The sequence below is a fragment of the Coregonus lavaretus genome (assembly GCF_964263955.1).
Source record: "Coregonus lavaretus genome assembly, chromosome: 26".
Taxonomy (NCBI): domain Eukaryota; kingdom Metazoa; phylum Chordata; class Actinopteri; order Salmoniformes; family Salmonidae; genus Coregonus; species Coregonus lavaretus.
In genome coordinates this window covers 6,999,200-7,143,378 of record NC_140013.1, presented here as the reverse complement: position 1 = coordinate 7,143,378, position 144,179 = coordinate 6,999,200, and the positions used below count along the sequence as shown (strand labels likewise).

The 144,179-nt window shown below is 43.8% G+C and overlaps 3 protein-coding genes across 9 annotated transcripts; 2 read left to right on the top strand and 1 right to left on the bottom strand.

The window, feature by feature from the left end:
* Window positions 1-33,818: 33,818 nt before the first annotated feature.
* Window positions 33,819-84,242, top strand: LOC311102085 (protein phosphatase 1 regulatory subunit 37-like). Of its 4 annotated transcripts, none has more exons than XM_084143303.1 (13): window positions 33,819-35,716; window positions 64,194-64,291; window positions 68,836-68,881; window positions 68,988-69,088; window positions 70,578-70,697; window positions 74,436-74,586; window positions 75,058-75,213; window positions 75,670-75,782; window positions 79,016-79,157; window positions 79,308-79,474; window positions 79,720-81,748; window positions 81,899-81,992; window positions 82,133-84,242. In XM_084143303.1, the coding sequence occupies exons 1-12, from the start codon at window positions 34,996-34,998 to the stop codon at window positions 81,985-81,987; spliced, it is 3,933 nt and encodes a 1,310-aa protein (XP_083999429.1). In that variant the 5' UTR covers window positions 33,819-34,995; the 3' UTR covers window positions 81,988-81,992; window positions 82,133-84,242. The 4 variants fall into 4 exon arrangements, with proteins under 4 accessions (XP_083999429.1, XP_083999430.1, XP_083999431.1 ...); XM_084143304.1 differs by having other exon boundaries at window positions 81,899-82,032; window positions 82,133-82,310; XM_084143305.1 differs by lacking the exon at window positions 33,819-35,716 and adding an exon at window positions 40,880-40,988.
* Window positions 84,243-107,871: 23,629 nt separating this feature from the next.
* mrpl28 (mitochondrial ribosomal protein L28) lies at window positions 107,872-109,964 on the top strand. The gene is made up of 6 exons (XM_084143283.1): window positions 107,872-107,963; window positions 108,308-108,626; window positions 108,744-108,896; window positions 109,034-109,168; window positions 109,378-109,464; window positions 109,621-109,964. Exons 2-6 carry the CDS (start codon window positions 108,339-108,341, stop codon window positions 109,714-109,716), a joined length of 759 nt encoding a protein of 252 aa, XP_083999409.1. The 5' UTR covers window positions 107,872-107,963; window positions 108,308-108,338; the 3' UTR covers window positions 109,717-109,964.
* Window positions 109,965-119,873: 9,909 nt separating this feature from the next.
* LOC311101858 (transcription factor RelB-like) lies at window positions 119,874-127,548 on the bottom strand. Of its 4 annotated transcripts, none has more exons than XM_084143073.1 (10): window positions 127,220-127,548; window positions 126,262-126,449; window positions 124,270-124,602; window positions 123,356-123,522; window positions 123,062-123,153; window positions 122,801-122,932; window positions 122,515-122,619; window positions 122,122-122,337; window positions 121,958-122,029; window positions 119,874-121,765 (listed from the first exon to the last, which is right to left on the bottom strand). In XM_084143073.1, exons 2-10 carry the CDS (start codon window positions 126,433-126,435, stop codon window positions 121,266-121,268), a joined length of 1,791 nt encoding a protein of 596 aa, XP_083999199.1. In that variant the 5' UTR covers window positions 126,436-126,449; window positions 127,220-127,548; the 3' UTR covers window positions 119,874-121,265. The 4 variants fall into 4 exon arrangements, with proteins under 4 accessions (XP_083999199.1, XP_083999200.1, XP_083999198.1 ...); XM_084143074.1 differs by lacking the exon at window positions 127,220-127,548 and adding an exon at window positions 126,699-126,773; XM_084143072.1 differs by lacking the exon at window positions 127,220-127,548 and having other exon boundaries at window positions 126,262-126,648.
* Between the last annotated feature and the right edge of the window lie 16,631 nt (window positions 127,549-144,179).

Genomic DNA, 144,179 nt, shown 5'->3' with positions numbered 1-144,179 from the left:
TCTGGGGTGATACAGGTTAAACCACAGGGTAGAGGTTTGCAGTCACATTAGGAGAATACGGTTCCTGAACATGTACATCCGTTGAGTCGGGGGGAGCTGTCACTATATTTCAATGTGGCTACTGTATTACACAGACTACTCTTCCTCCCTGGCAAGAGATTGAAGGAAGGAGGAAAGGGAGAATTGTGGTGAGTAAAGGGGGAGGAAGGGAGAGACGGGAGGAGAGAGGGAGTTGGTGGTGAAAATTCAAAGTATGCCCTTAAACATATCCAATATTTTACTATGCGATGGCAATACGATCCCCTTGGTTCTTTACCAGGAGCAAAACTGTAACATTTTCATAGTCAGAATATGGGTAAACGAGACATGGATAAGCTGAATAAAACGACTGCTTGAGTAAAAAATGTGAGTTCATCGAATGTGATGAATGGTCACCAGGGGTGACATAACCAAACAAGAAACAGGCCCCTCCCTCCCCTCTTCTTCACTTTTTTAAGGTGGCTTTGTGTTTTGCCTAAGTAGGGATATTTTGTATTTCTTTTTTTCAGGCAAATCTCCCTCATTGCATTAGCACGTGTCTAAGCCTGTGAACAGGGCCAATAACAGGCGCATGAATAACTGCAGGCGATCTCTGAGCAGTACATTGTGCTCTTGAGGAACATTAACATGGGCTTCAGCCCATCCAGAGTTAAAAAGCAAGGAAGAGAAGGAAGAAAAAAGGGGAGAGGGGAGGGGGGATGGGGAAAGGCCTGGCATAGAGATTAGATTAGTACTTTAAAACATCTGTGAATTCGTCCGGCCCAAAGCTACCGCTTCCCGACAGATCTGGGCCTGATCTCACATTCTCTTCCCCCTACCTCCATCCTCCACCCTCCACCCTTCACTGCCCTCATCCCCCTCTGTTGTGGTTTTTCTGTTCTGTTTTTCTCAGTCTGAGTGTGTTTGTTTCTTTTTACAACTCTCCCCCTCCTTCACTCATTTATCTCCAAGCTGAACATTTTAAATTGGTACAGTTTATATAAAACAAATGTGTAAAGAGCATAGAGCACACAACCCAATGGTTGGATGCTTTGGTGCCTCTTGTCACCATATAAGCCAGCGTTTCCCAACCTAGGGGTTGCGGGAGAAACTGGAGGAAAAAATGGGTGCTTGGTTCATAGAACCAGGGTTACGTGAGTAACCTCCAGTAGCCACTAAATGCGGATGTAATAAGAGCGTTTCTTTCCTAGAAATGTGGCTTTCACTTTTGAACGGTTTATGCTACAAAATATTATGACCCCATTTCTGAGACTCCCAGGACCACATGTGTCGTCTGTTTCCCTTAGAAACCCTAGAACAGAGTGTAAAGAACCTGCCAGTGAATCAGACTGGTGGGAAAGGAACATCATCAATGATGATGTTCTTTTCTACACAGAAGATCATATACAATTATTGCCTGATGATCTTCCATGATGTTTTCCTGAACTTCCCAATACCTTTCTGATGCATTTCAAACCATACTTCCTCAGATTGAAATATTATTACAAATCATTCTTTTGGCAGACTGTCATAGCTCCAATTAAAAAAGTAAATATTGCTTGTTGATTACATAACTTTTTTTAACATGATGGGGTCGAGATTTTGTTTTAAAGGTTTGGAAACCCCTGATATAAGCCTTTGTGTGACACTATACAGGCTATACCCATGGCATAGCCCAGTGTACAATTAACTACTTCAAGCATAGTCCTAATAATCCGTTTAATTTATTATTTTTACTCAATACCACGCCCATCACTAACCACCACCCCATGAAGGGGACCGGACTTGTTGAGTGCCTCATTATACAATACAGCTCATCAGGCTCGCCCCATGGGGTGTTACACCATCAACACTCCCACCTGCCTCAGGGGAAGTGATGAAGGTCAAGAGACCTAAGGAATGATAATGTGTGTTTCGCTAAACATTCTCGCCCGCACCATCTATCCTGGTGAGAGAGGGTGCGAAGGATAACATTCCCCCCAACCCAGGGAAGGCGTGGGCCTGGTTTGGCGTGACCTACACCATTCCCTACCCTTTATTTACGACCTCGCTCCTAGCACCACTGATCTGCAACTCCAAAGGGAGGAAGGGTCGGTACGGCATGAAGACAAAGCGATGGGGAGGCTGATATATACTCTCTCATCTCCAGTGGTGGGCCGACTAGAGCTTAATTACTCTGGCTGAGTCCGAGGCGCTGAGCTGAGACTCTGCTGGGAGGAGAGTAGCTAACAGATGCTAACAGCTAACGCTAATGTAATACACTGTTAATGGAGCGGCAAGCTAACTGACGCATGCTAGCAAAACCGCATGCCCAGACCCAATCTCCACGCCAAACTAGTTCTTGTAAATATAGCATACCGTATCCTCACTGGTCAGTAGACTACTGCTGTACTTGGAAATGCAGCACTCTCTCTCTTCCTCTCTCCTTCCTCCACGGACTGAAGACTCAACAACAAGGAGATGGATGACTGACATGTCAAGCATTGTTTCACCCCAAGATCTGGTGATGCCTGTGGATGCAGATCTAGTGATCTGATGGTCCAGTGTGGCTCAGTTGGTAGAGCATGGCACTTGCAATGGCAGGGTTGTGGGTTTGATTCCCACGGGGGACCAGTACAAATGAAAATGTCTGCACTCACTACTGTAAGTTGCTCTGGATAAGAGCATCTGCTAAATGACTAAAAAGTAAATGTAGTGACAAAATTCTAGTGTCACTCAGCTGAACTCTCATGTCATATGGTACCGCCATGTGTCAAATAAAAATCTGTTTTCAACCACATTTTACTATCGAAGTATCCTCTGTCAACACATCAACCACATGCTTGGTCTCTGCTTTCCGGAACTTAGCGTGAATCACGTTCAGGTGTGTAGCCGACTAGCCTCCATGTTCTCACGTGGGTGATTCAGACTGAGCTCAACTAGGAAGGAAGAGAAAGAGAGGAACCCCACTACTTCAGCTTGCGCTTCATCCAAAACGCTCATTGGCTATTGACAAAGCCTCCAATAACAATGAGAGCTATAACAGTGCACCGTGACCAGACAGTCCTTATTTCACAGTCACCTGGCACAGAGCTCGATGAAAACATTATTACACGGTTTCCGTTTAATATGTGACTGTATTGTTTCATTGCATAGGGAAAACGTGACAGATTGTGGTTGCTTATGGCAAGAGTACACCAAAACATCCACCCTCAATAACTTTTTCCCTCCGCGCTCCTTACCAAGGAGGAAGTGACATTGTCAACATGGCGATGACTGGTCCGTATACTACACATTTCCTGGCTGCTACTAGGGCCAGACACAATCCAAAATGTCAGATTGACTCTGGACCAACACCAGACCAACAGTCCAAAACTTAAGGTCCTGCAAAACTGCGATTGAGCAATCGACACCTGTTTTCATCCATCGCTCCCTCCCTCCTTCCTGTTTTGGCCTGAGCAGCAGCACAATAAGATAAATCACAATTCTGTTTGTCGGCAGAATGAGAAAAACAAGCCTGGGAGAATGTTCTAGACTATGCATCTGCCTTCCCAGACCTCCAAGCGCTCTCATTCTCCACACACACACAGTCACACACACACACACACACACACACACACACACACACACACACACACACAGGCATGAGAAGGCCCTTGTGCTGTCATCAGCGCGACCTCCATCCTCCTGCAGGTTATTTTTATAATCATTGACAGGCAGGAAGTGACCGACCTGAGCCCTGGTGAGGGAGGGAGGAAGGGAAGGCAGAGGAGAGGAATGTATGGAAAGGGAGAGGAGAGGGAAGGAGGCAAAGGGAGAAGGGGAGAGGGGGAGAGGAGGAAGAGGACAAGTAAATGGTAGGAGATGTGAGAAGTACCGGTACTTCTCTTTCCCCTATGTGACGGCAGACTGGGAGGTTGAGTGGAAACGATCGACCACAGAACCAAATCAGTTCCACAAACGTCTATGTCCCCCATTTCCCTCCTCTCTCCCTTCGTCTGCCCATCGTCTGTTCTGGACCACCTCTGAGAGTCTGGGCTCTTCATCAACAGAGATTTAAGGTCGCCTTAATGTCTGTTTTTCTTGTCTATTTGTGTCAATGTGTAAATCTATTACAAATCTGAGACCACAATTTACCTAAGTTATTATAAATCTAAAACTCAGTTTTCATATTGTTTAGGCAACATTTTTGTAGCAATGCAGAAATAGCGTTGCTGGAGAAAAACATATAGAACGATCATGATTTGCAGCACAAGGGTGGTTCGTGGTTGGTTCAAATCTTATTAGTCCCTTTTTATTTGATTCCTGCCCGAGGAATCAAACCTTACAAATTCTTGGAAATATCCAGCTGTGAAATAGACTAATATGTTTAGTATATTAGGGGTGAGCCATAGAAGATGTCCTGGGGACGAGGGGATAGTGTCTGTAAGAAGGAAGAGGTTAGCACAACAACTATTCCATAACAGAATCCCAAGGCCACTAATGCTAAATGAACAGTGACCTGTAAGGATGGGGACTCTCACGTTCTCACTTCCCTGACCCTATTCTCTAGCTGGGAATAGGATCGGAAGAAATTGGGATTGGGACTGGAATCGTATGGGAAGGGACACAGTGCCAGGTCTGCTTCTCAGGGAAGCGAGAACGCTGGGAACAGGAAACCCTTCAGAGCACATCACAGTCAGACGGAAATGAATATTTAAATTGTGTGTGTGTGTGTGTGTGTGTGTGTGTGTTGGAGAGGCAGGAGATGAGAGAAATCTCTACTCAAGAAAAATGATTGAGGGATAGAGACATGGGGTGTGTAAGAGAGGTGCAGTGAGTTATGGATAGAGAGAAAAAGAAGGGATAGAGAGAAAAAACAGATGGTGGAATAAAAGGCAGGAACGGACGGAGGCTTCGCACAGGTGGGATGGACGGATGGGGGGCTGGATGGATGGATGGATTGCAATGCTGGAAAACCTCCCACTCTTTCTCTCCCTCTCTTTTTCTTCTAATGATGTGGCAGTGGAGCCGAAGCCCTTCTCTGTTCCTGTCAGTCCCCACACACAGGTGCTCAGTGACAGATCAAATCCTCATTTGATTTTATATCTCCCAGGGCCCACCCTGTATTTTCATAATGTTTAAAGAGAAAAGCATTTTGATTGGGAAACCTGGTGGACATGTGGTAGCCATCAGAGCTGGCTTAAAGCTGCTATATGTAACTTTTTTGGGCGACCCTACCAAATTCACATAGAAATGTGAGTTAGAGATCTGTAATTCTCATTGAAACCAAGTCTAAGAAGCAGTAGATCTCTTCTATGTGCGCTTTTCTATGCTTCACGTTTTAAAGTTTCGTTTTTGCGTCTTTTACTTTCGGTTTTGTACACCAGCTTCAAACAGCTGGAAAATATGTTTCACAGCGGTTTAGATGGTACAATGATTCTCTACACTATACTTGCTTGTTCTGTCAGATGAACTGAAATTAGGCGAATTCTTAGAATTTTAGCAACCAGGAAATGTCGGAGCGATGTCTGCATAGTGCACCTTGAAGACCTGAGGAGAGGAGAGGGCTAGCATCACTAACACCCCTGACCCCACCCCTACGCTAACCTGCCTGACTGGGGCTTCCTCTATCCAGAGTCCCCTAAAACAAAGGAGATCCAGAAATAAAAAGACCAACTCTGGAGACAGAGCATGCATACAGAAATTACATTCCCAGAACGAGACTGGTCCTATTTTCAGGATGGAAGAATACTAAATGAACACACAGAAGTCCTACAACAAAAGTAGTCCCAGTTTAACACAATGACTTCCAGAACTACTGTACTACCACAGACAGACAGAGTTTTGGGAAGCAGCAGAGCATCCCCAGCAATAGTAAACCAGAGACAGCAATCTTCATCAAAGCAGAGTGACACAGGAGTAGCGAAACACCTTTAATAATGTAAACCCTGCTAAAAAAAAACAGCATAGACCAGCACAAATTTCAAGCTAGTCCATGCTGGTCTATGTTGGTCAGTGCTGGTCAAACTGGTCTGACCAGCATGGTCTAGCTGGTTATGCTGGTTGACCAGCATGGTCTACCTGGTTAGGCTGGCTGACTAGCTGGTCATGCTAGTATGCTGGTATACTGGTGACCAGTTTATGCTGGTATGCTGGTGACCAGCTTATGCTGATATGCTGGTGACCAAGATGGTCAATGCTGGTCCAGCATGGTCAAGCTGGTCTGCAAAACCACGCCCATCATATTTCCCAGCATGCTCTATTGCAGTTAGACATTTGTTTTATGTTCTTTGTTGTGTTTTTGCATGTACATTGATTGATTGATTCATTCATTCATTCATTTTATGCTACACAAAGATAAATAATATACATTTTTCTAAACTAATCCAATCTGTTAGTTGGACTTCTTGCACCTGTTACTGAAATGGATGTTACAGTTTAGGTGGTTTAGGTGGTCTCATTTATTCATCATTTTAACCCTGGCAGTTATTCTGAATGCAGATTGTGGGTAAATAAAAGTTCAAATAGTTGGATATCCCCACTCTGGCTGGATTCCAATAGAAATAAACATCACTTTGCAAGCCAGCCTAATTTGACTTGATGCTGGTTTTGCTGGTACGCTGATCACCAGTGTCCAAAACACAGCGAAGGCTGGTCACCAGCAAAATCACAGCAAAGGCTGGTCACCAGCAAAATCACAGCGAAGGCTGGTCACCAGCAAAATCACAGCGAAGGCTGGTCACCAGCAAAGTCACAGCGAAGCCTGGTCACCAGCAAAATCACAGCGAAGGCTGGTCACCAGCAAAATCACAGCGAAGCCTGGTCACCAGCAAAAACACAGCGATGGCTGGTCAACAACAAAATCACAGCGAAGGCTGGTCACCAGCAAAAACACAGCAAAAGCTGGTCACCAGCAAAAACACAGTGAAGGCTGGCCACCAGCAAAACCAGCCCTGATCACCAGCATATGCTAGTCTATGCTGGGTTTTTTCCAGCAGGGAAAGCTCTGCGTTTCTCATTCCACCACTATATTTCATTTTCATTCATGCTCTGTGAGCATCCGTGCGTTTCTCCAGTTCTGTTGAACATCCCAGTGGTGCGTTGGACGAACTGCCCACTGGGCAGCCACTGGTTGAATCAATGTTGTATCCACGTCATTTCAATGAAATGACGTGGAACCAACGTGGAATAGACATTGAATTGACATCTGTGCCCAGTGGATGGAGCCCACTGAAAGGGCCAGAGTTGGACTCCACGTCAAGGCCTGGGAACTGAGACACTCCCCATCATATAGCCTGGATCTGTGTGTGTGCAGTGTGCATATTTATGTATAAGTGTGTGTTATATGTGTAAGCGTTCATTTGTGTATTTGTGTGTTTACGTGTTAGCGTTCATGTGTGTGAATATTTGTGTGTTTATGAGCAAGCGTACATGTGAGTTTATTTGTGTGTGTGTGTGTGTGTGTGTGTGAATGAGTGTGTGCATGCATGTGTAAACAAGTATGTATTTTAGTCTGTAGTGTGCGTATGTGCATGGTCTGAGTTGATCCTTGACAGTTTACAGTAGACAGTTTACAGTGTGTGTTTGTGTGTACATAGAGGTCATAGATCAAGTTGCATCCCCTGGTCAGCGAGGTTTTAAGTATAATTTCTGTAACTCCATCCATCTCTGCCTGCCCCTAATTCTTTATTTCTTTGATGTCTCGGTACAAAGCGATACAATTCATTTTTCATATCTGGTATCTGGTGTACCCATGTACAATTTCGATCAGGGAAGTAAAGGCTATCAGGTTTGAATGTTAGGCACTAGTTCAAATCACAATTTATTTAAAGTGCACTTATACAGTAAATCAAATCAAATCAAATCCAATTGTATTGGCCACATGCGCCGAATACTACAGGTGCAGACATTACAGTGAAATGCTTACTTACAGCCCTTAACCAACAGTGCATTTATTTTTAATAAAAAAAGTAAAATAAAACAACAACAAAAAGTGTTGAGGAAAAAAAGAGCAGAAGTAAAATAAAATAACAGTAGGGAGGCTATATATACGGGGAGGTACCGGTGCAGAGTCGCGGGGGCACCGGCTAGTTGAGGTAGTTGAAGTAATATGTACATGTGGGTAGAGTTAAAGTGACTATGCATAAATAATTAACAGAGTAGCAGCAACGTAAAAAGATGGGGTGGGGGGTGGGGTGGGGGGGCAGTGCAAATAGTCCGGGTAGCCATGATTAGCTGTTCAGGAGTCTTATGGCTTGGGGGTAGAAGCTGTTGAGAAGTATTTTGGACCTAGACTGGTACCGCTTGCCGTGCGGTAGCAGAGAGCACAGTCTATGACTAGGGTGGCTGAAGTCTTTGACAATTTTGAGGGCCTTCCTCTGACACCGCCTGGTATAGAGGTCCTGGATGGCAGGAAGCTTGGCCCCAGTGATGTACTGGGCCGTACGCACTACCCTCTGTAGTGCCTTGCGGTCAGAGGCCAAGCAGTTGCCATACCAGGCGGTGATACAACCAGTCAGGATGCTCTCAATGGTGCAGCTGTATAATTTTTTGAGGATCTGAGGACCCATGCCAAATCTTTTCAGTCTCCTGAGGGGGAATAGGCTTTGTCGTGCCCTCTTCACGACTGTCTTGGTGTGTTTGGACCATGATAGTTCGTTGGTGATGTGGACACCAAGGAACTTGAAGCTCTCAACCTGTTCCACTACAGCCCCGTCGATGAGAATGGGGGCGTGCTCAGTCCTCTTTTTTTTTCCTGTAGTCCACAATCATCTCCTTTGTCTTGGTCACGTTGAGGGAGAGGTTGTTATCCTGGCACCACACGGCCAGGTCTCTGACCTCCTCCCTATAGGCTGTCTCATCGTTGTCGGTGATCAGGCCTACCACTGTTGTGTCGTCGGCAAACTTAATGATGGGGTTGGAGTCGTGCCTGGCCATGCAGTCATGGGTGAACAGGGAGTACAGGAGGGGACTGAGCACGCACCCCTGAGGGGCCCCCGTGTTGAGGATCAGTGTGGCAGATGTGTTGTTACCTACCCTTACCACCTGGGGGCAGCCCGTCAGGAAGTCCAGGATCCAGTTGCAGAGGGAGGTGTTTAGTCCCAGGATCCTTAGCTTAGTGATGAGCTTTGAGGGCACTATGGTGTTGAATGCTGAGCTGTAGTAAATTAATAGCCTTCTCACGTAGGTGTTCCTCTTGTCCAGGTGGGAAAGGGCAGTGTGGAGTGCAATAGAGATTGCATCATCTGTGGATCTGTTGGGGCGGTATGCAAATTGGAGTGGGTCTAGGGTTTCTGGGATAATGCTGTTGATGTGAGCCATGACCAGCCTTTCAAAGCACTTCATGGCTACAGACGTCAGTGCTACAGGTCGGTAGTCATTTAGGCAGGTTATCTTAGTGTCCTTGGGCACGGGGACTATGGTGGTCTGCTTGAAACATGTTGGTATTACAGACTCAGTCAGGGACATGTTGAAAATGTCAGTGAAGACACTTGCCAGTTGGTCACTACATGCTCGGAGTGCACGTCCTGGTAATCTGTCTGGCCCTGCGGCCTTGTGAATGTAGACCTGCTTAAAAGTCTTACTCACATCGGCTACGGAGAGCGTGATCACATAGTCATTCAGAACAGCTGGTGCTCTCATGCATGCTTCAGTGTTGCTTGGCTCGAAGCGAGCATAGAAGTGGTTTAGCTCGTCTGGAAGTCTTGTGTCACTGGGCAGCTCATGGCTGTGCTTCCCTTTGTAGTCTGTAATAGTTTTCAAGCCCTGCCACATCCGACGAGCGTCAGAACCGGTGTAGTATGATTCAATCTTAGTCCTGTATTGACTCTTTGCCTGTTTGATGGTTCGTCGGAGGGCATAGCGGGATTTCTTATAAGCATCCGGGTTAGAGTCCCGCTCCTTGAAAGCAGCAGCTCTACCCTTTAGCTCAGTGCGGATGTTTCCTGTAATCCATGGCTTCTGGTTGGGTTATGTACGTACGGTCACTGTGGGGACGACATCATCGATGCACTTATTGATGAAGCCAGTGACTGATGTGGTGTACTCCTCAATGCTATCTGAAGAATCCCAGAACATGTTCCAGTCTGTGCTAGCAAAACAGTCCTGTAGCTTAGCATCTGCGTCATCTGACCACTTTTTTATTAACCGAGTCACTGGTGCTTCCTGCTTTAGTTGTTGCTTATAAGCAGGAATCAGGAGGATAGAGTTATGGTCAGATTTGCCAAATGGAGGGCGAGGGAGAGCTTTGTATGCGTCTCTGTGCGTGGAGTAAAGGTGGTCTAGAGTTTTTTTTCCTCTGGTTGCACATTTAACATGCTGGTAGATATTAGGTATAACGGATTTAAGTTTCCCTGCATTAAAGTCCCCGGCCACTAGGAGCGCTGCCTCTGGATGAGCGTTTTCCTGTTCACTTATGGCCTTATACAGCTCATTCAGTGCAATCTTAATGCCAGCATTGGTTTGTGGTGGTAAATAGACAGCTATGAAAAATATAGATGAAAACTCTCTTGGTAAATAGTGTGGTCTACAGCTTATCATAAGATACTCTACCTCAGGCGAGCAAAACCTTGAGACTTCCTTAGTATTTGACTTTGTGCACCAGCTGTTGTTTACAAATATACACAGACCCCTTGTCTTACCGGAGTCAGCCGTTCTATCCTGCCGATGTAGCGTATAGCCCGCTAGCTGTATGTTGTCCATGTCGTCGTTCAGCCACGACTCGGTGAAACATAGGATATTACAGTTTTTAATGTCCTGTTGGTAGGATAACTGTAGTAATCTTAGGTCATCCAATTTATTCTCAAATGATTGAAGATTGGCTAATAGGATTGATGGGAGAGGCAGTTTACTCGCTCGCCGTCGGATCCTTACAAGGCACCCCGACCTATGTCCACGATATCTCTGTGTCTTTCTCATGCGAACGACGGGGATTTGGGCCTTGTCGGGTGTCTGTAGGATATCCTTTGCGGCCGCCTCGTTGAAGAAAAAATCTTAGTCCAATACGAGGTGAGTAATCGCTGTCCTGATATCCAGAAGCTCTTTTTGGTTATAAGAGATGATGGCAGAAACATTATGTACAAAATAAATTACAAATAACGCGGAAAAATACATAATAGTACAATTGGTTAGAGGGCTGTAAAACGGCAGCCATCTTCTCCGGCGCCAGTATCCACACACTTTACAATTAAAAAATAAGTAATAACAACAGAGAAACAGATATACAGACAGTACTTTGACACACAAAAAAACATGAAGGAAAATAGACAACATGGATGTGGGGGGCAAGACAGTACAGGGGCAATACATGGGGTTCAGTGCAGTAAAACAGTAAGGACATTAGTTGTTTATCATGTTTAGTGGGAGGGAGGACAGCTCCACCAGGTGACAGAAGCTATGGTAAACCAATCATTAGCAGCCGAGCTCCATGATCCCTTAGGGGACGTGGGAAAAGGGGACCAGTGGAAGGGCCCGCAGGACCAAGTGACCTTGAGAGACACAGGCTCCACTGTGGGTGGCCATAAAGACTATCCATGGATATTGTTGTTAGTGACTCATCAGCCAAACTGTGGAAATTGTAATAGGGTCATTACCACCAATTACAGGCAAGTAAGACTCATGACTTGTTTTGTTGTTATGGTTACTGCATTATTATCACCATTGTCTGTGAATCCATGAAATAGGTTGTTGAATATTATCCATGATGAAAGCCACTGCCAACGATACTCAAAAATGTGTAGAGGCGTGGTCATTTTCGGGAGGGTTATTCCCTTTTAGCTACAAAGTGGAGGCCTTTGATTCCACCAGCAACACTTCCTTGCGTGTGTGAAACAGATCAGAGATTGACTCTTGGATTTGGTTTATTTAGAAGATTGATTCCTTCCTCGGGACCCAGGGCGATCTCCCCCGGTCCTCGCCTGACATCTCCATAAAGCAGAGGAGAGGAAAAAGGCATGAGTCAAAGTAACAGCGCAATCCTCCTAGTCGCCACGTTCCAGGATTTATGAGCAACCAGTGGGAGAGGCCCCCAGACTGACTCCCATCCATGGAAGTTCTGCACTCAAGCAAATGACGCTCCCGTTCCCTGCACTGCACCTGTGTAAGCCACAGCTACACACCTAAGGCTGGCAGGTGGCTGTTTGTGATGACAGGTGTTGTACCTATTGATGATGAATGAATTGATGAAAAATTGTATGGTTCAAAGAAATTATGCAAAAGAAGACTTTGGAGTACCTTAAATTGTAACATGGGAAGAAAACCCAATTAATCTCCATCGTTCATTGAAGTTGATGGGTCACCTATAACAAAACCTTTCGATATTGTCAATCATTTTAATGACTATTTCACTAGTAAAGTGGGAAAATGTAGAAGTGAAATAACAACATTGAACAGTGAACCATCATATTTTTGTATAAAATATCTAATAATGAAAGAGAAGGATTGCTGTTTTGAAGTTAGTGTGGGAGGGATGGAAAAAGTATTGTTATCCATTAATAATGATAAGCCACCAGGTATAGACAACCTTGATGGGAAACTATTGAGAATGGTAGCAGACTGTATTGCCACCCCTATTTGCTATATCTTCAACCCATGCCTGAAGGAGTGTGTGTGTCCACAGGCGTGGAAGGAAGCTAAAGTAATTCCACTGCCTAAAAATAGTAAAACACCCTTTGCTGGCTCTAACAGCCGCCAATCAGTTTGCTGCCTGTTTTTAGTAAACTGATGGAGAGACCAATTTTTCTCAGAATGAGTTAAACACTGACTTTCAGCATGCATATGGAGAAGGGCACTCAACTTATACCGCACTGACTCGGATGACTGATTATTGGTTAAAATAAATTGATAATAAGATGATTGTTGGAGCTGTGTTGTTAGATTTCAGTGCAGCCTTTCATGCTATTGATCATGAATTGTTATTGAAGAAACTCACTAGCTATGGCTTTCCATCGCCTGCCATGGCGTGAGTGTGACATTTAAGTGTGTTAACCCTCGCAAGTGTTTATGGACATTCAATCTCTCCCTATCCCAGTCTGTTGTCCACACTTGCTTCAAGATGTCCACTATTGTTTCTGTACCCAAGAAAGGTAACTGAACTAAATTAACTATATCACCCCGTAGCACTCACTTCTGTCATCATGAAGTTCTTTGAGAGGCTATATAAGGATCACATCACCTCCACCATACCCGACACCCTAGACCCACTACAATTAGCATACCACCCCAACAGATCCACAGATGACGCAATCGCCATCGCACTGCACACTGTCCCATAACCGTGGGAAGTAGGGCTGCTGAGGGGGCTGCAGCACCTCCTGATAAATCACAATAAATAAATAAATAAATAAAAAATATATATATACAATGAACGAAAATGTAGGGGCAATAAATGTTGCCCACCAAATTAGTGCACTGGTCCTTTATTACTCCTGTATGAATGGAGCGGAGCAAAATACTCCCCCATTTGAAGTGTATTTATCAAGTGACATCAATAAGGGATCATCACATGGATTTCACCTAGTCAGTCCACAGTGCATTCGGAAAGTATTCAGACCCCTTGACTTTTTCCACATTTTGTTGCGTTACAGCCTTATTCTAAAATGGATTAAATCTTTTTTTTTATTTTATCAATCTACACACAACACCCCATAACGACAAAGCGAAAACAGGTTTTTAGAAATGTATGCAAATGTATTAAAAATAAAAAAACAGAAATACCTTATTTACATAAGCATTCAGACCCTTTGCTATGAGACTCAAAATTGAACTTCAGTGTGTCCTGTTTCCATTGATCATCCTTGAGATGTTTCTACAACTTGATTGGAGTCCGCCTGTTGTAAATTCAATTGATTTGACATGATTTGGAAAGGCACACACCTGTCTATATAAGGTCCCACAGTTGACAGTACATGTCAGAGCAAAAACCAAGCCATGAGGTCAAAGGAATTGTCCGTAGAGCTCCGAGACAGTATTATGTCGAGGCACAGATCTGGGGAAGGGTATCAAAAAATTTCTGCAGCATTGAAGGTCCCCAAGAACACAGTGGCCTCCATCATTATTCAATGGAAGAAGTTTGGAGGTGACCAAGAACATGATGGTCACTCTGACAGAGCTCCAGAGTTCCTCTGTTGAGATGGGAGAACATTCCAGAAGGACAACCATCTCTGCAGCACTCCACCAATCAGGCATTTATGGTAGAGTGGCCATAGGAAGCCACTCCTCAGTAAAAGGCACATGACAGCGCGCTTGGAGTTTGCCAAAAGGCACCTAAAGGACTCTCAGACCATGAGAAACAAGATTCTCTGGTCTGATGAAACCCAGATTGAACTCCTTGGCCTGAATGCCAAGTGTCATGTCTGGAGGAAACCTGGCACCATCCCTACAGTGAAGCATGGTGGTGGCAGCATCATTCCTTGGATGTGTTTCAGCGGCAGGGACTGGGAGACTAGTCAGGATCGAGAGAAAGATGAACGGAGCAAAGTACAGAGAGATCCTTGATGAAAACCTGGGCAAAGGTTCACCTTCCAACAGGACAATGACCCTAAGCACACAGCCAAGACAACACAGGAGTGGCTTCGGGACAAGTCTCTGAATGTCTTTGAGTGGCCAAGCCAGAGCCTGGACTTGAACCCAATCGAACATGTCTGAAGAGACCTGAAAATAGCTGTGTAGAGACACTCCCCATCCAACCTGACAGAGCTTGAGAGGATCGGCAGAGAAAAATGGGAGAAACTCCCCAAATATAGGTGTGCCAAGCTTGTAGCGTCATACCAAAGAAGAATCAAGGCTGTAATCGCTGCCAAAGGTGCTTCATCAAAGCGCTTAGTAAAGGGTCTGAATACTTATGCAAATGTGATATTACTCCCTTTTTTTTGTGCAAACAAATCTAAAAAACTGTTTTTGATTTGTCATCATGGGGTATTGTGTGTAGATTGATAAGGGAATTAAAACATAAAAAAGGCTTTATCGTAACAAAATGTGGAAAAAGTCAAGGGTTCCGAATGCGCTGTATATTCCGGTCATTGCTCGTTCTGATATTTCTTCATTTCTTTCTTTTTATTTTTGAGATTTGTGTGTACTGTTTTGTACTGTTAGATATTACTGCACTGTTGGAGCTAGAAACATAAGCATTTCGCTGCTCTTGCGATTACATCTACAACATATGTGTACGCGACCAATAAATTTAGATTTGATTTAGATTTCTTGTCATCACATGGCTGGAGAGTTATTTATAAACTAGAATCCATTCTTCAATGGAAGCTTCTCTAACATCTGTACAGTGTGGTGTCCCTCGGGGCAGTTGCCTTGGGCCGTTACTCATCTCTATTTTTCCAAATGATTTGCCACTGCTCTTACACGAAGCTAGAATGACTATGTACAGTCGTGGTCAAAAGTTTTGAGAATTACACAAATATTCATTTTCACAAAGTCTGCTGCCTCAGTTTTTATGATGCAAATTTGCATATACTCCAGAATGTTAGGAAGAGTGATCAGATGAATTGCAATTAATTGCAAAGTCCCTCTTTGCCATGAAAATGAACTTCATCCCCAAAAAACATTTCCACTGCATTTCAGCCCTGCCACAAAAGGACCAGCTGACATCATGTATTTAAAAGGAGGGTGGTGCTTGAAATCAATGTTCTTCCTCTGTTAACCATGGTTACCTGCAAGGAAACACATGGCGTCATCATTGCTTTGCACAAAAAAGGCTTCACAGGCAAGGATATTGCTGCTAGTAAGATTGCACCTAAATCAACAATTTCTCGGATCATCAAGATCTTCAAGGAGAGAGGTTAAATTGTTGTGAAAAAGGCTTCAGGGCGCCCAAGAAAGTCCAGCAAGCGCCAGGACCGTCTCCTAAAGTTGATTCAGCTGCGGGATCGGGGCACCACCAGTGCAGAGCTTGCTCAGGAATGGCAGCAGGCAGGTGTGAGTGCATCTGCACGCACAGTGAGGCGAAGACTTTTGGAGGATGGCCTGGTGTCAAGAAGGGCAGCGAGGAAGCCACTTCTCTCCAGGAAAAACATCAGGGACAGACTAATATTCTACAAAAGGTACAGGGATTGGACTGCTGAGGACTGGGGTAAAGTCATTTTCTCTGATGAATCCCCTTTCCGATTGTTTGGGGCATCCAGAAAAAAGTTTGTCCGGAGAAGACAAGGTGAGCGCTACCATCAGTCCTGTGTCATGCCAACAGTAAAGCATCCTGAGACCATTCATGTGTGGGGTTGCTTCTCAGCCAAGGGAGTGGGCTCACTCACAATTTTGCCTAAGAACACAGCCATGAATAAAGAATGGTACCAACACATCCTCCGAGAGCAAACTTCTCCCAACCATCCAAGAACAGTTTGGTGACGAACAATGCCTTTTCCAGCATGATGGAGCACCTTGCCATAAGGCAAAAGTGATAACTAAGTGCCTCGGGGAACAAAACATATACATTTTGGGTCCATGGCCAGGAAACTCCTCAGACCTTAATCCCATTGAGAACTTGTGGTCAATCCTCAAGAGGCTGGTGGACAAACAAAAACCCACAAATTCTGACAAACTCCAAGCATTGATTATGCAAGAATGGACTGTCATCAGTCAGGATGTGGCCCAGAAGTTAATTGACAGCATGTCAGTGCGGATGAAAAAGAAGGGTCAACATTGCAAATATTGACTCTTTGCATAAACGTAACGTAATTGTCAATAAAAGCCTTTGACACTTATGGAATGCTTGTAATTATACTTCAGTATAGCATAGTAACATCTGACAAAAATATCTAAAAACACTGAAGCAGCAAACTTTGTGAAGACCAATACTTGTGTCATTCTCAAAACTTTTGACCACGACTGTATGCAGAAGATTCCACACTCTTCATGTCACCACCCAAAGCCAGTTAGTTCACTGAAATTCTAAATAAGGAGTTACAGTCAGTCAGTATCAGAATGGGTGATTAATAATAAACTGGTCTTAAATACATCTAAAAGCAAAACATTGTATTTTGTTAAAAACGTTCTGTAAGACCTCAAATGGAGTTGTACATAAAGGGTGTGACCATTGAGCAAGTTTACTCCTAGGTAAGCCCTTTGGTATTCTGTAACATTGGATGGTTATGTTTTTTTTTTACACAGAAATCAGCTGTTCTAGTTGTTCAGGCTCTGGTCTTGTCCCATCTTAATTACTGTCTGGTATGGTCAAGTGCAGCAAAGAAAGACACAGCAAAGCTGCACCTTGCCCTTAACTCCACATAACATCAACAACATGCATGCCAGTCTGTCACGCCCTGGCTCTGGGACTCTGTTATGTTGAGCCAGGGTGTGTTGTTTCTATGTGTTTTGTGTGCTAGGGTTGTATTCTAGTTCATTTGTTTCTATGTTGGCCGGTGTGGTTCTCAATCAGAGGCAACGTGTATCAGCTGTTGCTTGTTGTCTCTGATTGGGAACCATACCTAGGCAGCCTGTTTTCCACAGTGTGTTGTGGGATCTTGTTCCGTATTGTTTGTATTGTAACCAAGGACTTCACGTTTCATATCGTTTGTTGTTTTGTTCGTGTGATCATTCAAATTAAAAGTATGTTCGCATTCCACGCTGCGCCTTGGTCCTCTGTGTCCGACGAACGTGACAGAAGATCCCACCATAACTGGACCAAGCAGCGTGTCCAGGAGCCAACGCCAGAGGTGACTCTGATGAATATCAACCTCGACTGGGTCAAGCAGCGTGAGGAGGAGAGAGGCTGGACTTTGGAGCAGAGGAGCGAGAGCCTGGCGAGAGCCATGGAGGCCTGGCCCACGGGGAGGAGAGACACCCAGACATTTTTTAGGGGGGGGCTCACGCCGTGGACGACGGGGCAGCAGGAGGCCGGGATAGAGTGGTTCAGCGGGTTGGCAAAGGAGGCCGCCAGGTTACGGGAGTCACTGGTCACCAGGGGGAAGGAGAATGTAGAGGCACGGCGAGAGGTACTGGGGTGTGTTGCCAGTCCGGTCCGGCCCGTTCCTGATCCCCGCGTAGGGCCAGTGGTGTGTGTTCCAAGTACGGTCCGGCTTGTTCCTGTCCCTCGCACCGAGCCTGTGGTGCGCGTCGCCAGCCCGGTCCGGCATGTTCCTGCCCCTCGCACCAAGCCTGTGGTGCGCATCGCCAGCCCGGTCCGGTCTGTTCCTGCTCCCCGCACCAAGCCAATGGTGCGCGTCGCCAGCCCGGTCCGGCCCGTTCCTGCTCCCCGCACCAAGCCTGTGGTGTGCGTCGTCAGCCCGGTCCGGCCTGTTCCTGCTCCCTGCACCAAGCCAGTGGTGCGCTTCGTCAGCCCGGTTCGGCCCGTCCCTGCTCCCCGCACCAAGCCTGTGGTGCGCGTCGTCAGCCCGGTCCGGCCTGTTCCTGCTCCCCGCACCAAGCCAGTGGTGCGCTTCGTCAGCCCGGTTCGGCCTGTCCCTGCTCCCCGCACCAAGCCTGTGGTGCGCGTCGTCAGCCCGGTCCGGCCTGTTCCTGCTCCCCGCACCAAGCCAGTGGTGCGTTTCGTCAGCCCGGTTCGGCCCGTCCCTGCTCCCCGCACCAAGCCTGTGGTGCGCGTCGTCAGCCCGGTCCGGCCTGTTCCTGCTCCCCGCACCAAGCAGTGGTGCGCTTCGTCAGCCCGGTTCGGCCTGTCCCTGCTCCCCGCACCAAGCCTGTGGTGCGCGTCGTCAGCCCGGTCCGGCCTGTTCCTGCTCCCCGCACCAAGCCTGTGGTGCGCGTCGTCAGTCGGGCACAGCCCGTGCCTGTTCCACCGGTGCCTGGTCCGGCACCGGTCAGCTGCTCCACTCCGGAGCTAGAGCAATCCGCTCCACCAGTGTTTAGTCCAGCTCCGGCCAGCAGGGCCAGACCGGACCAGGGGCGCTTTGGGGGGTTTGTTGGAGGGTGGGGGTCAAGCCCGGAGCCGGAACCGCCTCCGAGGAGGAATGCCCACCCGGCCCTCTCCTGTTCGGTTTATGTTTGGCACGGTCGCAGTCCGGGCCTTTGGGGGGGGGGGTAATGTCACGCCCTGGCTCTGGGACTATGTTATGTTGAGCCAGGGTGTGTTGTTTCTATGTGTTTTGTGTGCTAGGGTTATATTCTAGTTCATTTGTTTCTATGTTGGCCGGTGTGGTTCTCAATCAGAGGCAACGTGTATCAGCTGTTGCTTGTTGTCTCTGATTGGGAACCATACTTAGGCAGCCTGTTTTCCACAGTGTGTTGTGGGATCTTGTTCCGTATGGTTTGTATTGTAACCAAGGACTTCACGTTTCGTACCGTTTGTTGTTTAGCTCGTGTGATCATTCAAATTAAAAATATGTTCGCATTCCACGCTGCGCCTTGGTCCTCTGTGTCCGACGAACGTGACACAGTCTTTCCTGGTTGAGGGTTGATGAGAGATGAACTGCTTCTCTTCTAGTTTTAATGATAAATATTATTGTGTTGAAAATTCCAGATTGTCTGCATAATCAAATAACACACAGCTCAGACACCCATACATACCCCACAAGACATGCCACCAGGAGTCTCTTCACAGTCCCCAAGTACAAAACGAATTCACGGCAACGCACAGTATTATACAGCACCATGATCGCATGGAACTCCCTTCCATCTCCAATTACTCAAGCAAATAGCAAAATTATATTGAAAAAATTGATAAAACAACATCTCATGGCACAATAGGGATTGTGAAATGACACACTATCAGAGACACACTATCACAGACACACTCTTTCACACTCTAACACACTCAATCTACACACACATTATTCTTTAGTTATTTGTTTGTATATCATTGTATTTTAAAGTTGTTTGACTGTTCTTGTCGATCAGTGTATCAGTGGTTTGTTACTTGTCTTGTTTTATGTTTTTGTGTGGACCTCAGGAAGAATAGCTGCTGCTTTGTAAAAAGCTAATGAGGATCCGAATAAACCAAACCAATACGGTGATGGAGTAGGGTGGCAGCAGGATGATTAGGTGTTGGAGAGGGTTTGATCCCTGCCATGACCAACTCAGTCATGGCTGAGTCATCCAGTGAGTACTGTTTTGGTCTGCTTGGAGGAAAATGCATGACTACTCCAATATGGTTTGCATGAGTAATCTTGTTATTACCCCTGACCTTTTGAACTTTCCAAATGTGAGTTCCGACTCTTTAACTCTGCTTCCCCTAGTCTCTTCTCCATCTTCTCTCCTCACTCATCACACAGTCACTGTGACCAGCTACTGTCACTAATAAATAGACCAGCTACTATCACTAATAAAAACAGAGAGCCTTCCACCCTTGTCCTGAGGACAACTCTCACAAGATGCAGACAAAACAAATGGCTGGTCCCAACCATGACATCCCACATGATGAAAACCTAGACGGTCACATACGCTGATCTATTTTCCGCAGAGTGCAAATATATTGTGTTGGGATCTTTGCACAGTGTGATGGCTGGCTTCACTTTCCACACTCTCACTCACCTAACAGGAAGGCCAGGCAGACCTGTAGCTAGCCACCTGTCTGTGACAGCTAGTGAGTCCTCCCCTATCTCCCATTTGCCAAAAGGATGAGAGGTTGAATAGAATCGGATCAAATCTGTCCAAGGACAACCTCTGGGAAGGTCCCAGCTTAATTTGTCTTCCCGCGGTGCAGCCATTGGCCTAATGCCATGTTTAAAGTGAATCTGAACTTTTACTCAAAACGTTCTCTCTCTCTCTCTCTCTTTCCCCTCCACCTTTTTTCTTTTAGTATTTAGGAAGGGGAAACACAGCGGATACAGTTGGTTTTCCTCAAACTGGGCAACCAGGAGATTGGCAGTGACAAAGCAAGCCATTAATGATTGCAGAGGAAATAGAGAAAGCCCAGAAATTACTTCAAAAAACAAGCTTCCAATTTGATGTTAAAATATTTACTTTTGTCCACCCGTGGGAGGTCTCAGTTTCCCGTCCTGCTCTGTCTCTGCGCGCCAGCGATAAATTAAATCCTTCTTCGTTGCATTAATCTGGAATCCCAGACACATTAGACCGGCCTGGTAACTGTTTTCAGTCCTCATACAAACGCAGGGGGTCACGCACGACATGTCAGATGGTGTTTATGTATCGGAGACAAATCTAGTGAACTGTTCTAATGTGGGGTAATACACTGGCCTGACCATGTGGGGAGGCCATGACGATATTAACATCGCTCTGAAACTCTGTGTTAGAGTCATTAATGGATATAGGCCTATTCCTTCATAGTGAGGCATACATCCATCAAAAAGACAGGGGGATGTCCAATACTCTATACCCTGCATGGTAACAGACATTAGGCAATCATTCTCAGCACCTCTCCGTTACAGTTGTCTGTGTTGTGTTCAGTGCTTCACGCTGGTAATGGTCCAGATGATGTGAGTCAATATGTAAAGCTCTAGGGGGGAGCTTGTGAAAAGCACTTCAGAAATGCATTCCATTATTAATAACTCATAGCTGTAGTCCCCTGTTTTTCGCTTAAAAATCAATCTGTGGACACCTTAGGTCGAAATGGCTTGCATTGAAAAATAGCCCTGGTTCACACGGACATAGTAGTATATGTTTTTAGCCTGTGTGACATAGGATGTGAAATCTGAAACCAGTTGAAGCTGGGATGTCCCTCCTACCATTTTATTCGCTCTTCCGACTGTCCATCAACTCCTGGCTGAACCCTACCTCACAGCAACTGACAAAGCACATGCCTGCAATCCTTACATCATAGCGCAGCAGTAGAGAGTGGTTTCAGAGATCAATTTACAGCCATTAATCTAAAATAAATTATAGATTTTAAACCAAAAACAATTTCTGTTTGTCATAGATGGACAATATTAATATGAGATGAAAGGCGAGTTCCTAACGAGTTATGTGAGACTTTCACAGTGATGGGGGCAGATGCTTTGATCAAGAGAGACCTTTACAAAATATGTACATTTTCTCTAACACTCAACATACAAATACTGTATATTTTACAGTTATAAGGAAGGTGAAATCTTAGTTAGTCATTTTAATCCTTAGTCATACAGTTTTGTTGAATAGGAAATATTAAATACTTTAAACTTTCATATTTGTATCATATTTGTACTGTGTACTTGAGCTTGTGTCCTCAAAAGTGACTACACCTCAGCCATGTATAGCCATTTTTACCAGAAAGTTTAGATTGTAATGTTCTTGGAGTGTGCAGCATGAGTAGTTATTGTTTATGGCCCTCTCATGATAAATAATTACTTTTGGGGATCACATACGTTACATTTTCGATTACATTTAACTGGTTTTAATCAAACAAAGCAAGCAGCATCTAATTTGTGATTACACACAACATGAGAAGGGTAAATAAAGCCATGAGTGGAGTATGTGTTTATAGTGTCCTAACATATTGAATTAGGCTACATAAATCCACTTTCACCATAAATAAATGTTTCTTTCTTTTTCTTGGCATAAAACCGCCCTGGGACTTACTGCCCTCTTGTGTTAGGATTGGTTAACACACAATCATTTTGCTGTCAGGGTGGTCGAAATCACACTACTGGTATAAGGTATTGTATTTCAGGATTAATGAGAAAAGTTGTAACAAAATGCGGGAAATGTTTCACATACAGTTGTTTGTGTACCTTGACACTGTGTAAATATCTCAAGATGAAGAATATGCACACCTGCCAATCAGGGTTGGATAGCTTACATTCTACTATAAATGTAATCCATTAGTTACTACTTACCTTTCCAAAATTGTAATCAGTAACGTAACTTTTGGATTACCCAAACTCAGTAACATAATCTGAAAATTATGAAACACAGAGAGACGATCCATTTCTGATTGTCATTGGGTATAGGGTCTATGTAACTACAGCTGACAGACCTGAGTGGACCCGAATGGATCTGAAGACCGCTCTGCATAGCCTATAGCATATTTATTTTACGCTAATAAGGTGAATTTATTGACTTATAGAAGGCCTAGCCAACCTGTAAAGACCTATTTGTTAAGAATAATAGCAACTTGGCTGATAAACATACTTTTTTGGTCTGGTCGGGTCTAGGTCTGATGGTCGTCGGGTCCATTCAGGTTCGGGTCTGATTGTTCTCGGGTCCGTTTGACTCTGGGGCCCCCTTTTCTATGATAGATCCTTTCGGGTCCGGGTCTGATTGTTCTCGGGTCCGTTCGGGTCTTTTAAGACCCGATAAGACCTCTATAATAGGTTGATTAGGTTACATGCTTAGGTTCCGTGATTGCCATGGTGCCATGTGGTCGCCTAGGCAGAGAACTCTGCAATTTTTTGTATGTATTTCATTATTTGTTTATATTATATATGTTTTTAATAAAAATGCAATTTATATTTTTGTTAACTTATTGAGGGTTGAACTGAAATATCTGGTGGTAACTCATGGAGAAAAGGCCAGTTTATTTGCTAGCTAGCTGGCTAATGGTATTTGAATGATGCATCACAGCACCAGCTTTTTGTTCCATATGTCCAAGCTCCTGCAGGATGTGGACTGCAATGTGAAAGAATGGCAGAGGCTCGACTCATTGGGGACTGTTCAAAACTACTTTCAAGGTGTGGTGGTCTTTTCTGGCACTTTTACAGTTGCCGAAGCATCACCCAGCCTAGCTGACAATCCAGCCTACCTACAGAGGACGAGGAAACTGCATGCCTGATGAAGAGTGCCGGGCCTGTCTACCCAGCTAACAATTCTAGGGAGAGAAAACGTTTTTGTGTGCAGTTTTCCGTTAGTTAGGGGGACACTCTATGTATGTTAGTAAAAACCTCCCGAGAACCTATTTAGCATGTTTTGGTGTTAGAGTTAACATTCCCTAAATGTAAAAAAGAACTTAGCCAGAAAGTGGTTGCCATGTTCTCAGAATATCCAAGACAGGTTTCATTGGAAAGTTGAAAGAACATTGCTGTGTCCAGTTTTCTGAGGGTTTGGTATTTTGCTATTGTATTAGGATCCCCATTAGCTTTTGCGAAAGCAGCAGCTACTCTTCCTGGGGTCCGCACAAAACATGAAACATTACATATTACAGAACATTAATAGAAAAAAACAGCTCAAGGACAGAACAACATACATTTAAAAACGGCACACATAGCCTATATATCAATATACAGTTGAAGTCGAAGTTTACATACACCTTAGCCAAACACATTTAAACTCAGTTTTTCATAATTCCTGACATTTAATCCTAGTAAAAATTCCCTGTTTTAGGTCAGTTAGGATCACCACTTTATTTTAAGTGTGTGAAATGTCAGAATAATTGTAGAGAATTATTTAATTAAGCTTTTATTTATTTCATCACATTCCAGTGGGTCTGAAGTTTACATACACTCAATTAGTATTTGGTAGCATTGCCTTTAAATTGTTTCACTTGGGTCAAACGTTTCAGGTAGCCTTCCACAAGCTTCCCACAATAAGTTGGGTGAATTTTTGCCCATTCCTCCTGACAGAGCTGGTGTAACTGAGTCAGGTTTGTAGGCCTCCTTGCTCGTACACGCTTTTTCAGTTCTGCATACAAATGATCTATAGGATTGAGGTCAGGGCTTTGTGATGGCCACTCCAATACCTTGACTTTGTTGTCCTTAAGCCATTTTGCCACAACTTTGGAAGTATGCGTGGGGTCATTGGCCATTTGCGACCAAGCTTTAACTTCTTGACTGATGTCTTGAGAAGTTGCTTCAATATATCCACATAATTTTCCTTCCTCATGATGCCATCTATTTTGTGAAGTGCACCAGTCCCTCCTGCAGCAAAGCACCCTCACAGCATGATGCTGCCACCCCCGTGTTTCACGGTTGGGATGGGGTTCTTCGGCTTGCAATTACCCCCTTTTTCCTCCAAACATAACGATGGTCATTATGGCCAAACAGTTCTATTTTTGTTTCATCAGACCAGAGGACATTTCTCCAAAAAGTAAGATCTTTGTCCCCATGTGCAGTTGCAAATCGTAGTATGGCTTTTTTATGGCGGTTTTGGAGCAGTGGCTTCTTCCTTGCTGAGCGGCCTTTCAGGTTATGTCGATATAGGACTCGTTTTACTGTGGATATAGATACTTTTGTACCAGCATCTTCACAAGGTCCTTTGCTGTTGTTCTGGGATTGATTTGCACTTTTCGCTACAAAGCATGTTCATTTCTCGGAGAAAGAACGCGTCTCCTTCCTGAGCGGTATGACGGCTGCGTTGTTCCATGGTGTTTATACTTGCGTACTATTGTTTGTACAGATGAACGTGGTACCTTCAGGCATTTGGAAATTGATCCCAAGGATGAACCAGACTTGTGGAGGTCTACAACATTTTTCTGAGGTCTTGGGTGATTTCTTTTGATTTTCCCATGATGTCAAGCAAAGAGGCACTGAGTTTGAAGGTAGGCCTTGAAATACGTCCACAGGTACACCTCCAATTGACCCAAATTATGTCAATTAGCCTATCAGAAGCTTCTAAAGCCATGACATCATTTTATGGAATTTTCAAAGCTGTTTAAAGGCACAGTCAACTTAGTGTATGTAAACTTCTGACCCACTGGAATTGTGATACAGTGAATTATAAGTGAAATAATCTGTCTGTAAACAATTGTTGGAAAAATTACTTGTGTCATGCACAAAATAGATGTCCTAACCGACTTGCCAAAACTATAGTTTGTTAACAAGAAATGTGTAGAGTGGTTGAAGTGTATGTAAACTTCCGACTTCAACTGTATACTGTACAACCAAAATATCTAGGTCAAATAGGAGAAATATGTTGTGCCGTGAGGTGTTGCTTTACCTGTTTTTTGAAACCAGGTTTGCTGTTCATTTGAGCAATATGAGATGGAAGGGAGTTCCATGCAATATTGGCTCTATATAATACTGTACACTTTCTTGAATTTGTTCTAGATTTGGGGACTGTGAAAAGACCCCTGGTGGCATGTCTGGTGGGGTAAGTATGTGTGTCAGAGCTGTGTGTAAGTTGACTATGGAAACAATTTGGAATTTTCAACACATTAACGTTTCTCATAAAAAGAAGAAGTGATGCAGTCAGTCTCTCCTCAACTCATAGCCAAGAGAGACTGGCATGCATATTATTTATATTAGCCCTCTGATTACAATGAAGAGCAAGACATGCCGCTCTGTTCTGGGCCAGCTGCAGCTTATCTAGGTCTTTCTTTGCAGCACTTGATCACGTGACTGGACAATAATCAAAATAAGACAAAACTAGAGCCTGCAGGACTTGATTTTTGGAGTGTGGTGTCAAAAAATCAGAGCATCTCTTTATAAGACCTCTCCGCATCTTCGCAACCATTTAATCTATATGTTTTGACCATGACAGTTTAGGTAACACCAAGTAATTTAGTCTCATCAACTTGTTCAACAGACACATCATTCATTACCAGATTCAGCAGAGGTCTATAACATAGGGAATGATTTGTACCAAATAAAATGCTCTTAGTTTTAGAGATGTTCAGGCCCAGTTTATTACTGGCCACCCATTCCAAAAACTGACTGCAACTCCTTGTTCAGGGTTTCAGTGACTTCATTAGCTGTGGTTGCTGACACGTACAGTACCAGTCAAAAGTTTGGACACACCTAGTCATTCAAGGGCTTTTCTTAATTTTTACTATTTTCTACATTGTAGAATAAAAGTGAAGACATCATAACTATGAAATAACACATATGGAATCATGTAGTAAACAAAAACGTGTTAAACAAATCAAAATATATTTTAGATTTTAGATTCTTCAAATGGCTGCCCTTTGCCTTGCTAACAGCTTTGCACACTATTGGCATTCTCTCAACCAGCTTCAACTGGAATGCTTTTCCAACAGTCTTGAAGGAGTTCCCACATATGCTGAGCACTTGTTGGCTGCTTTTCCTTCACTCTGAGGTCCGACCAATCCCAAACCATCTCAATTAGGTTGAGGTAGGGGGATTGTGGAGGCCAGGTCATCTGAAGCAGCACTCCATCCTTCTTGGTAAAATAGCCCTTACACAGCCTGGAGGTGTGTTGGGTCATTGTCCTGTTGAAAAACAAATTATAGTCCCACTAAGCCCAAACCAGATGGGATGGCGTATCGCTGCAGAATGCTGTGGCAGCCATGCTGGTTAAGTGTGCCTTGAATTCTAAATAAATCACAGACAGTGTCACCAGCAAAGCACCCCCACACCAAAATGCCTCCTCCTCCATGCTTTACGGTGGGATATACACATGCGGAGATCATCCATTCCCCCACACCGTGTCTCACAAAGACACGGCGGTTGGAACCAAAAATCTCATATTTCCAACGGTCTAATGTCCATTGCTCGTGTATCTTGGCCCAAGCAAGTCTCTTCTTATTATTATTGGTGTCCTTTAGTAGTGCTTTCTTTGCAGAAATTCGACCATGAAGGCCAAAAGTACTCATTACATTTTGAATACTTAGCAGGACAGGAAAATTGTCAAATTCACACACTTATCAAGAGAACATCCCTGGTCATCCCTAATGCGTCTGATCTGGCGGATTCACTAAACCCAACACACATGCTTCGTTTGTAAATTATGTCTGAGTGTTGGAGCGTGCCCCTGGCAGCGTTCATGTCCGGGATAAGTTGTACTCCGGCAGCGTTCATGGCCAGGATAAGTTGTTTTCTCTTCTGACGCACAGCTTCAGGATAGTCCTTGTTGAGGATGATATACGTTCCTCTCAAGTCCTTGGCTCTTTCCAGAACAGCTACCTTGTCCTTGAACCTCACGAACTTGACCGCTATCGGCCTGGGCCTGTCACCTGGGCCGGTTGTGGGTTTTCCAGTCCTGTGGGCGCACTCCACCTCGATCTTCCTGTGGTCCATCTTCAGTTTCTCCAAGATCATTTCCCTTCGTCCAGGTCTCGTGGAGGTTCTGCAATTTCAGCCACAACCATGTTGTTCCCCCTTGATTATCCATTGAGATAATCTGATTTCTCCATCATTGTTTTCATGGATTCAAATACAGAACTGATGTCCTTGCTCAATGACTTACAGATTGCTGTCATCTTGACGTTTTCCTGTTTAAACTCATCAAGCTGACCCTAGGAGAACTGCAAACTGTTCTTCAGGTCTTGGACCTCACTGGTCTTTTATTATACTGAACAAAAATATAAACAAAACAAGCAACAATTTCAAAGATTTTACTGAGTTACAGTTCATAGAAGAAAATCAGTCAATTTTAATAAATTAATTAGGCCCTAATCTATGGATTGGGCAGGGGCGCAGCCATGGGTGGGCCTGGGAGGGCATAGGCCCACCCACTTGGGAGCCAGGTCCACCCACTGGGGAGCCATGCCCAGCCAATCAAAATGAGTTTTTCTCCACAAAATGACTTTATTACAGACAAACATACTCCTCAGCACCCCCCCCCCCCCCCCCCCCCCTCTCCTCAGATGATCCCGCAGGTGAAGAAGCCTGATGTGGTGGTCCTGGACTAGCGTGGTTACACGTGGTCTGCGTTTGTGAGGCCGGTTGGATGTACTGCCAAATTCTCTAAAACAACAACTTATGGTAGACAAATGAACGTTTAATTCTCTGGCAACAGCTCTGTTGGACATTCCTGCAGTCAGCATGCCAATTGCACATTCCCTCAAAGGTTGAGACTACTGTGGCATGGTATTGTGTGTCAACACTGCACATTTTAGAGTGGCCTTTTATTGTCCCCAGCACAAGATGCACCTGTGTGATGATCATGCTGTTTAATCAGATTCTTGATATGCCACAATTGTCAGGTGGATAGATTATCATGGCAAATGAGAAATGCTCACTAACAGGGATGTAAACAAATTTGGGCAAAAATTTGACAGAAATAAGCTTTTTGTGCATATGGAACATTTCTGGGATCTTTTATTTCAGCTCAAGAAACATGGGACCAACACTTTACATGTTGCGTTTATTTTTGTTCAGTGTATATTTATATTCCGAACTCTTGACATTGCTCATTCTGATATGTCTTAATTGATGTATTACAATTTTTGGGACTTATGTGTATTGTTTTGTATATTTTTTGTTTTGTTTGTTTTTTCACCTTTATTTAACCAGGTAAGCCAGTAGAGAACAAGTTCTCATTTACAACTGCGACCTGGCCAAGATAAAGCAAGGCAGTGCGATTAAAACAACAACACAGAGTTACATATGGGGTAAACAAAACATAAAGTCAAAAATACAACAGAAAATATATATACAGTGTGTGCGAATGTAGTAAATTATGGAGGTAAGGCAATAAATAGGGGGATTGGAAGTGATGCAGACAATTACATTGATGGAAGTTACAATCTATCTGCAATATTAAGCTGATCTACCCCCACAAAAAATAAAAAATACAATAAAAAAATAAATAGGCCATAGTGCAAAATAGTTACAATTTCTTATTAACACTGGAATGATAGATGTGCAAATAGAGATACTGGGGTGCAAATTAGCAACAATATTTGTTAGGTATTACTGCACTGTTGGCACTAGAAACGTACATTTACATTACATTTTAGTCATTTAGCAGACACTCTTATCCAGAGCGACTTACAGTTAGTGAGTGCATACATTCTTTTTTATACTGGCCCCCCGTGGGAATCAAACCCACAACCCTGGCATTGCAAACATCATGCTCTACTGAGCTACATCCCTGCTGGCCATTCCCTCCCCTACCCTGGACCAATTGTACACCGCCCCATGGGTATCCCGGTTGCGGCCGGCTACGACAGAGCCTGGATTCGAACCAGGATCTCTAGTGGCACAGCTAGCACTGCGATGCAGAGCCTTAGACCACTGCACCACTCGGGGTACAAATGCAACTCATTTACACACCCCCGTACAGGACAAAGATTTAAGATCAAAGGCCTGATTACCTGCATGTCCACCAATGTTGTTTACATGTTGAAATGTCCTTGTGGTCTGTCTTACATAGGGAAAACCCGCAGAAGCCTTAAGACACAGATCTGTGAGCCCCGCAGCAATATACGGACAGGTGAGACAAAAAATCAGGTTGCTGTTCATTTTGTACAAGCTGGACATCCTATTAGTTCTCTGAGATACATTGGAATAGAAATGGTCAAGACGTCACGCAGGGGAGGGGACATTGAGAGGAAACTTCTTCAAAGGGAATCTTTCTGGATCCACAGGTTCAACACACTGTCTCCTCTTGACCTTAATGAGGAGTTTGACTTGAAACCGTTTTTATAGTTTCATTATGTCCAAATGGTGTGTGGTTTAAAAAAAAATCCTAATTGAACATTATGTGAATATTGTTTGTATGTTACTGTAAATATTGATTGCATTCCTTGTATATGATCATATATTTTGATACATTGAATGTTAATATTGTGAACCTATGTTATACATTTTTTACCTCCTGTTTCAGGAAGTGATGTCACTGAGTACTGCCCCTATATATAGGACCTTCCACCCCCACCTGGGATATGGATGCCTGATGAAGACCTAAGGGTCGAAACGTTGTTATAAATAAATATCACCTGGGAGCATGAGCAGCAGTGTGCGGCATTTTCCTTTCTGTACATGACCAAAAGTATGTGGCCACTTGCTTGTCAAACATCTCATTCCAAAATCATGGGCATTAAAATGGAGTTGGTCCCCTCTTTGCTGCTATAACACCCTCCACTCTTCTGGAAGGCTTTCTGCTAGATGTTGGAACATTGCTGCGGGGACTTGCTTCCGTTCAACCACAAGCATTAGTGAGGTTGGGCACTGATGTTGGGCGATTAGGCCTGGCTTGCAGTCGGCGTTCCAATTCATCCCAAAGGTGTTCGATGGGGTTGAGGTCAGGGCTAGACATGTTGGGCCTAGACATTTCCACTTCACAATAACAGCACTTATAGTTGATCGGGGAAGCTCTGGCAGGGCAGAAATTTTGACGAACTGACTTGATGGAAAGGTGGCATCCTATGACGGTGCCACGTTGAAAGTCACTGAGCTCTTCAGTAAGGCCATTCTACTGCCAATGTTTGTCTATGGAGATTGCATGGCTGTGTGCTCGATTTTATACGCCTGTCAGCAATGGGTGTGGCTGAAATAGCCAAATCCACTAATTTGAAGGTGTGTCCACATACTTTTGCATATATAGATTTGATTCCGCATAGGCTGGTTCTGGTATTTTTTCAATAATTGGTCTTTTGACCAATCAGATCAACTCTGAAAATCTCAGAATTGGGCTGCCTGTGTAAACGCAGACGTGTGGATTTCAAAAAGACAGTGTAGAGATGCTCAGCTATATAAAATTAATAAGTACTGATAATTGATGAGGTAGCGGAAATGTGGTCATTATTCTTGCTCAAGGGGTAATCCTACAGATTTCCATCTTTCAATGAGAAACTGATTTTAATTAGATTAGTTAGGGGTGTTGTGCCTGTTACCATATAATGAAATTAACAGACATTGCTAAGAATGTCAGAGTAGTGTGAGTACCCTGGCAGGTGTCAAACCCAGGCCACCAACACCAATGACAAATACCCTAACCACTGTCCCAATAAGGGATATCCCTAGGGCATGTGCTTATCAGGCCAGTATAGTTAGGACCTGTCCAGAAGCAAACCTTAACCCCTTCTCCTTAGGCACTTGTGTAGATCTGAAACAACTGGATAGGTGTAAGCAATAGGGTGAATGCACTTCTAAGTAAATCTCAGTTCTGTTAAAAGTAAAAACTATTTTATTGATCATGGTGATTCAGGATTAACATTAAAACAGGGTAAAATGCCCCACCAACATAAGACCACTATACAGAAAGCTCTAAAATTGCTATAATAAGTCAATCAAATCAATGATGAGAGAATAGTCAGATTAACTGCTAACTAACGCAGACATGGTGGCGTAGCAGAAAGATTGGAAGGCCATGAACCTAAGAGGTTGTGAGTTCAAAAAGGGCCTTGATGGGCTCTGCAACAGTAACAAGGTGTGATGTGTAATGAAATCATTTTTGGGGTGGAGAATGTTTCTTTGGGACCATCAGGTGACGTTATGGAATATTCTCCAAACCCTCAGATAAATTGTCATATGAATGTTCTTGCAACGTTCCATGTTCTGTATATGTTTGGTGGGACGTTGATGGAATATTGTCCTAACCCTCAGAAAACTGGACACAGGAATGTTCTTGCAACTTTCCAATGAAACATGTCTAGAACATTAATATTGGCTATTCTGAGAACATGATAACCACGTTCTGGGTAAATTCTGTTTGACATTTAGGGAAGGTTCTCCTAACTCTAATGCCAAAACATGCTTAATAGGTTCTCAGGAGGTTTGCTAACATACATAGAATGTTCCTCTAACTAACGGAAAACTGGACACTCAAACATTACGGGTAACATTACAAAAACGTTCTCTCTCCCTAGAATTGTTAGCTGGGTTTACAGTGGCTACAAATATCAACATGCTGATATTTAGGATATTTATTTTTGCCTCCACTTAATCGGTTTCAAATGCTAATGAATATCCATGAAGAACAACTTATTGAAAATGTATTATTCAGCTCAACTGATCATACAATATCATTTTCATGAAGTTAATTAATTTAGGTGCCATTGAAACTGTTCAGTTCCAGTAGGTGGAGACATTTTTGTCTCACCATTATATACACAGAGTATGCCAAACATTATGATTAAGTGCATAAAGAACTGTTCACACAAAGAACACCTGGAAGGCAGTTTGGCATTAGTTTATTTTTATTTTTATGTCTGTCATTTCATTGTGTTCACATAACACTGTCATAAGGACACTGTAAGAGTGACCCAAAAATCGAATCAATTAATTATTGTGAGTCTGTCCCAGAGAATTAGGAATTAGACTAGTAATGTAATAGTATATCTGTGGGCTGTCCCTTCTTGTGGGGAGATAAACAATTGACCCATTGATCTTCCCATCCCAGTGTTCTATTGATTCAATCACTGGTAGGCCTATTCAGAGTTCACCAACACTGCCATATGAGTCTATATGCAATGAGTTCAACTGGGATTTGTAGGTGGTGGAACTGAAAACAAAATTATTTGCTATTTTTCTCAAATCAAATCAGTTCAATTATCACTGTGTTGTCACCCTTGATGGTACATGATGCATGATTTTGATATTTTCAAAGTTAGTTATATCGTAATTACAGTATTGTCTGTCATCATTCTGTACAGTTGTGTGATGGTCACAAGTTGCCACAAAGTCATAAACCCCGCGTATTTCTACAATTTCTCTCTTTTTTTATGATAAAGCCAATTTTGACTTTGTGGCTGTGTTATCTAGTGGAAACCCAGTTGTGTCTACATGTCACAATTTGACATGGTTGATTGCAAGGGGCGATGATTTGCCAATGTGAATCACATTTTATTGTCAGACAGGGTTGCCAGGGTAGGGGAGGGAATGGCCGGCAGGGATGTAGCTCAGTTGATAGAGCATGGCGTTTGCAACGCCAGGGTTGTGGGTTCAATTCCCACAGGGGGCCAGTATGAAAAATAAAAAAATAATGTATGCACTCACTAACTGTAAATCGCTCTGGATTAGAGCGTCTGCTAAAATGTAATGTAAATGTAGACGAAAGTACTTACACCAAATGATCAGCAAGCATCATAATAATTTTCAGCAACATTTTAATACGCTGCAAATAGAAATAGAATATGGGAATTAGAAGTGTTCTATGTCAAACGTATTAGTGATCCTACGACCCTTCTATGTATTACATTTCTATTTGCAGCGTTCTGCGACGTTGCGTCTACTGAACATGCTCCTGGTCGTCACTAGTTACCATATCCACAAAGTAATAAACCCCGCCTATTTCTACAATTTCTCTTCTTCAAATCTGATTTTAAACCTAACCCTAAACTTAACCACATTTGCCTACCTAATGCCTAACCTTAAAATAAATGTCATGAATTTTTTCGATATAACTTTGTGGCTGTGGTAACTAGTGAAAACCCCCATGCCCCTGGATATGCGATGACGTAGCGACAACAAACAGTTGTTGGACTTGAGGAAGCTAACGTTAGCTAGCACAAGGACGAGGAGAGAAAACAGCATCTTTACATTCAAGCGCTTCTCGAGGAACGTCAGTAAGCGGCATGTCTGTTTTAAAATAACAATCAAAAAGGAGATTATTGCTCTACAGTTAAATAATTTGGGCACGAACGAAACATGCTCCGGACTATGACGCTTATTTTTTCCCTTGCCTAGTCGAGGATTGTGATGCGAGGTGCTCTGGTGAGACCGCGATCAATTATTTTAATTGAAATAGAATGATTGACTCGAAAACAAAGCATTTGGGTTTACCGATAGGTGCATAAAACTACACTGGTCTAGATGTCATTGTTGGGTAACTACTTTAGCTAGGTAGCTAGCTTTCTTCATGCACATGAAATAGTATGTTGCTAACGTAGTGGAGGCACCGTGGGCGACTTGTACAGTTTTAGCTAGCTAGCCAGGTAGCTGGTCAACCAAAATATAGGTATAACGTTAGTTAAATTCCATATCCACTTTTAGAGTGTGCTGACCAACAAAATACAGAATATTGTAACAAAAAACGGCTATCTATGCACTTTATTGATATCTATCGTGGTTACCTAGCATTAAGTTAGCTAGCCAAACAAGTATAAACTAGATTGAGACTAGTTAGCAGGAGAATACATTGTTTCTTGGTTAGTAGGATTTGTCACAGTCGTTTGACACGAAGTGTTGCCTTTATCTCTTGATAATTTGACGATTTACTGGACCTGGACATGTGATATTGTACATTTATCAAAGGTTTTCTGAAATTACAATTGCAGGCTATAAATATTTTGAGCTGCAGGCACGCATCACGTATCAAACCAGTCACATTTGCTTGCTTGAAAGTTGTCAATAATGTGCGAAATTATCTCTTGAAATAGTTGTTTTATAGCTTGTCAATTACGCTAACACACAAAATGCACTTATATTGTCATTGTTGACAAAGTTGTAAACATTCTTGAAGAAAGCACTTATTTTACAAATTATGTTAGCTATTGAAGGATCAAAGACCAGCATTCAAAGGCTAGACTGAAATCTACCCAGAAGGCATCACTTTAAATATATTTTGTCAAGTGCAGAGTTCTCGAATCCAGTCAATTGCAAACACTATCTTCCTGGAAATGAAAATATGAATGTCGAGGCGCAAGCTCTAGATTTGTGCAATGTCAAAACGAAGAATAATATCGATGACAATACTACCAATAACTCGGAAGAGATCATACCCCGGATCTCGGAACTGATGGATGGAGACTTGTGTAAACAAGGCATTAGCACCGAGGCCGCCAACATGTCCTCTCTAGCCAGGCTCACAGACAACCCGCGAAGGGAGGACAACCACCGGTCAAAAGAGACACTAGAAATCGACGAAGTGAATGGGAATAAGAACAACAGCGTCCCAGATACCCCTGCAATAGTCCGTTCTGACTTCGACGTTTCTAATGACGACCAACGCCAAGAGGAGAGTATCAAGGATACAACACCATCGGCCCTCATGTTTGCTATTGAGGAAGGGGATGATGGTGGGGATATGGACATCGGTGTGGATTTGAGCCTGGATGAAAGTGGCATGTTGGAGTCAGAACCTACGGACCAGGGACCATCCCTAGCAGAGGAGACATCCTCAAGCGGTACCAATACAGATTCATCAACCCCAGATGCTGTCACCGACAAGGAACCTGAGGAACCCTCAGAAAAGGAGGACTCGCCACCTGTCACTGCCCCAGGAGAGGTCCTCTCTCCAGCCCTGGATGAGGGGGATGATCAACACAAAAATGGCAAGAGGGTGACTTTTCCTTCAGATGCGGATATTGTCTCTGGAGCAGTGGAGCCCAAGGATCCTTGGAGACATGGTAATTTCTCACACAATTTTTAAAGCTATATCTGCTTATGTGACTCTTTCATATATTTTTAGGCCTTGTTTGTATGGTGTCCTTAGCCTTGCTGTGACCTCAAGCTGGGGATGCCATACAGTGCAGACTGGTGCTCTTGAACTCTCTGACTGGCAAAGAGGGACACTGTCATGGAGTACCTTTCTGTTGTCCCTGGTCTAATAGAGGGTTTTTACACTCACTAGACTTTGCACTTTTAGTGTTGGATTGTAGGGTTGTCGTGATACTCGGAGGTATCTGGCAAGGAAACAACATGAAGCGGATGCAGTTTCTTGATGAAAACAGTCGTGATGATAGAAACAAACAGGATTAGGTTGTCACCTAGAGTTACATTTGTTTATTTTGCAAGCTATAGCACTGACAATTTTACATAAAGTAGGTTTTTATTGGGCCATAGAGTTTAGTCTAATTGTTTTTTTTGTATTTTTTTTGCCATGGAATATCAGATAGTGGTATCGTGACAACCCTATTGGATTGTTTAATTCTCTCTTGCTTCTGAGCCCCCAGGTTCATCTCTGCCTTCCATGGCAACCATTAGACCCCAACCTGCGATCACACCATTATCAATTTCATCCCCAGGCAATAAATTTACATTTTAGTCATTTAGTAGACGCTCTTATCCAGAGTGACTTACAGTAGTGAGTACCTAGGGCCTATACAAATCTGTCAGACCCCCTTGTCAAAATGAATAATTTAATTATCTTACACAGATGGCTTGACACATGAGAAGACAAGGTGGGGACCAATGCTAATTCAACACCCAGGAAATGCTTGGTCACTGATGTCTTCAGGACTAAAAAAAACCACTGTAGTTGGTGTCATCTCTGTTTTCTTTGTCATACATTTGATAATGGTTCCACATGAGTTTCTCCACCAGCTCAAAATTAAGTGAGTTCACTTAGACGTCTGTGTGTCTACCTCGTGAGTCAGACCAGGCACTCCTTAAAGGTATGCCGTTTTTAGTAGTGGGCACTGTTTATTTAGTGAAAACGCCTCAGTATTAGCCTATGTTGTTGTATGTGATATTCCTTCCATCTGCTATGGGGATAGAGGTGTACAAATTCTGAATGGACAATTTGTCTTCCAGTTTTGTTTCTGTTTTGCATACAGAACAAGTCATGTAGGACTCCCAGTCACAAGCGTTTGTATGCCTGTGGGTTGATTTTTTTTATAAGGATGCTGCAGTTTCTCTTTATTGAACATTTCCTGTAGGCACCGCAAGCACTTGCAGACTAGGTGCATTAATGTTAGGCGGGGCGGGTGGGGAGATTTCAGAGAATGCAAAAAAAGCAAGCAAGGTTGACATGCATTTTCAATCTCAATGTTCAATTGAATTGAAGTGATCTGGATAACGTCATAGTATTTTAACACCAAAACAAACCTACTCAGACAGTCCTGTCCAATGAGGGTCTAGTGGATGACATTTTACTATGTCACTAACTCAACACAGTTCGATTTGTTTCACGAGTTCCCAGATAGGGTATTTCTATTCATGTTCTCCTAATTCGTGCAAATCAATTTCACATGAAAGCATATTAATGCGTTGCCTATTCCTCTCTGAGATAAGATACCGTTGCACAAACATCCTTATCTAGGCCTGCACCAGCACTGGTACCAGGCAGGATTAGTTAGCTGTGTTTTCTCTGACTCTTGGTACATTTAGCAATCTAGCTAGCCAGCTATCTTGCGATTGGCATTAGCGGCTAACGCTAATTATTTTAGCAACACCGTGCTAAGAAAAGACAAACTAGCAGATAGTTTGCAGACAATAAGATACACAAACTAATAGTGTATAGAACGCTTGTGGAAAGCAGCACGTCACCAACATAGGTGCATCCAGCTGACCATGCAGAATGAACGGCAAGAAAGTACTTGTGACTCTGTTGTCAAGCAACTGCTCTCTCCTTGAGTGACGGGGCAGGGCTTGGTGTGGTTAGTGGCATGCCGAGGGAGAGGGAGAGAGATGACTGAAGTAGCAGACGGAGTAAACCATAAAAACGGACATTATACGCGCCGGAGTTTCGTATCACATTTAACAAACCAAACATTGAAATACCGTTACAGAAGGTAAAGTAAAAACTCGAACTGGTCCGTGCTTCAATACCGGTATATAGTAAAATACCGAATACCGCCCAGCCCTAAGTGGTAGATAAAACTCAGGCCAGTGTTAAATTAGTTTTAATCATGATGATAACCCATCTATAGTAAGTGAATCAAAGTCGTGCTGTTGAAGGGTGCTGCAGAAGACTGAGTGATGTTGCCAGCTGATGTTTTACTCCCTCAAAACGTTCATTATTTCAATTTTCACCACCTGAAACATCCAGATCTAGACATCCCAGGAAGTTTGATGCAAAGGCCTACCTAGTATTCATAACAAGCGTGCAGTGTGCTCAATCCCCATCTAGTATCCTTGTCTGTCTTCATCTTTCCTTCTTCTTCTTTGATATTGCATGAAGGAGTAAGCCTAGCCCAGATCTCTCTCTCTCACGCTCTCACTCTCTGTGTGTGTGTGTGTCTTGGTTCAGCTGTCTTTCCCGGGGTCATGTTCACTCGTGGAGAAGTGTGTCTGAGCGGGTGTGATAGGCAGTGTGTGAACCAACCGAGGCCCAGGAAATGAAACGTATCTCCATCCCGCCCCCCAAGCCTCTTCATGGTTCACTTAGACTCATCATCGCCACAATGGATCCGGACTGGAGACTTCCGTGACTCACAGGTCTAGGATCAGCTCTTCACGGCCCAAACCTCATCTTAGCAGTCAGGAAGAACAAACCTGGCCTCAAACGGGTGCTTAGTGCTGCTCTCTCCACCTGGATCAGACCCAGAGATAGGATGAACTAAACTGTAGGCTGTTATTTCCATAATGGTTTAAGCCTGGTTGTAATAGTAGCTACAAATCATGAAATTAAATAGCCTAGCCTTTCCTTGTTGTCTTACTTGACATGTTCAGAATGGTCACAGTTTATGTGGCCTCTAGGATAACAGTGTCTGCGACGCTTGGCTAGTGCAAAGCATTAAAGATGTGGCTAGATCACTATGCAGTTTGCCATTGAAATACAAATCCACTGAGTATTGTAGAGACTAGCCTCGATAACGTTGAAGGTTAATTTTAGTCTGAACAAATTGATAGACGACACTACTCCCAACATAGTGTTGTTTGTTTGTCACCCTGCAGTGAGATTGTACAAGGAGTCCTAGCCTCTTTGTTCTGTAGCACTTGTCCCTTCTCTTCAGTCCTGGCTGAGGAAATTATGCAACATGTGCCCAGATTCCTGAACTTCCCAGCATGACTCTTAGCAGCTTTGCTTCCTCTCCTTCCTCCTTATTCCCCCTCCCTTTCCCTCTCCTTCGCTCTCTCATCCTTCCCCTTTCCCTCTCTCGTCCATCCTTTCTCCTTCTCTCGGGCATACATGGGAAAACCATGTGTTGACTCCTTACATCAGTGGTTCCCAACCTTTGTCAGTTATTGTACCACCAACTGAATTTAGCTCTGCCCGGAGTACCCCTGAAGTACCCCCTCAAGTGCATAATTATTTTTTTTACCAGTAAGCCTACAGTCTCAGTCTTCTCAACTACCCCTGTGGATAGGCCAAATACCCCCAGGGGTCCTAGTAACCCTGGTTGGGAACCACTTCCTTACATTATGCAAGAAGCATGTGGGCTACTGTTGGTTCTTCTATTGACGTATTATACAAATGAGATTAGTTGATCATTGTAAACATTCTGATTCTGTAAACAAGGAAGATAAATCCCTGAGATTTATTTGTATTTTTTAAAAGATATTATCTAAGCTATACTGCATTTTGTTATAAGTGAAAGCATTTTTCCTTGAAGAAAATAATACGTAGAAAGCTGCATAGCCTACGTGTGATCTCATGTCAAAACACAGAAGGCCCACTTGGAAATTGGCACCAGTAATCAACTGACCCTTGAAGTCTGATTAACCTCTTTAGAGACGTTAGGCTATGTGATGTGCCTCTGGACCAAAGTTGGACCTGACAGGCATAACTCTTGGTTGTTGAGCCTAGGCCAACGCTTTTACTTGGCTGCTGTTTGTAGTGTGTTTGTGTACTGTCTGTCCTGCTCTGCCTCTGCAGTTTGGGGTCATGACATGAACCCTGCCCTTTAACTGTGTGTCTGTCTGAACTTCAGTCATGGACCTTGGGACTGCAGTTTACAGGGGGGAGCTGCTCTGCTCCACTTATGAAAACATACCTCTAGGAGTTTGCAGTGTTTAGGATGACGACCTTGTTATTGTCCCAAAAAACGGTATTCTTCGGCCACCTCCTCCTTCATTATTTTTACCTTTGGAAACTATAGGCTATTGAAACACAATGTTTTGCCTGAGAGATGGCTAGCTTTCCACATAAAACACCTATCACCCCTCTTATCTGTTTTAAACAGGGCTGGCTGGCGCTCATCACAAAATGCCTGCTCACTTATAAATAGACAGGGCCCTGTGGAGAGCCAGTTCATTTGTACTGTTTTTAGCCCATGGTATCATAATCCCTCTGTGCCTGACAATGCCTCAGCTACAGGGTTGCTGTTCAGTGGCATCGCAGTTACAGTGAAGCTGTCTTGAAATTGAAATGTTGCTTGTTGTCGCCACAATTAATGACAGATTAACACGTCACTAAAATTGAAGAAAATATTTATCTTGCCTCCTCAGGAGGAGATGGCTCTTATAACCTGTTATAATGACACATGTTAATTCACTTATAACGGATGTGATTAAGTTAAATTGGTGTAAAATGCAACAGTTTGCCTGCATCTAAAGGTGAATTAGCCCGACATGGGCACTTTCTCACTCAGGCAGGGAGAGAAACAGAAGTGTGTCCATTTCCCCCGCGTTAGCCTCTCCGCTAAGTGCCCTCTGTTAATTATTGACTAGCAGGCTAGCTCTAAATTAGCACGGAATCGTTTCATAATCCCATTCCATGTGGTTCTGGAGCACTTGATTCCCTGCTGCTGGATTCACATTGTTACCAAATCCAGGACTGCTGACTTCTCGGGCCCCCCTCCAACTTTCTCCCTCCTGAAGCGCCGTTGTGGTTGTGTTGGTTTCTTCTGGACATTATGTGCTTGTTTCTCACAGTCGTGTGTGTCCCTGAGTGAGTGAGTCAGTGAGTGAGTGGGGCCAGTCGTGGTCCAGGGGGAAAAGCAGCACTCAGTCTGAGATGGTCAGTCAGCTCCTGGCCTTGGATCAGCCCAGGGATGCCAGTCCAGGTGCTCTCAGGTGGGGTGGATTTTAGAAACTGATCTTCCTTATTTTTTTCTTCCTCATTGTCAAGCTTGGATAAACATAACCTAAACAAACTGATCATATGTGTGCTGGGTGGGTTCCTATTAGGCTTGGGCGGTATACTGTATACTGGGGTATTTGGAAATAGCCACGGGATGGTTTTTCAATTCCCTCAATACAGTTGATACTATTTAATACATTTTCAATAAATTGTTATATTTGTTGCTACTTTTTAAGTAAATACTTGCAGTTAATTTGTGCAATACATTAGGAGATAAAGCGGATCGTGTTCATTTCGCCTGTCACATTATTTGACATTATGAAGCTTACCGTAGTTCTCCAGAACAGTTCAACTCACGTGGTTGTTTGTAAACAGCACAATGGGAGAAAGTGGGAGCCGGTGAGTCCAGCTCTTTATTGACTGGCCATGTTTTATATTATAAGACAACCTTGTTTTTTTTGCTTCAACCAAGTGATCAGGGACGTGCAACTATAGTTTTCCTTCACAGAAAATACATTAGTGCAACACATTTGGCAGAAAATAGCTTCATTTTCATCAGATGACAACATAAGTGCATCGAGTAAATGAGCTTACAATGAAAAAGCAAGGTATTTTTTTGCAAAAATGATGCATGGCCATCATATTTCTAATGTTTATCATAGAAAGAATATAGCCAGCTACACTGAACAAAAATATAAATGCAACATGTAAAGTGTTGGTCCCATGTTTCATTAGCTGAAATAAAATATCCCAGAAATGTTCCATATGCACAAAAAGCTTATTTCTCTCAAATGTTGTGCACAAATTTGTTTACATCCCTGTTAGTGAGCATTTCTTCTTTGCCAAGATAATTCATCCACCTGACAGGTGTAGCATATCAATAAGCTGATTAAACAGCATGATCATTACATAGGTGCACCTTGTGGGCACTCTAAAATGTGCAGTTTTGTCACACAACACAATGAATTTGGCAGCACGTCCAACTGGCAGACCACGTGTAACCACGCCAGCCCAGGACCTCCACATCCGGCTTCTTCACCTGTGGGAACGTCTTGAGACCCGCCACCCGGACAGCTGATGAAACTGTGGGTTTGCACAACCGAAGAATTTCTGCACAAACTGTCAGAAACCGTCTCAGGAAATCTCATCCGCGTGCTCGTCATCCTCACCAGGGTCTTGACCTGACTGCAGTTCGGTGTCGTAACCGGCTTCAGTGGGCAAATGCTCACCTTCGATGGCCGTTGGCACGCTGGAGAAGTGTGCTCTTTGCAGATGAATCCCGGTTTCAACTGTCCTGGGCAGATGGCAGACAGCATGTATGGCGTCTTGTGGGTGAGCGGTTTGCTGACGTCATCGTTGTGAACAGAGTGCCCCATAGTGGCTGTGGGGTTATGGTATTGGCAGGCATAAACTACGAACAACGAACATAATTGCATTTTGTCTATGGTAATTTTAATGCACAGAGATACTGTGACGAGATCCTGAGGCCCATTGTCGTGCCATTCATCCACCACCATCACCTCATGTTTCAGCATAATAATGCACAGCCCCATGTCGCAAGGATCTGTACACAATTCCAGTCCCAGTTCTTCCATGGCCACTATCCAGCAACTTCGCACAGCCATTGAAGATGAGTGGGACAACATTACACAGGCCACAATCAACAGCCTGATCAACTCTATGCGAAGGAGATGTGTCACGCTGCATGAGGCAAATGGTGGTCACACCAGATACTGACTGGTTTTCTGATCCACACCCCTACCTTTTTTGAAGGTGTCTGTGATCAACCGATGCATATCTGTATTCCCAGTCATGTGAAATCCATAGAGGCATAGGGCGTAATGTTTTTTTTTCAATTGACATATTTCTTTATGTGAACTGTAACTCAACTGTAACCCCATGTAGCTCAGTTGGTAGAGCATGGCGTTTGCAACGCCAGGGTTGTGGGTTCGATACCCACGGGGGGCCAGTATGAAAAAAAATGTATGCACTCACTAACTGTAAGTCGCTCTGGATAAGGGCGTATGCTAAATGACAAAAATGTCAATGCAAAATCTGAAATTGTTGCATGTTGCGGCGTTTATATTTTTGTTGAGTGTACATTTTGCTATTGTTTGGCTTAAAGTTAATATTGCATTTTACTGGAGAAATGTATGCTGCCTACACAGAGAAAATGAGCTACACTGTCAGTCAGAGTGCTGTCTGCTGATGGAATGCCGTTAGAGAAGTGCAATTGAAGCACAAAATTAGTTTGTCGAGCAGAAATTAAGGTAAGAAGCATTTTAGATATGCGTTTACAAAACGCAGCAAGATATTTGTGTTGTCTTTCTTTTTTCCTTCGTGAAAAAAGCAGAATTCTGCATTAACGCTACCCCTAAGTTTAACTTGCAAGTTATCTAAGTAAGTGGCTGAATAAATAAGGTGACGGGGCATCATATTGTGTTAGCTTCCTGCCGTGTTTGAGAAGTCAAAGCCCTTTTGGATGAGTTATCTGTATCTTGATTTCCTTGCGTTTTTTCTCCTCTCCATTCTCAGCCCGTCTGCTCCTCCGCAATCTTCTTCGAGCAGAGCAGGCGGGCCCGTTGCCCTAGCGACTCCAGACTCCACACTGACACAGCATGTATACATGCTGCTCCAGAGCCAGTGCTGCTGTTCCATCGTACAAGCATGCGTCAACTTTGTTCATTTCAAATCAAATTTTATTTGTCACATACACGTGTTTAGCAGATGTTATTGCGGGTGTAGCGAAATGCTTGTGCACAATGTGTCTCGTTCACATTCGCTTGTAAATGTCCAAATTCACCAAAAATGACATTCGGTGGCTCCTACCTATATATGTATAACTTTATGAGCTTGATTGCCTTTCTTTGCAATTCTTTTTTTTTTTCTTCGTTTTCTCCCGTTAGCATATTTCGCTAGCAGCCTCCATGGATATTCGCTATTCCTTGTGCTAATTTTGTTACCATTCTGGTAATAGACGCCCAATGGGCTTTTTTCCGTTTTATGGCGCCCCCTTGTGTACTAAGCTGGTAATACCGTAAAACCCGGGATGAGCGGACGGTATGACAATATTAAAATCTAGATAAACCCAACCCTAGTTTCTGCTATGTGAAATAGCTTAACAACTACCTCCACAGGTGTTTCAGATGTATTCAGGTATCCATCCACCTATCTTTCCTCCCATGTGGAGCTGTAGGGGGCTCCCTGCTTTGTGAGTTGTTTATTGTCCACCCTGACCCTCCCCCAGCAGTAGTGCTGACCTCATTTAGTCAACTGGTCGATTGTTTGGTCGATAGGCTGTTGGTCGCCCAATATATATATATTTTTTGTCGAGCAGTTGCAATTATATATCTTTTTTTTTTATGGCATACGAGACAGCTGTCTGATTCACGCTTGTCTGTAGACTAATCCATTGTGATGGCACGCAAGTAGTACATTTGACCGTTAATTCCCATAATTTCTAATCTACAATGTTTGTTTGATTACAGTAATTTCTGTTAATGCATTCAATATATTATTATTGTTATTACAGTCTTTTACCGTTCTCATTGTCGGAGTGGACACGTATGAGGACCGCACAAACTAGGCAACACTTGTGTGGAACAAGTTTTAGTTTATTTCATTCCATTTACGAGTTGTCAATTTATTTTTAAAGCTCCTGTCAATCTTGAGTAAGGACGTGCACCTGATTATGCATAGAAGTAGGCCTAGGCTACCAGAGCTCACTGGCGCCGGAAACTCTGAGGGCCCAGAATATTTTATACAATGTTTGCAAGCACGAGCTTCAGGCCAGACCCAAGTTAATAGTTGATACAATGTTTCAAGTTCCTTGCTGATAGGCCATGCGTAGCCAATGTGATTTATAGGATATTTATTTTTATCAGGATATTTTCTACCTGCAGGCTGCAATGTTTTTATTTGTTGACTTTATGGGACTCCCAATCACGGCCGGATTGTGATACAGCCTGGAATCGAACCAGGGTCTGTAGTCACTAGCACTGAGATGCAGTGTCTATTAAAGAACCTGTGATGTTGCATGCTGCAGTGTTGCATGAATTTTCTCTGAGTGACAAGTGCAGTTCCTCATCAGTTGTGCATAGCTCTGCTCTTCCTCTCCTCGTCTCCTTTTCGTCCTTTGTCAACCTTGATCATTAAAGACCACCATGCCGATTGGCTTAGCATGTCACCATGTCATCAACACCCTGAGTCACAGTCAATCAGTGTTCACCCTTCAGCCACAAATGATTAGCTCAGGTGACTTTCACTTTCCATGGTGCCCTGACTATCAGTCATTGAAGCATTCATGCTTTCTCTACCACGCTAATTTGTGACGGTCATTATAGAAAGGTTATATTAATTGACATCCGAGACCATAGTTATCTTTCAGAAGAGATTATTTACCACAGAACGTCAAAAGTAATATGCTGTTATCTTGAAAGCAGCATTCAGTCGCTCTCTCTCCTTCTCCTCCCTTCCATTTGATCACAATCCGGCCGTGATTGGCAGTCCCATAGGGCGGCACACAATTGGCCCTGCATCGTCCGGGGTAGGCCGTCATTGAAAATAAGAATTTGTTCTTAACTGACTTGTCTGGTTAAATAAAGATCAAATTAAAATAAAAGCGCACCACTCTTCATATCAAGCATAGTGGTGGCTGCCTCATGTTATGGGTATGCTTCTCATTGGCAAGGACTAGGGAGTTTTTTGGGGGGATAAAAATTAACAGAATTGAGCTAAGCACAGGTGAAAACCTGGTTCAGTCTGCTTTCCAACAGACACTGGGAGACAAATTCACCTTTCAGCAAGACAGTAACCTAAAACACAAGGCCAAATATACACTGGAGTTGCTTACCAAGAAGACCGTGAATGTTCCTGAGTGGCCGAGTTACAGTTTTGACTTAAATCTGCTTGAAAATCTATGGCAAGACTTGAAAATGGCTGTCTAGCAATGATCAACAACCAACTTAACAGAGCTTGAATAATATTTTTAAGAATAATGTACAAATATTGTATAGTCCAGGTGTGCAAAAATCTTAGGGACTTACCCGGAAAGACTCACAGCTGTAATCGCTGCCAAAGGTGATTCTAACGCGTTAACTCAGGATGTGAATACTTATGGAAATGAGATTTCTGTATTTCATTTTCAATAAATCTGCGCACACAAAAAAAAACATGCTTTCAATTTGTCATTATGGGGTATTGTGTGTAGATGGGTGAGAAAGAAAATCAGTTTGATTCCATTTTGAATTCAGGCTGCAACACAACAAAATGTGGAATAAGTCAAGGGGTATGAAAACTTTCTGAAGGTACTGTAGGTTTCTGAGTAGATGACTACTGCAGAATATAAAATCCACACACAGACTGGCCCAGAGTCATGGACAGTGCATTTGGAAAGTATTCATTTTTTAAAAACATTTAAGTCATTTAGCAGACACTCTTATCCAGACCGACTTACAAATTGGTGCATTCAACTTAGGATAACCAGTGGGACAACCACCACTGGGGGAGGGGGGGTGTAGAAGGATTACTGTTATACTATTCCAGGTATTCCTTAAAGAGGTAGGGTTTCAAGTGTCTCCGGAAGGTGGTCAGTGACTCCGCTGTCCTGCCGTCGTGGGGGAGCTTGTTCCACCATTGTGGTGCCAGAGCAGCAAATAGCTTTGACTGGGCTGAGCGGGAACTGTGCTTCTTCTGATCAGAGCCTGAAGGTAAGGATGTGCCATTCCCCTCACAGCTCCGTAGGCAAGCACCGTGGTTTTGTAGGAGATGCGAGCTTCAACTGGAAGCCAGTGGAGTGTGCGGAGGAGCGGGGTGACGTGAGAGAACTTGGGAAGGTTGAACACCAGAAGGGCTGCAGCGTTCTGGATAAGTTGTAGGGGTTTAATGGCACAGGCAGGGAGCCCAGCCAACAGCGAGTTGCAGTAATCCAGACGGGAGATGACAAGTGCCTGGATTAGGACCTGTGCCGCTTTCTGTGTAAGGTAGGGTCGTACTCTGCGAATATTGTAGAGCATGAACCTGCAGGATTGGGTCACCGCTTTGATGTTAGCGGAGAACGACAGGGTGTTGTCCAGGGTCACACCAAGGTTCTTTGCACTCTGGGAGGAGGACACAATGGAGTTGTCTACCGTGATGGCCAGATCATGGAGCGGTTAGTCCTTCCCCGGGAGGAAGAGCAGCTCCGTCTTGCCGAGGTTCAGCTTGAGGTGGTGATCCGACATCCACACTGATATGTCTGCCAGACATGCAGAGATGTGATTTGCCACCTGGTTATCAGAAGGGGGAAAGGAGAAAATGAATTGTGTGTCTGCGTAGCAATGATAGGCGAGACCATGTGAGGATATGACAAAGCCAAGTGACTTGGTGTATAGAGAGAAAAGGAGAGGGCCTAGACTGAGCCCTGGGGGACACCAGTGGTGAGAGCACGTGGAGCGGAGACAGATTCTCGCCACGCCACCTGGTAGGATCGACCTGTCAGGTAGGACGCAATCCAAGAGTGGCAGCGCTGGAGATGCCCAACTCGGAGAGGGTGGAGAGAAGGATCTGATGGTTCACAGTATCAAAGGCAGCAGATAGGTCTAGAAGGATAAGAGCAGAGGAGAGAGAGTTAGCTTTAGCAGTGCGGAGAGCCTCCGTGACACAGAATAGCAGTCTCAGTTGAAATACCTGACTGGTTTGGATCAAGAAGGTCATTCTGAGAGAGATAGCAGGAGAGTTGGCTAGATACGGCACGCTCAAGAGTTTTGGAGAGAGAAGAAAGAAGGGATACTGGTCTGTAGTAGTTCACATCGGAGTGTTGGTTTTTTGAGGGGTGCAACTCTCGCTCTCTTGAAGACGGAAGGGACATAGCCAGTGGTCAAGGATGAGTTGATGAGCGAGGTGAGGTAAGGGAGAAGATCTCCGGAAATGGTCTGGAGAAGAGAGGAGGGGATAGGGTCAAGCGGACAGGTTGTTGGGCAGCCGGCCGTCACAAGTCGCAAAATTTCATCTGGAGAGAGAGGGGAGAAAGAAGTCAAAGCATAGGGTAGGGCAGTGTGAGCAGGACCAGCGGTGTCATTTGACTTAATAAATGAGGATCGGATGTCGTCAACCTTCTTTTCAAAATGGTTGACGAAGTCATCCACAGAGAGGGAGGAGGGAGGGGGAGGAGGATTCGGCAGAGAGGATAAGGTGGCAAAGAGCTTCCTAGGGTTAGAGGCAGAGGCTTGAAATTTAGAGTGGTAGAAAGTGGCTTTAGCAGCAGAAACAGAGGAAGAAAATGTAGAGAGGAGGGAGTGAAAAGATGACCGGTCCGCAAGGAGTCTAGTTTTCCTCCATTTCTTCTCGGCTGCCCAGAGCCCTGTTCTGTGAGCTCGCAATGAGTCGTCAAGCCACGGAGCAGGAGGGGAGGACCGAGCCGGCCGGGAGGATAGGGGACATAGAGAGTCAAAAGATGCAGAAAGGGAGGAGAGGAGGGTTGAGGAGGCAGAATCAGGAGATCGGAGGGAGAAGGATTTAGCAGAGGGAAGAGATGATAGGATGGAAGAGGAGAGAGTAGCGGGAGAGAGAGAGCGTAGGTTGCGACGGCACATTACCATCTGAGAAGGGGCAGAGTGAGTAGTGTTGGAGGAGAGCGAGAGCGAAAAGGATAAAAAGTAGTGGTCAGGAGTTGCAGTGAGATTAGTAGAAGAACAGAATCTAGTAAAGATGAGGTCAAGCGTATTGCCTGCCTGTAAGTAGGGGGGGACGGTGAGAGGGTGAGGTCAAAAGAGGAAAGGAGTGGAAAGAAGGAGGCAGAGAGAAATGAGTCAAAGGCAGACGTAGGGAGGTTAAAGTCACCCAGAACTGTGAGGGGTGAGCCATCCTCAGGAAAGGAACTTATCAAGGCGTCAAGCTCATTTGATGAACTCTCCAAGGGAACCTGGAGGGCGATAAATGGTAAGGATGTTAAGCTTGAATGGGCTAGTGACTGTGACAGCATGGAATTCAAATGAGGAGATAGACAGATGGGTCAGGGGGAAAAGAGAGAATGTCCACTTGGGAGAGATGAGGATTCCTGTGCCACCGCCGCGCTGACCAGATGCTCTCGGGGTATGTGAGAACACATGATCAGACGAGGAAAGAGCAGTAGGAGTAGCAGTGTTTTCTGTGGTAATCCATGTTTCCGTCAGCGCCAAGAAGTCGAGGGACTGGAGGGTCGCATAGGCTGAGATGAACTCTGCCTTGTTGGCCACAGAACGGCAGTTCCAGAGGCTGCCGGAGACCTGGAACTCCACGTGGGTCATGCGCGCAGGGACCACCAGATTAGAGTGGCAGCAGCCACGCGGTGTGAAGCGTTTGTATGGCCTGTGCAGAGAGGAGAGAACAGGGATAGACAGACACATAGTTGACAGGCTACAGAAAAGGCTACAATAATGCAAAAGAGATCAGAATAAAATTAACTAAACATCTGGGGAAGCGAGAGAGCGGGACCTCCCTCACTTACCTTTCACTGAAACACTCAAATATAACTCTTCCACTTTAGAAATTATAATTGTTGTAAACCCCTGCTGATTTTGTACGTTTGCCCACTGACAAATAAATGATCAGTCTATAATTTTAATGGTAGGTTTATTTGAACAGTGAGAGACAGAATAGCAAAAAAATAATCTATAAAAACGCATGTAAAAAAAATTATAAATTGATTTGCATTTTAATGAGGGAAATAAGTATTTGACCCCCTCTCAATCAGAAAGATTTCTGGCTCCCAGGTGTCTTTTATACAGGTAACGAGCTGAGATTAGGAGCACACTCTTAAAGGGAGTGCTCCTAATCTCAGTTTGTTACCTGTATAAAAGACACCTGTACACAAGCAATCAATCAATCAATCAGATTCCAAACTCTCCACCATGGCCAAGACCAAAGAGCTCTCCAAGGATGTCATGGACAAGATTGTAGACCTACACAAGGCTGGAATGGGCTACAAGACCATCGCCAAGCAGCTTGGTGAGAAGGTGACCACAGTTGGAGCGATTATTCGAAAATGGAAGAAACACAAAAGAACTGTCAATCTCCCTCGGCCTGGGGCTCCATGCAAGATCTCACCTCGTGGAGTTGCAATGATCATGAGAACGGTGAGGAATCAGCCCAGAACTACACAGGAGGATCTTGTCAATGATCTCAAGGCAGCTGGGACCATAGTCACCAAGAAAACAATTGGTAACACCCTATGCCGTGAAGGACTGAAATCCTGCAGCGCACGCAAGGTCCCCCTGCTCAAGAAAGCACATATACAGGCCCATCTGAAGTTTGCCAATGAACATCTGAATGATTCAGAGGAGAGCTGGGTGAAAGTGTTGTGGTCAGATGAGACCAAAATCGAGCTCTTTGGCATCAACTCAACTCGCCGTGTTTGGAGGAGGAGGAATGCTGCTTATGACCCCAAGAACACCATCCCCACCGTCAAACATGGAGGTGGAAACATTATGCTTTGGGGGTGTTTTTTCTCCTAAGCGGACAGGACAACTTCACCGCATCAAAGGGACGATGGACGGGGCCATGTACTGTCAAATCTTGGGTGAGAACCTTCCCTCAGCCAGGGCATTGAAAATGGGTCGTGGATGGGTATTCCAGCATGACAATGACCCAAAACACACGGCCAAGGCAACAAAGGAGTGGCTCAAGAAGAAGCACATTAAGGTCCTGGAGTGGCCTAGCCAGTCTCCAGACCTTAATCCCATAGAAAATCTGTGGAGGGAGCTGAAGGTTCGAGTTGCCAAAAACATGAATGACTTGGAGAAGATCTGCAAAGAGGAGTGGGACAAAATCCCTCCTGAGATGTGTGCAATCCTGGTGGCCAACTAAAAGAAATGTCTGACATCTGTGATTGCCAACAAGGGTTTTGCCACCAAGTACTAAGTCATGTTTTGCAGAGGGGTCAAATACTTATTTCCCTCATTAAAATGCAAATCAATTTATAACATTTTTGACATGTGTTTTTCTGGATTTTTTAAATGTTATTCTGTCTCTCACTGTTCAAATAAACCTACCATTAAAATTATAGACTGATCATGTCTTTGTCAGTGGGCAAACGTACAAAATCAGCAGGGGATCAAATACATTTTTCCCTCACTGTATCCTATGACGCCATAGCTAACTAGCATGCTAGCATCCAATAACACACGGTTTAGCACCAATACTTGGTTACAACAAACTACCAATAGTGTGTTAACACACTAAACAGATCAATCGTGTCCGTGTCTAGTTCCTTTCATAACGCAGAAATAATTAAACGTTGGCTAGCTAGCAAAAAGTCAGTCATGCTAGCTACACAAGTGTACTACACATCTCGAATGTTCAGAAAGTGAAGCTTTACGTTGCAAAATTCTCATTGACTTAAATTATATTGTATTTAGTTGCTACAGTACTGCTAGCTGGTAGTGTTGGCTAGCTAGCAATGGCTGCGGTGTTGGCTTTGTTTGAGAAACAGCGTCACTGCGAACGAATGTAGCTGGCTAGCTAACCTCGATAGTTTCTCTACACTACACCTTTATCTTTGATACAAAGACAACTATGTAGCTAGCTAACATTACACTAATCAAATCGTTCCATTGTAATGTAATGTGTGTCATATTACCTGCAGAGCGAAGTACAGCATGACTATTCAGACCCGTTGACTTTTTCCACATTTTGTTACATTACAGCCTTATTCTAAAATGGATTAAAGAAAAAATGATGTGGAACAATCTACACACAATACCCCTTAATGACAAAGCGAAAACAGGTTTTTAGAAATGTTTGCAAATGTATAGAGAAAAAAAAACTTTTTTACGTAAGTATTCAGACCCTTTTCTATCGAAATTGAGCTCAGGTGCATCCTGTTTCCATTGATCGTCCTTGAGATGTTTCTACAACTTGATTGGAGTCCACTTGTGGTAAATTCAATTGATTGGACATGATTTGGAAAGGCACACACCTGTCTATAAGGTCCCACAGTTGACAGTGCATGTCAGAGCAAAAAACAAGCCATGAGGTCAAAGGAATTGTCCGTACAGCTCCGAGACAGGATTGTGTCGAGTCACAGATCAGGGGAAGGGTACAAAAAAAAATCAGCAGCATTGAAGATCCCCAAGAACATAGTGGCCTCCATCATTCTTAAATGGAAGAAGTTTGGAACCACCAAGGCTCTTCCTAGAGCTGGCCGCCTGGCCAGGAGAAGGGCCTTGGTCAGGGAGGTGACCAAGAACCTGATGGTCACTCAGACAGAGCTCCAGAGTTCCTCTATGGAGATGGGAGAACCTTCCAGAAGGACAACCATCTCTGCAGCACTCCACAAATCAGGCCTTTATGGTAGAGTGGTAAGACTGAAGCTACTCCTCAGTAAACGGCACATGACAGCGTGCTTGGAGTTTGCCAAAAGGCACCTAAAGGACTCTCAGACCATGAGAAACAAGATTCTCTGGTCTGATGAAACCAAGATTGAACTATTTGGCCTGAATGCCAAGCGTCACGTCTGGAGGAAACCTGGCACCATCCCTACGGTGAAGCATGGTGGTGGCAGCATCATGCTGTGGGGATGTATTTCAGAAGCGGGGACTGGGAAACTAGTCAGGTTCGAGGCAAAGATTAATGGAGCAAAGTTCAGAAATCCTTGATGAAAACCTGCTCCAGAGCGCTCAGGACCTCAGACTGGGGCAAAGGTTCGTCTTCCAACAGGACAACGACCCTAAGCACACAGCCAAGACAACACAGGAGTGGCTTCGGGACAAGTCTCTGAATGTCCTTGAGTGGCCCAGCCAGAGCCCGGACTTGAACCCAATCGAACATCTCTGGAGAGACCTGAAAATAGCTGTGCAGCGACGCTCCCCATCCAACATGACAGAGCTTGAGAGGATCTGCAGAGAAGAATGGGAGAAACTCCCCAAATACAGCTGTGCCAAGCTTGTAGTATCATAACCAAGAAGGCTCGAGGCTTTAATCGCTGCCAAAGGTGCTTCAACAAAGTACTGAGTAAAAGGTCTTAATCCTTATGTAAATGTGATATTTCAGTTGTAAAAAATTATAACCTGTTTTCGCTTTGTTGTTATGCGGTATTGTGTGTAGATTGATGAGGGGGGGGAAACAATTTAATCAATTTTAGAATAAAGCTGTAACGTAACAAAATGTGGAAAAAGTCAAGTAACACAATAGGGACTGCTCCTCTCCGTTCAGGCCCAAGGAGAAGCGAGCGGGTTCTGCCTGTTTCACCAGGGCTGAGTTTAATGGCCTCTAATTGTATGAGTCCTCTTCATATGTCAAGGATTATCCTTAGCTAAGTTATGTGTGTGCGTGTGCCCGCGTGAGTGTGTGTTAGTGGATAGGCTGACTCATAGGGTGGCCCTTAGGATATGATCTGATTTTTATGATTTTATTAGGATCCCCAGTAGCCGACGCCAATGGCGACAACTAGTCTTTCTGGGGTCTGACATAATGAAAAAGACATTACAGACAAAAATACTTTACAATTTACATGCATTTAAAACATGAACAGTCATTACAGACTTATATATAAAACATTTAATTAAAAAAATAAAGACCTGGTGAGGTAGGGGGTGTGGGAAAGGCTGACATTTTTGGTTGGTTTGACCACTTGGGATTTTATGTCAGTGCAACATAGCAAGCTATGTCCCATTATTGGACACAGTATATTACTTTCAGCTTGACTCTTCACTGTGCTTTGTCTCTCCTCTTCAGTTGTGTTCAAAGGCATGTTTTTTGAAAGCCACATTTTCCTGCACTTGTTGAAGCCTGATCTTTTACTACGAAGAATCTTATGAGACTGTACTCTCCCTTTTGGCCTGTTCTTTCGTTCTAGTTCTACCAACCTGTCTAGCTAGTGCAAAGGGAGCAGGGCCAAGTGTCTAACCCTTACTAGGGCTAATTCTATGCCGCTCCCTCAGGAGAACTGCCTGCCTTCTACCCTCCTCTTTCTCAGTGCCCTACCTGTATTCCCTCCATTCTTCACCCCTGCCTCACTTCCACGTCTGCTTACCCTCTTTGTTCTCCTTCTACCTTTTCTGTTCCCTCCTCCCCCCTGTTTTTCTCCCCTTGAATTCTGTGCTGTCAGCAGTGCTGTCAGAGTTTAGCGGAGCTCCTCGGTCTCTGTCCTTCGTTCCTTCCTTTCTACCTTACACACCTGCCTGACTGACTCTCGTTCAGTCCTCTCCATGATGCAGTGGCCATACCGTTTTTAAATTACTGCTATCCTCCCTCGTTCCCCTATCCGGTTTCTCTCATTCACCTCTGTACTCTGCCATATATGCCTACAGTGTGTGTGCCGGGCGGACAGTGTAGTGATGGTACCATGTCTCTATGGCAGTGTAGAATGCCTTCAGAAAGTATTCACACCCCTTTACTTTTTCCACGTACAGCCTGAATTTAAAATGGATGAAATTGGTTATTTTTTTGTCACTGGCCTACACACAATACCCCATAATGTCAAAGTGGAATTGTGTTCGTGTTTGTGAACCCATTGATGGCAAAGAAACCCCTCTTGACTTCAACCTGTTGTGCGATGGTGTATGAAAATGGTATGTTACTGTTCTTTTTGCTGATGATTGCATCCAAAACATTGGCTCATCGAGGGCTGTGAAATGCCAATCGGCAAGTTCCCGCTGAAAAGTGCCTGTTGCCAAACACCCGAGGGTGGATAGCACTTGGATGTGCACCAGAATGGCATGTTTGCCTTTCTAAAGTAGGTCTTTCATTCTCTCAAAAATCCTATAAGATTGGTTTTGGGAAACAATATCTGATGAGCCAATCTGTATTTTCTTCAAAAAAGTCCCACCTGCTCTAAAAACTCACTGTACTAAATGCAGCGTGTTGCAAATCTTCTAACAGAGCAGTATCAGCAATCTCTCATTCGTTTCCCATTATCTCAGTCTTTTATAGTATTTCAACAGTGGTTTCACTTTCACACTTGCCTCTAATTTAACAAATGACTGTACTTAATATGGATTGTTATCGTAACAAATGCACTGATGTGGTCTGCCAATATAATTTATGTTCCATGAATTTACAATGAAATAGAAAAAATTATTGAGGTATTACTCTCACAATTTCAACATATATTTTCCCCATTCTACACTTGACAAGCAGTTCCCTTATTCCACCACTGTGCGTACGCATGGTCATGGCTGTGTGTAAATGTACGCACACTCTCAAGCAAATGTTCATATTGATAAATCTCACACTTTGAGTGGAAATGATGGTTTACTCACAGATTTGTGCCTACGCATGAACGATAAATGAGACCCCAGGTGTGCAAAGCTCTTAGAGACTTACCCAAAAAGACTCACCGCTGTAATCGCTGCCAAAGGTGATTTTAACGTATTGACTCTGGGTTGAATACTTATCTAATCAAGATACTTTTGTATATATAGTGTATGTGGACACCCCTTCAAATTAGTGGATTCGGCTATTTCAGCCACACCTGTTGCTGACAGGTGTATTAAATCAAGCACACAGCCATGCAATCTCCATAGACAAACATTAGCAGTAGAATGGCCTTACTGAAGAGCTCAGTGAATTTCAACGTGGCACTGTCATAGGAGACTCAAGTCAGTTCGTCAAATTTCTACCCTGCAAGAGCTTCCCCGGTCAACTGTAAGTGCTGTTATTGTGAAGTGGAAACGTGTAGGAGCAACAACGGCTCAGCCGCTAAGTGGTAGGCCAAACAAGTTCACAGAACGGGACCAGCGAGTGCTGTAGCGTGTAAAAATGGTCTGTCCTCGGTTGCAACACTCACTACCAAGTTCCAAACTGCCTCTGGAAGCAAAGTCAGCACAATAACTGTTTGTCGGGAGCTTCATGAAATGGATGGCCGAGCAGCCGCACACAAGCCTAACATGCTGACTAGACCGGGCACGCGCATGCGTCCGTCATCACGCGCATCTTGATTTTGTCCATCCACACCAGATGCAATCAGGACACGCAGGTTGAAATACCAAAACGAACTCTGAACCAACTATATTAATTTGGGGACAGGTCGAAACGTATAAAACATTCATGGCAATTTAGCTAGCTAGCTTGCTGTTGCTAGCTAATTTGTCCTGGGATATAAACATTGGGTTGTTATTTTACAAGGTCCTCTATTCCGACAATGAATCCACAGATGAAAGGGTAAACCTAGTTAGTTTCTAGTAATATCTCCTCCTTCAGTCTTCTGCTTCTTCTTCGGACTTTATATGGCGGTTGGCAACCAACTTTTAGGTGCATTACCACCACCAACTGGACAGGTGTGGACCTCTTTCAATCACCCAAGTGGGTATATGCTCCTAAAAACAAATGAGGAGATGGGAGAGGCGGGGACTTGCAGCAGTTAAAAAAATAGAACCAAGTTCAATTTTACCGCCTGGCTACGCGCGCGAGCAGTTTGGATGAAATTATTGAATAACATGTACAGTACCAGTCAAAAGTTTGGACACATTCAAGGGTTTTCCTTAATTTTTACTATTTTCTACATTGTAGAATAATAGTGAAGACAAACTATGAAATAACACATGGAATCATGTAGTAACCAAAAAAGTGTTAAACAAATCAAAATATATTTTATATTTGAGATTCTTCAAAATAGCCACACTTTGGCTTGATGACAGCTTTGCACACTCTTGGCATTCTCTCAACCAGCTTCACCTGGGCTGCTTTTCCTTCACTCTGCTGTCCAACTCATCCCAAACCATCTCAATTGGGTTGAGGTCGGGTAATTGTGGAGGCCAGGTCATCTGATGCAGCACTCAATCACTCTTCTTCGTGGTCAAATAGGCCTTACACAGCCTGGAGGTGTGTTGGGTCATTGTCTTGTTGAAAAACAAATGAAAGTCCCACTAAGCGCAAACCAGATGGGACGACGTATCGCTGCAGAATGCTGTGGTAGCCATGCTGGTTAAGTGTGCCTTGAATTCTAAATAATTCACTGACGGTGTCACCAGCAAAGCACCCCCACACCATCACACCTCCTCCTCCATGCTTCACGTGGGAACCACACATGCAGAGATCATCCGTTCACCTACTCTGCGTCTCAAAGACACGGCGGTTGGAACCCAAAATCTCAAATTTGGACTCATCAGACCAAAGGACAGATTTCCACCGGTCTAATGTCCATTGCTCGTGTTTCTTGGCCCAAGCAAGTCTCTTCTTCTTATTGGTGTCCTTTAGTAGTGGTTTCTTTGCAGCATTTCGACCATGAAGGCCTGATTCACACAGTCCCCTCTGAACAGTTGATGTTGAGATGTGTCTGTTACTTGAACTCTGAAGCATTTTTTTGGGCTGCAATTTCTGAGGCTGGTAACTCTAATGAACTTATCCTCTGCAGCAGAGGTAACTCTGTGTCTTCCTTTCCTGTGGCGGTCCTCATGAGAGCCAGTTTCATCATAATGCTTGATGGTTTTTGCGACTGCACTTGAAGAAACTTTCAAAGTTCTCAATTATTTCCGGATTGACTGACCTTCATGTCTGAAAGTAATGATGGACTGTCGTTTCTCTTTGCTTATTTGAGCTGTTCTTGCCATATTATGGACTTGGTGTTTTACAAAATAGGGCTAGCTTCTGTATACCAACCCTACCTTGTCACAACACAACTGATTGGCTGAAACACATTAAATTCCACAAATTAACTTTTAACAAGGCACACTTGTTAATTGAAATGCATTCCAGGTGACTACCTCATGAAGCTGGTTGAGAGAATGCCAAGTGTGCAAAGCTGTCATCAAGGCAAAGATTGGCTATTTTGAAGAATCTCAAATATAAAATATATTTGGTTACTACATGATTCCATATGTGTTATTTATAGTTTTGATGTCTTCACTATTATTCTACATTGTAGAAAAGTAAAAATAAAGAAAAGCCCTTCAATGAGTAGGTGTGTCCAAACTTTTGACTGGTACTGTATGTGTACATTTATTTTGCAATGCCCGTGCAAGTAACACGAGCGGTGTGGTCAGCATGTAAGATCCTCATGCGCAATTCCAAGTGTCGGCTGGAGTGGTGTAAAACTCGCCGCCATTGGACTCTGGAGCAGTGGAAACGCGTTCTCTGGAGTGATGAATCATGCTTCACCATCTGGCAGTCCGACGGACGAATCTGGGTTTGGCGGATGCCAGGAAAATGCTACCTGCCCAAATGCATAGTGCCAACTGTAAAGTTTGGAGGAATAATGGTCTGGGGCTGTTTTTCATGTTTGAGGCTATAGTTCCTTTAGTTCCAGTGAAGGGAAATCTTAACGCTACAGCATTCAATGACATTCTAGACGATTCTGTGCTTCCAACTTTGTGTCAACAGTTTGGGGAAGGCCCTTTACTGTATCAGCATGACAAGGCATGACGAGGTCCGTACAGAAATGGTTTGTCGAGATCGGTGTGGAAGAACTTGACTGGCCTGCATAGAGCCCTGACCTCAACCCCATCGAACACCTTTGGGTAGAATTGGAATGCCGACTGCGAGCCAGGACTAATCGCCCAACATTAGTGCCCAATCTCACTAATGCTCCTGTGGCTGAATGGAAGCAAGTCCCTGCAGCAATGTTCCAACATCTAGTGGAAAGCCTTCCCAGAAGAGCTGTTATAGCAGCAAAAGGGGAACAACGCCATATTAATGCCCATGATTTTGGAATTAGATGTTCAACGAACAGGTGTCCACATACTTATGGTCATGTAGTGTATATTAGTGTTTTATTTTTCATAAATACTATCATTTCTTTAAGAGTATTCTTCCATTTTGACAGTGTTTAGTGTAGATCATTGGAAAAAAAGACAAATCCATTTTAATTCCAATTCGTAACACAATGAAATGTGGAAAAAGTCAAGGGGTGTGAATACTTTCTGAAGGCACTGTACATAAACTAACGAAAATGCTATTGTGTTCAATGAAATACATTTTATTTCATATTCTGTTACCTAGGAGCTTAATAAACACAACCAAATGATTATTTTTGCAATAGCATATATTAAATGTATTTTTTAGACTGTTTGAATGTTGACGTCCAAAATCAATGTCAATGGCTTGAAGCGGTCCCTCAAGGCCTTTCTAGTGTTAATTTACGTGTTGTAGGCCTATTGATTAGAATCAGCAAGCTAAGGCTCGGCAGCAGCACTTGCGGTAACTTGTGCACTCCATGACGGCTTCTTGAAGGCTGGCCAATACCTACAGTAGCGTTGTAATAGCATAGCAGCCCCAGAGACTGACTGTACAGGTTCTCTCATATCTTTTGTTCACTCCTCGCCTGGCCACCACCTCACCACTGAGGTGAATTCTGTCGTTGTTTATAACATGTAGCCCAATCAGGGACCGTCTGCTGATGAATGTTAGCTTGAGCTCACAAAATATGGTTCAATGGCTCAAATACCTGCGTTTTGTGGCATACATTTAAATAAGCCTAACTCTGAATAACAAAGAAAAGGAATGAATAAGAAAGTATCAAACTCCTTGAACATTGATTGTCATAATTTTTTTTTAGACAACTTATCTTTCAGAACAGCGCCGACGAACCCAAGGTATTTTTTTTAAATTGCCTTTGTGCAGCCAGGTGCTTTACAAACAGGTTATTAATGTTGGCTATAGGTAATCCTAGTGATAATACGTTTGGGTTGTGCCTGCTGCCTGCACATTTTTTATCTTTAAGGAGGGGTAAAATTGTGTATTTGGCACAGTTTGGCTTGTCCTCAGAGCTCAGACAGACAGCATCTCCCTTTCAAACTGTATGTTGGTTTTAGAAGTCTTGTTTAATAAATATGTAGGTAGACTTAGCCTACCATTTAACATAATGCAAGAGGAGGCCTACAATGTAGATTGTAGACAGCGGAGAGTGCCAAAAGCTGCGTAAAATGTCAGAAAACAGTTATCTCGCTCACCTCTCCAATGTTGGATGATCACGGGCATTTTTGCAGCAGACACTCCATTGTCTGGCTTGTTTTAAAAGCTTCATTTCCCATTTTGTCCAAATCGCATTTTATTTGAATGTGACTTATTGGTCTAAGCATATCTTTCATGATCAACTTTCAAATGAATGTAGGAGGCCAGTAACATAGTTATATCTCAGAAAGTTATGTTTGTGAATAGCTTAAATAAAAACATGGTATGGTAATAATGAGACAGAGAACCAACAATTGCAAGATAGAAAAATAGAATGGGAAGTTTAAACAAACCTTTTAAGTTTCTGGCCTCCACCTGACCAATGTTTTAGGAAAATAAATTGTGTGCTGCTGGAAAATCCTTGCAAACCAAACAGCCAATAATATAGGCCTACACTAGACTACTATCAATAAAATGTGAAGTAAAAGTTACTTGTACAAGTTAAACAGATATGTATATTATTGTGGAAGTGTTTTAATCATAGCCTTGAATTGCACAACGGGCATTACATAAGTTCCCACAGCAGCGTTTCAATCAGCGGGGATAAAAAATGTCACCTATAAAAAGAATATCACATATTTGGATAGGCTACAAATTACAAAATAAATAAAGTAAAGAAAAATAAGAATGAAATTAACTAAATTGCAGTGTAAATAAGACTACAGAATAGTCTAGCCTACATTTATTTTGAATAAGACACATCTGTGAATACAGGCTTTGAAAATTTAACAAAAAGTGCAATGAAGAACCCTTTGGACTATTTTAATTTTCATTATATTAACCTACCTAAAGGTTTCTGGCAAGGAACACAAGCATGTTCACCTTTTCTGGCTTTAATAGACTGCGGAGTGGGGTAACAATATCGCCTGCTGTAGGCCTACTGAAAACACGTTCATACGGAACGCTTTTTGCACAGATGTAGAGGTATTTGAGGGTGACATTGGCCAAGAGCGGAAAGCGACCCTCATTCCCTCGCTACCATGCCCAGTGGGTCATCATCTCCTCCGATTCCATTTCAGAGTAGCTAGGTAGGATGTGAGCTCTGCGCTGGACCGCTGTTGCGCACTGTGACTGCTTAGCTCTTCGAAGAAGACTGCCCAGTGATGGCTTCTATGGTGAACGTGCGCACTCGATCTCAGTTGAAATTGGCCGAAATCGGAAAGGGTCTCGTATCACACTGTAGGCCTACAACGTTTGGTTCAAAGTTATCGTTACCACATATTACCATATGATTGGTTTATATTTATTTAATTATTTGCACATAAGAAAATACAGATTTCCACATTAGTCTAATGATTAGACTTTAATCAGTGGGTTGTGCATGACACAGGCCGCATTACAGATTGTGTACTGCATTGCTAGGCAACGCAAGGACTTAATAGATGATACAATTGTATATCAACAATGTTTGGACAGGTCGATGGGATAATGTGTCATTCCAGACATCACCCAACCCTATTGTGCTGCTTAAAGGTGAATTAATGCTCTGCTGTTGCAGTAAAACCCACAGATTACTGGGGGAGGGAGAAGTCCAGACTTTATGGCCACTGTAGCTTGTATTGCACCTCTTTTCCTGCTTCTATTTACCTTGAGCTGGATCTGGCCAGGGAGCTATATGGTACACACTGTGCCCCTGGCTTCTCAACAGAACACTCTCCCACTCCTACTCCAATTCCTTACTTGCTGAGGCCTAGCTCTCCACTGTACTGAGAATAGGTAACAAAGTGATCATGATTATTCAGAATATCGTGTGTGTGCATGCTCTGAGAACCAGGGGAGATTCTCCAGCTCTGGGCTATGGGAATGTGCTACCTTCCTGCGCCTCACGTCTCTCTTTCCCCCTCCGGAAAGAATTTACACTCACCCCTGCTCTACAACAACCCTGTAAGCAAGGTCTAATGCTTTTCCCAAGGACATGTTGTACACATAAGCATATACACACACACACACACACACACACACACAGAGCGTTGACAGGAGCTGACGTGTACCTCAGTGTGAGCCTCAGTTCTCAGGGCTGTTGCCACAGGCAGCGCTGAACCGAAAGGGTTAGTGTGCAGGGTGTAATTGGGGTTAACAATTGAACACTAAAAAACATGTAGCACTAATAATAGATTTGTTTTGAAGGGAGATACTTGATCTCTGTTTGTTAGTTTGAGGAGATCTCATAAGAGGCGGGCGACGATTGAGACTGTTTTATTGAGTTGGTGCCTGCCCTGGATGCCAGCCAGGTGGTTCTAATACAATCCAGCCCCTCCTGGATCAACAGGTCTGTGTACACACACACACACCCGAGGTAGACAAGGCAAGCACACGCACGTAGCCTACACTCTTTCTTTCTCGCTCTGTCTCACACACACACAAACACACACTCACACGTTCACTCACCCTATCTTCAGATACATTTTGTTTTGACTGCTTTTTAAAGCCGTGTCCCTGTGTTGTCTGCTCTGCCATATCCACATCAGTCCTGTTATAGCCCAGCCTCAGCCTTTTGCTCAGTGTGTGACTGAGCGGAAGGTGTGTTGCATAAGCAGTGCAGCTCTGTCTTTGTGCTTCCAAGGCCCTTTAGTGCAGCCTGCCAGGGTGTTCTTACAGTCTGTGTCTGAAGGCAGGCAGAGCGGAGCCTCATGATACTGATCCCTGGTCTGTCTGGCCTAGTTGCAGGTAGTTAGAATTGGCTCGGGAAAAAGAGGACTGTCGGTTAAAGGTGTTTTGATTACATGCATTAGAGGGAAAGCGTAACACCTGCACTATTAGGTGTCGAGAAACATATACACACACACACACACACACACACACTTTCCCCAATGTCTGTTTCTATCTCTGTAACACAGTGTTGTTGTCCAGTGGTGCTCCCTGGTCATGAGTTATTTGGGCTGTGATTGGAGCAGATCACACAGCAGTGTGTGTGTGTTGGGGAACACTGAATATGTGTCTCTACCGCAGACAGACAAAGCCACAGTGTGTGACTCCCGCTAGCAGATCACTTACACACACCCTCTCACACTCGCACTGCCAACTGTACAGGCTCACATCTGTTAGACACACACCGGCCTACACCCTGTGTATATGGACATGCACACAGACTAACATGTTCGCACACATCCATGTTCTCTGTCTCTTAAACACACACACACGTAGACACAGTAAGCATAACTGTGCGATATATCCCCTGGCGACTCATTGCTATTATTAGTCTCTTGACCATGAAGGGGTTAGAATGACTGATAAAGCCTCAGGTTTCCTAGAAGCCACTAGGACACAGTGTAATCTGCGTGTTGTGGATTCATTTCAATGGGCTTGATGGGTTACGATCCCACACTACGAAAATGCCACTGCAGCGCCTGAATGTCTACGTTTGAACCATACTGTAGGGAGTCAAACCGCACGGCGTCCCTGTGCACTGCATTTCTATCTTCAGCACAATCTTTAGCCTGGTCCCAGATCTGTTTGTGCTTTTGCATGATCCATTGTCATTGGGCGAGCTGAACATGACTATTCCATTAGGAGTTGGCAGGAGAGCAGAAGCAGACTGGCACCCAGGCTAGGATGACTGGCCTGTCACTCGGGAGTCAGATGAAGGGTGGGGAAAAGAGGAGAGAGGGAGGAAGGGTAGAGGGGACAATTTGTCTCACCTTAGCATAGGTAGCCAAACTGCTGATCTCGGCACAAAATATCAGACCTTTATTCATTGTGCGCGCACACACACTCACAGCATATGCATACACTTGAGACACACACACACACACCTGTCCTTTTGTCTGCATTTCTCTCATTAGTCTCTCTGAGCTGAAACAACGGGGCTGAAGCTGCACCCGAGTCATCTGCCCAGTTAGCCCTGAGAGAGGGTCTGGGGTGGCAGTGGCTCTCACACACACGTGCTGGACTCTTTCGAAAGCTGCAGGACAGAGGCACCTTGGGGGGTCTCCATGTTGTACCGCTCTCTCCACTGAGAAGCCAGATGCAGTCTGAACACTCACCCCAGCCATTTATAGAGAGTGGATCTGGTTGGCTTCGTTCCTGTCCATTTGCTAAGCAGATTGCAAATCCTGTGTACTTACTGTGTCTCAAAATACCACATGCTCTCCTTCTGTATGACTCACTGTGCCACCAAGGAAGATGTTTTTAATGTGTGAAATCACTGAATGTTTTCGCCAGTTGCAAATGTTTTATATAGAGGTGAGAACGTAGCTAGGTAATGTGAGAATGTAATGTCAACATGTTGTCAGTCGTACTGTGCTATAATGTCTGTGACGCAAACTGATGTCATCAACAGGCCACTTTTTTAGTATTGTCGTGTGTGTGTGTGTAGTCATGTGTCTCACCTTGTGGCTCCAACTCTTGTTTTCCAGCCCAGAATGTGACGGTGGATGAGATTCTCTCTGCCTACAGACAGGCCTGCGTGAAACTCAACTGTAAACCCATCCCCAAAGTGCTCAAACAGATGCAGGTAAACCTGAATGAAATACACACACACACACACACATATAGCGATAGATATATAGAGAGGGAATTTTTTTAAATTGCCCCATATCTAAGGAAGAAACACACAGGTTAGCCCGAACAAAGTGTAGGCTTTAAATAGTTTATGTGGATCCTCAATAACACACACACACACACACACACACACTCATTCTCCATGCCACTACTTCAGTAGTCTAATAACAGCACTGAAACACTAGATTTAATCCAGGCTTTATTAGCTTTGGAGTCCTGTTGTGGAGCTGGATTAGGCCTACATCTGGACTTTAAATCCCCAACACCATCACCACCTCATCAAAATCTGGTACTAGTGAAACCCTCTCACCCCTGGCACCCAATCAAACACCACCTGACCTCAAACCACCCTGCTGGGGCAGCTCACTCACACCCACCATGGGGATTGTCATGTTGCTAGCTGGGCTTTGCTGACAGCAGCAGGGGGATTTATGTGCTGTGTCTGTCTTGTTTGTTGATGTCTGTTGTTTTCCGTTCGCTCGGTCATGTGCTCTTATCCCTAAGAATAAGTAGCTCCTGAGATCTGATAGGGAATGCCTCTACTCTGATGCCTCGCGTGTGTGTGTGTGTGTGTGTGTGTGTGTGTGTGTGTGTGTGTGTGTGTGTGTGTGTGTGTATGTGCCCACTCATGAACGTGTTAACGCATAAGTGGGCATTGTTTGTTTTCATTCAGTTGAAAGCCTGTTATGCAGAGACTTTTCTTTGTCTTGGCAACAGAACTGGAATGAATGGAGAAACCTGTGAAAGGCCTATTTCACCTTAAGTGTCTGGGCTGAATAAGGGGAATGTATAACAGATTATGACACGGACCGTGGCTGTTTGTACTTGGCTTATCGCTGTCATACAATCACAGATGGAATGGAATGACGAATGGTAATGAAGAGTGAAACGGAGGCCCAGCCATAAGTAGCAGAAGAGATGGGGAGTGTGTGAGCCTTCTACTGTAAGTTGCCACGGTTTCCTGCCCAGCGACCGCACACTCCAGCATGTCTCCTTCTGCTGTGCCGTGTCATTGGAAAGTTTGAGTATTTACGGAAGTGCTTACTCCTCAAGACCAACCCCAGAACTCTGGCCACCCATCCACTCACCCTTAGCACACAGGCATTCTCAAACACACACCCTTGCACAGTACAAACAAACATACACACACTTAAGCTAAAGCGGCCTTCTGGAAACATTCTGTTGATGGTCAATAGCCTTCTGTTGATGGTCAATACACACCCTGTTGCTTGCATACAGAAGTATGGGCTAATGTTTTAATACCCACAGTAGCTTCCTAAAGTCTCATGAGCAGGTTTGTCTTTCTCTGTTGTGTGTCTTGTCTTAGCAAGACAACGGGCTTCAGGGTGTGTGCGTGTGTGTAGGACGGCGGTATAAATCTGCAGTGGGTGAGGATGAGCTCATAGGGAAGAGTCACAGAGTGTGAGTGACGGAAGGGCTGGCAACAGGATGGGGAGTGCATGTACACATCATCACTGTCGGATGTTTGCAGTTTGCACTGCCACATGCCACTGCCCCCACACACCACACACACACACACGTACTCTACAAACACACATTTTTGGTGAAATAATTGCCTCCCTCTTTCCTTCTCTCTCAACCCATTGTACTGTCGCCTGGCTATTCATCCTCCTGCACCTCTCTCTCTTCCTCGCAAAAAAAACCTTGCTCAATCCGCCTCCTCTCTCTCTCTCTCTTTTGCTCTCTCTTGCTTGTGTGTGGGTTTGTGTGTGTGACGGAGGCTCAGGAAATCTCCCGTCACCCCACTCAGGCGGTGTTTAGTCATTGGGGAGAGAGAGGGGGTAACATCACGCACACTTGTGGAAAGACTCATCACTGCGCTAAGCTGGCCTTAAATAAAGCCTGGGTAACTTTCCGCTGTGGGGGTTAACAGCCAGTGAATACACCGTCGTCAGTGTGTTGGCTGCTGGTCTGCTCTGATCCATGGCCCGGTTTTTCTGCTTAGTCATCCTTGAAAAAAACGGCTGTATAAACATACCCGTCAAACAAAATGGCTGCCCAGAAAGAGGCGTTTTAGTGTTTTTTCCCCTTCCCTGTAAATGCACTCTTTATTTAGTGTACTGCGCACGTGGTGTCCGGCCAGGGGCCTACAAGTTACCTACATTAAGTGTGTGTGTGTGTGTGTGTTTAAGGGGCTCTAGCCTATTCGGCGGCTGTGTGTGGAATACCTGAGCCTCAGTATCCCCAGTCAGAGCCCCGGGGCTTAGAAGCTTGGCAGCCCTGTGTCACATTTCTCCCTCCGCTGCTCCCCCCTCCGCACAAGGACATTCAATCTCCCTCTCTGTCACACACACAACTATAGATGTATACGCACATGTACACACACTCAAGAATACACACACTCATAAGGACACAGATTTTCACTTTGGCATACTCATGACTCATTCAAGTGTATAGGCCTACACACAGGCTCATTATTCAGGTACAGACATACCTGCAGCCACACAGTCCTATTGTATCCTATTGTGGAGGCCTGTGCACTGCCGTATCGGGTTTCCTTTCCATAGTTTTTCCCTCTCCCCTCTCAGAGACACACACATAATCACCCCAGGTAGGAGAGTGGAGGACCTACCAATCCCAGAACGCCACGGAGTCACACAGAGTGCAGGACGCACACACCGTCAGCCCCAGAAAGTTGTTCACTCAGATGAATGTATCTGTACCTGAATTGGTGACACACACACACACTATTCAGTACCTCAATGGGTCTCACGTGTCTTCACTGTGTGCTGCTCACACACACTCACCTTTGCGCTCACACTCAGTCACATTCACATGCTTCTGGCAACATAGTGTATATTGTACTAATGGCTATGTATTCTTCATGACAGGTGACTAAACCAGCTGTAGTAATAGTACAATGACTATTTAATTTGCTCCAGAAGGCTGTGTTTGTCTGGGCTGCGGTGTCTGTCGGTATCGCCTACAGACGGTCAAACCCACCTGAAGGCTGTAGGACCAGGGGGACTATTTGCTTTGGAATGTTTTCCAAAACAAACAGGGAGCAAATAGAAAGGTCATTGTTTTTCTTGACTTGGTCTGTAGTTTCTCACACTAATGGCTGTCTGGCTGGGCTATATTCAACTCAAAGTCAGATCCTAGCAGAGCTTCAGGGCCATGATCCAGTGTAGCTCAGTTGGTAGAGCATGGCGCTTGCAACACCAGGGTTGTGGGTTCGATTCCCACGGAGGGCCAGTATGAAAAAATGTATGCTAATGGCTGTCGCTCTGGATAAGAGCGTCTGCTAAATGTCTAAAATGTAAATGTAAAATGATCCGTTCTCAGCTATCTAGCACTGCTGTTACTTGGACAGACTTGGCTGTATTTTTCATCTGCATTTTTAAGTATTGACATTAACATTAGAGCGGATGGCCCTAATGTTGGTCTTGGTTGTGTAGATCACATACCCTGAAAATACACTGCGGTGTACTTTGCTTTTGATATGAGGACACGTCTGTTTATCTAATGTTATCAGCGGTGGCTATCTGATGAGCAGCCGGTGGCGGGGGAGGTGAGGTTATTGAGTGCATGTTCACTGTGCCGTGCAGCGCAGTGGGATTTGCTGGGGGGGCAATGGGGGTTGGCGGGGGGCTAGGAAAGGGTGGATTGGAATAGCCTCCTCTATTCCGGTCAACCCCCCCCCCCCCCAGTGGTGTAATATTCCTCCCTATGGGGGGAATATAATTATTTGAATGCAGCGGCATTATAACACTAACTGTGCAGAATAGAATTGGTTGCTGTGGAGTGAGAACACACACACACACACGTCACATAAACAGCCTTGTGGGGTGTGTAGAGATGTGACTGAGGGCAATACCCGCCACAGGCATCTATAACACACTGTAATCACAATGTGTACAGCTCAGGTTTCCTGGACCTGCTACATTTCAGATGGCACTATTTCCCTTGTCCTTTGATGTCTTGCATTTTATTGGCGCAAAATGGCTGCCGTGCGTCAGGCAGGTGAGTGTTACAACACACACAGACACACTGAGTGTGAACGGGAAGAATCACCCTTTACCTATATAGAGATCTGGGACATTCAACAGATAAAGACACTGGATATTATTATTGGCCCACTATCATACTATGACACTGGTCCAGATAAGAGAAGAAATGCTTTGTCTGCCGTTTTCCTGTCTGTTCAGGCAGGTCTTTGCTTGACGTTGTATTCTGCTGACGCAAGAGCGTGCACACACACACACACACACACACACACACACACACACACACACACACACACACACTTTAATCCCATTGAGCAATCGTGTCCCGCTGACCTGTTCTTTGTATCAACGGTTTAGGTCTGTGTACACAGGAGCAGTTTTTCATTTACATGGGTTCAAATTGGTCCCCTTTTTATGTGATGAAAGTCAAGTCTGTCTCTATGGTGACATTGACCTACTGTGCTGTCTCTCTTAATGATTGGGTTTGTGTGTCTGACTGAGGGTTGTTCTGTTTCACTGTGTTTCTTAGGAGCTGAAAGACCTAACTCAACGAAATGAATGCCTGGACCTTAAAGGTAAGCCTATACTAAAACACACACACACACACACACACACACACAAAGACACGCACACACAGACGCACAGGTCTTACTTTAGGCGTAACAGTGTGTGTCCCTCCAGGTGAGAAGCTGGACTATAAGACGTGTGAGTCTCTGGAGGAGGTGTTCAAGAGGGTCCAGTTTAAAGTGGTGGACCTGGAGCAGACCAACCTGGATGAAGACGTACGTTTATCCACACTCTTTACTCTCTCTGCCCTCTTCTCCCTTCCCGGTTTTCCCCTCCCCTCCTCCTATCTTCCATTTGTTACCTTCTTTCCTCTCCTCCTATTTCCCCGTCCTCTCATTCCCCCTCTCTGTTTTCCTCTCCCTCTCTCCTCTGACAGGATGTGCAGTGTTTCCCAGGGTGGTGTGATTACTCTAGAGCTCTGCGAGTGTAAACACCATTAGAGAGGGTTGGGTTGAGACACAGACAGACAGGCGGCGCTCTACTGTAGGCCAGGGGGACACAAACCGACTCTGCTGAGTCTGACCACTTCTTATTTCCTCAAACAACAGATTTGTAGGCTTGGCTCCATGAGCTACTCACTCACGTACAGTAAATGCACATGCACACACGTTTTATCCATGCTTACACAGGCTATACTATAGACCTATACGCAAGTGTACATTCATGCGTGCATGCACGCAGAGAGTACAGTGCATGCACCCATTCGCTATCCACATAAGCATGTACATGCATGCATAGATGCACCAACAGTACTTAACAAGTACGTCTTGGTATATATGCAGGCGCACCCCCACACTTGAGTAGTACACTCACTGACTGCCCTGGAAATGTCACTGAACTGACTTGGTGATCTCACTCACACTCACTCATTAAAGACCTTATTTGTAGTGGCTCTACCATGTAGTCTCCCCCCGAGGCAGGGGGTCATTATAGGGGGGGGGAGGAGAGATGGTCGGGTTGAGATGGGGACAGTGGGTGTGCTGGGCTGGCTGTGGATGACCCTACCTGGGCGACAGAGGGAAAGGGAGCGAAAGAGTGGGTGAATGAGAGAGGCAGTGGTTGTGACCGAGCCATGGACCAGCCCAGTCTCTCTGTAGTGTGTTGTGTTATTCTTTTCCAGCTGCCTCACTTCATCAGGCTCACTGTTAATGAGACTTACTGGGCTGTCCTCCATTCTTATCAGTTAGTGTTGTAGCTACACCAGCCAGCCAGGGTCCTCCATCAGGACTTATTTGTTTCTTTACTTTTGGACGGTCCTCGTCATGGTTCTGGTCAGATAGAATCTGGGGTAACATTGTCTTATCTCTACCGCGTTGTCTGCTTATTTAATCAAAGACAATGTTTTGTTTGATTTGATTTGCATGAATAATTCCACAGGCACAGTATTATTTGCATGAATAATTCCACAGTTTCTAATGGTTTCTGGAGGGTTGAGGAAAGGTTCCCTGTGCTGCCCTGGCCCCAGTCATGTGATGTTTCCTAGACTGAGGTCGACATGCAGTCTGCAGCCAGCCAGATACTTACCCACCGGACTCATGACTTGACTATTTCTGCTATTTCAGGCGAATAGGCCTATGTCTGTAGATGATCTTCTACTCACAAGACTCGCCTGCTCATGAGGATGGAGTAGTTAGGATACAAGGCCAGTGTAAAGTGTGGCCTAACGTTTGTTCCTCTCATCTGTCTCTTCTCTCTTCCTCCCAGGGTGCATCAGCTCTCTTTGACATGATTGAGTACTATGAGTCGGCAACACACCTCAACATTTCCTTCAACAAGCACATAGGCACCCGTGGCTGGCAGGCCGCAGCCCACATGATGAGGAAGGTGAGAGGTCTTGACCTCTGGGCAGGGGGTCACTGGGGTCAGAGCAAAACAGAGGATGTGATGCATGATGTTATCACCACTGTTTGATATGGATTTTCTAAATGTTTAAAGTTTTATTAGTCGTATGTACAGGATACACATGGTATATGCCATCCAACGAAATGTTTACTTGCAGGTTCCTTCTCGACAATGCAACAACAATAAGAAATAATACTATATAAGAATACGAACATAAAGTAAATGGCTCAGTCGAATAGAATAAACATTTTAGCATACAGTGCCTTCGGAAAGTATTCAGACCCCTTTACTTTTTCCACATTCTGTTAGGTTACAGCTTTATTCTAAAATGGATTCAATAGTTTTTTTCCCCTCATCAATCTACACACAATACCCCATAATGACAAAGCAAAAACAGATTTTTAGAATGTTTTACTAATTTATTAAAAATAAAAAAACTGAAATATTACATTTACATAAGTATTGAGACCCTTTAATCAGTACTTTGTTGAAGCACCTTTGGCAGCGATTACAGGCTCGAGTCTTCTTGGGTATGACGCTACAAGCTTGGTACATCTGTATTTGGGGAGTTTCTCCCATTCTTCTCTGCAGATCCTCTCAAGCTCTGTCAGGTTGGATGGGGGAGTGTTGCTGCACTGCTATTTTCAGGTCTCTCCAGAGATGTTCGATCGGGTTCAAGTCCGGGCTCTGGCTGGGCCACTCAAGGTCATTCAGAGACTTGTCCTGAAGCCACTCCTGCGTTGTCTTGGCTGTGTGCTTAGGGTCGTTGTCCTGTTGGAAGGTGAACGTTCACCCCAGTCTGAGGTCCTGAGAGCTCTGGAGCAGGTTTTCATCAAGGATCTCTCTGTACTTTGCTCAGTTCATCTTTGCCTCGATCCTGACTAGTCTCCCAGTCCCTGCCGCTGAAAAACATCCCCACAGCATGATTTTGCCACCACCATGCTTCACCGTAGGGATGGTGCCAGGTTTCCTCCAGACGTGAAGCTTGGCATTCAGGCCAAAGAGTTCAATCTTGGTTTTATCAGACCGGAGAGTCTTGTTTCTCATGGTCTGAGAGTCCTTTAGGTGCCTTTTGGCAAACTCCAAGAGGGCTGTCATGAGCCTTTTACTGAGGAGTGGCTTCCGTCTGGCCACTCTACCATAAAGGCCTGAGTGCTGCAGAGATGGTTGTCCTTCTGGAAGGTTCTCCCATCTCCACAGAGGAACTCTAGAGCTCTGTCAGAGTGACCATCAGGTTCTTGGTCACCTCCCTGACCAAGGCCCTTCTCCCCCGATTGCACAGTTTGGCCGGGCGGCCAGCTCTAGGAATGATCTTGGCGGTTCCAAACTTCTTCCATTTAAGAATGAGGGAGGCCACTGTGTTCTTGGGGACCTTCAATGCTGCAGACATTTTTTGGTGCCCTTCCCCAGATCTGTGACTTGACACAATCCTGTCTCGGAGCTCTAAGGACAATTCCTTGGACCTCATTGCTTGGTTTTTGCTCTGACATGCACTGTCAACTGTGGGACCTTTATATAGACAGGTCTGTGCCTTTCCAAATCATGTCCAATCAATTGAATTTACCACAGGTGGACTCCATTCAAGTTGTAGAAACATCTCAAGGATGATCAATGGAAACAGGATGCAGCTGAGCTCAATTTCGAGTCTCATAGCAAAGGGTCTAAATACCTATGTTAAGGTATTTTAAGTTTTAAAAATGTGTATATATTTGCAAACATTTCTAAAAACCTGTTATCGCTTTGTCCTTATGGGGAATTTTGTGTAGATTGCTGAGGATTTTTATTTATTTAACCCATTTTAGAATACGGCTGTAACGTAACAAAATGTGGAACAAGTAAAGGGGTCTGAATACCTGAGTGGCGCAGTGGTCTAAGGCACTGCATCGCAGTGCTAGCTGTGCCACTAGAGATCCTGATTCGAATCCAGGCTCTGTCGTAGCCGGCTGCGACCGGGAGACCCATGGGGCGGTGCACAATTGGCCCAGCATCGTCCAGGGTAGGGGTGGGAATGGCCGGCAGGGATGTAGCTCAGTTGGTAGAGCATGGCGTTTGCAACGCCAGGGTTGTGGGTTCAATTCCCACGGGGGGTATGAAAAATACAAAATAATGTATGCACTAACTGTAAGTCGCTCTGGATAAGAGCGTCTGCTAAAATGACTAAAATGTAAATGTAAAAAAAATACTTTACGAAGGCACTGTAAGTATAAAACAGGAAGGCACAATTTATAGTCCAATATTTAGACCTTTGGGGATTGGGGGGCAAGTGTTTAAATTGTGTAGTATTTAGAAATCATAATAAGCAAGTGATGGGGTTTTAAAAATGACACTGAGTAGAATCGAGCAGCATGTTTAGTGTATTTAATGCGTTTAGATCAACTGTATTTGCAACGTAGCCTATCCCCTGAGTTGATGAAACATAGTGAGTCATTAACACTAAATAGAAATAGAAATCCATCTCCACTGGGTATGTATGATGATGAGACTTGCCTGCAGTCTCCACTGAAGCACCCCCTGGGGCAGCAATCGAATGCTCAGGCATGCAGGAGGTTTTGTCATTTATATTTTTAGTGCACATACACAAATGTGCTTTTTGGCTTGTGTGTTTTGTATAGCAGATGGGGATCTGTGAAACTCCCTCCTCAGCCCCTTGCGCAGTTAAAGGCCTTTTTCAATAGCGTGACGGGTAGAGACGCTTCAGGAGGGTGCAAGGCACAGGTCCTGACTTGGAGCCTCTTTGAGCCGAATCACGGGGAAGCAGCGTGACGTCCTTTGCGTTTGCAGAGGTACTATACATGCCTTGTTGTGTGTACAGGTGTGTCTGGATATGGCTATCCATCATCGCTGCATGGGCGTAGCACGTATTTGTTAGAGAATAATGTCTCTTTCCAGTGACAGCCAAGTGGAATGCTCTTAACTGGCGCTGTGACGCGAGTCATCACTATCAGAGCTCCGATTACAGATTACGGGAAGTTCCTGGATTATGGAAGAGAGGTCAGGCCATAGTTAAACCCGGGGGGGAGGTTGTGTTCCCACTCCCAGGGATGCTGGGAGGATTATCCAATATATTTTCGAAAGACATCCTCGAGCGTGTTTGTGCACATATGGGTGTTCAGATATAATAATAATTTGGTGGGCGCTTATATTTGTCCTATTTCACAAGTGTGTATTATGTGCAAATTTGAATTGTGTTTTTTGCATATCCCAACTTCCTCTAAGACACCCTCGGAGAATGGGGTCACGACCAGCACCCCTGGAGCAATTAGGGTTAAGTGCCTTTCTCAAGGGCACATCAACATATTTTTCCACCTTGTCAGCTCGGAGATTCGAACTTGCAACCTTTCGGTTACAGGCCCAATGCGCTAACCACTAGGCTACCTGCCGCCCATATTAGCCACAGCTTACAGTACGTGTGCTGCAGATCGCAGGCCTCCCGAAGACACAAGCAAAACTGTCTGCTGTTATGGGTTAGCATGTCTACACAGAGGAGACCATGTTTTTTCTAGCTCTGATTGTAAGAAGAATGTGTCAGTGACTCATGAGGACGTCTGTATGAGATCTAGAAAATGAGGCTCCTTTCTTTGTACTCACAAATCAATAAAATAAAGTGGTTTTACGTATCTGTAAAGCACTTTGACAACTGCGGATGTAAAAAGGGCTTTATATAGTCAATTTGACTTTAAATTTGATTTGAACATTTCTGCAAATGTTTTCTGTCCTCAGACGAGCTCTCTGCAGTACCTGGATGCCCGCAACACGCCCCTGCTGGACCACTCTGCCCCGTTTGTGGCACGGGCGCTCCGCATCAGCGGCAGTCTGGCTGTGCTGCACCTGGAGAACGCTGGGCTCTCTGGACGACCACTCATGCTGCTGGGTAACAGGACGGGAAGAGGGGAAGCAGGGAGTCATCACTGTGTTAACCGAGAAGTTTTGCCTCCATTTCCTCATCCTTCACTCATTTGTCTCTCTCTCTCCCTCTCTCATCTCTCCCTCTCTCATCCCCCCCTCTCTCATCCCTCCCTCTCTCATCCCCCCCTCTCTCATCCCTCCCTCTCTCATCCCCCCTCTCTCATCCCCTCCTCTCTCATCCCTCCCTCTCTCATCCCCCCCTCTCTCATCCCCCCCTCTCTCATCCCCCCTCTCTCATCCCTCCCTCTCTCATCCCTCCCTCTCTCATCCCTCCCTCTCTCATCCCCCACTCTCTCACCCCCCACTCTCTCATCCCCCCCTCTCTCATCCCCCTCCTCTCTCATCCCTCCCTCTCTCATCCCCCCCCTCTCTCATCCCCCCCTCTCTCATCCCTCCCTCTCTCATCCCAACCTCTCTCATCTCTCCCTCTCTCCAGCCACGGCTCTGAAGATGAACATGAACCTGCGGGAGCTGTACTTGGCTGATAACAAGCTGAACGGCCTGCAGGACTCAGCACAGCTGGGAAACCTGCTCAAGTTCAACTGCAACATCCAGATACTGGATCTCCGCAACAACCACATACTGGACTCTGGTGGGGATACAGCTCGCTGCTATCATCTCACCAGCCTCTTCACTCTGTTTCTCTCCCAGTCCTCTCTAGCTCTCTCTCTTTCTCTCCCTGTCTGAACCTTTCTTTCTCACTCAATTTCTCTCTCATTCTCTCTCTCTCTGTGTTTCTCGTCTGTTTCTCTCCCTGTCTGAACCTCTCTCTCTGTTCCTCATCTGTTTCTCTCACCTTCTCTATCGCATCATGACAACCTCATACCCCAGTGTTGAGTTTTCCGTCTTGCAGTCCAAAATACTAAAATAGTTGCTCTCCGTCTCTCCTTTCCTTGTAACAAATAATCTGGACATGTTTTGAAGAACGGAAGAACAGCATTCTCTAACCACAAATGTCATTTTAATCACAAACCAACCCCCACGCTCAACCATTACCCCTAACCTTCCTCTCGATCTCTCTCTACCTCTCCCTCTGTGTGGTGTGCAGGTCTGGCCTATGTCTGTGAAGGACTGAAGGAACAGAGGAAAGGCCTGGTCACCCTGGTGCTCTGGAACAACCAGCTAACACACAACGGCATGGGCTACCTCGCAGCTGCACTGGTAAACACACACACCACAAAATGAGATGCTTCGGCTCTGCACTGATGTGCACGCATTCATGGGGTTGAGGAAACTGTGGTTTGCATGTGCTCCCTGGACTCTGCTGATGAAGCAGTCCTGTGTTTGTCTGGAGCCTGCCTCATATCTCCCTGTGGAACCATAGACATGCGTTGGCAGTTACATTGGACACCATTCTGCACATGAAGTTCATAACACGGTCGTGGAAAGTTAATTGAACTCACGCTAAAGAATCCCACCCACATGGCTAATGTGACTGACGGTCAGTCAGGTTTTACTTCCAGTGATGTCAGCAGCAGTGCAATGTAACTCTTTGGTTTGCCCTTTCCCTCCCACTGCTGTCTCCCCCAGCCTGTCTCGGCTCGTCCTATCAGGACAGAGAAGCTGGGTACAGGCCATTATCACTGATCCTGGTGCCAGGAGAACTGGGCCTAGCTTTAAAAAGCCCAGTGCAGTCAACATTCTGAGATTACGTCTGCACTGTGCCTTTAATTAGGCATGGTAGTGATGTCTATATCTAGGCCTGTCAGTCAGCGGGAGGGTGACTCATGCACATTGTGGTGCTGCTCCCAACAGGCTGTTTATCCTTGACATAGAGAAAGAGAATGTTTTGACCGTGTGGAGGACTTAGTTATCAGGCCTGAGGTGAGTGTTTTTAGGGCTGGGTGGATGATATTGTGAATATACTGTATATAACCCAACTTGCATGAAGCGTAGTCGTACCCCCAGATGGACAGGTTTGGTACGACTGATACTTCCTACCTCACCATATCAAAATACAGAAATGAGCTGCTCTTTAAGAACTGAGGAACCTAGAATGATGTCCCTTTGGGGGGGGGGGGGGGGGGGGGGGGTGGAATACTGAGGCCTTCTGGGAATGTTGGCACATAAACACGGGATTCCGGGTCTTCGGAGAGGCCTGTCTGCTAGCGTTCCCATCACGGACTGAATCCAGTGGTGCAGAACACACGCTCTGGACATTCCTCTAAAACTCATGCAAGAGATCCCATGACTGCCTCTGCTGCACTGTCATAATGGGAGATACATATATACATGTAGGCAGCATGTACAATACATTGTTTTTACTATATATATATAGTACCAGTCTCAAGTTTGGACACACCTACTCATTCAAGGGTTTTTCTTTATTTTTACTATTTTCTACATTGTATAATAATAGTTAAGACATCAGAACTATAAAATAACACACATGGAATCATGTAGTAACCAAAGTGTTAAACAAATCCAAATATATTTTATATTTGAGATTCTTCCAAGTAGGAGCTCTGTCTGAGTGACCATCGGGTTCTTGGTCACCTCCCTGCCCAAGGCCCTTCTCCCCCGATTGCTCAGTTTGGCCGGGCGGACAGCTCTAGGAAGAGTCTTGGTGGTTCCAAACTACTTCCATTTAAGAATGATGGAGGCCACTGTGTTCTTGGGGACCTTCAATGCTGGAGACATTTTTTGGTACCCTTCCCCAGATCTGTGCCTCGACACAATCCTGTCTCGGAGCTCTACTGACAATTCGACCTCATGGCTTGGTTTTTGCTCTGACATGTACTGTCAACTGTGAAACCTTATATAGACAGGTGTGTGTGCCTTTCCAAATCATGTCCAACCAATTGAATTTACCACGTGGACTCCAATCAAGTCGTAGAAACGTCTCAGGGATGATCATTGGAAACAGGATGCACCTGCGCTCAATTTCGAGTCTCATAGCAAAGGATCTGAATACGTATGTATTCAAGGTATTTCATTTTTTTTATTTTTAATACATTTGCAAACATTTATAAAAACCTGTTTTTGCTTTGTTAATATGTGGTATTGTGTGCAGATTGATGAGGGAAAAAATGTATATAATTCATTTTAGAATAAGGCTGTAACATAACAAAATGTGGAAAAAGTCAAGGGGTCTCAATAGTTTCCAAATGCACTGTATGTACGCTACATGACCAAAGGTATGTGGACACCTGCTCGTCGAACATCTCATTCCAAAATCATAGGTATTAATATGGTGTTGGTCCCCCCTTTGCTGCTATAACAGCCACAACTCTTCTGGGAAGGCTTTCCACTAGATGTTGGAACATTGATGCGGGGCCTGGCTCGCCGTCGGCATTCCAATTCTTCCCAACGGTGTTCGATGGGATTGAGGTCAGGGCTCTGTGCAGGCCAGTCAAGTTATTCTACACCAATCTCAACAAACTATTTCTGTACGGACCTCGCTTTGTGCACGGGGGCGTTGTCATGCTGAAACAGGAAAGGGCCTTCCCCAAACCGTTGCCACAAAGTTGGAAGCACAGAATCGTCTAGAATGTCATTGTATGCTGGAGCTTTAAGATTTCCCTTCACTGGAACTAGCCCGAACAATGAAAAACAGCCCCAGACCATTATTCCTCCTCCTCCAAACTTTACAGTTGGCACTATGCATTGGGGCAGGTAGCGTTCTCCTGGCATCCGCCAAACCCAGATTTGTCAGTCAGACTGCCAGATGGTGAAGCGTGATTCATTACTCCAGAAAATGCATCCAATGGCGGCAAGCTTTACACCACTCCAGCCGACGCTTGGCATTGCGCATGGTGATCTAAGGCTTGTGTGCGTCTGCTCGGCCATGGAAACCCATTTCATGAAGCTCCCGACAAACAGTTATTGTGCTGACGTTGCTTCCAGAGGCAGTTTGGAACTCGGTAGTAAGTGTTGCAACCGAGGACAGACGTTTTAACGCGCTACGTGCTTCAGCACTCGGTGTCCCGTTCTGTGATCTTGTGTGGCCGACCACTTCCCGGCTGAGCCGTTGTTGCTCCTAGACGTTTCCATTTCACAATTACAACAATTACAGTTGACCGGGGCAGCTCTAGCAGGGCAGAAATTTGACGAACTGATTTGTTAGAAAGGTGGCATCCTAGGACGGTGCCACGTTGAAAGTCACTGAGGTCTTCAGGAAGGCCATTCTACTCCCAATGTTTGTCTATGGAGATTGCATGGCTGTGTGCTCAACAACGTGTGGGGCTGAAATAGCCGAATCCACTCTTTAAGGGTTGTGTGTGTATATATAGTGTGTGTATATATACATATACATTTTCAAAGTGATGGATACAGCCATCTATTGGTAGTGTGTTGTACTTTGCATCATACGTAACAGTATATTTGCTGCCCCCTATCCCATGCTATGTGTAAAACCTGTTTCTCGCTCGCTCTCTCTCTCTCTCGCTCTCTAGCCCTGTACTCAGAGTTTGGAGACCCTAAATCTGGGCCATAACTCTGTGGGGAACGAGGGCGTCCACAAGCTGAAGGACGGTCTGATCACCAACCGCTCGGTGCTCAGGCTGGGCCTGGCGTCCACCAAGCTGTCCTGCGAGGGTGGGTGTGTCCTTATTTTGCTATTTACAGCTATTACAATCATTTTGGTTTAAAATAAAACACTCATTGTGTATGTAAATGGAGGTGTTAGTGTGTGAAAAGGCATTGAGCTGAGCCCTGTATCTCCTCCTCCCCCGTTCTGTATGTCAGGTGCCGTGGCGGTGGCAGAGTTCATCGCTGAGAGCCCCAGGCTGCTGCGTCTGGACCTGAGGGAGAATGAGATCAAGACGGGGGGCCTGATGGCCCTCTCCCTGGCCCTCAAAGTCAACACCTCCCTCCTACGCCTTGACCTGGACCGAGAGCCCAAGAAAGAGACTGTGAGAGAGGGGGAAGTGGGGAAGGGGAGGTGATGGGGAGAAGTACAGAGAGGAGGGGGGACTGTATGCAAGTTGTCCTTTGTAATAAATTGTCAAGATGAATTGTGTTGTCTAAGGAAAATAAATTGAAAAATGAATTTGTAGGGATGGGGGGGAGTAGGGTTGGAGTAGACAGGGAACATCAACGTAGAAAGCCCTGATCTCTCCTAGTTCTCATCCCTCTGTGTTGTCCGTCTGTCTCCCAGGTGAAGAGCTTCATCGATACGCAGCGTTCCCTGCTGGCTGAGATCCAGAATGGCTGCAAGCGGAACTTCATCTTAGCCAAGGAGAAGGAGGAGACCGAGCAGCAGATGCATTCGGCCTCCATGGCCGACATCGCCACCGAGGACAGAACCATAGAGGAAGAGGAGGATGGAGCTGATTCCGGCGAGCATGTTGAAAAAGATGGGCAAGACAATGAGTGTGAGGAAGGAGTGAAAGACACTGAGAGCCTAACTGACAGCCAATCGGCAGCGAGCTCTGAGGGAGTGGTGTTGCCTTTGCTGTTGGAGTCAGACTCGGACACAGACGACGATGAGGAGGAAGAGGTGGTTCTCTCTAAAGCTCCTTCAGTCTCCCCCGCCCCCAAACACACTGGCCCTTCACTCCGGGCAGCGACAACTCAGCACCCCCTCAGTGCCTCACAGACGCCCCCCACCCCCTCTGCCCCACCAGCTACGGCGGCTGTCATTTCAGGGATCACTGTCACAGAGTCCACGGGGCCCCCCGGTACACCTCCCTCGCCGGGCCGCTGTATCTCTGTGTCGAGCCCCGGGAGGGGCCACAAGATCTTCATGGTGACCAGAGTAGAAAGCCCCCCTGACCAGCAGCAGTTCCAGGTCCTGGGGAAGATTGGCTTGACCAAGCCCCAGCCCTCCAAGGACCCAGTGGTATCACTAGTGAAGGAAACCACACAACCCCCTTCACAACCCCCACAGGAGGAGGCGAGAACAGAACAGACACAACCCCAGAACACGCCCACACCACTGACACAGGAGGAGGTGACACAGAGCCTGGCAGAACACACACAACCCCAGACCACGCCCACACCACTGACACAGGAGCTGGTCCAGAGTTCAGACGAACCACAGACAATCGATCCTAAACAGATGGAGCCGAGTCCTGATGCGCCAGAGCAACCCCCTTCAGAGGAGACTGTAGTAGAGACTCCCAAAGACCCGGCTGAGACGCTAGAACTACCATCCAACCTCCTAACCCAGCCCACAGAGGAGGATGTAGAGGGCGTTCTAGACAGTTCACAACCTGTACTGGCGGAGCAGAGCCCAGTAACCGCAGCCCAACCATCACACACACCCTCCCTTCCTACAGAAGAAGTAGCAGCAGCAACACAAGCATCACCCCAACAGATAGAGGAGCTGGTAGAGACAACTACAGACCCCCAGCTAGAACAATCTGCTGTTGAGCAGCAGTCCACGCAAGCTGTGCTGGAAGGAGAGGAGGAGGTGGTGGTTGTGGAAAAGGAGGAGAGTGAGGACCCAGTAGAAGAGACACTTTGTGAACAGTCTCAAACCAACAGAGAGGAGGAAGATGAGATGCAGTCGGAAAGGCTTCCACAGCAGGAACAGAGTCCGGAACAGACTAGTGACACAGTTCATCAACCGTTAGCGCCTCAGCTAGCTACACAGACTAACACTAAGCCCCTGGGGAGACTGCTTCTAACAGCACCGCTCCCGTCACAGCCTGAAACAGTGCAGCCAGACTCTGAGCTTCTGCCCCCACAACAGGAACCGGCAGAGACACTTCCACAGGCACAGCAACAGGTGGCACCAGCGAGTCCCTCGGAGCAGGGAGCCACGGAGAGTGTAGCAGGAGCAGAACAGGAACTGTATCTGTCAGAGGAGCAGCAGCAGCAACTAGCACAACAGGCACTTCCTGTGCAGGTGGAACAGCAGCAGCAACAACAACATCCTGTTCTAGAGGAACTACAGCAGCAGCCTCTTCAACCAGAGGGTCAATCACAGACCACCCTTCCCGCCGAGCCCTCACCTGTTCCAGCCGAGACAGACACTTCCCGGGAGGTGGAGGGCCGTAGCTCCCCTCCCAAGGTAGAGGAGTCCCCAGACGAGAGCTCCACGGACGAGGGGGAGAGCGTGGGGGGAGTGGAGGAGGTGGTGGGCTCAGCCCTGCCCAACGGCCTGAAGCCAGAGTTCGCCCTTCACCTGCTGGACCCCGAGGGCCCCAAGGCTGGGCGTGGCAGCTGTGTGATGGAGAACGGTGAGGAACACCCTGTCTGTAGTGGGACAACAGGGGTGTGACCGACACATGCATACACTTTACACATAGTACACTCGCAGACACACACACACACACACACACACACACACACACACACAGTCTGACAGAAAGTGTGTGTGTATTTTCCAGTGAGTGTGACAGCAGAACTGAGCTGTGGTCAGGACCTGGAGGAGCTGTTGCTGGAGGCCAGCCTGGAGACTGGGAGAAACTCACCATAGTCATGGTACACCTACACTAACTCATCTCCTGGATCTCTTTACAATGTACAGTACACACACACTAGACACATTTGTGGCATTTTATTATTTGACATAGATCGGCCAATGTGTGCTCTAATGTTGACCGTCTCTGTTTCTTCTGCAGTGGTCCTGTAGGAGAGAGGAACACAGGACTCGTATTGTCTGTGTCTCGGTGACTCGTCTTGTTGCTCCTACCATTTTTTTGTTGTCGTTACCACGAACTCATCACCACCACCTCTCTATGAAGACGGAGGACCAGTTGTCATCTAAGTAATACACCTAGATTTTTTTTTTTAAGACACAAAAAAAAATAAAAAATTGAGCTTCATCACAGCATATAAGGAATTCACTACAACTTCAACCGAAACACACACGCACTATATTGTAAAGAAAGTTAAAAAGAAGAATGGAAGAAAATCTCATTAACCTTTTGCCTATCACTACATTCCGTCAATCAGGAAACCACACTGCAGGGAGTTGGGGGGAGGGAGATGAGAAAGAGGTAGAGAGAAAACGAGAGGGAAGGAGGGGGTTTATCACTGCGCTAACCAAAGACATAGGACACACTGCTCACCCCCTGCTCCACCCCGACATGTGTTCCTGAGGGTGCACACAGACACAAAACCTGCTGGAGGAATGAGTGTGCACAGCTGTGTGTGTGACAGTGTGGGGCCCAGACAAGAGGACCCACTGGCTTTTAGTGTGTCATTCTCTGACAATGACAGTTGGGCACAGAGGGTTTTATAACCAAGGAAGGCGTCACAGGGAAAGGCATTTGTTTTGTGTGTGTTTGTGTGTTACAGTTTTATCTGTCCCCCCACCTCGTAAGGGATCTCTGCCAAAGTGACCGCTTTCTTTTCTGTTCCTTCCTCTCTGTTCACTTTGGGCCCCTCAGGAATCGTCCCCTCCAGTGTCTCTCCAGTAACATTCTGGAACACCCAAACCATCTGTCATCTGCCAAAAGCACACTGTCTGTCACAAATTATTTTGGGTTTCCTTTAAGAATCAGATAGCGGAGTTACTCTAATCTAAAGCTTTCTGGAAACCTCTGTAAATGTTGGATAACAAAATGTCTGCCTTGACGGAGTAATGCAGTTCATTACGGAGAAAGTCTACCCTTTTTTTCTATTTTTTTTCTCAACTGGACAGTTATCACAGACATTCTTTTCCAGATGGATTTTTGGTTTGTCTGACCAGAGTGATTAAATGTAGTGTGACACTCAATAGGAGAATAAAGAAAAAAGCAGTTCTGACTGTCTCTTACTCTCTTTCAAGTCCTCCCTCTTTCTTTGTCTTTTGCTGGTACAACTCTGTGCCATCTTATTTCCCAACTCAACACAGGATAAATGTTGCCTTCGACTCTGCTAGGTTTAATTTCATCTCTTGTTTTGCTGCTTGGAGAAATCAGTTGTTTGTATTTATTTTATAGTTATGAGCCTTTTGTTCCTGTGATTTATTTTCTCCCCTTCTCTCCATCTTTTTATTAGTTATTTTTCATGGGGTTTGCTTTTAAAGATTTCCCCTTTTTGGTGTATATTTCAGATTCAAATTAGAGCAATTATTACGTTGAACGTTTTTTTTTGGGGGGGGAGGGGGGGGGGAATATGGGTTAAATGAGACTATGCTGGGTGGAGGGATCAACAGATATGGCAAGAGGGAGGGGGGAGAGTGCAGTTACGAAATAAACAAAAAAGGACGTTTTCCTAAGGAGGAGCAGCGTGAGTGATGGTTCACATCACCCTGATAACACACTGACTGAGAGACTGTCCCTGTGTTGAGACTTCATCTCAAACACTACTAGGCAAAGCTATGGCCACCTGGGGGCGCTGGGGCTATTGGTGTTTTCCTTTCTACATATATATATTACCCAACAGCAGCTACTGCTAAAGACTCTTGTAGGCCAGGAGGACATTGATATGAACACAAAGAGGTGGGTGAAAGTTTGAGTGAACACAGGGGTCCCTCTGTCTTATACCATCTGGGGACATACGTGAGCCTGAATGCCCAACACTGAACCTATGGGCCTGGTACCAAGGGCCCTATTCAACTGGAATCTAGAAGATTCCAGGTTAAGGCAAAAAGGTGCTTTCTTACAGTGCAAGAAGAATACAGGTTTGTCTCAGCCGCGGGATCCTCTGTATATAGGTTTTGTTTGAATAGAGCCCCTTGTCTCAATCACTGTTCTGTCTCCGCTGGTCAACCAGGTTGTTTTTCAGCTCAAATCATCATTGCTGTGCTGTCCCCACTATTTGTAATGCTTTAATTTTTTTGTCATTTTTAATTATTAGTTAAATTAATCGAAATGTGCTGGTAATCACAAAGATATGTATGGCAAATGTTTGGTTCCTCTCTCTCTCAAATAAATGCATGTAATGACTAAATGAAGTGACTGGGAGTGTTTCACTGAAAATACTCTCTTTGGGAACTGCATTGATTTATTGGATATTCTGCATGGAAATGATTGGGAATTTTCAGAAAATATTTAATTTGACGGACCATCATATTTAGGACAAAGTACTGTAGGTCTGAAAGTCTGTTCTGCACTGCTATTCCGCTGGTTAGTATCATCCCATCACCAAGCAAATTAAATGCTGCTAGTGTTTCCATAATGTTTCTCTACGGTTCTTTTTGTTGTTGTTGTATGTTTAAGTGAATTCGCCAATGGCTATATTCTATGTATTCAAATGCAGAGAAGAGGAATTTATTGGTCAAGATGGCATGGACCTAAAACTGCTTTCTATAAGAGGAAGGAAATGGTATGGCTTCAACTGACAATGTCACAGCACAGCAGTTTTATAGAGACTCAAGTTAAGATGTCTTTGTAGGAGGCCTTTGGTAGTGTTTCATAGGCCTGCTCCAAGAGGGTTCTAACCTACATTTACCAAATTCTGGAGCTTTGAGACATTAGAACCAGACTAGAGAGAAAAGGAATGCAGGGATGGATAGAGTGAGAGACAAAATGACTTATCACCTTTGTTGGTATCAGGTTGGTATGATGTTCTCTGGTGACGTCATGGATATGGAATAAGAATACTGTGTATCTCAATGGGTGTTGTCCTGAGGGGGATGTGTCCTGGTCTGAGTTGTATTAGGCAAGGTGATACTGTTTTGTATTGAAGGAATTAAGAGGGTTAACGTAAGAGGGTTACATGTTACCTGTCAGAGATCTAAAAACCAAAAGTAGTAATCCACTTCACATAGAATCCACGGACACAATGTGGAACTACAATAACAATAGTGGACATCTGATTGGCATACCAGTCCAAGGCCCAGTACAAGAGCTGACAGATATTTGGTCAGACTAGTGACCCCTCTTTCAAGAGAAGTATTGAGAGAACTGGATCTGTTTTGGATGCTTGGCATTGTTTTGATCTCATTTCCATTTATTCTATGGATTTCTATCTTTTTTTTTTCTCCCAATTGTTCCATGTTTATTTTTGCCCATAGGACGTGTACTGATATAGAGATGGTTCTAAAAAATATACACTTTTGAGACCACTCGGATCAGCGATTCCGTACTACTATGACATGGCATACTTGAAGTATGAAGTGGCATCTTGGCCAAGCATTCAGTACTATTCTGGTAAGGATATTGTTATCCTCTATTATGTCAAGACTCAAAAGGTCTGTCTTTGCATTAGATTTCAGGGGATGGCATGACATGGCTCTATCGGAACTTTCCAAAATGTGACCAAACTGTAAGATGGGACGTTGAGGGGTGAGGCAGTTCACCGACCACCCCCCGAGACAGGCTCATGGGGCGAGGGGATTGTGTTCTCTTTTTATTACTAATTCTGTTCTGAAGGAATTCCAGCCAATACTAATCCAACCCCGCCCTCCCACCCCCAGCCGCTTATATGAAGAAAGATCATGAGCTAGAGAAAGAGAGTGAGGAAAGGAGAGGCGGCTAGAGAAAGCCTTAAACATAAACTTCATAAGCCAAACTCAGCATCTCCAATGCTCCCTAAATTATAGAGGGTAAAAATACAATTAAGGACCATTCTCTTTCTGTACAGTAGACACGTGTGATCTGATTGGATAGAGAGACTAATAAGGGCAGGACCTTCTGGAATAAACTTAACTCAACACACTTGTTAACATGTAATAGCTATTTTTCCTTCATGTTTCCTAATGTATCTATGCAAGTATTTCCTTTGTTCTTCTTTTCCCCAGCCCAAACTGCCACCCATGAAAAGGCTTAAATCCACAATGAAAGCAACACTGAAAACTAATTAAAAGTGACCTTCAGTTCTAAGTCTGCTTTTCTCAGCTTCCCCGTTTACCTTTCATTTCAGTAAACCTAGTAGTAGTGCAGTGGGTTTCTGCTCCCAGTACACCTCACATGAAATACATTAGTATTGTCTTTAGAGCACAGACAGACTTATGAGGTAAATCATATAAGCAATGACATTGTGCAACATTGTGATCTGTGGTGTTTTGTACATTCACCTACATCTCATAATGTATTCTTCTAAACTAGCTATGAAGGTTGAATGTCTCTTGTTTTTGTTTATTTGTGTTAACGTTTTACTGCATTTATGGGTTTTGTGTATAATCTTGGTTGAAATAAAGGGTTTCCTAATTTCTTGTGTCTCTTGGTTTGATGTTTGTTACCTTGCCTGACTCTTCTTTAGAGCTAGGTTCATATACACGTCTCCAAACTATGGGGGACCGAGCCCTCATGCTCTCACGCTCCCTCGCCCCTCACCTATGGAATGCTCTCCCTGACCATCTGAGAGCCGCTCCAACCATGAGAACTGAAATGGGCCTTAAAACACACTTTTACAGAATATATTTTTCATAGCCTAGATTGCTGGCCCACTGTTTTTTTTGTTGTATTTTGTATATTTATTTATTTTCCCTGATAAGAGTTTCTGTAATGAAAAGCGCTATACAAATTAAATGTTTTCATCATTGTTATTATTATTATTATTTACTGTATATGCCCCAGTTGTTGTGTTGGTGATTAATTATGTAGCATTTGTAAGACAGAAACCCAATGGGCCACCTGCACAGTGTCAACAGTGTTTCTCCGCTGTGTTTAGTACTAGTGTTGTGGTTGACACTGCTGTAGTCGGACAGAGAACATGTGCCATAAACATTAACAGGTCAACAATCTTGTGTCTAGTTGATAAACCAATTTGGTTGTCTTGGAAAGTTAAGGGTCAGCAGTGTTAGCTATTAAACTATTTGGGTGTCAGTGGACAGACCAGACTCATTCTGTCTTGTGTGTCCGTTCTGGTTAATGATTCCCTTTGGGAACCAGTGGCGTAAAGTACTTAAGTAAAAATACTTTAAAGTACTACTTAAGTAGTGTTTTGGGGTATCTGTACTTTACTATTTATATTTTTGACAACTTTTACTTCACTACATTCCTATAGAAAATAATGTGCTTTTTACTCCATACATTTTCCCTGACACCCAAAAGTACTCATTACATTTTAATGCTTAGCAGGACAGGAAAATTGTCAAATTCACGCACTTATCAAGAGAACATCCCTGGTCATCCCTACTGCCTCTGATCTGGTGGATTCACTAAACACATACAGTATGCTTTGTTTGTAAATTATGTCTGAGTGTTGGAGTGTGCCCCTGGCTATCCGTAAATTTAAAAAAAAACAAGAAAATGGTGCCGTCTGGTTTTCTTAATATAAGGAATTTGAAATTATTTATACTTTTACCTTTACTTTTTATACTTAAGTATATTTTAGCAATTATACTCATGTAGTATTTTACTGGGTGACTTTCACTTTTACTTGAGTCATTTTCTATTAAGGTAGCTTGACTTTTACTCAAGTATGACAATTGGGTACTTTTTCCACCACTGCAGACAACATACCCAAACATCACTGTCATAACTGTGATGACATACCCATTGAGCACAAGACGTTGAAAATACATATTGTCAACATCTTGTGCTCATAGGGTAGAGGGAAATGATGCACATCCACAGATGTCCCATAGAATCGACAGGTGCTGGGAAGGCTGTTTGGAGTAATATACTGTCTAGGTTTATAGATCAACAAATACTCCACATTGTTGTTGATGTTATTATATATTATGCTATGTCTTGTATTATGTAATATTATGCAAGTTGTCAATTAACCAACCACTGGACACAGATTCAGTTTGCATTTTGAAAAGATTGGTTTGAGTGTGACGGCAATGCTGAAAAACAGCTGTAACCTGAGAATGTATGTGAGGGATAACATGCTATCTAATAATCTGCTACTCTGGCTGACACCACCCATACCTGATTCTCTTTCATCAAACGATCATAAAATCTGTAGGATCCAACTATTCAACCTTTATAAGTACAGTGGCAAGTGATCAAATGTTTCCTCTCCATGCCTTTCCTTGGGCTTAGCAGGGCCTGAGGAATGTGCAGGCGTGTTGCTATAAGAGAGAAAGGGACTTTTCTGTGGTGTCAACCCTCATCTAGCCTGTTGGCTCACTGTCCACTGGACTGCACCAAGCTCCTGCACGTAGGCAGGGAGGAGCTGTCTGAGATTGGGCTCTGGTACTGCTGCATCTACACTGGCATGGATGGAGCGGTAGGAGAGGGTTGTGAGTTCGCAACCAGGTTGGGTTGGAATTCTCACTCGATTACAGAGGGATGGGTTTGTGTGTTTCAGTTTGTGGTGCTCATGTGGGTTGGTATGTATCCAGTATGGGGTGCTCATGGGATGGTGAAATTATATTCTCAATCTAAAGGTTCTCCTTTGTATGTAATAGCATAATATCTAAGCCTCCTATTTGTGTGTCATTGGCTGATGGCATGTCAGCATGACCATCACAAGACAAACCTGGACAATTCTGTAAGAAGTCCATAGGCTGAGACCAAGGAAAGTCGCTAGCTTGCTGAATATAAGATGTAATTGAACATGTATTTTGAAGTTTGTATGCTATTCATATGCTTCTCTTGCTGACCGGTCATCAATAAATCTTGAGTTGGACTCAAGTGTCTGTCGTTTGTCTCATCACAACCATCAAGACTTAGAACCGTAGCAGAGGGATGCCATTTAGGTGTCCACAAAACTCCACTCATGTCTTCGAGAGCAAAATGTGGTCTCTCAAGCATGGTTAAGTATGACAAGGAGTTTTTATGATGAATATGACATTATTAGGAACTTTCCCCCAGACCTTATGACACAGCTTTATTCTTATTGATACTATATACACTGAACTAAAATATAAATGCAATATGTAAAGTGTTTGTCCCATGTTTCATGAGCTGAAATATAAGATCCCAGAAGTGTTCCATACGCACAAAAAGCTTATTTCTCTCAAATGTTGTGCCCAAATTTGTTTACATCCCTGTTAGTGAGTATTTCTCCTTTGCCAAGATAATCCATCCACCTTACAGGTGTGGCATATCAAGAAGCTGATTAAACAGCATGATCATTACACAGGTGCACCTTGTGCTGCAGACAAAAGTTCACTCTAAAATGTGCAGTTTTGTCAAACAACACAATGCCACAGATTTTGAGGGAGCGTGCAATTGGCATGCTGACTACAGGAATGTCCACCAGAGCTGTTGCCAGAGAATGTAATGTTAATTTCTCTACCATAAGCCGCCTGCAATGTTGTTTTAGACAATTTGGCAGTACGTTCAACCGGCCTCACAACTGTAGACCATGTACAACCACACCAGCTCAGGACCTCCACATCCAGCTTCTTCACCTGCGGGATCGTCTGTGACCAGCCACCCGGACAGCTGATGAAACTGAGGAGTATTTATGTCTGTAAAAAAGCCCTTTTGTGGGGGAAAACTAATTTTGATTGGCTGGGCCTGCCTCCCCTGTGGGTGGGCCTGGCTCCCAAGTGGGTGGGCCTATGCCCTCCCAGGCCCACCCATGGCTGCTCCCCTGCCCAGTCATGTGAAATCCATAGATTAAGGCCTAATTAATTAATTAATTAAAATTGACTGATTTCCTTATATGAACCTTAACTAAGTAAAATCGTTGAAATTGTTGCATGTTGCTTTTATATTTTTGTTCAGTATAGTATAATCTTTGCTCAGGTTTAAATTACTTTCACTCAGCATCACCTTTTCTTGACGTGTGGGCAGTAACGGGTTAAATGGGTGGGTGGGCTTTCCTCTTGACCCCCACAAGGGAATGGGACAGCAGACGGGATAAATGAAGAGGATGATGAGAGCGAATCCCCTCACATGACAGCGATTATAACCTGGGAGTTTGGTGGGCGTGGGAGAGAAAGAGAGAGAGAGAAAGAGAGAGAGAATAACGGAGCACAGAACACATGAAGAAACTTTTTAATTCGGCGCGCAAATGTGCAGGTATTATCTCGCTGCCATTTACCGGGTGATTATTTGACGCTTGTGATCTACCGCGCATCAAAGGTAAAGAAACTCTAAAACAATCATATAAATATTCATTCACACCATTTAAAAGTCATAGTGGCAAACCATTTGGAAGATAGTTTTTTTGTCGTCAGACTAGCCTACTTTTAATTGCTCTGATTTTAGAGCACATCCTTTCTCATTGCATTAGGCTACCGTTAATTGTTTTTCACTTTTTGATTTATGTATTTCAGTCAGAGCACATTTCATATGGTAGTGTGCGTGTGTGCGCGCGTGCGTGTGTGCGTGCCAAGCAGGTTATTAATGCTGTGAAACATTAATTCCATTAATACTGTGAAACATTAATTCCTATATGACTTCTTAGGATCAGCTAGGCTAGAGTATTAGTGAGTTTGGTTTGGACCATTGCAAGGTAACACATTCCACTGAACAAGAGAGGTGCTAAAGCTCCTTTGAAACATTTCAAATCAAAGTTGTCAATTTATAGCACAGGGCAGATTGGCTAGAACTAAAGGTTACAGAATTTGCCTGGTTTGTAACTTTGTTTCTATCAGTGCAGTCTTAGAAAAAAAGGTACTATCTAGAACCTAAAAGTGTTATTCGGCTGTCCCCATAGGAGAATTGGAGAACCCTTTTTGGTTCCAGGTAGAACGCTTTTGGGTTCCATGTAGAACCCTTTTCACAGACAGTTCTACATGGAAGCCAAAAGGGTTCTATCTGGAACCAAAAAGGGATCACCTATGGGGTCAGCCGAAGAACCCTTTTGGAACCCTTTTTTTAAGAGTGTATGTTGTACTTTGGGTAACCAAATAACATTTGCAGCAGTAAACATTGATAGAAAATCCTGGCTTTTACAGACCTCTATAAAATGATTACATTAACTTGCATCTGATGTACTGCTCCATCAATATCGAGCACAACATTTTACTTTTTTCGTGTGTCTGTATCCTCTGACAGGTGAGATGGCGAGCAGTTCCCTGCACAAATGCATGCTGGTCCTGACCTTCCTGCTCCTGCTGTGTGAGATTGTTGTCAGCCGCCTCTGTAACTCCCTCATCACCATGGTGGACGTCTTCCACACCCTCTTCATCCTCATGCACATGGCTCTTCCTCTTCCTCAACCCACCCTGGGTAGAGGCCCCCCAAAACCCACACCTGCCTCCCCTCTCTCCACTCCCATCACCTCCACCCCCACTCAGTCACCTGTCAAATCTCCCCCCTATGCCCCAGCCACCTCCTGTGTCTCCCCCATCCCCTCCAACTCAACTCCCTGTCCCTCTCCTTCCCTCTCAACGCCTGTCCCCACCACCACTTCCCAGTTTACCTCCAAACCTCTCACCTCTCGTTTGCAGGATGTTGACCCTAAAAGCACCCATTGTTTCTCCCCTGACCACTCTGATTCCAACCACGACACCTCTTATCCCCATCCCACCTTGTCTGTTCCAACCAACCCTTTCCCCCGACGCCTCACCCCTCTGGCCTCCCTGTGTGGCCTGTCCTACAGCGAGGCGAGGGTCCAGCCCCTGGGGGCTCTGATCTCAGCCCTCCTGCTGGCTGCCCTGTGTGTCTCTGTCTCTCTGGAGATCCTCAGCCACACCCTGCAGCCCCACCCTATACAGCACCCTCTTTTGGCCACGGTGATGGGGGCTGTCAGTCTGCTCTACAACCTCCTGGTGCTGGGGCTCAGCTGGGGCAGCTTGCTGGGGACCAAGACTAGAGCTGCCTGGGAGGGGGGGGAGAGCTCTGTCCTTGGTGTGAATGGAAAAGGCACAGTGCATTCTTTGCTTTTATTATTAATGTCAGTGTGGGAGGGAATTGTGTACAAGTTCTGCATTAATATAGTAGGTTCACTAGAATATAAGCAATGAACATCTGTTGTTTGTTTTTCATTCCTTCTCTCTAACACACCACAGTCAAGGCCAAGGTCCAGACCAAAGACAGCACTGCAGTGGGGGGAGAGAATGACATCAGTAACCTCCCTACATCTCTGGATGGTGCCTTCCAAGATGGAACACTTGTACTCTGTAACCCTGGGACCTCCAGTGTCCTGAACCCTGACAGTGACTCTCAGCACCCACCCCAGACATCCCCACTCCATACCATGGCCCCTCAGGGTCCCCTTTCAGACCACTGCCATGGAGCATACACACTCCCTGCAGACTGCGGAACTTCAGAGACACCAAACAACTTCCCACATCCAGAGGCCAGTGGCTGTCATCCTAAGGACCCCCACTCTGAGGTGTCTAAGTATAGTGCCTGCATGGGACACAGAGGTGAGAAATGTTATCTTCCTGTCTTTGGCCTTTGCAGTACATTTTGGTATTTGGTATAGGGGTCATTTCTATGCTTGGGGAGGATGTTGCATTTTGTGGTCTTATCCATCCTAGTCTGGAATTTAACAACACATCAAAAGGAGGACTAGGGTGTAGATTAGCTTTAATATTGCAGATAGATTTTGGGTTCTATCAATTTAATTGTTTTTATCATTTCTAATCCACTTTATTATAATTGTTTAACCCTACACCCCTCCCCTGATTGGAGTAAACTAACATACAACAAAACTTGTACTGCTACTTACAGCTAATTTCACTCATGTACGGTACATGTAGTTAAATAATTATACGTACTTGTATATCCCAAATTTCCTCTTTCTGCAAATGCTGGATTTTCACTCACAGCGGCCAATGCACCATGAATTTTGATTTTAACTCCAACCCTCCGATGTCCACAGATTAACCAATCTTTCCCAGTATAATACCATTTTGCTATTTCCTTTTGCAATACATCCCTCCATTTTACTGTGATGTCTTACGAGGTTCTTGAACCTCACTATTTGTAAGATTTCTACCGATATTGCCCTATAAAATAAATACTTTACCTAAGACTATAATGATATTTCACATTGATTGATCGTAGTTTTTCAGATCCCCCAGCAGTATTTAGCAGGTCCATCTGAACCCTGATATTATGACATAACCATTCCTGGACCTGACTCCAAAAGCGAGCCACCAATGGACAGTGCTAGAAAAGATGCTCTATTGATTCTGGTTCCTCGAGGCTGCACCGGTCAGACTGTTCAATGCTGTATATATTGAGCATTTTTTTTGTAGAAAGTATTTTATATAATAGCTTAAATTGAAACTAATGGAGTGATGTGTCAATTGTTATTTTATATATCTCATAGACCCGATGCCAATGTATTGGGACATCAAAGACCTGTTCCCAACTGACTTGAATTTTATGGCATTGCTGTCAAACCTTTTGACTTTAAAGACATGCTTCAGAACTTTGGCAACTACTAAGTATTTTTTAGTAGTGGGCTGGAAGTGTCAATGTGTAGTTCATACATGCATAATCTATGAGCAGAATTACTGTCTTACATCAATTAGGCACAAAATCCCTAGTTTGAAAGCAACTGTTTTTCTGGAAGCTGTGCTGCACCATTTCCCCCCACCTGGGCCAGCCCCGCACCAATCTGAGTTCAACCAATGAGCTTTTGCCATATGAGTGACAGCTAGCAAGATGCACATGATGCACACACACAGCAGCACGACCGAGAGAGCAATGACGTGGTGCACATATCTGGCTCGTGAACACTACTTTCAGATCTACTGGGTAAAAAGTATACAAAAGTACCGGAGAATCTCTTTAAGTGAAACTGAGACATTTTAAAATGTTTATACTAATCATTTTAAGCCATTTAATGGATGGCAGATAGACTGATTATTTCAGTTTTGTCCAGTTCTTCCTGCCTCATCCCCTTTCTATCCTGACTCCTCCTCAGATAATCAGACAGACCCCACCACAGCCTCAGCCCTTAAGTCAGAACGCCCCACAAGGCTCAGGGTCCAACTTCCCGCCTGTCTCCCATCCCTCATCGCCCTCACCCAGGCACTGCTGGGCTCCATCCTGGCCCTCACCAACGGGCTTACCCTGCTACTCCTGGGCCCAGACTGCCTGCATGGCTCTGGGGCCTGTGGCCCCTTCGTCTACCTGGACCCTGGCTTCTCCATGGTGGCTGTGGTGGTGCTGCTGGCCACCGCTCTTCCCCAGGTGTGCCGCTACGGTCGGCTGCTGCTCCAGGCCAGCCCGCCCCAGGTGTGTGTGTCTGATCTGGGCCGGCGGATCGCCAGTGTGCCAGGGGTGCAGGCGGTGCACGACCTCCATGTATGGCAGTTGACAGAGAGCTGCCTGGTGGCGTCTGTACATGTCCACTGCCACGCTGGGTTCCAGATACACAGGTTTATATCTGTTTTTATAGTACAAAACAATGCATGTTGATGGTGTTGGAAGGTCAGTAATACAGTTACCTCAATATGCATCTATTCCCACAGGTGTGGTGATCTGATGTCAGGGGTCACCAAGGTGCTGCAGAGTATAGGTGTGAGCTGCTGCACCGTACAACCAGAGTTCCTCCTCTCCACTCCCACTGCCAACGGCAACCTGGATAACAACAACACCACCCCCACCATCATCCATAGGGAGATAGCCCCACCTCCCTCACACCTGGCCTGCAGCCTGGCCTGTGGGAAGGGCTGTGCTGGGAAGATGTGCTGTGCTTCTCTGAAGGAAGGGTCTGCAGAGCCACTGGCACCCCCTGCTGGGGAAACTGAGGAGCCTCATGTGCTGATCATAGAGAACACCTTTCTTTGAGGGAAGGACCTTTGCTCTAGGATGTATCTCAGTAGTGTAGAGTGGGCTCCTTGCCTCCTTTCCTTCATATGAAACTGATGTGAGATGTAGAGGACTGAAGGGGAGCAAACCACTTAAGGCAATTAAGATGCAGCCCGGGATTGAATATAATATATTATTATTGTCCGAATATTCCAAAAAGACTTCGTCCCCATGTCATTGAGGTAATTTTAGAGAGCTAGATAGCCTAATGTAAGAATTAGGCTCTCAGGTAAAGAGTAGAAATCCCAGTAGTCGTCATGCTTGTGTGTGTGTTTTGGAATGGGGTGGGATAATAAACAGCATTCCTATGGGTACTCAGAAAGTGCCTGTATGTTTACTGTATGTAATGTATAATGTATGCATGTACTACATCATTATGCTGGGATTGTATTTCATTGTATTAACACAGTGCCATACCAAAGACACAGTAGATTGTAAGCCAAGTCACCTACCTAATGAAGTGTTTATTCAATAATGACATTTCAAACATATTTTCACTGCCATTATTGCACATTGATGACATAGTTGTATGTCTTCTTATCATTCACATTTTGTGTAAAATATTTAGGTATTGTCAAACGATCACAGTAATTAATCGAGTTAATGGCATTAGTTAATCGCGATTCATCTCAATTTTAGAATTTGCTCATATTTGGCCCTAAAGAAAGATTTTTCCATTTAAAAGCCAGTGCATTGAGTTACAGGCATTGACTGTAAGGGACGGAAACACAACATTATTTACATCAGAATGTTTTAAAATTATTTTCACCATAAACAACAAAAGCCACTGAAACATACAGCTAGCTATTAATGCTCCCAATGTTGAAGTAGGCCTATTCCCTCTTACTGATGTTCTTGAAGTTTAACACTTGCGCACAGCACAGACACACACACATACGCTCTCGCTTTCACACACACACACACACACACACACACACACAGCTTTAAGTACTGTTACAGTTTATTTTTTATCGCTTTGGAAATGTAATGAGAATATTGGTTTAATCACCAAAACACAACACAATGATATCTTTTCAATGTAGTCGTTTTAACTACCAGTTAATCCAATAGCAAACAATGCAAGATAAGTGTTTCAAATCACCCTTAGAAGTGCTGAAAGTAATATGCTACAGTACTGTAAATTACAGTAGATTACACAGTTTTCACATTAGGCAATACACTTACATTACCCAACAAAATTGACAGAAAATCTATAATTTCCATAACACAGTATCTATCCAATGTATAATCAAAGGTGTGATCAATGAAGACATCCTCTACAATCATTCATTCAAAAAAACATTCAGATATAATTGCAACATAGGTGTACTATCTGTAATCAAATGTAAGAAATTAAATGAAACAAATTAAACGGATTAAAATAAAACATAACGTTTAGCACACATTAATTTGCATCAAGCCTGTCTTGAGCATTTGGCCATAAATTCTCATCCACATCACAGTAAATGTCCTCATTGTTCATGCACCGTGGGAAAAACCTTTTGGCATGGCGAATCCAAGCTTGACATTGGTCTGCATTGATGTCGTCGCATGCCTCATCCATGGCCAGAAGGAGGGTGGTACGCTCATGGGGATGGCGATCGTACACCTTCCTCAATAGGGTTGAGGAAAGGAGAGTATTGGGGCAGGTATAGGGTCAAGAATCGGGGATGGGCCCGAAACCATGCCGGAACCACCTCTGCATGGTGGAACCTGACATTGTCCCACACAATGAACTAGGTGACCCCTTCACCTTGACAGGCCTGCTCAATTTCATTGAGAAACACAATGAGGTGTGCAGCGTTGTAGGATCCAATTAAAGGCCTATGTCCTACCACACCATCTTAAGACATAGCTGCGCACATGGAGATGTTTCCCCCACGTTGTCCAGGCACTTGGACGGTCGCCCGTTGGCCGATGAGGTTCCACCCACAGCGGCGAGTTTTGGCCAGGTTGAAGCCTGCTACTTCAACAAAGATATACTTGTGATGGTTCACAGCAGCGTGGTGTTTTTTACATTGGATAAAAGTAGAGACTCAGAGCTAGAAAATGGTATATCATACACTACAGTTGAGGAACAATTGGAAAGTAATTCTGCTTTGAAAGTTGATAAACTTGTAACCCCACTTTTGAGAAAATGGCCCTTGAATGTTTTGGTACACCTACTGGAGAGCTCTTCTTTGTCTACACCCATTCAGCATCGTTCACACCCTCTTAAGCCTTAGCCCTACCCATCTCTTTAAGGATTCACATGTGAGGCCATGTGCTAAACAGAGTGAGTATGGCAGTGTACTAAACAACCAAAGATTTCAAGACTAAAGGCTGGTTTATACTATGTCTATCGACATGTCTGTAGACAGTTGTCACAGTGACATCATGAACATTCTATTGTCTTCCGACATCAAAAACGACAGGTTGCATGCATCAGCAACCTGGTGATCCAAAATAGCATAACTGGTGTATTTTAACACCAATAAACCAATCCGTTTCAAAATTAATTTAGTATATGTCAATCTAGCAAACCAGGCAACTAAAAGCAACTTTCTAAACAATGTTTTGTTTCGTTTGTAGCTCGTTAGCTAGCTAGCTAACGTTAAGTTAGCTGGCTAGCCAGTTCAAATAATGACCATATCATATAGCTGACAACGTCTTAACTTTAGCTAATTTGTATTAATTATTACAGGAAAATAAACTCACAACAAGAGCATTATTTACAAGTCAATGGCAAGCTAATTACAGAAAATAGCTTAATAACGAAATAAAAGCAGGGCATTCTACTGGATAATTTTAGAACTTGGACACTGTCTTGTTGGCCTAACGTTATATTCTAATTTGACTTTGGTGCAGGTCATGTTGTTCTTCACATTACCGTCTCTGGTAAACACACACTATATCAAATTAAATCAACGTTTATTTGTCACATGCACAGGATACAGAAGGTGTAAATGGTACAGTGAAATGGTTACTTGCATAGTGGAGTCTTTTGTTCAGATATGTAGCTAGCGAGCTAGCTAGCTAAACAATTAACCATAATAACAACTCATAACGTTATTACCCTGTAGCTAAAGCTAACCAACTAGATTCAATTTTAGCTAGCTAGCTAACATTAGGCTATAACTAGCAATGTAAATGGCTCTGAGATAAGACTAATACTACTACACAGATCATACACGTAATGTTAGCTAGCGAGTCAGCCAGCTAACGTTAAATAGCTAGCTAACAGTATGCTTTAACTTGCAATGAAAACAACTTTCTGACAAAATTAGAAACTTATAATATCTGAAAATGTAGCTTGCTAGACTCTCTTACCCGTATACATGGATGAACGCTTCTCCCTCTCTGTCACGGATGCCATGGTTACCCTTAGTTTGAAGATATAATCCGGAGACAGGTGTTTTGTACAACAGCCTTCTTTGTGTTCTCTTTTCGACTCCCCCCGCATATTTGCAATCAAACGACTGCATTTTCTCCATCTCCTTAGTTAGCTATCATACTCTGCTGCCACCGGGCATTCCACTGATTTCAAAACCCGGTCCTCCAGAAAGTGGAGAGAATTAGCAACACTTTTGCAGTTCTTCGTGATATCTTTTAAAAACAGCTGCGTTAGAAAGGATTACCTACACATACTGAGCAGCTCATGTTACAGACAGAAGCTTGCTACATGGCAGACCAATCCGAACTCATCTCTCAGCATGTCCAGCCCATCCATTATCTCAGCCAATCATGGCTAGCGGGAAGGTTCCTGTCTTTCTCCATAGCTAAACCAACTAAGCTCGTAATTTAACAATTGTATTCGTATTCGTATTGTCAATTCTGAGGGTAGAACAGAGTATACTGCCAATAGATCATACTGTGAGAATCAGTGGTTGTCAGTGCCGTTTAAGATGAGGGAGGACGATTTTTGTTCCATGAGCATGGCCTTATTTCTATTACAGCATATTGGATGACTGTCATTCATATTCCATTTACCCAGTTCAATATAACAGCGATAGGTTTAGGCTACTACATGATACTCTAATTTCTTCCCTATACCCATCATGAGGTTGCTACAACCTAGCCTATGAATTAAAGTTTACAACGTAGGTGCACACAGGTCGAGAGAAAGATTTGAGGTGAATAGTGTGTTTTAATCAATTATTTGGTGACGTGATTATATTTAGAATAGTTTTATCTAAAAAGGATAACTTTTAAAATGTTAAACAATGTTTTTTTTTTTTACTCTCTGAGGAGGAGCCTCCACTGGTAAGAATACTGTAACATGTTTTGTGAATTTAAATGCATTATAATATGTAATTTAGCGTAAATGTAATAGTAAAGCATAGTGCATATCCTGCAGACTTTCCGGTTTTCTTGGCGAAATGTTTTCATGATCATATTGACAGTTGATCTTTTCAGATTGGGGTGAACTAATCTGGCAGCCTCTGCCATGGTAAGGCCTCTGTTTACCACATGGTCAATGACAGTGGCCCGGACTTCATTAGACACAACAGTTCACTGCCGTCTGCCTCCCTCTCCCTGATGTCCACCTCTTTGACGGGGCCCATGCCCACCTCTTTGACCTCTTTGACGGGGCCCATGCCCACCTCTTTGACCTCTTTGATGGGGCCCATGCCAACCTCTTTGACCTCTTTGATGGGGCCCATGCCCACCTCTTTTACCTCTTTGATGGGGCCCATGCCCACCTCTCTGACGGGCCCCTTGTCCACGAGCTCTTTGATTTCTTCCTCTCTGTTACAGGAGTGGGTCGCAGTTCCGGAGCGACCCACTAGATGTCATCCTCTGACAACCTTAGGCACCTTCCTCACTCACAGTCGGGACTAATTATCTGCCTATTGGTGTCACCTGTGGCTATCTGATTCACCTGTGTATTTATGCCCTCACTTCCCCTTGTCCCTGTTCCCTTGCTCAGTTTTCTCTGCTAGTTCCTTGATCTCAAGCAGTACGTATCAGTGTCGGATCACGTGACGGAGTTACAGGTATTCGAGAAGTGTTCTCCCTGTGTCATTGTGTAGTATTTCGTATTGTTTGCTGTCAGCCTGTTGTTTGGAGACCTATGTGCTCCTCATTTGTTTTCGTGTATAGTCCGTTGTTTTGTATCCTGGTTTTTGGACCACCAGTAAAGATCCTTGTTTCACCATCCTTGCCTACTGCCTACTGTCTATCCTGCACCACACCTGGGTCACACCTCACACCAACCCTTACACCTCTCCCTTGCTGTCTATCCTGCTCCATGTTGAAATCAATTAGCAATAACGGTATGGTTATCATGCATCATACATGTAATTTAGATGTTTATACTTTACAAACACACATTTTATTTCTGTAGTTCTCAAAAGCCGTATATAGTAGACGAACCAGTTTTAAATCTATAGGTTTACCAAACGGTTAAGTGATTAACCATTAAGCGCAGTTGGATTAAGTGATGGTCAAATGTATTTAAACAAATGAGAAGAGAATCATATGAAAAGTATTGTGAGCATTGCATTGTGAAAGGCAATTACTTCATATGAAAGTTATTTCTAGATGAAACATTGATTAGGTTTGGTGAAAAAGTTATTGTGTGATTTTGTGTTTTGTACTTAGTCAATTGAAAATGTGCTTAAAGTACATTTTAAGTTTTGTACTAAGAGTTGTGAAATTTTACCACATACTTTCTAAATGAGTATAGGAAAAAATAACTGCCTCTATGGATACAAAGAACAAAGAGCTTCTAAACTTGTTCAACAATGTTATGAAAACACTGTAACCATCTGTTCAGATAACCAGTGGTGTTCAGATAACCAGTGGTGTGTATTCATATTTGCCAAGGGAAGCCAGGCTTCCCCAAAAAATTGACCAAGGCTGAATGTATCTCACCGGAGAAAGCATCTTAGCAAGCTAAACAGCGCCATCTATCTGATGCGGTCTGGTCATAAAGAGTATGACATTGTTGGCGCCCTCAGCATTGAAAACAAGAGAAGCCAGTAAGCATTTGGCCTCCCTTGATAAAAAAAGTATAAAATAATAGCCAATCAGCATTGAGCTAAACTGTGAATGGTCCTGGCACACCAAAAAGAAAGTGTTAAGGGAAGCCAGTTTGGATTTGGCTTCACTCCTATCACAGAAAAATACGTAATCGATAGAAAAAACTTTGAATTGAAACAACTTGAATTGTTGCATCTCGTTGTGTTGTTGTCCTCCGGTGGCTAGCTAGCTAAAATTGGCCCTTTCCTAAATTAGCCGCGGATGAGATAGGGATTTGGACTTGTGCTTTTAATTAATTCTCTGTACTGGCCAATGATTATATTATTCAATCTTAAAATACATTGTGCCCCTGGACTGAGAGGATGGAAGTTCAATATGTATGTAGCTATATGTAGAAGGCTAATGTTAACTGGCTAAGTTAGGCTAGCGAGCAAACATTTTAGCCAGGTAGCCTAGGACAACAACAAATAAAAGCTTGTACTGTATGACAGAGTCATAGACTGTTTCATCAACATAAAAGAGAGGAGGATGCCATTGGCTTTGCTCTACAAGTACGGTGAGTCAACATGTTTTTTCTACTTGCATGAATATACACACACACACAAATCAGAACCATGGACAGCCACATCATATTTTGTTTACGTTGATTGGACTAAATTGTTTTTGGTATCTTTTAGTTGTCACTGTATTACACTAAGCATAGGTGATTTCATAATGTTGAAATCTACTTCTCAGATAGAGTTCAATGTGTCAAATCGGAGGGCCTGTTGTCTGGACCTATGGCAGTCTCTATGGGGGTGCCATAGGGTTCAATTCTTGGGCCGACTCTTTTCTCCGTGTATATCAATGATGTCGCTCTTGCTGCTGGTGACTCTCAGATCCACCTCTACGCAGACGACACCATTTTGTATACATCTGGCCCTTCATTGGACACTGTTTTAACAAACCTCCAAATGAGCTTCAATGCCATACAACACTCCTTCTGTAGCCTCCAACTGCTCTTAAACACTAGTAAAACTAAATGCATGCTCTTCAATCGAACGCTGCTGGCACCCTCCCACCCGACTAGAATCACTACTCTCGACGGGTCTGACCTAGACTATGTGGACAACTACAAATACCTAGGTGTCTAGTTAGACTGTAAACTCTCCTTCCAGACTCACATTAAGCATCTCCAATCCAAAGTTAAATCTAGAATTGGCTTCCTATTTCGCAACAAAGCCTCCTTCACTCATGCTGCCAAACATGCCCTCGTAAAACTGACTATCCTACCGATCCTTGACTTCGGCGATGTCATTTACAAAATAGCCTCCAACACTCTACTCAGCAAATTGGATGTAGTCTATCACAGTGCCATCCGTTTTGTCACCAAAGCCCCATATACTACCCACCACTGTGACCTGTACGCTCTTGTTGGCTGGTCCTCACTACATATTCGGCGCCAAACCCACTGGCTCCAGGCCATCTATAAATCACTGCTAGGCAAATCCCTGCCTTATCTTAGCTCATTGGTCACCATAGCAACACCCACCCGTAGTATGCGCTCCAGCAGGTATATTTCACTGGTCATCCCCAAAGCCAACACCTCCTTTGGCCGCCATTCCTTCCAGTTCTCTGCTGCCAATGACTGGAACGAACTGCAAAAATCTCTGAAGCTGCAGACTCTTATCTCCCTCACTAACTTTAAGCATCAGTTGTCAGAGCACCTTACCGATCACTGCACCTGTACACAGCCCATCTGAAATTAGCCCACCCAACTACCTCATCCCCATATTGTTATTTATTTTGCTCATTTGCACCCCAGTATCTCTATTTGCACATCATCTCTTGCACATCTATCATTCCAGTGTTAATACTAATTGTAATTATTTTGCACTATGGCCTATTTATTGCCTTACCTCCATAACTTGCTACATTTGCACACACTGTATATATATTATCTGTTGTATTTTTGACATTGTTTTGTTTTACCCCATATGTAACTCTGTGTTGTTGTTTTTATCGCACTGCTTTGCTTTATCTTGGCCAGGTCGCAGTTGTAAATGAGAACATGTTCTCAACTGGCTTACCTGGTTAAATAAAGAGGGGGGGGGGGGGGAATGACGTTCAAAATGTTTTCTTTGCAGTAACTCTCCATGGTTCTAAATCAATAGTTTTTTGACAATGCTATAGGTCATGTAACTGTTTGTTACATGCAATATGCTTTGTGGATTTCACCAGACAGAGGTTGCTCTCTAGTTTTGTGATGAAACAAAGGTGTGGTTGAATTTATTTTTACATTTGAGTCATTTAGCAGATGCTCTTATCCAGAGCGACTTACAGTTAGTGAGTGCATACATTTTTCATACTGGCCCCCCGTGGGAATCGAACCCACAACCCTGGCATTGCAAACGCCATGCTCTAACAACTGAGCTCCACTGTGTCTTCTTATTGTCTCGGCCTTGGGCATATATCACGGTCGCAAGGCATATGAACTAACAGGTTATAAAGCAAACAATGCAATTATCACAACACATATGTTGTAATATGCCATTTTTTTCTGGCTTGGCTTCCACAGTGATTTTACTATATGGTGGGCTTTTGCACAGATGGGGCTCCATCTATGGGCAGGTTTCTGCACTCTAGTTATAAATGTGTCTCCCTCTGCCATATGGACGTATGATACACCAAGAGCAACTGGCGGCAAAAGAGCTGAGCACAGAACTCGTATGGGTAATTTTCCAGTACGTATATGATGAAATGTTGAGATGGAATAACAGAATCATTATGGGATTAAGGGAAACCTGTAACCATACCTTTTTGTATAAGAGAAGGGAAAAACAGAATAAAGCATGATGGACATTTTGTAATCCAGATTCGTGCCTGGATAGTAATGACAGTCAGCACACCCTGTAATCTAATCATCTTGAAGAAAAATGTTATGATACTGCTAGTATCACGCCACCAATATAACTGTATTAAGAGTCCAAGGGGAGGGGAAACCCTGCCTAGAGAGAAACCACGTAGACTTCGCAAAAAATAGTGGGGTGGAACTGAAAGATGTCAATCATTTACATAAAGAGGAGTGACTATGTATGTTGTGTAAGAATGAAACTGTATAAAAGGAGAGCTCCGAGTCAGGATGGGCAGTTGCTCCATGGATCAGCTCGGCTTGTTACTTTGTAATAAAGTCTATACTGAATTCACAAGCTCCGTTGTCTGAGCGATATCTTTGAGAAGTATTTCTACAACACTCTGAGATATACCGCAGCAGGTAACTTCGATGGTAAACGACATCAAACAACATCCACTGCGCGCACGCTTGTCCACAAAACAATGTGGAGATATCGGGTCAGAGCACAGTGGCGACCCGTCATTCAGGGCAGGTGGGCAGAGCCCCACCTGTTAAGCTAAAAAATATATATATATATTTACAGGGAGGGAAAAAAGTATTTGATCCCCTGCTGATTTTGTACGTTTGCCCACTGACAAAGAAATGATCCGTCTATAAATTTAATGGTAGGTTTATTTGAACAGTGAGAGACAGAATAACAACAAAAAAATCCAGAAAAACGCATGTCAAAAATGTTGTGAATTGATTTGCATTTTAATGAGGGAAATAAGTATTTGACCCCTCTGCAAAACATGACTTTGCTTGGTGGCAAAACCCTTGGTGGCAAAACCCTTGGTGGCAAAACCCTTGTTGGCAATCACAGAGGTCAGACGTTTCTTGTAGTTGGCCACCAGGTTTGCACACATCTCAGGAGGGATTTTGTCCCACTCCTCTTTGCAGATCTTCTCCAAGTCATTAAGGTTTCGAGCCTGACGTTTGGCAACTCGAACCTTCAGCTCCCTCCACAGATTTTCTATGGGATTAAGGTCTGGAGACTGGCTAGGCCACTCCAGGACCTTAATGTGCTTCTTCTTGAGCCACTCCTTTGTTGCCTTGGCCGTGTGTTTTGGGTCATTGTCATGCTGGAATACCCATCCACGACCCATTTTCAATGCCCTGGCTGAGGGAAGGAGGTTCTCACCCAAGATTTGACGGTACATGGCCCCATCCATCGTCCCTTTGATGGGGTGAAGTTGTCCTGTCCCTTTAGCAGAAAAACACCCCCAAAGCATAATGTTTCCACCTCCATCTTTGACGGTGGGGATGGTGTTCTTGGGGTCATAGGCAGCATTCCTCCTCCTCCGAACATGTTGAGTTGATGCCAAAGAGCTCGATTTTGGTCTCATCTGACCACAACATTTTCACCCAGTTCTCCTCTGAATCATTCAGATGTTCATTGGCAAACTTCAGACGGGCATGTATATGTGCTTTCTTGAGCAGGGGGACCTTGCGGGCGCTGCAGGATTTCAGTCCTTCACGGCGTAGTGTGTTGTCAATTGTTTTCTTGGTGACTATGGTCCCAGCTGCCTTGAGATCATTGACAAGATCCTCCCATGTAGTTCTGGGCTGATTCCTCACCGTTCTCATGATCATTGCAACTCCACGAGGTGAGATCTTGCATGGAGCCCCAGGCCGAGGGAGATTGACAGTCTTTTGTGTTTCTTCCATTTGCGAATAATCGCACCAACTGTTGTCACCTTCTCACCAAGCTGCTTGGCGATGGTCTTGTAACCCATTCCAGCCTTGTGTTGGTCTACAATCTTGTCCCTGACATCCTTGGAGAGCTCTTTGGTCTTGGCCATGGTGGAGAGATTGGAATCTGATTGATTGATTGCTTCTGTGGACATGTGTCTTTTATACAGGTAACGAGCTGAGATTAGGAGCACACTCTTAAAGAGAGTGCTCCTAATCTCAGCTCGTTACCTGTATAAAAGACACCTGGGAGCCAGAAATCTTTCTGATTGAGAGGGGGTCAAATACTTATCTCCCACATTAAAATGCAAATCAATTTATAACATTTTTGACATGCGTTTCTGGATTTTGTTGTTGTTATTCTGTCTCTCACTGTTCAAATAAACCTACCATTGAAATGATAGACTGATAATTTCTTTGTCAGTGGGCAAACGTACAAAATCAGCAGGGGATCAAATACTTTTTTCCCCTCACTGTATAATAATTTTATAGATAAAACATTACACAACAAGTTGGAAATCTCAAATTCAACAATGAGTGGTTTGGAAGGAATCAGTGGCTAACTGCAAGTGTTGTAAAGCAATCACTAGCCTGCTATTCAGTGGAGTGGGTGTGTGGTCCAAGTCTGGGTTTAAGGGTCTCTTTTCCAAGCTTAAAAGGATCAACATTCAACACCATGGGCCATAAAAATTGGAATAGATTGTCCATGCTGTCAATCCAGATTGACTTCTGCTGCGTTCAAAACAACTGGAAGTTGGAACTGGGAACAGACTTCAGTGAGTTCAAGACAACTGGGAACTCTGAAAAGAATGAGCTCCGACTAGGAAAATACGTTTTGAATCATTTTGAACGTCATCCAACTCTGAATTCCAACTTGGGAAGTCGGGCCTCTTTCTAGAGCTCCGACTTTCCAAGTTGGAATTCAGAGTTGGATGACGTTCAAAACGATTTTTCCCAGTCGGAGCTCGTTTTTCCCCAAGTTCCCAGTTGTTTTGAATGGGCTGGAGTTGGAAGTCAGAGATTTCCGAATTCCCAGTTCCGAATTCCCAGTAGTTTTGAACGCGGCATAAGATGCTCCAACGGGACATGCATCAAGCACACCCATCTCATTAGTGGTGGTGAGATAAGAGACATTATGTCAGACTAAATTGCAATTGTCTGTCATAGCCACATTAAAAGTATGTGATGGTGAGTTGAGAAGACAATCAGAAATACTGTTAAAATGTTTTTCAATACTGTTAAAATGTTTTTCAATTGACTGCCATAGCCCCAAATAAAAGAGTAAACATTGGTTAAGAATTTTCAGATATCAAAATGGGGTCGTGGCGGGCCAAAACAGTTTGGGAACCCCTGTTTTAGTATATATTAATCTACATGCATGATCCTGATATATCATATGGATTGCTTTTATACAGTTGTGTGTCTATCTTCACCAAAAGTGCTGGAATAAAATAATTTTCACCAAAGACATTCTGCTTCCTTTGTGCGCAAAACATGTCTGAAATGAATGAACCCACAAATGAGAAAACCAAAGTCCTGCAACATTATTTGATGGTGACTCTGGGTGCACGCTGTAAAAACTCCACCCCTTTTGTTATCAACCAGCCAACCAAATCTTAGGTTTTTGCATTATTTCGAAAAGCCCTCCCTTAACAACAAACTTCGTTTAATATCTGTGTTTCTTTCATTATAGAGTCACTAAAAAGCTTGCTATTTTCATTGGAGCAAATGGTTACATTCCTTATACTAAATAGTATGGTTGCTTTCACCACTAAATCTGGTCACCGAGACTGAAACACTTATGCACACTGTCAGGTATAAATTCTCACTGGATATTCTCTATAGAATGCCCGGATGAGCCTCGGTGGTCCGAGGTGCAGGCTTCAAACCTGTAGCTGCTTAGCGGCAGAGTGGTTCAATTCCACCTTTCGGGCGTAATTTCAAGAAATTGAAATGAATGGACTTTGATTCCTTACAATAATCATAATAGTTCGCTAATAGATATACTACACAACAACAACAAAACGTTTGGAATAATGCTCTTCGAAGTAAATAACTACCTTTGTTGAAGCTAGCCGTCTGCTCTTGTATTTTATTTCAACATGGTCATGCTTTCTGATACCTTTGGGAATTGATGATGAAAAAAAAAAAAGAGATGCCCGGTCACTCAAAAGTCAGGTGCTGCGCGCGCCGCGCCGCGGCCCAAATGTTACACATCCTTCAACGAACCAGACCGGATGTACATAATGACTGGCAAGCCTGATAAACCAATCACCACTTCAGCGTCTTTTTTTTTAACCAATCAATCTTCTTGTTGGAGTGGGTGGCACCATCTTCTACGGAAATGTGTGCATGTCCTTGATTATGAAGTAACGTGGAGAGAAATAAGCTGCATCTTATGGTGTAATTTGTCGCTTATCCAATTCAAAGGTAAATTGCTGTTTCAGCTGTGTAGAAACTAGTATTTGTCAACAATTTTGGAATTATATTATAAATAGCTTCATTGCTGTCTTATCCAGCTAGCTAGTTTAGTGATCCCAACGTGCGGTATTGTTCGCGGTTGACTGCCAGACAACCCAGCAGCAACATAGCTAGCTAGCTATACAGACTTTTCAATATTCATATTGATATAGCTATTTTACCTTACCTTGCTGTTGTCTAACAATGAGTTTAACACAAGCACATTTAAATGCTTCGAGATTCCTTTAATGAAGGAATAAAGGAACTGTAAATATGACTGTTCTTTGCCCTATGTTATTTTTATGTTTCCCCAGCTAGGCGTGTGTCAACACCAGCCCAGTGACCATGCCTCTCCACAAGTACCCCCCAAAGATCTGGGAAGCCCTAAAACTGAAGCAGGGGATCTATGCCCGCCTCCCTAAACACTACCTCCGCTCTCTGGAGGAGACCACGCAGCCCACCCCGGTCCACTGGAAGGCCCTGGGAGTCAAGTACAGGGCCAACCCTAAAACAGGGCACAAGGAGCGGGTACAAGACGTCCCCATCCCCATCTACTACCCCCCAGAGTCCCAGGACGGTCTATGGGGAGGCGAGGGATGGATATCAGGCTTCAGATATGCCAACAATGACAAAGTGAGTACTATGTAGGGCATTAATGAACATCATGAGCATTTTTTTTTGTTCCCTGTATTCACAGACACACTTTATTCTATATCTGAGCATGTATCCTAACATTGTCTCTCTCTTCAGCTATCCAACAGGCTGGAAAGAGTCTGGAAGCCACAGCTGTTCACCAGAGAGCTGCACAGTGAGATCCTCAACCACAAGTTCACCATCACCGTCACGGCTCGCACCCTAGACCTCATCGATGCCGCCTACGGCTTGGACTTCTACATCCTGAGGGTGAGAGAGGAGGCAGCATGTTATCATCTTTAGCTATAGTGGGTGAATATATGTACATTCTCCAACGTGCAGTGTTTTGAGAAGATGACACTTAACATGGGTTTCATCATCCAATGACTTGATTGATTCTCTTCCAGACACCAAAGGAGGACCTGAACTCCAAGCTAGGAATGGACCTGAGGCGGGCCATGCTCTTGAGGCTGGCCTTTAAAGACACCCAGCTCTACCCAGAGGACCCTGCCAAGAGGGAGAAGATCTACACCAAGTACAAGGTGGGTTCGTTATGTTTTGGGCCATGACGTGTTTGAGGTACCAACACACTTTTGTCTTGAGCTTTCATCATGTTGCTATAGGAGATGATGCAGCAGTTCATAAAGTCAGTGAAAGTGCTGCACAAATTTTGTAGATAGTTAAAAGATCTCATTACATTATCTCTCTCCCTCTCCTTCTGTCCTCGCTCTTCTTCCCTTGCCCCCAGCAGCAGTTTGAAATCCCTGCAGAGGAGGCTGAGTGGGTTGGCCTGAGTGTGGATGAGGCCGTGGAGAAACAGAGACAACTGGAGCACAAGGTAACTGCATCGTTTCAGTCACATGGAACATATGGTGTCACTCAGTAATCACCCTGCCAGAGTAAACATGCACGGTCGATATGGACAGATTTTTTTTTATTGTATCTGCTCTGACCCATACTCTCTCTGACTGGACTCTATTCTTTTGTGTCCCAGGAGCCGGAGCCTCTGTTCAAGCGCTGTGTGGAGAACCTGGTGAAGGAGCTGGTCGTCCAGAAACTCTCTGAACCACAGCTGGTGGAGAAGAAGTAAGGGCCATTTCCTTAGGAGCACTGAGGTCACTTCCTGTTGACGGTGACACTTGGGGACACTTGGTGGTTACTTGGTCCCATTTAAAGACACTTATTTATTCAGGTTCTATTTTTCAGCAGCTGATTTGGACCTATCTCCATCTGGGTTGTTACCATTTAAATATTCCCCATTCCTCTGTTTGATAGTGAGGCTTTCCTTGGTCAGTGCTATATCATTTGTCTAAGGAATAAAATATTCACATTTCTTAATCTGTTTTGATTGACAATTTCTTAAAGTTAGTGTTGTGGTTAGTTGCACAGTACTGCGCGCTTGATTCCTAATCTAGACTGTCATACTCCAGTTTATCCTCTAGATGGAAGTGTTTACCAGTTTTTCAGTATCATAATTTAAGAACAATAGAAAACAGCCAGGAGCGTCATTTATCAAAGGTCCGTGTGCACCAAAAAGTACTCTAAACCTTGCATGTTGCAGTTTTCCTGCAAAGGTTGGTATTGATACATTTGGAAATTCACGGGAAAGTGTGCGTATCGCACGTACAGCTCAGACCATATGCAGAAGACACATTTCGAACATACATTTTGTATTACCATATCATTTTTATGAGTTTACACACTCCCAGGAATGGCATACATGATGGATCATTAGCTTATACACTAACTTTCACACATCTAGATGGCCGGGCGGGGTGGGTGTGGAGCCAGAGACGGCAGGGGTCCAAACTGTAGAACCCAGTTCCTACATTTGAAATAAAAATTTATTTTATCAAACAAAACTATGCTACATTTTATCTCTGAGACCCTTAGGATGACAAATCAGAGCAAGATTACTGAACGTAAGTACATCATTTACCTTCAGAGGTGAATGTATCAAACCAGTTGCCGTGATACGTTTTTTGTTGTGCATTCCTCAAACAATAGCATGGTATTTTTTCACTCTAATAGCTACTGTAAATTGGACAGTGCGGTTAGATTAACAAGAATTTAAGCTTTCTGCCCATATAAGACATGTCTATGTCCTGGAAAGTTTGCTGTTACTTACAACAGTCATGCTAATCACATTAGCGCATGTTAGCTCAACCGTCCCATATACGGGACACCGATCCCGTAAAGGTTAACTGTACTTGCTTTTTAATATGATGAAACTATTCCTTAAAAATATTTTTTGCAAAAGAAACGTTGAACATCAATTAGTCAAATCAGAGTGTAAAAGCGGGTGAGCTGGTTTGGCCATTTTGTGCTGGAAAACAGCGGGTCGAGCACACAAAGGTTTTGTGAAGCTTGCATTCAATTGCCACTCCTTGTTGCACTCAACAAGCTTCCATTTCCCCTGTCACAAGGGGATTTATGGCTGATTTAAGAAGAAATCGTCAACCGTGTTACTTTATTTGGCACTTAGTATAGTCATGTTTTTATTAAGTTGAACGTGCTCTTTATGACAAAATGTTAAAATTAGGTGAAATCAAAAGGCACCGAATTGGTGGAACGACCCAAATATTAGGCTGCCATTTATCTATCGCTCATTCAATGGCCAAGCCTGCTCCAAAGTAAATAGACCAGTTGGCCCTATTTAAAATATTTGACGGTATTGTTGTAAGATAGGAGAGCGACATCATAGCCTATTTAATCTCAGAGTCTATACTAACGCAGGAGATAGAAACACACTCAGGTTGATAAACAAACAAACAATAATTCATATTTTGCATAGAAATGTGGGCTATAGCATTTACTTTAAAATTGTTTGAATAGACAATCAATATTGCAGAAAATGCGGACAGTGTTTGACACTCGCTATAGGCGACATACATTTGGTTTGAAAAAGTAACTTCAAAAGATTAAAACATTCTGCCCACACCTCTACAGAAATGTGATCACATTGCACTTTCTTTTAGAGACTGCCAGGGACCAGTTCCAAAATCTCCAAATCATACAGCAAATGAGGGTGTTATTGTTACCATAAGGTGGAGGGCTTTTTCCAGGCGGAGTTGTAATACTCGTTCATGAGCACACAAATATACACTGAACAAAAATATGAATGCAACATGTAAAGTGTTGGTCCCATGTTTCATGAGCTGAAATAAAAGATCCCAGAAATGTTCCATATGCACAAAAAGCTTATTTCTCTCATTTTGTGCAAAAATTGTTTACATCCCTTTTAGTCAGCATTTCTCCTTTGTCAAAATAATCCTTCCACCTGACAGGTGAGGCATATCAAAAAGCTGATTAAACAGCATTACACAGCTGATTAAACAGCATTACACAGGTGCACCTTGTGCTGGGGACAATAAAAGGCCACTAAAATGTGCAGTTTTGTCACACAACACAATGCCCCAGATGACTAAGTTTTGAGGGAGCGTGCAATTGGCATGCTGACTGCAGGAATGTCCACCAGAGCTGTTGCCAGAGAATTGAATGTTCGTTTCTCTACCATAAGCCGCCTTCAATGTCGTTTTAGAGAATTTGTCAGTATGTCCAACCGTCTTCACAACCGCAGACCATGCGTAAGCATTCCAGCTCTGGACCTCCACATCCGGCTTCTTCACCTGAGGGATCGTCTGAGACCAGCCACCCGGACAGCTGATTAAACTGTGGGTTTGCACAATAGAAGAATTTCTGCACAAACTGTCAGAAACTGTCTCAGGGAAGCTCATCTGCTCGTCGTCCTCACCAGGGTCTTGACCTGACCGCAATTTGGTGTCGTAACCGACTTCAGTCGGCAAATGCTCACCTTCGATGGCCACTGGCACGCTGGAGAAGTGTGCTCTTCATGGATGGATCCCAGATTCAACTGTACCTGGCAGATGGCAGACAGCGTGTATGGCGTTGTGTGGGAGAGCGGTTTGATGATGTGAACAGAGTGCCCCATGGTGGCTGTGGGGTTATGGTATAGGCTGGCATAAGCTACAGACAACGAACACAATTGCATTTTATCGATGGCAATTTGAATGCACAGAGATACCATGACGAGATCCTGAGGCCCATTGTCGTGCCATTCATCCGCTGCCATCACCTCATGTTTCAGCATGATAATGCACGGCCCCATGTTGCAAGGATCTGTAGGCAATAGCCTACAATAATTGAGTCTTAAACAAATAAGCTTACGTTTTCTCATTAGATTTTGAATATAACACTGCTGTGTAATGTCCTACTGTCGGTTTTTGCTTTTTGGGAGATTACAAGGACAATAAGGCAAGATGGACTTCGCCTTATTTACACCACACACCCCTTAACTCACTTAAACGTAACAAAGACCACATACACACTTGTCTATTAATTCCCTTATATGGTACACAATGATATTACTGAAAAAGAAGCTGCTTGGCTCTTCAGTAAACAGTGTTTTTTTTGTGGCTTTCGCTTTTGAGTCCTTCAGCACCGCTGTAACTGTTTCCGTTACCAAATGGTGTGTGGTTAAGACACTTGTAGGGCGGGGAGTCCCTGTTAGTTTGGGGACTCCCATGGGTGTAGTAACCTAGCAACAAAGAAGGAGTTCTCAACAATTACCTGTCCACAGGTTAGTATAATATAATATGCCATTTAGCAGACGCTTTTATCCAAAGCGACTTACAGTCACGCGTGCATACTCTTTTACGTATGGGTGGTCCCGGGGATCGAACCCACTACCCTGGCGTTACAAGCGCCATGCTCTACCAATTGAGCTACAGAGGACCACATATCCTTATAAGGATAGGCGATGTTGCATGCCAAAGACTGGAATTACCCTTACTGTAAATCTAATGTATGATGGCACTCATTTTCCCCATAGGCCCATAATTTTTTTAAACCTGCCATTACACTGGCAGAGCCTTCGATGGGAATGAACAGTATGCAAACTTAGCATTAAACAGTGAAATATACTATGTGTGGATCATCATTCAGGGAATATGCCTTTGCTGTATGGTCAGTGTCTTTAATTATTTGATTTGATTGCAAAGATAGTGAACGGAATGACAGTGTAGTATACTATAGATTTCAATATGGACATGTGACATGACCTGATCATTGTGACTTGAGAGCTTCTCAACTACTTTGAACTTGACGAGATGTGCGAATTGAGTGCTTTGTTCCATTCCCTTATGATTGTATGCATATGTGTTTCCATTATGTCAATTACTGACAAGTGGGTCAGTGGGGGAGGTTTATAGATTTCTAGTTTTACTTGGTAAACTTATTCTGGGTTGAAATCAAACAGTCAACAGGAGATTACATACACTAAGTATATAGTGCCTTGCAAAAGTATTCATCCTCCTTGGTGTTTTTCCTATTTTGTTGCATTACAACCTGTAATTTAAATATTTTTATTTGGATTTCATGTAATGGACGTACACAAAATAGTCCAAATTGGTGAAGTGAAATTTAAAAAATGACTTGTTTGAAAACGGAAAATTGGTGCGTGCATATGTATTCACCCCCTTTGCTATGAAGCCCCTAAATAAGATCTGGTGCAAACAATTACCTTCAGAAGTCACATAATTAGTTAAATAATGTCCACCTGTGTGCAATCTAAGTGTCAAATGATCTCAGTATAGATACACCTGTTCTGAAAGGCCCCAGAGTCTGCAACACCACTAAGCAAGGGGCACCACCAAGCAAGCGGCACCATGAAGACCAAGGAGCTCTCCAAACAGGTCAGGGACAAAGTTGTGGAGAAGTAATGATCAGGGTTGGGTTATAAAAAAATATCAGAAACTTTGAACATCCCACAGAGCACCATTAAATCCATTATTAAAAAATGGAAAGAATATGGCACCACAACAAACCTGCCAAGAGAGGGCCGCCCACCAAAACTCATGGACCAGGCAAGGAGGGCATTAATCAGAGAGGCAACAAAGAGACCAAAGATGACCCTGAAGGAGATGCAAAGCTCCACAGCGGAGATTGGAGTATCTGTCCATAGGACCACTTTAAGCTGTTCACTCCACAGAGCTGGGCTTTATGGCAGAGTGGCCAGAAAAAATCCATTGCTTAAAGAAAAGAAATAAGCAAACACATTTAGTGTTTGCCAAAAGGCATGTGGGTGACTCCCCAAACATATGGAAGAAGGTACTCTGGTCAGATGAGACTAAAATTGAGCTTTTTGGCCATCAAGGAAAACGCTATGTCTGGCGCAAACCCAACACCTCTCATCACCCCGAGAACACCATCCCCACAGTGAAGCATGGTGGTGGCAGCATCATGCTGTGGGGATGTCTTTCATCAGCAGGGACTGGGAAACTGGTCAGAATTGAAGGAATGATGGATGGCGCTAAATACAGGGAAATTCTTGAGGGAAACCTGTTTCAGTCTTCCAGAGAGTTGAGACTGGGACAGAGGTTCATTCACCATCCAGCAGGACAATAACCCTAAGCATACTGCTAAAGCAACACTCGAGTGGTTTAAGGGGAAACATTTAAATGTCTTGGAATGGCCTAGTCAAAGCCCAGACCTCAATCCAATTGAGAATCTGTGGTATGACATAAAGATTGCTGTACACCAGCGGAACCCATCCAACTTGAAGGAACTGGAGCAGTTTTGCCTTGAAGAATGGGCAAAATCCCAGTGGCTAGATGTGCCAAGCTTATAGAGACATACCCCAAGAGATTTGCAGCTATAATTGCTGCAAAAGGTGGCTCTACAAAGTATTGACTTGAATTTTTATGCACGCTCAAGTTTTCTGTTTTCTTGTCTTATTTCTTGTTTGTTTCACAATAAAAAAGATTTTGCATCTTCAAAGTGGTAGGCATGTTGTGTAAATCAAATGATACAAACCCCCAAAAAATTCATTTTAATTCCAGGTTGTAAGGCAACAAAATAGGAAAAATGCCAAGGGGGGTGAATACTTTCGCAAGCCACTGTACAAAACATAAAGGACACTTGCTCTTTCATTTACATTTTAGTCATTTAGCAGACGTTCTTATCCAGAGCAACTTTATTTTTCTTCATACTGGCCCCCCGTGGGAATCGAACCCACAACCCTGCCGTTGCACGCGCCATGCTCTACCAACTATGCTACACGGGGCCTTGACACAGACTGACCAGCTGAATCCACGTGAAAGCTATGATCCCTTATTGATGTCACTTGTTAAATCCACTTCAATCAGTGTAGATGAAGGGGAGGAGACAGGTTAAAGAAGGATATTTAAGCCTTGAGACCATTGAGACATGGATTGTGTATGTGTGCCATTCAGAGGGTGAGTGGGCAAGACAAAAGATGTAAGTGCCTTTGAATGGGGTATGGTAGTAGGTTGTGTCAAGAACTGCAACACTGCTGAGTTTTTCACGCTCAACAGTTTCCTGTGTGTATCAAGAATGATCCACCACCCAAAGGACATCCAGCCAATTTGACACAACTGTGGGAAGCATTGGAGTGAAAATGGGCCAACATCACTGTGGAACGCTTTCGACACCTTGCAGAGTCCATTCCCAGACGAATTGAGGCTGTTCTGAGGGCAAAAAAAGGCAACTCAATTTTGTTCCTGGTGTTTGGTCTACTTGTTTTAGAGGGACTGTTCATTATGAAAGTTGAGTCATTTTGCATTCACATTTTCCCTCTATTGTAACCATTGTGGTTTATGAGGTGACAACACTATCAGCTAAATTCAGAAGTCAGCCTACCAGGCCAGAATTCCCTTGGATCCCCAGAGAAACATCTATGTAGGCCATCTCTAAACCACAGCAACACCTTAGACTGCATTTACACAGGCAGCCCATTTCTGATATTTTGCCACTAATTGGTCTTTTAAACAATCAGATCAGTTATTTTGCCAATAACTGGGCAAAAGATCAGAATTGGGCTGCCTGTGTAGATGCAGCCGTTGTGACTGGTTGTGTTCATGTGGCACATGATAAATTACATCTGCAAAGTCCCACTGTGTAGGGCCATCAACATTCAGTGATTCCAAACCAGGGTTGGGTAAGTTACTTTCTAAATGTAATCTGTTTGTTATTAGTTACCTGTCCAAAATTGTAATCAGTTACGTCACTTTTGGATTACCTAAACTCAGTAACGTAATCGGATTACTGTCAGTTACTTTTGGATAGTTACTTTTGGATTACTTTCCCCTTAAGCGGCATTAGAAGAAGACAAAAAGGATCCATCATAGTGGTCTATGACTTGTGGTCAGACTCGCTCAGGTGGAACAAATTTGCGCGTCTTTTTAATGCTGAATTGAATGTCATTGAGAAAAAATAAAGGTGTCAGTGTATTTTTTCTGCAAACATCATTTTGGAATGTAAAAGTAATCTAGTTTTTCCAAAAGTATATGTAATCTGATTACAATATTTTTGCCGATAACCTAACCGATTACAGTTGTTTGTAATCAGATTACATTTACCTGATTACATGTAATCCGTTACTCCCCAACCCTGTCCGAAACCACTAGGGAGCAGTAAAGAGTCTGCTAAGATGGAGTGCAAAGGAAACCGTCTTAGTCTTTACCACTACCAGGCCTCATCGTCGCTCATCCTTATAGCAAACTTCACTCCTGTAATTCTGTTATACAGTAATTAAGTTTCATCCTTCAACATTATTTAAATGATCTAATCGTTCCACATTTAGGAGAATTTAGTTTTAATTCCTTCTATATATTCTACAAAAATATTGAATAACATGTCACAAAGATTCAAATTGTCTCACACACGTAGGTTATGTTTTAACACCAGAAAAGGTGGAGAGAGGAAAGGTTAGACGTTGACTTTGTTATGTCACACATTCTCATTTGCATTCAAACACATTTGCAGAACATGCAGTAAGTAATGTGTGAGGAAGATCTATCAATGGTTTGAGGAGGAGATAGGGGGATTGTTGAATGGCCACACATAGGACATTTCAACTCCCTTAATCAGCATTTTTACAGATGGGGAATTTCTATATCCAAGTCCCTTATTAGCTGCCAATGCTTTGTATTCGGTCACTCCCTTTGTCTTCCCACCATTGTCCTTATACTATAGGGAATAACCCCACTGAGAGGGTAGGTGCAGGTCACACTCACTACAAGGTAACCTCATGTCTATGCTTTCTTATGACTAATCTGTATACTTGGAAAAGCTCTTCTGCATGAATTCATGGGAAGTTTACGTGTTTCAAAATCCCAAAGTTAATTTCTGACCAAGTATGCAAATTCTTTTCTAAAGCTGCTGAGCTAATTTTTAAGTGAATTCAGACCAAAGCAGGAATAACTTGAGCATGTACAGTAGGCCTATTTTTGTAAATTGACTATTTGAGTAGCAGTAGTTACTAATGTGTTATGGGTTAGATGATATCTGAGGGAAGTTTGCTATAATAATAGCATCACATCCTGAAGAGTGTGATTAAGAAGCATGTGACTCAGAGTTTTGTAAGGTTGGATACGCTTCCAACGCCACTAATATCTCCCCCATTCATAACAGCCAGCAAATACGTAACACATCTCCCAGAAGATTAGGACTGAGTGACGGTAAACGGAAAGTGTCAGAAGGTGGCTGCTTATCAACCGTTGGGACCCAAAGTTTACACTGTAACGAGGGTGGTCACAAAGGGGTGGGTTGTAGATCGGCCTTGGGATTAGCGATGTGACCTAACCTAAGCACAGGAAAGTATTATCCACAGGTACCGACTGTAGCAGAACATAGGATGTCATTGGAGATGTTGGGTGCTAGGGAGGTCAGGTCAGATCAAGTCACATGAAGGGAGAAGGAACAGTTTATTACCCATATCACTTAACTTCCTGCCTAGCAACAAATATCTAATGTTTAGAGAAAAGGAGGAGACTCCGCTCCGCCTAAAGTGGGGTATAAATACTTGTGCTGGTGGGAACGTCTTTGTCTTATGCAGCTGTGTGACCCAGTGGGTGAATAAACTTGGTTTGAGCTTTACAAGTAGTCCGTGAGTTTTTACTCTGTTTATTTAGAATATAACACTATAGAAATAAAGCCATTAATGCGAGTGTGTGTACTTTAGTCAAGTATGAAATGTACTATAGTCAAGTATGTGATGTATATAGAGTTACTGCTAATACTCATCAGGGTGTGACTAACTGTGTGTACATATGGTAATGAAACTTTTGGCTGTGAGCCCAGTGTGGAGTTTCCCTGTGGCTTTATGTCACGCTTTTTCCAGTGTTGGTCAACAGTGAAAAGCACATTGTGAGATACAACTGCTCAGACTGGCCCTGTAAGTCTACAGGAGGAACAAAGTGACACCTTTTAACTGGGATATTCAACTGCTATGTTATTATTGAGCTTATTAAACAAACGTACGTCATCATATTGTTCACCATGGACCTGTAAAGAGAGATCCGTTCAGGTTTGTGCCGTTCAGCAGATAAGGGTGGCGTGATTTGTGCCTCTAGTGAAATGTCTGCTGCCATATAGTAGCCTTTCACTGGGTTGCGTTCAGTAGGCATAAAAAAGGAGCATACACCTAAACCTCTCCTGTAAAAATATTTGAAAACATTGTTACTGTTTGTGCCTAATAAACATAACCTGGGTGAAAGCTTGAACTGCTGCCGATTGGGATTTTACAGTGGGCTTATAACTTCCCATAATGCTCCTCTGACTCAGCAAAAACTGAACACATCCAAATAGAAATGCTTAAAAATAAAACGAGAACAGGTTTCAGCGGCGCTACACACAAGCTGTATGGGAGAATGAGTGATGCAGTGATGTAAGCTCATCAGGTAAAAAGCCATAAATACATTGACATCTTCCCCAGAAAGGGGAAGATAAGAGCTAATATAAGAGCATTTCTGCTTTTACATTAGGTAAAACACCAGTTACATACAATACAAATAATATATTTGTGTTTTACAATAATTCTCAAGTCACAACAGTCAAGTCAGGTACAAGCAGGGCATGTTGTGTGGGTGAGGTTAGGGGAAGTCACGTTATTTTTGGAGTAAATGTTAGTGAGGCGTTAGGAGTATGAGTGGGCTGGACTGACCCGCAACAAAAGCTGGCAGCTAAAAGTAGGATGGCATTTAAAAAATGTCCCAAAAAAATGTCAGCATTTAAAGCAGCTGAGGCTGAACACAATGATGGACCCAGGAGGCAGACGCACCCTGTTCTCCCACAGCCCCCTCTCTTTCTCTCTCCTTTCTGTCATTGGACAGTTTGCTTTTTAAATTGAGTAAAAACCTATCATGTCATAAATATGAAATAGCCTATTCAACCAACAACAAAACGCACTTGATGTGACCAGAGTTTAAGATGAAGACTTGCAATCATTTTATTTTTGAAATACTAATGACAACAATCAAAACGCTACAGTGTGAAGGGTGAGGTCTGGCATACAGTATACAAAGAAGCTGTGAATCTGTTAAGAATCTGAACATACACTGGACATGTTTAACTGAGTAGCACTTACAGCAACAAGACAAAGGTAGACACTAGGAACGACAGATGGACAGCGCATTGGACTAAGGCCGTTTCTACTGTACATGGATGGATATTGGTTATTACAATGAACAGAGTCAACAAGTGAGCCAGAGGTTAAAACTGATGTCAACATTGAAAAACTACAGATACCAGTCAACACACAATAACTTTGACTATACAACAAAGAATATATCACATATGGAAAGTGAAAAATAAACAGCATTTGCAGATTGTCCCTTTCACTTAACAATTTCTCCACAGAGGGGTAGTTTTCAGGTTGTCTTGCACCAACAGTTAAATGCTTAGGGCTCGATTCAATCTGTAGTGTGGAAGATCAACGCTACAACGTGATACAAATTTTAAGGCAATGATGCCGCATTAGCAAAGACTGCATTCATGGTAAACGGTGCATATGTCAGCTCAATCGGAAATTACCTTTAATTTTCAATCGCGCAATAGTGCTGAACATCCGCGATACGGATTGAACTGAGCCCTTAGTTATGATTTCCTTCAGTTGAATCTTCAATTCAGGGATTTCCTGCAGGTCCTTGTGGAAGTCTACCTCAACCACAAGGACGGAGCCTGACAAGGAAAACTGACAAGGTTGACAAGAGTTGAGTTTGAGTGTCCATTTTGTACTTGGTCAGAGCACTGCATGGTTCCCTAATCACCACAGGTAGTATTGACAATGGGTAGGTAGGAACCGTTTTTAACATCCATGGCTAGCCTAGTGGAAGGGAAACTTGCCTCCACCAGTATCACTCTGGTCCCCCTGGAGGCACTAAAGCTACATGTCATCTGTGAGTGCTGTGCTGATCACGGCTATTAGCCTTAGGCTAACGTTAGCAGCATGGTGAAGGCAACACAGTACACTCAAAGGCTTGGGTCTGGGCAGACATTTTGAAATGTATCCTTTTAGGGTCTGGTAGTGGTCGTGTGTGGGAAGGGGGGACGGGGGTCTGGATTATAGCCTCGTCCAGCGAGGCCTATGGGGTAAGGGGTAACCACACCATTAGGGTACAAGGTGCCTCAGCTACTGCTATTACCAGTGTGGCCAAACTCATACTGTACTTTGTTTGGGTGAGAGGACTGTCACAGGGTACAGAGTTAGGTCCCTACACACCCTAAACTTCTGGTTTGAGGAGCAACACAACAAAAGCCCCTTAAAGTTCAGGGGCTACGTTCAAGCCACATTCAGTATTAAGGGGGTATGTTTTGCCCTCATAGGTCCCCCTCTGTCTTCAACTGGACCAAATCACACCCCTCGTTATCACACTGGCCCTGGTCCTGAGGGGCGGAGCCGGGGAGTGACAGTGAGGGGAGCTCCATCAGAGAGGCCTGATTATCGTTGACTAGCTGGTTGAACTGCAGGTCGTTATAGTAGCCCAAGTCCTGCCCAGACCCACCCTGGTTGAGGTTAAAGTTCATGTCCATGCCGCCTGGGGCGAAGTTGGAGTTGAGCCCCGGGCCAAAGTTAAGGAGGGCAGGGTCATAGAACAGGGGCTCCAGAAGTAGAGAGAGAACACTCATGTCCTCTGGGCTCATGCGCTCGTTGAAGAAGTTGTCCTCCTGGGGGTCACTGTAGTGGATCTCCTCCATGGTGGAGGCCCCAGACTGGGCAGGAGGATGCAACTCCTCTGGGACCAGCCGGCTCTCTGCTGGGGTGAAGGTGAACGGCTCGAATGGCTGGGAGGTGGAGGATTCTGCAGCCACATTCTGAGCTGTGGGAGGTAGAAAGGACTTGCGTTAGATCCCCTTATTGACACTCAGATGTGCGGTCATGTGTTTTTGAGAGGGTGCTGCGTAAGCATCCTTCATTGTTCTCTCTTTCACTTTCGTTTTTACTTTCTGTTCTGCAATAGGTAGCAGAGGTTTAGGCTGGAAAGAGAGAGAGAGCCGAGGCCAATCCTCACCTGCCACACAGGATCTCTCTGTGAAGCTGATGTCCGTCTTGATCTTCCTCTTCCGTTTCACTTCATATGGATCTGAACACGGCATCAAAACAGAGAAAATATCACATAACATGTTATAACACAGCATTATGATATCATTTATAACATTCAGAAGTTGTATCAACCTGTGTTGTCGGGCTGGTAGGTAAACGTGACGGGGTCACTGTCCATGTGGTCAGAGAGACGACGCAGGAAGACTTTTACTTCCACTTCCTCCCCCACGTCCTGTTCCTGGTAGGACGGGGTCTTGAACACGATAGCGATCTGCCGGTGGACGTCCGTCTGGGCAAACTCCGCCTTGGCCTCCCAAGACCCCCGCTTGAAGATGATCTCTATGTCGTCTGAGTGGGCAACACACACACACCAATCAGCTTGTATAGTCCTCCAAGCTGTTTGACTTCAACAGTGTATTTCCTGAGAGGTGTCATTACACATCATGTATCACTTCCATTTAGTTGTTTTAACAGGATTTTACTTCCCCTTTGTATATTACAACTTGGGGTCTGGCTGCATCTCACCTTTCTGGACTTTGTCGCAGAGCATGTAGATCTCAGTCTTGCCGGTGCATGGCCCTTTTACAATGTTCAGACGGTTGATCTTCAACTCAGATGTGGTAGTCGCCTCTGTAAACACACACACACTGAGCACCTGCCGGATCGTTCAGGAAGGAAGTACATTTACATAGCTGTGGTTTTACTGTACTGGTTCGTATCACGTTTGAGGACTATGTAAAAGCAGTCATGTATAGGTGGTAGTGTCAGCTTCAGGAGGATGTTTGGTAGGGAGGGAGGGGGGTGGTCTTACTCTTGTCATAGACGGGGTTGGACACTATGGGGTTCAGGAAGTCCCTCTTTCCATCCGCCCACTCCAGCTCACACTGGAAACACAGCCGCACCACGTTCATGTCCATGTCCTCGATGCTTTTAGAGTTGCCCGCTGGGGGACAGAGGAGAGAATATTACCCTACCGCTAATGACAATACAACTTTATTGTACAATAATATTGGATTTGTGCAATTGGGTAAGTTCTATGTGTGCTTAATGTGCGTGTCAGGGCTCTACTCACTTTTAAAGGGGTCGATCTTCTGATTCCGTCTCTTCTCTAGTGAGGCATCCAGCTCCTTCCGCCTTACACACTGGATGCCCAGGTTAGCGAAACTGCAAGATGCACACAAAACATGGTCGGTTACCAACCATTAAAAACAGACATGTTTACACTAACCCAGTGCACTTTCCTGGCAAAGCACACACAAAACGGTGAATGATGAATGAAAAAGAAAGAGGATATGGGCCTCTGGTGGACAAAGGGAGAAAATTAAGAAAAGAGAGTGATTAATAGAGGAGAGAAAGAGAGGGGTACCTGTGACGTCGGTTGCTGTGGGGGTTAAAGCAGATGACACAGATTCCGGTACCATCAGCACAGTCTTTACCCACAAGGCAGTGGGGGTGTGGGCGGTACGGGTAGTCTTTGGTCACCAAGGAAACAGTGACCATCACCTTCTTTATGTGCTGAATGGGACCCTGGAGCTGAAAGAGGGAGGAGAGAGGGGGAAAGAATGTGAAGAAGAGAAAGAAATGGGGAGAGAAAGTGGGGAGAGGGACAAAGAAAGAGGAGGAGGAGAGAGATACTACATGCATCAATCAAACCGTCTTCCTTCCTCCAACACAAGTGAGAGCATGATTAAAACGGAATAAATGCGAGGTGAATAACCGAAACGTATTCAGTGCCACTCCCTTTCAAATGTCAAACTTCGCACTTGTCTGGAAGTGTTAATCTTAGAGAGATGCGGTCTGAATTTTAGTATGTGGGTGTGAATTAACAGTGTTTAAGGGGGGGTAAATCCCCTTAGTTTGAACCACACAAAGATGTGGATTTGTGGGGTACTTTCTATTTCAGTTACATTCATTTCCTCCCCCTTCCCCCCTTCTCCTCGGACCCTGCTCCTTACACTTGCAAGGCTCTACATGTTGAGGGCAGCCAAACCAACAAGGGGGAAACACCTTTTTTCTGGGATAGATGGTACATTCCGTTAACCCCCTTCCACTTCCCACACAAACATACAAATCCAGTGCAGGTTAGGGATGACATTGGGGACACAATTTGCAGTAAACAAATATTCTAACCAAGGTTCTGACTGAGTGGTCATGATGAAAGATGTAAGTTAGCACAAGAGTATGGGTGTTAACTGCAACTTTGCTAAATTGTTGGTGTAAATTAAAGTGTTTCCAATCAACTTCAAATAAAGGCAAATACAATTTGGATATATTGGGTACCTCTATAGCAGGCAGGGTCTTGTTGGAGTCCCCACTGGAGGCCCCTAGGATGCTCCCAGCCGAGCGGCCCTCACACTCATAGCGGAACCTCATGCCTCTCTCCTTGGGCTGCTCCACCACAGCCAAGGTGGGCCTCTCCAGGATCTGCTCCAGCGGATCAGTGTCTGTCTGGGCCTGTCGAGAGGGACCCTCTGGCCCCCTGGAAGTCCCTGAACCAGAGGACCCCCGTCCTCGTCGGTTTGAGCCCGAATGGGAAACCCCACGAGTGGGGTCAGCTGCTGCCATATCTCTGGTGATAGAGGGGTGCTGGGGCTGAGGGAAGAAGCAGGGCGCCTGCAGAGAGACATCATTTAAAGTCAGTGGCCATGTTTAAAAATCTATGTCAAGAACACAGCAGACAACAAACAGTTAACTTTGTATCCAAAACAACATCATGATGGTACTGAGAGTAAAATGGTGAGGGCGTTTTCAAAGATACCCTGCATTGCTATCGTTTATCTACATATTCTCTCTCAGTACACCACTTTCTATGTCCTCATTTGACACATTTTGTTGCCATGCCCCCCACTCAACCGTTAAACTAGAGAGCACCTCTTCCGTTTTTGGTTAACCCCTCTATACTTCCGTCTCTCTTCCACCCTCTCAGGCGACTGTTTTTCATCCTTCATGCCTCCATCTCTCTAGCTCTCTCGGTGTCTGCCCATTTTTCCTGGGTTCTTGTATAAGTCAAAGTAGTATACTTATATAAATTAAAAAACGGCCTGTGGTCATTATAGACAGAAGCAATTTCTCTCACACACACCTTGCCCTTCACTCTCCAAGTTCAACCACATACCTTCTAATAAATAGCCCGTTTGAAGAATCCCTAGAGACCAGCAACAGGAAAAACGATTCACCAAAAACAAACTGGAACAAAGAAAAACAAGCTGACTGACTTAAGGGATCACCTTTTCCCTTTGTTATTACAAGCCGCCCTACAACTCAAGTCTGTCTAAACAAACCGACATAAGTAGATAAGGCTGTATGAACAAAAAGAGGTGCGTGTGAGATCATTGTGCTCCACTTCAAAGTAGCGTCTCCAGGCGGTGTGTATGTCTGTGTAAGCATGATAGTATGGGCATGCCTTAAAGCCTCTACACAAAAGCAGCTAGGATCGAGCCGGGAGGAGCATGCTCAGGAAACAGGAAGTTTACATGATCTACAGCAGATCGACCAATTAGAAAAGCAGAAAAGCCTCAGAATGTGAACTTCCACCCTGAAAGGGTTGGGTGCCGGAAGGAAGGGAACTCAAAACGAAAGTAGGAATCAGATTACGCTCTCTCTCCTTTTCTGCCACCTCCCCCACAAGAGGCCACAACATGCAGACAGGGGTGTGTCAACTCAGCTCACAGTCTATTCGAAGGCACCACTTTGACTCACAGACATACCGACCACAATTGTCTCACTGAGTTCCAGACTATTAGAGAACAGCAACCCAAGGCTAACAACAAGGTAATCAAGGCCGCTTTAGAAGTCAAAGAACCAGTGAATCGAGTCACCACGCTATGCGCCGTTGTGCACATTCCTTATCCATGGAAACAGTAAGTAGTTGAGTTTCACTTAGCCCTGAGGTGTGTCTGTCTGCCTTGGTTCCCACCACTAGCCCATGAGGAAGCGATAGCACACATCCCTGATAAGACCTCAGATCAACCCATTAGCTGTTTACATGACTTTATCTCCCAGCTATTACAACAAACTGAGATACCAAGCATTGACAGTGTGAACTGATGCGACCATAAAGAGTAACCGAGTGGCTGCAGAAACATAACAAATCACTAACTAACCACTACACAATAACTACAAGTCAACCTCTGTTTTTCTATTGAACTCTATGAATCAATGGCCTAACAAAAACTCTCGCTTGTAGTAGTTTATAGTTTATTGAACATACATTTTCCTCCAAGAGTGGCTGAATATATTTTTGGATTAGATCCCGAAAGGCCTGGTACTCACCCTGGAGGTCGTGCCCCTTGGCACCAGTACTGGGGGCGTCGAGGAGGGGGTCTGCCTGGGCATGACCCTGTGGTTCTGGGCCTGGTGGTCAGGGTCTACAGGGGGATGAGGAGGTCCAGGGAGGCAGAAACCAGACGGGGCATGACAGGGAAATCCTCTGTCTGCAGAGATCATCTCCTGAATGATGTCTAAAAAGTAGAGGGAGTGGGATGAGGAGACTGCAAACATGCTGATGGGGACTGCAAACATGTTGATGGGCACTGCAAACATGCTGATGGGGACTGCAAACATTGAGCTGGTGTGTAGGCCATCTGAGTGTGATCTTTGTCTGTATGTGTACAGTACCAGCTACATTAAACCATGAGCATGATGCATAGGACTACTAGCTATAAAAAAAATTTACAAAAATATACATTAATAATAAATTGCCTACTCACCCAACTCGACTGCTGGTGTACAAAGCGGGAAGAAAGTTAGTTAACTCATGAATTATTACTTTGACAATGTAAAAGTTTAACAGGTAAGACTATATACATTTATGACAATGATTGTAATATTATAAAAGTATAACGGGTAAGTATATGTATTACAATGTAATAGTATAGGTTTAAAAGGGAGCCTAAGACTAGCGCCTAAGACTAGTGTAACATCTCAGAAATGGGCGTTGGCCCTTCTACTCAACTGTCAGTCACGCTGGGGAAGACAGAAATACAACACAAACTGCCAATTGAATAGCATAGAAGTGTGTGCCGTTTAGACTGTAGCATCACTTGTCTGGGTCCCTGCAGTCAGTCCCCTTTTTGCCACAGACCCGTGACAATGCGTTTACATTATTATGTGGATAAATAATGTATGGAAATTATGCTACTGTCCATGCCATTGTTAATGTCGTGGGACAACACAGATCTGACACCGTAGATGCATAACTCAGATTTAGTTTATGTAAAAGAAAAGTCACTTACTTGAAGTGCCGTTTTCAACACTCATGTTTCTCATGGCAGGTTACGCTGTTTGTCCTGGAGGTCAAAAGCTTGTTCTAGTTATAAAAATAAAAAAACGAGACAAAAACAATTCTGTCCTATTTCCCCTGACCGATCATTTCGTGGCCATGGTAGGCTTCTGCAATCAAATATTCTCCTCACTATTCGCTCTCGTTCTTCGATATGCTTCAATTGGCCTTTCGTTTTTAAAAAGCATACAAAGTCTACCTCTCGAGTAAGCGATGAGCTCGTGAATATGTTATGGGTAAAATGAGTTGCCTCACATGCGCCCTGTTCGATTGAGCGTTTAGTTCCGCAGTTGTTGGATGGATTTGACTAGCTGTTTATTTGGGTGGAAATCCCCTTACATCACGGCTTGGGAAACCCCCAGGGGCAGTGTTTTGCTGGCCGTAGCCATGAACAAACTTCAGATAACATCAATTACAGCGCATTCGGAAAGTATTCAGACCCCTTGACTTTTTCCACATTTTGTTACGTTACAGCCTTATTCTAAAATGGATTAAATAGTCTTAAAATATCTGAAATTAGATGTATGCCTACCGGGGGAACCAAACCATGACAAAGTTTAATTACAATCATACATCCAGATTTTAGTGAGTAGACCTAGCCTATACCTATTTAAATGACTAGTGTCAAAGTCGCGTCAATTCAAATCTGGTATCAGGAACAAAAGAGGTCAACACGACTTCTAAGGTATACTAGTTATTTTAATTAATGCAAAAACCTTCAATGGTAAATATGATGTTTCGTATATACGGGCTCTCTGATATGCCTCGCAGGACATTCCAGAGAACTAACACATTGCTCCAGAAAACAATACCCAAATACTATACAGAGGAAGTTTCCCACTTCTCTGCTGGCCAATTAGAGTAAAGACTTGAGCGTGGTTTACACTATCTCAGCCAATCCGTTGATGCAGTGGTTGCTCTCATCTCCTCGGCGCCATTTGTTACACACTCCAGGCAGACACAAGATTATCATAACAACCTGTCATAGTGAGAAGAGCCAGCTCCCTTAGACATCATTCCCATGTCAAAGGAAGACTCATAGATCACAATGAACCATTATAGTCTTGTATTTGAAGACACAATCCTTATCTTATTATACACACTAAAACAGACCTTCACATCAATCACAGCCTTGCCAGGTGTCACAGCCTACATTAGCCCAGTCAAGAATGCATTATTTCTAAGTTAGTCATCCTATCAGTTTAGAAGAATAATAAATCCCTAATAGTCCCCCTTTTCACACCACATAAGGTGTGATTCAAAAATAAGAAAACACAGATCTTCATTCATTATAATACAAAACAAACAAAAAATCACACTTTTATTAATAGGCCATATTGTTACTAAAAATGCAAAACCTCAGTTCATCTACACCCCACTTGCAAATTGTTACCAGTCACCAAGGAACTTCAAACCATCACATAAGAAAAGACAAACATTCACATGGTTAACTTGATTAATAAAGCATAAAACACAGGATTAATAGAACACAAAACATAAGACTATTAAAACATAAAACACAAACAGAGAAGTATATTTTGGCCCCCTTTAGACACCCTCTAGTGTCACTCCACCAAGCCTGGTAGGTCATATCCTCCATTCCTAGGTTGGAGTCCAGGATTGGGCCTTATCTCACCATCTGTGGAAATCACCTTCTCCATCTCCTTTCTCACCAAACCTCAGACACAGGAAATAAGACAACATCCACAAAGAACAAGTATACCCATAGAAGCTATAACTTCACCCAGAATAGTTACAACAATAGTTTTCCATTTATCAAATATGTTATCAAACCAACCGTTTATGGAGCTATCAATATCAGATCTCTCAGCCAGTTTGTTTGTCAGTGTAGTTACTCCCATGAAGCTCTTTTGTCACTGACCCGTCCGGTGCTATATTGTTTGAGGATGAAAATACAGCACATAGATCCAAACAGAACACAAACTCCGCCCCTCTCAGCCAAAAGCATATCTAACGCTATTCTATTCTGCTTTGTCATTAAGATAGTTGCCGCTTTCTGCTCATCTAATCCCTTTATTGCATCACAAGTGTGGTTTATACATCTTTGCTGGTTATAGTAAATATAATTTATCCAATCTACGTCTTTATTAATTGTTGACCAACAAAAAATACTTGATTCAAACTCAACTGCGGTCTGATTCCTAGCTTTGAATTGTTCTGTAACCTCTCGAGGTACTCCTATCCCATCACAGGATCCTTTCATCAAAGGATCCCAGGAGGAGGTCCTACTTTCTATTTGACAACTCACCAGTCTCTGACACGTTTGATTGTTTACATATGTAGTTGAGTTCACAATCAGTTATCACCACACAACCATCAGATGTCAGCACAGGCCTGGTTTTGGGTCCTACAATCCTCTGTCTGCAACAAATAGGAGAGATTAGTCATGTTCTCTTTCAGTTGTGATATTCTCTGTGTAGGAGCAGAGCTAAGATGCCCTACTCTGTATCCTATCTTACTAGTCCTAGAAAAACGATTAGAATCCCCTGAGACTTCAAACGTAGGCAACCTAGGTCGGAATAAGTTTGTTATCGGTGGATACTGATAGTTCAAGTTACTACAAGACTCTTTCACCACATTCCCAGGTGGTTTGCATGGGGATAAACCTGTTTTTGCGTACTTCAGACTTTCAGACAGTACCTACCCTTCTATGGGTCGCACTGCCATTTCTGGTAATTCCCTACCCTCACAACACTACACCTGTCCCCAAACTGTATATGGAGATTTACATATCCCCCACGCTCTCGATATGAGCAACTACATAGTCCCAGGATGTACACGGCGACACACATATAGTGATGTCCTCCCCTAAAGTCCTTAATCTTCCCCTTTCCCTACGTCTAGCTGTCTCCTATGCCTTCATAGACTGTGCTCCGGTATTATTCTATCAACTTGTTTTAGGTTAACTACTACTTTTGGCTGATCAGAAGGGTTTGAGTGTGTTAGGAATATGGCCCCCACAATCAGACAGCTACCTACCGTCAGGAGACCTGTGAATCCCCACCCTTGCCCTGAGAACATGTCAGACGCCAACCCATTACTTTACCTTCTACCAAACTCACACAGGGATGATCAGACAGGGTAAGGGAATCTTCGTTAAGGAGGCAACCCCCGAACCATAGTGGATGATCGGATCTTTCTCCTAACTCTGTGTTTGTTCATCAGGTGTAACTGGGTTTACCTTTTTGCAGTGTGTGACATGCACCCAGATTGATCTAATAGGACTTGATAGGGCCCTTCCCAACAGGCCTGCTTCCAGTTTTTCTTCTTTTAGGGACTGGATCCACACCCAGTCTCCTGGTGTGATAGAGTGGGTCACCTTCTCCTTTAGTTCACCTGTGGGGCACAAAACCTCTGACATACGGGTGTGGTTAATAAACTATCTTCACACATACATGTTGAGCTCTCAATTTCTATTGTTGTTTTTTTATTTTTACTTAATCCTATCATTATTATTTAATCCTATCATTCCCCCTTTTTGACACATGATTTGCCCATGTGTCAATATTACCACCTTTCTAAACCATTTCTTATGTAATTTATCATCCTATTGCCATGCCTTTCATTTTTTGATTATCTTTTGCTCCTTTATTGCTCCTCCCACTTCCTTTGTCTTTTATGGAAGCTAAATTCAACTTTCATCCAGTTCAGAATCAATTAGTAATCCAATCAATCAATCTCTTATCTTATAAAAACACTTATGTTTAGTTCAAACTCTGTTCTACCCAGGCTCTCCCGGGCTTGACCTGAAGACTAATTGTTGGACATGACAAGTCTATTTTTTAAGTCACCTAAATCTTCTGTCTAGCAACAAAGAATAAAAATCTTTATGTTCATGATTAACCCAGTTATATCTAATAGCCCACCAAAAAACCTCATCATCTTTAAATCACTACCAATGTCATATCCCTCGTAACTCTCTACCATTTGAATAACATCCCTTATGTATGTATGCCTCCTTAGAGTTCCAAATTACTTTACCATGGGCTACCATTGCCTTCCCATAGCTAAGATCACTTAATTTACCTGTATGCAGTACATAATGGAGTACGCAAACTTTACAGCACTTTATCATTACCAATAAGCTCATCATTTGTTTTTTGTTTTAACGGTTTTGGCGCTCCAAATATAGCAGTTTTTATGGATGAGTTTAACATTCTCCCCTCCTGTGTTATAGTGTGTCCTAGGTAAATGACCTCGATCTACCAAAGTTTAAGTTTCTTTCTGCTCACTTTGTGTCCCTGTTCTTCCAGGAAGGTTAACAATTGGATTGTATCCCTCCTTACATCCCTCCTGAGTGGGATTAGCCAATAGAATATAATCTACATAAACTAACATTTGTTTCCTTCCCTAGGTTCAAACTTTCCCAAATGATTAGTTATAGCCTGGGCAAAGATTGTAAGACTTTCCGAGTAGCCTTGAGGCATCCTAGCCTAAGTCCATTTCCTTCCCTGAAAAGTAAAGCCAAACCACCCCTAACTATCCGGATGAACTTGGATGCTAAAGAAAGCATTAGCTAAATCTATCACTGTAAAATAGGAGTTCTCTGGTTTCAATTGGTTCATCAATGTATGTGGATTTTGTACACATGGAACTCTGGGAATGATATTTCTATTAAACTAACTGTAAGTCCATGACCATCCTCCAGTCGGCGCTAGGTGCCTCCTTTCTAACAGGAAATATTGGAGAGTTTAATTGTACCACATCTCCAGGAATTATCACCTCTCCCTTAAGTAAATTCTCAAATGTAGGTGTTATCCCTTTTATTGCTTCTGGTTTCATAGTATCATTTTTGGTATGGTCTATTATCGGATTGAGGAATCACTTGTACTGGAGCTACCCCCTTTATTAGTCCTACATCTGTTGTCCTTGTGACCATAATTTGAACATAATTGCTGCTAACTCACCCTCCTGTTCCTGAGTTAAGAAAATCTCTTCCTGTCATCCGTTAAAACTTATCTCCAGATGGACACTGGGCTGGGTTTTTGCTCTCCCATTTAACTTTATTCTATATCTCCCAGTGGAGTGGCCATACTGATCCCCATTTGGTATATTCTGCCAGTCAGTAATGTTCTTCCCTTGTTTTATATATTTAACTGGTGATAAACATTCCTCTGAATGTTCTTTCACTAGGACAACATGGGGGCTCCACCTTTCTCTGTACAGCCTCTGGCTCTGTGAACCCATTTTAACCCAATTTGAAAAAACAACAATCACAAATATCCAGGCCTCACTCAATTTGATAGCTCACTTTTATGACCTAAATTCTGCCTAACTGAGATGAGCTAATCTCTTTCTCCTAGTTATGTTCTAAAGATGGTAGTACACACAAAACATGATAGATATTCCCAGTCTTAACCCATCAATAATTGTTTGTATCATTCTAATTCCTCCTAACTAATCCATTAAACCACTCAAAATTCCTCGAGTATACTATGATTATTTAATTGATTACCCTAACTCTGCTACATGTGATCTCATCTCAAATGATCCATTTATCAATTATTTATTCAACCCCCTAGGAAAACCTGTCTTCTATTCTATTGTTCCTGTACTCCCTGTATATGTCATATTTGAGTTTTTAGCCAATATAATCACGGTTACATCAAATGTTCCCTCATTTAATGGTATTTTCTTTCTAATATAACTTCCCTAAATGAGATTAAATCCCCTGCCTTCCTCTACTATCCTTATATCATTACTGGATCAATGATAATAACCGTAACAACTATCAACAACAATTGTAATAACTAATTCACATTAAATTGTGTATTTTTTCTGATTATGCTACAATTGTAGCCTATTCCATCACTTTAATTTAAAATATAAGTTTATGTAACAAATCCATAACCCACCACAGGCTGGCGCCATTCCCCAGCACAACAGCCAATGCATACTTTCATCCTAACCAAAATAAATTATCGTTTTATATTCGTCCAATTATTTTGTATTTCCCCGCTAACCCATTTCAGTTCGCTATTCAATGTATTTAACTGTTCTCTCTGATTATGCCCTAATTAATAAAACAAATACTTGCTATCGTTGGTCAGCATACGCTTAATGACATTCTTATCATCTGAACTATACTGTCTCTCACCCTCCCCTTGCTCCTTCGGGGAGAGCGCATGGTAACCTTATTACATATTTTCATAGACTTTTCTAGAATACTTCTATTTAAGCTATCTAATTCAACCTTTCACATAGTAATCTAGGTATATAGCCCCACTGCGAAAGCTTTGTCTACTGTCCCTACCTGTGTTCGAACCAGGGACAACGCCAGTCACTTCACACCATCTGCGATGCTCTCAAAGTAACTACTTCCAGTTCATAGAGCAAGTGACGTCACCAAATGAAAATCGCAGTAGCTTTCACCTTAGCAAAAAACTATCTCTCTCTTTGATTCCCTATTGTATAATTTAGTTTTTCTATTTACCCCCTAAACACGCTCGCTTCAAATAGTCCATTCAACATTACCAAACCAAATACTCATCGTACCCATTCAATCAACACATCAGCCGTGGAATTTACACTCATAAATGCAGATTGTTACTCCATGCCTTGAAATGATAAATAGATTTCCAGCAATAGCATATTACAATGATTTCTCATTTTACCCTCTGACACAAAATGAAGTTCCCTCACTGTACTACGTTAGCTCTACCATGATAATTAGTTCGATTTAACCCTCTATTTGCTTTGTACTATATTATACATTACGTCTAAAACAACATTACTTATGGTCAGTTTATTCCGCCATCATATTATCCAACAACGCCACAATCTTAAACTCATATGGGGCGGCTGGCAGTTTAGTAACCAATAGCGCCGCGCCAACAACCGAGAGGTCACCGGTTCCAATCCCCGAGCCGACCAGGCGAAAAATCTGCCGATGTGCCCTCGAGCAAGGCACTCAACCCCAATCGCTCCTGTAAGTCGCTCTGGATAAGAGCGTCTGCTAAATGACTCAAATGTAATGTAAAAGAACAAAACCTCATAAGGAGTGCCCAGCAGGAGTCCAATTCCTATCAGAAAACATACATACAAACATTCAGACACTCCCAATCTCTCCCAGGGGGAAAAAGTTATTCTTCACCCTGAGTGAGATTGTTGTTCCCATAAGGGTTTCTTCATTGTGTTGTCAGGATTGGTTCTCGCTGCTCAAATCAGCCCTGACTTCTGTCAGTGATCTAGAAGGAGTGGGGGCTGGTGTGCAATGAGAGATGGTGTCAGTGTGCGCCTAATTTACCTCTGACCTGGACTGAGTGTGAAGTAACCTCCTTCACTTCGTACGATCCAGTCCACCTGGGTTCCAGCCACTTTCTCTTGTGGACTTTAACCCTCACCCAGCCTCCTACGTTTACCTTCAGTGTCAGCGTACTTCCCGACAGCTCCCCCTCTTGGGCCTTCTGCGCCTGAGAAGAGAGTGCTGCAGAAAATTCCGTCAATTTCTTCACATAATCAGTCATTTCTATCTGTTGTACATCAAGGGCGGGCATATGACCTCCCTCCCTTGGTGGACCTGGCATTACTCTCCCTGTCATTCGTTGTTCTATGTATTCATTGAATTTGGGTATGTTTATGTTTGGTCCTGCCATCTTGCTTTCTCTATCTTGGATGTATTATCGGTAGCAAATACAGACTTATCTCATGTATGACACCCTCGCATATAAAGAGGCTAATTTATATAATTTGTAATGCAATTATTATCATAAGAATCAGAATTCCAGTCACATATACCAATGCAGTAATCTCTACACACAGCACACACCACGCTTTAGTTATCTCACGCTTGTTCTAGAATCATGCACAACTTCAATATCAGTCTCCCCAGTCCCCGGTTCCTGAAACCCTAGGTCAAATTCACTCAATTCCACAGATTGGTGTTCGGTCTCATAAGTCTCACTATAACTTCCCATCATCCATTACACGTTATAATACATAAAAACACAGACACGTTAAAATATAAACACAGCAAAACAAAACTGCCAATTAGAATACAATACCTTAAAAAATTTAGGTTACCAGAGCGTCCTAAAACATAGTCTCAGTTCAACTGCCACCCTTCACACAACCTTATACTTATGTGAAGTCACAGAAGCAACTGGATCCCTATCAAAGGATTTTCTTTAGACAACTCAATCACTAGGAAAGACTTAATCTCAGCTTAATTGTACCTTTCACACAACCATTTATATGGAACGTTTTAAGTGTGAAATCACAGAGATAACTGGCATCCCCGGGAATTTAATACCTCTGGTCAATTTTCGGTGATTCTCCCCCACCTAATTAGTTAAAGTTGGTGCATGTTTATATTTAAACGATAAACCGAATTATTTCAGTCTAATTGTTTAACCAGTATTTTGCAGGGTCAAACATCAAACGTTAAATCAAATAATAAACCAAGTAGCCCAAACCAAGCACCTAAAACCAGTATTATTCTATGTCAAACATCAAACCTCAAATCAAATACTAAACCGAATTGTTTCGACACAACTATTCAAAAGCAGTATTATGCTATTTCAAACACCAAACGTTATATTTCAATATATCAATTCAACCGTTTTAGTTCAGTCACACAATTCATCACTTTAGCTTTATGTTCCCAATTGTTTTTAACGGGTTATATGGTTTAAGCAACCACAAATCCAACAGTTATTCCCAAATTATACCGTTTGGACAGCCACAGACGTCTTATGATTCCCAATTTGTTTTCTATCAAGATATACAGGTTTATCATTCACACTTTCATGCATACGACAACACTCGCACTGTTTAACTTTCTATAGTACCTCCTATGGGTGTCTTTTGTTAACGTTTGCACAATTTAAACCTTATTTCCTATTTGTAATTCTCATTATTTACTGTTTTAAAATATTATTTGTATTCACAGCCAAAAATGGTACACAGTTAAGCGTAGTATACAGTTATCACCCAGCAAAAATAGTGCACAGTTATCGCCCTCACTCACAATACACAGTCATAATCCTATCATACAGTCAAATATGTCACACAGTCATCAATTACACCCATGTTCCACACACAATCTATTTGGGCACACAGCCTCTTCTATTTTATTCAAAACACTGTGCTGAACCTAGCCGCAACCCTTAGTTACGGACCTTGCCAGTCACCAGTATTACAGTCGCGTCTATTTTATTCAAAACACTGTGCTGAACCTAGCCGCAACCCTTAGTTACGGACCTTGCCAGTCACCAGTATTATCTAAAATTTCCCGAACCTTAGCCGTATCCTCGTAGTTACGGACCTTGCCGGTGTAATTCTTCGAACCTAGTCGTACTCTCGTAGTTACGAACCTTGCCGATAGCAATTACCTAAGCCAATTATTCCCTGTACCTTCGAACCTAGCCGTACCCTCGCAGTTACGGACCTTGCCGATAGATGTCAGTATTTTCTCCGAACCTAGCCGTACCCTCGTAGTTACGGACCTTGCCGATAGAACAAATACTCTCTGGTACCATGGTTTTTTAAACATCACATTTAGCAAAGGTTTGCATGTCACAATATTGTGCTTGTCTACTCATAATAGTTTCATAATTTAGTTCACTTACATCAGACAGTTGTTTCACAAAATTAATTTGAATAAAGCCAATTTGCAGATTTTCAGTTATTTAACAATAGGCATCTGCTTACCTTTAATTTTGTCCGGACTTTTTGTGAAACACAGTCCAATGAAAGAGATGACCAATGGGCCGGAAAGTATCCAGCGAAGTCCCTTCTACCAGATCACGACGGGTATCACCAATTGTCAAAGTCGCGTCAATTCAAATCTGGTATCAGGAACAAAAGAGGTCAACACGACTTCTAAGGTATACTAGTTATTTTAATTAATGCAAAAACCTTCAATGGTAAATATGATGTTTCGTATATACGGGCTCTCTGATATGCCTCGCAGGACATTCCAGAGAACTAACACATTGCTCCAGAAAACAATACCCAAATACTATACAGAGGAAGTTTCCCACTTCTCTGCTGGCCAATTAGAGTAAAGACTTGAGCGTGGTTTACACTATCTCAGCCAATCCGTTGATGCAGTGGTTGCTCTCATCTCCTCGGCGCCATTTGTTACACACTCCAGGCAGACACAAGATTATCATAACAACCTGTCATAGTGAGAAGAGCCAGCTCCCTTAGACATCATTCCCATGTCAAAGGAAGACTCATAGATCACAATGAACCATTATAGTCTTGTATTTGAAGACACAATCCTTATCTTATTATACACACTAAAACAGACCTTCACATCAATCACAGCCTTGCCAGGTGTCACAGCCTACATTAGCCCAGTCAAGAATGCATTATTTCTAAGTTAGTCATCCTATCAGTTTAGAAGAATAATAAATCCCTAATACTAGTCAATCTCCCAAATAGGCCATTTATAACGCTTTGTAGTCCTAACATCTGGCACATAATAAAGTCACAATTGCCATAAAATTGCCTAACATTCTTTTTTTTTTTTCGTCCAAGTGTTTCTTGCACAGAGATTTCGAGATCCTCTGTCCAACTTACATCCCTCAAAACACTCCTGTTAGATTTATCTATAGTTATGCACATGATCATAAGGGATTTATTTACAATTAGCCTACAAACTGGGTGATTCGAGCCCTGAATGCTGATTGGCTGAAATCTGTGGCATAGCAGACCATATACCACAGTCAGTGGCGACCCGTAATTCAGGGCAGGTGAGCCCCACGTTTTGCCTGTTTTGCCTGTTATTTTGGCATTAATACGTGTCACATATCAGTTTGCAAACAATGTAAAAAAAAATCATTTTTGCTTTTTTGAGTAAGGCAGCTCCAAAATGCAGGTGTTTCAGCCTAGCTCAGTGCTTTCTGTGGTGGTGGGGCAGCCAGCGGAAAATACTGAGCATAGCTGTTGGTGATTGGCTCTGTGTTCTGTCACTCATGGGGACACTACATCATCGCCAAGTCCAAGGGTAGAGCTCGTAAATTCAAGCCCCTTGGGTCGTCCAGGGTAGGGGAGGGAATGGCCGGCAGGGATGTAGCTCAGTTGATAGAGCATGGCGTTTGCAACGCCAGGGTTGTGGGTTCGATTCCCACGGGGGGCCAGTATAAAAAATATATATATATGTATTCACTAACTGTAAGTCGCTCTGGATAAGAGCGTCTGCTAAATGACTAAAATGTAAATGTAAATGTGCTGCCATAGAGTTACATTAGAAGTGCCCATCCAAGAAGTCTCAAGGTCATTGGCCACAAATAAAATGACGTCAAATCACGTTATATCTACAGTAGCTTTGATTGGACTGATCATGTCAACATCATACTTTCAAAATCTTAGCTAGCAATCAAGTCGACAATATACTGGCAAATCCTTTTTTAATCCTTGTCATATGAAGAGAAATAATGAAGAGAAATTATAGATAAAACTTATCGGTGCTCATCGTCCATTGGACATAAACATTACACAACAAGTTGGAAATCGCAAATTCAACAATGAGTGGTTTGGAAGAAATCAGTGTCTAACTGCAAGCATTGCAATGCAGTCACTAGCCTGCTATTCAGTGGAGTGGCTGTGTGGTCCCAAACATGGGATTAAGGGTCTCTTTTCCAAGGTTGAAATGATAAACATTCAATATTGTCCATGGAGTCAATGAAGCATGATTGATGATAACAACTGTTAACTCGGAACTGCGAAAACTTAACTTCAGTGAGTTCAAGACAACTGGAAACTCTGGAAAAAACGAGCTCCGACTGGGAAAATACGTTTTGAACGGTCATCCAACTCGGAATTGTAAATCCGGAACCCGGGCCTCTTTCTAGAGCTACGACCTGAAGATCACTGACGTCATCATGATTCGACCTTGTTTCTTTCCGAGATCCCTGTTGTCTTGAAAGCATCATGAATCCAGAGGTCGCCAGACTTTGATGACAAAATTTGCCCACGAAGGACCGCCGCGCCACCTTCCATTTCATGTGAGCACAACAAGGTGAGTCCAAAAATGTATCGTATGCTGCTGCATAAATGATGTAATATGCCAGGGAGATATGTATACTGTAGCTAAGAAAGTAATACTAAGTGTATGTTGTGTAGTAAGCTGTTAGTAGCCCATGTGCCTCACCCTAATAATTTGGTCCCTTTTCCCCTCTTAATTTCGCCTACTGTTCTGACATGGTGGTGCACATGTAGCCTATAACCTGTTTTAGAGAAATGTAATCATTGAATATTGTAAGAGCTTTCATTGTCTGCTTATATGCCCCCTTTATTTATCCTACGGTTCTGACTTGGTGTACAGGGGGAACACTGTAAGAACGGCCCATGTTCTGAATTCTGTCGCTGTACATTTCAAAAGTGCTAAACAAATAGTTAAATTGACTACGTCCGTCCTAGCTCGCTCATTAATGTCTTAGTCGAAATTACGGATTGCCTCTTGTCCGCTTGTCATCCCCTTAAGCCATAGTTTGTACATCTCAATTGTCAGTAGAAACCACATTTGTTTAAGCAAGTCAGCCATATCAGCTGTTTTTTTTAAAGGCAGTAAATGAGGCTGAATGAACTGTTTTGCTGCCAGACAAGGCTCCGCTGATAGCCAGGTGTAGCAGTGGTAAGATGTTGGGACTGCTGTTGGGACAGCTTAATGTAGGCCCTAACAGTTTGTGGGCACTCTTTGTCACCGTTATAGTGCAATTAATGTATTGTTTAGTGTTTAGTGTAGTGGCTTTGCTGGCATGCATCCCACATTATTTTATTTTGTTTGCCCCACCAAGATTTACATGCTAAAATCGCCACTGACCACATGTATTACAAAAAAATAACTAAGTAAGTAAGTGGTAAGAAGTAGAGGGTGCTCAAACAACATGAGTCGAGGTGTAACCTAAAAATGTGTAAACATAATTGGAAAGGAAAAGGTGCAACGCTACTTCACCTTTAAAAACTCGTAGTTTTATTACGTTTAAAAGATTTGCATTTCAGCCTTCAATGTCCTTCTTTAGAATAATCATAAAGGGAATGGACAAGTTCATACAGGGCATGGGGAAGACAATTAGGGAGAAAACACTCTTCAGCTGGTGGTGCTAATGAGAGATGGTGCAGTAGACCATACAGGTTGGTACTCAGGGAGTGGGGTACAATGGTCAATGTCTCCACCTAGTGATGAAATACGGAAGTGGAATCAGTAAAGAACGATTGGAAAACTGGACAAGCTTTTTCCAACTACAGTAGGTGTAATTGATAAACAACCATTAAGATATAATCCATGTTGAATATTGGAAAATAAACAACAGGCCTAAGCAAAACTAGGAATAACAACAAAAAACATAAAAAGCTTAGGCAAAGAGGTCTAACAACTGGTTTGGGATTGCCCTCAGGTAGCTCAGGTGTTTCTGGTCTCAGGTTCAGGAATGGCTGAAAAAGCATAACAATCTAAAATTGACCCTAGAAATAGCATTGTTGGGAGATCTAGAGAGACCTGGTCAGTCAATTACTAATATACCAATACTCTTAGTAAAAGTATTTATCTTGAACTCGCAATCTGTGGAATCTATTTGATTAGATAGATTCAAATTGTATGTTAAACATCACAGCATAGTTGAGGGGGGGGGGGGGGGGGGACTTTGTTGAGGGGCAGCTCTCAGGGGAACTGTGGGGGGGGGGGGGATCTTGGAGGGCTGGTGGCCTGGCGGTTGGGACCTTGGGCCTGTGGCCGATAGGTCGTTGCTTCGGGTCTCCGTTTTTGACCTTATGGCAGATCTGCCGACGTGCCCTTGAGCAGGGCGTTGACCCTGGTTGCTTCAGTCGGTCGCTCTGGATGGGAGTCTGTTAGATGACTGAATGTGATGTAAATGTTGAGCGGCTTCACTGCAAATAGATTGTATGTTTTAATATAAATATATATATATATATATATTTATATATATATATATATATATATATATATATATATATATATATATATATATATATATATATATATACAGTGCTATGAAAAAGTATTTGCCCCCTTTCTAATTTTCTCTACTTTTGCATATTTGTGATACTGAATGTTATCAGATCTTCAACCAAAACCTAACATTAGATAAAGGGAACATAAGTGAACAAATAACACAACAATTACATATTTATTTCATAAACAAAGTTATGCAACACCCAATTCCCCTGTGTGAAAAAGTAATTGCCCCCTTACACTCAATAACTGGTTGTGCCACCTTTAGCTGCAATGACTCCAACCAAATGCTTCCTGTAGTTGTTGATCAGTCTCTCACGTCGCTGTGGAGGAATTTTGGCCCACTCTTCCATGCAGAACTGCTTTAACTCAGTGACGTGTGGGTTTTCAAGCATGAACTGCTCGTTTCAAGTCCTGCCACAACATCTCAATTGGGATTAGGTCTGGACTTTGACTAGGCCATTCCAAAACTTCCAATTTGTTGCTTTTTAGCTATTTTCATGTAGACTTGATTGTGTGTTTTGGATCATTGTCTTGCTGCATGACCCAGCTGTGCTTCAGCTTCAGCTCACAGACGGATGGTCTGACATTCTCCTGTAGAATTCTCTGATACAGAGCAGAATTCATGGTTCCTTCTATTAAGGCAAGTCGTCCAGGTCCTGAGGCAGCAAAGCATCCCCAAACCATCACACCCCCACCACTATGCTTGACCTTTGGTATGATGTTCTTACTGTGGAATGCAGAGTTTGGTTTTCGCCAGGCATTACTGGAACCATGAATTCTGCTCTGTATCAGAGAATTCTACAGGAGAATGTCAGACCATCCGTCTGTGAGCTGAAGCTGAAGCACAGCTGGGTCATGCAGCAAGACAATGATCCAAAACACACAATCAAGTCTACATGAAAATTGCTAAAAAGCAACAAATTGGAAGTTTTGGAATGACCTAGTTAAAGTCCAGACCTAATCCCAATTTAGATGTTGTGGCCGGACTTGAAACGAGCAGTTCATGCTTGAAAACCCACACGTCACTGAGTTAAAGCAGTTCTGCATGGAAGAGTGGGCCAAAATTCCTCCACAGCGACGTGAGAGACTGACCAACAACTACAGGAAGCATTTGGTTGGAGTCATTGCAGCTAAAGGTGGCACAACCAGTTATTGAGTGTAAGGGAGGGGAATTGGGTGTTGCATAACTTTGTTTATGAAATAAATATGTAATTGTTGTGTTATTTGTTCACTTATGTTCCCTTTATCTAATATTAGGTTTTGGTTAAAGATCAGATAACATTCAGTATCACAAATATGCAAAAGTAGAGAAAATTAGAAAGGGGGCAAATACTTTTTCATAGCACTGTATATAAACTCAGCAAAAAAAGAAACGTCCTCTCACTGTCAACTGCGTTTATTTTCAGCAAACTTAACATGTGTAAATATTTGTATGAACATAACAAGATTCAACAACTGAGACATAAACTGAACAAGTTCCACAGACATGTGACTAACAGAAATTGAATAATATGTCCCTGAACAAAGGGGGGGGTCAAAATGAAAAGTAACAGTCAGTATCTGGTGTGGCCACCAGCTGCATTGTCACGCCCTGGCCTTGATTATTTATATGTTTGGCCGAGTGTGATTCCCAATCAGAGACAGCTGTCGCTCGTTGTCTCTGATTGGGGATCATACTTTAGTAGCCTGTTTGCCTACCTTAGTTGTGGGATCTTGTTCCGTGTTAGCTTGTATGTGTTTGGCCTGAGGACTTCACGTTACGTTGTTTCTTGTTTTGTTTATGTTTATTGAGTTAATAAACATGTTCGCATACCACGCTGCACCTTGGTCTGACCCGTCTCTCAACGAACGTGACAGAAGATCCCACCACCAACGGACCAAGCAGCGTGCCCAGGAGGTGCAAACACCCTGGACATAGGTGGGGAAGATGTGGTCTTGGGAGGAGATATTTGCGGGTAAAGGACCCTGGGCGAAGGAGGAAGCCCAGGCAGGAGAGGAGAAACGGCGACCCAAAAGGACTCGGTCAGGAAGAAAGCCCGGGAAGCAGCCCCAATATAATGTTGGAGGGGGGCACACGGGGTGGTTGGCGGAGCCAGGGTTCAGAGCAGAGCCAACTCCTCGTAGTCATGCTAGGAAGCGTGTGACCATGCAGGCTCCGTGTTATGCGGAGCTACGCAGTGTGTCGCCAGTGCACCGGCACAGTCCGGTGCGTCCTGTGCTAGCGCCATGCACGTGCCGTGCGAAAATGGGCATCCAGCCAGGACGGGTTGTGCCGGCTCAACGCTCCTGGTCTCCAGTACGCCTCCTCGGTCCAGCATATCCTGCGCCGGTTCTACGTACTGTATCGCCAGTGCGCAGCCCAGTGCGTCCTGTGCTAACGCCACACACGTACTGTGTGGAAGTGGGCATCCAGCCAGGACGGGTTGTGCCAGCTCTACGCTCCAAACCTCCAGTGCGCCTCCACAGTCCGGTACGCCCCGTACCTGCTCCCCGCACCAAATCAGTGGTGCGCGTATCCAGTCCGGTACAGCCCGTGCCAGCTCCTCACACCAAACCAGGGGTGCCTGTCGCCAGCCCGGTACGCCCCGTACCTGCACCTCGCACCAAGCCAGTGGTGCGTGTTCCCAGTCCGGCACGGCCCGTGCCCGTTCCACCGGTGTCCAGTCCAGCTCCGGTCAGCGGCTCCACTCCGGAGCCAGAGCAGTCCGCTCCACCGGTGCCCAGTCCAGCTCCGGTCAGTGGCTACACTCCGGAGCCAGAGCAGTCCGCTCCACCGGTGCCAAGTCCAGCTCCGGTCAGCGGATCCACTCCGGAGCCAGAGTAGTCCGCTCCACCGGGGTCCACTTCAGCTCCGGTCAGCGGCTCCACTCCTGACCCAGAAGTCAACACCTCTCCAGGGTTGGGGCCTCCCACACCAGGGTCCAGACAGGGCTTGGTGCATTGTGGGAGGATTGCCGATCCAGG

Bases quoted from the DNA above. Each gene is read 5' to 3' on its own strand.
- mrpl28 (XM_084143283.1), top strand. From the start codon at position 108,339: ATGCCTCTCCACAAGTACCCCCCAAAGATCTGGGAAGCCCTAAAACTG. The intron at 108,627-108,743 runs GTGAGTACTATG...CTCTCTCTTCAG, and splicing joins GATATGCCAACAATGACAAA to CTATCCAACAGGCTGGAAAG. The intron at 109,465-109,620 runs GTAACTGCATCG...TTTGTGTCCCAG, and splicing joins AGAGACAACTGGAGCACAAG to GAGCCGGAGCCTCTGTTCAA.
- LOC311101858 (XM_084143072.1), bottom strand. From the start codon at position 126,552: ATGTTTGCAGTCCCCATCAGCATGTTTGCAGTGCCCATCAACATGTTT. The intron at 122,620-122,800 runs GTAAGACCACCC...GTGTGTTTACAG, and splicing joins CAACCCCGTCTATGACAAGA to AGGCGACTACCACATCTGAG. The intron at 121,766-121,957 runs GTGAGGATTGGC...TACCTCCCACAG, and splicing joins AGAGAGATCCTGTGTGGCAG to CTCAGAATGTGGCTGCAGAA.
- LOC311102085 (XM_084143303.1), top strand. From the start codon at position 34,996: ATGAATGTCGAGGCGCAAGCTCTAGATTTGTGCAATGTCAAAACGAAG. The intron at 75,783-79,015 runs GTAAACACACAC...CTCGCTCTCTAG, and splicing joins GCTACCTCGCAGCTGCACTG to CCCTGTACTCAGAGTTTGGA. The intron at 79,158-79,307 runs GTGGGTGTGTCC...TCTGTATGTCAG, and splicing joins CACCAAGCTGTCCTGCGAGG to GTGCCGTGGCGGTGGCAGAG.